The sequence below is a fragment of the Scardinius erythrophthalmus genome (genome assembly GCF_964197995.2).
Source record: "Scardinius erythrophthalmus genome assembly, chromosome: 2".
NCBI lineage: Eukaryota > Metazoa > Chordata > Actinopteri > Cypriniformes > Leuciscidae > Scardinius > Scardinius erythrophthalmus.
In genome coordinates, this window is record NC_138222.1 from 40,712,201 (window position 1) to 40,848,242 (window position 136,042).

Consider the following 136,042-nt stretch of genomic DNA (forward strand, 5'->3'; position numbering starts at 1 on the left):
CAGGGACCTAGTGCACCTAGCTCGTCTGGGCCTTCGGGTCAACTGGGAGAAGAGCAAACTCTGCCCCGTGCAGAGGATCTCTTTTCTCGGTATGGAAATCGACTCGGTCGCCATGTGCGCACAGCTTACGAGCGAGCGCGCGCAGTCACTGCTGACTTGCCTCCGCCAATTCGAGGGCAAGAGTGCGGTTCCACTGAAACTATTTCAGAGGCTCCTGGGGCATATGGCATCCGCAGCCGCAGCAACGCCGCTCAGTTTGCTTCATATGAGACCGCTTCAGCACTGGCTTCGCAATCGAGTCCCGAGGTGGGCATGGCAACACGGCACGCTCCGAGTCCCAGTGACTCCAGGTGCCGTCAGACCTTCACCCCGTGGTCGAACCTCATTTTTCTATGAGCCAGAGTGCCCTTAGAACGAGTTTCTAGGCATGTTGTTAGTCCGATCAGACTATACCGCGACAGTAGCGTACATCAACAGACAAGGTGGTCTACGCTCCCGCTGTATGTCGCAACTCGCCCGCCACCTCCTCCTATGGAGTCAGAAGCATCTGAGGTTGCTTTGAGCCATTTATATTCTGGGAGACCTGAACTGTGCAGCCGACAAGCTCTCACGGCTTCGGCCTCTCCCCGGAGAATGGAGACTCCATCCCCGTTCGGTTCAGCTGATTTGGGATCAGTTCAGGGATGCACAGGTAGATCTGTTTGCCTCCCACAACTCGTCCCACTGCGACCTGTTCTATTCCCTGAACGAGGGCACGCTTGGCACGGATGCACTGGCGCACAGCTGGCCGTGGGGCCTACGCAAGTATGCATTTCCCCCAGTGATCAGGGAGGACGAGGAGCAGGTCATCTTGGTCGCGCCACACTGGCCCACCCGGACCTGGTTCTCCGAACTTGTACTCCTCGCGATAGCACCTCCCTGGCCAATTCCCCTGAGGAAGGACTTGCTTTCTCAGTGACGGGGCACCCTATGGCACCCTCGTCCCGATTTTTACAACCTCCACGTGTGGCTCCTGGACGGGACGAGGCAGCTTTGAGTACCCTACCACCAGCGGTGGTGGCTACCATCACTTCCGCTAGAGCATCGTCCACGAGACATGCCTATGCGTTGAAGTGGAACCTCTTCGTCAACTGGTGTTCTTCTCACCATGAAGACCCCCAGAGATGCCTGATCAGTGTCGTGCTTTCCTTCCTGCAAGAAGGGCTGGAGCGAAGGCTGTCTCCCTCCACCCTGAAAGTGTATGTTGCCGCCATTGCCGCACATCATGATGCAGTCGAAGGTAAGTCCGTTTGAAAGCACGACCTTGTCATCAGGTTCCTGAGAGGAGCAAGGAGACTGAATCCTTTTCTCCCTCCTCTCGTACCCTCTTGGGACCTCTCAGTGGTGCTAACCCCTCCCTTTGAGCCTCTGCAATCAGTGGAGCTTAAGTTCCTGTCAATGAAGACAGCGCTCCTGGTTGCATTGGCCTCCATCAAGAGGGTAGGGGACCTGCAGGCATTCTCCGTTGACAAAGCGTGCCTGGAATTCGGGCCGGCTAACTCTCACGTGATCCTGAGACCCCGGCCTGGATATGTGCCCAAGGTTCCCACCACACCCTTTTGTGACCAGGTGGTGAACCTGCAAGCGCTGCCATCGGAGGAGGCAGACCCAGCCTTGGCACTGCTTTGTCCAGTACGCGCCCTCCGTGCTTATGTAGACAGAACGCAGTGTTTCAGGACCTCAGACCAGCTCTTTGTCTGTCATGGTGGGAAGCTGAAGGGAAAGGCTCTCTCCAAGCAAAGGTTGTCTCACTAGATAGTGGACGCCATTGCTTTGGCATACCAGCAGCAAGGTCGACCGTGCCCCCTTGGTGTGACGGCCCACTCCACCCGGATTGTGGCCTCCTCTTGGGCTCTAGCGCATGGCGCCTCGATGGCATCTGCAGAGCTGCAGACTGGGCGACACCTAACACATTTGCGAGATTCTACAATCTCAGAGTGGAGCTTCTTCTCAAGTACTTGCTTCAACCAGCCGGTACTAGATTCTGCTCAGGTGTCTTCGCTTGCTCGCCATTCCTCTCCATGGACGGGATACATACGATATATTCCTCAGGTGAGCCTAATAAGCCCTGATTTTCCTCCAGCACTGTTGACGTCAACGCCAGAGTTATGCCACCGGCAGCTTTCGCATTGGCCAGGTGCCTCCATGTGCATGGTTCCCACCTTGGGCGACCCTCACATGTGTATTTCCACTGTAAGCCTCTCTGAGGATGTGTCTTTCCCTTGGCAAGCCACCTTGCCACCCCTGGGGTTGAAATATTCCACCTGCGGCTGGGTACCCTAGTTATTCTCCATATGCAGCCCCTCCGGGTCATATGTGTATTCTGTAAGTCCCCCCCTTCGGGCTGGCACTGATTGCATATTTCCGCTGAGATATGCTTCCCAGTGTACCTTGGTATTCCTGTGTTAAGTAGGAGTCCTTCGTCCGTGCCAGTCTCACAACATGGATCTCAGACTTACGCAGGGCACTGGAAGACAGACGAGAGGTGGCGTGATTAGACTGGGAACCCCCATTTCGTCGTCACTGACGTAACTCGTAGTGACCACGAAAGGGAACGTCTCGGTTACGTATGTAACCCTGGTTCCCTGAGTCACTTACGTCTCCCTGCCACTTCCGCTGTACCGCTGGAAATGCCCGAGTTCAGTCTCGGCTCCTCAGCGAGAAAACATACTGTGCTATGCTGGCGTACTTCCTTATATACCCACAGCTAGGACGGAGTTACGCATGCAAATCCCGCAGGCCGCTTTGCAATTTGTGAACATAAAGCAGGATAGAGTACAAAGGAGAGGAAACAGGCAATGACTGTATAACATCAGATTGATCAGAGATGCATCAGAAGGGAGACAGATGGCATAAATATAGTGCATTACAGTATGTATGCCATGTGACACTGTAAACTGATTACCATGGTAGAGACTGCCACATTACTGTAACTCACTCTTCATCTGTAAAGGTCAACTACAGTATACAGTTATATGGCACAGTGAGAACATTTACTGTATTGCCAGCAAACTCTGTTCTAGCACCAAACCTCATGGCAGTTTCATAACTTCATCACACTTTTTGATAACACACGACTAGATGGATACTATTACAAACATTATGGTTTCAGTTTCATAAGTTATGTAAAGTAAGTGTATTGTCTAATGTGGCAACTGTAGCCTGTAATTATTTAAGCAACAATGGTGAATTGAAACATGTATATTGCGTTTGCTGTTGAATTAACTGATTGTTAAAAGTACTACACTGAAAAAGATCATACTGTTGTGTTTCGGTGATTAAGCCAAATGTTCTCATTACATATTACAATAATCTTGTGTTTGAAACAATGATTATGTGGACTGAAATATAACTGTAATTAAAGCATGGGATCAGGTTTTGAAAGAATGACTAGCTGTGTTACAAGTGTGATCAGTTTGAATTTTTGTACTAAGAGTTTTGAAAATGTACAGCTTACCTGTGAAAATAATACCAAAGCGAATAAATAAAACTGTAAGTAGTGATGTAAGGAATACTGTTTCTTGGTCCAAGCCTCTACTCGTTTTAACTGAAAATTATACCTTGACAGTAATTTATGAGCACTATTTATTCATATCACATTTAAAGAATGCTTTTAAAAACCCTGCATTCCAGAAACCAATATTGTAACAATTCGTAAAAGATTTGTCAGTCCATCTGAAATTTTAATATGGAGATTAAGGTTAGGATCATGTTATTTTCAGTAGTGTTACAGCACACCATGAGTGTATATTAGCACCATTTATTCTTGCTTTTAGCATCTGATTGATAGAACATGTTTGAACAATTTGATTGCTCAGTCTAAACGCTTCTCAACCACATGGCATCAAATATGAATATTTAAGATAAAAAATAAAAACCCAAAATTACAAAAATCAATCCATATCTTATTTCTGTTCACTCCTTCAACATTTTTTCCCGTAAAGAACAGGATATATGGTCGCCAGATTTTAAAAGTATGATTTCTAGGCCTGGAAACGTCAAATTAAACTTCACAGGCATTTTTTTACTGAATATAAATTGTTCTAATTATGCCATGGAATTATGAATAAATAAAAATATTTCTTTAAAATCCATAACCCTTATTCAGTAAAACTGGAAAAGTCATGTGCCTTTGTTGTGGACAGTGGGGGGAACCTTGGTGTTAAAAAGGTTGAAAACTACTGATCTAAACAATCACTCAAAGCTGGTCCAAAACATTTCACGTTACCACTTTGACATGCTGATGGTCAGAGCAATATCAATTTATTTGTTGCATATAAGAATCACATTTACACATACATACACATTTCATACATTTTAAGGAAAAATGCCCCTTCTTTCACTAGAGAGGTGTGACATTTTGTTCAGCCTGTATTGCACTCCGGGTAATGTAGTCATGAAATACATATAAAAAAAAAAAATCATGATTCAAGCAGCCTACCATCAGTAGAAAAAAAAAAAAAACTGACGTAGACAATTCCAAAACATTGCAAAGTCCAAAACAAGGTGAGACCACAGCATAGTTCAATCTGCACATAATCTCTCATGGGGTCAGACTGGGGGCAACAGAATACACACCTCTATCAATTCAGTTCCTTTAAAGAATGAGCAGTGAAGCATGTAGATCACACAAACAACTCATCTTTAACTTTAAATAAAAATTTCACTTTTCGAATGGATTAAACTAAAAATCAGTTCATGCAAGTCTATGGAGTACATACTTGGTCTGATCTCTATTAAATAAGGAATACGTCTGAAGGCTGTGTCAGTCCAATAGTGCAGAGGTACACTGGGAAAACCATCATGCTTTTTGTGGTCTTACAGTATTTTAAAGAACATATTTGGCTTTTTACATAACATTCCATAATGGCAATAAGTATTGCATTGCATTTTGTTTCTCTAGTGCCTAACTGGACTGCCCAACAGGAAGATCTCTTGTTCCATAAACTGATGGCTTGCAAGGCTTATAAGTTTGCTTTAAGGTCTTGAGTTAGGATAGAAGAGCTGTTGACATCAAAAGACAGGAAGAGTTTAGCATGCATGCCATTGATCTCAATTTTCCTCACACACATACACAAGCAGTGAGGCAGTGCTACTGAGATGTTTAGCTTGTGTGTATATAAACATATATACAGTGCTTCTGCGTCAGGTCCCCTCCTAAACTACTACTTTGTGTCAGGAACAACGGGACAACTGTCTGAAAAGCCAAAAGACAGGCAATGATGGAGAAAGGGGTAAGACAGGTGAAGTGTGGTCCTCCCTTAGTGGGTGTAGTGGTCACTCGCAGCAAACCAGGCGGATGGGATGGCCGGAGAAGGGAAGATTGGAGCATTCGGCTACAGCATGTCTCGCTGCTTTCTCACTGGGGAAGGTCACCAGTGCCTCCCCACTACGCTGACCACTCCAGTTATACAGCACGAGCACAGAGTCCGCCTGGAGCTACACCAAAACAACATTTAAAAACCGGGTAAATATTTACATGCATATATAGATATAGATATAGATATAGATATATACATATACAGTGCCGGTCAAAAGTTTGGAAGCATTACTATTTTTAATGTTTTTTTTTGTGTTTTTTTTAAAAGTCTCTTATGCTCATCAAGCCTTCATTTATTTGATAAAAAAATACAGAAAAAAAATCTATTTCAAATAAATATTCTTTTTTAACTTTTTATTCATCAAAGAATCCTGAAAAAAAATTATATTAGCAGCATATTAGAATGATTTCTGAAGGATCATGAGGCACTGTAGATTGGATGATGAAAATTCACCTTTGCATCACAGAAATAAATTATATTTTAAAGTATATTCAAATAGAAATCCATTATGTTAAATTGTAATAATATTTTACAATATTACTGTTTGTACTGTATTTTTGATCAAATAAATGTAGGTTTGATGAGCAAAAGAGGCTTCTTTTAAAAACATTAAACATAGTAATGTTTCCAAACCATTCCAGACACACACACACACACAGTAGTAGTCAAAAGTGATGCCCGGAGGGGATAATCATTTTAATGACTCTACAAGTCAAAATGAGGATTTTTTTTTTTTATGCCAAACTGTGCGGACATAATATTGCAGTTTCATTGCGTTATCACAAAAGTAATTCCAAGTACAACTTAACTTACAAATGAACAGATTTGAATAATATTTGAATAAAGGGAGATTTTGAATAAAGATCACTTTTGGCCACTATTGTATATGTTCCAGTGGTGGCATTTCTAAATAAATATATAGAAGGGCATGATCCCTCCACATGCACACACAGCACACAGAGTTCTATAGAGAGAAACAGGATTTGAGTTTGGATTAAACACCATTTAGCATTTTTGCATAAACCCTCCACACACAGAATTTGTCATCTTACAGTCAATCAAATCAGCAGAAAAGATATGAAAGTATATATACTTAGCCATTCATTAGGAATCCCTTAGGAAAAGGCAGGAGACTTGCAGCAAGTTAAGAACAATGATGACAATCAAACCCCAAACCAATAAGTCACATCGGAGAGAAAGAGCATTATTACAACAAGCTTCTTAAAACAGCAGCACACAGATCATTTAAGCATACTGGGAGTAAATTATGCATGAAGCAGAGAGTGAAGATTAATTTACACATATTCAAAAACAGAAGAGCATTACTGCACTGCAGTACCGATTGGAGGTTACCCCGGAGGTTAAAAAGTTAGCGTATTAGTCCATGCAGAAGCGGGGGGTTCGGGTCACGGGGCATGATGGGAGCTTACCTGGAGGGGCTGCCCTTACAGACAAAGCCACTCTTTAGGCTGAATCAGGCTCCGGCCCTGCTCACTCACTCCAACCAAGCTGCTGTAGTCTTCAGGAGCGTACTACAGCACAACAGGCCTCACGTTACACTCACAACAATCAGCACTTCAGCTACAGGTCACGCTAGAGTAGTATGCATTTCTACTAAGGGTGTCAAAAGATGCGCATTGACATGGCAGTGAAAAAAAATTAATTACAGTGTTGAATTGATCATCATATAAAAAATAAGATGCATTAAATTGATCAAAGATTTCCATTTTTAAATAAATTATTTTGACCTTCCTATTCAAAGTATCCTGAAAGATAATATTAAGCAGCGAAACCGTTTTTAACATTGATAATAAGAAATGTTTCTTGAGAATCAAATCAGCATTATTTCTGGAGGATCATGTGATAATGTAATAGAGAATAGAGAGAGTAATAGAGTAATGATGCTGAACATTCAGCTTTGCCACCATAGGAATAAATTACATTTTAAAATATATTAAAAAAAAAACAATATTTTTTAAATTGTAATAACATTGCACAATATTACTGTTTGTACTGTATTTTTGGTCTAATAAATGCATTTGTGTGTGTGTGTGTGTGTGTGTGTGTGTGTGTGTGCGTGCGTGCGTGCGTGCGTGTGTGTGTGTGTGTGTGTGTTTTTTATAGTGTTTGGAGATTTTTTTTTTAAAGAAATATCTTCAATATTAAGAATGGTTTTTGCTGCTTAATATATTTGTGGAAGCTGTTAATACTTTTTTTTTTTTTTTTTAAGGAATCCTTGATGAATATAAAGTTCAGAAGAACGGAATCTGACATGGAAATGTTTTGTAAAATAAATGTCTCATTTAAAAAATATATTATTTTACATTTTATTTATGCATTTAATTGTATATAAGAATTAATGTATCGAGAATGTGGGAACTTTAGTGGTATTCATTGTCAGAGCACATATTCAGACCCCTAAGTCTACAGTACGTTTGAAAATGTAAAAACTAAATGTAAACAAAGTACTGGGCATACTGAAGTTTTCGTTAAAGACTAATTCTTCAAGTATTACAGTTCATTTAAAAGGTTCAAACACAGGTCTGAAGCATAGTGCCTTTTATCATTCAGAACCAAAGTAGTGACACCAGTGTATGCCCAGACATTCAACACACCACCCAAAATTCACTGCACTGCGGAAAAAAAGAGAAGAACCGTACGCATCGTACAGGGTTGCATATAAGATGTTTAAGCATGAATGCACTATATAGAAAGAAAGAGGGGGGCCTGCAGACCACCTGCCAAAAAAGAAACACTCCCCGCACACAGAGTCCCATAGTGTGCATTTTGTATCAGAGGTTAAAAGCACACTTGGAGGGTGGACTGGGCTCGGATCCATTTCATTGGTTCAGCCAGGAGTCAAACCTGAACTCAGCATTTCACACACGCGCCACTGTGCTACGCTTTGTGAACAGTGTAACACGCACACCGCTCAGGCAAACGCACACCGCTCAGGTAAGCGCACGCCTTAGAGGAGAGCGCAGGTACTCTGCATGCCGAAGACAGTTGCACTACCATTCCCACCACACATCTGGAAAATCTCCATGGCTAGACATTAATATACTGTGTGAGAGAGAGAGGGAGAGAGAGAGAGCACACACAGACCCGTGCCCAAAACAAAGCAGCACTCTTTTCCACCTAACCATCTGTTATAACCCTCTTCCCTCCTTCTCTGAGTGCAGGTGTCATACCGTCCTCTGAAGTCTCCGCCTAATCGGCTGTCAGCTAATGAGAGGACAAAATGTACACAATGATTCATCATAAAACACTATGCTATAAAACACTACAATACAAACGAAACTTCTCAAGATGTCTGTTGCTTATCCAACAGAAGCAGGGTCCTGATTAAGTCTCAGGTGAGAGGTGCACTGCTTGGGAAACCCTAGTTTTTTTTTTGCTTGTTTTTGAACTTGAGAACCTTAATGAATGAGTGAGTGAGTAGTGGAATGAAGAGTCACCTGATATCCCTGAAAGAAGCTGAGGATGTCTTTGACCCCGGCGTTGTACGGCAGACCCTGCATTCGCACCAGTGCTCCGGGCTGAGGGGGGAGGAGGGCAGGGGCAGACTGGGCCGCCACAGCTGCCGCTACTGAACCCGGCGGGGCCGCAAAATAACTCATCGTGGAGGGAGAGACCGGTGGACTATTCAACAGTGAGAAAAAAGGTTTTAATCGTGGAAAATAGACTTATGAAGTGATAAAACAAATTACATTATAAAACAGACAGTTTAGAATTTGAATTCTGATTGGAGGAGCTACATTTGAAGCTGTTGTAAAACAGCTGATTGATGTATACGTGACCACACATTTTATGTTAATGTGTGAAGTTGATAAGTAGCTTGGCAACTGTTAAATGGCACAGTTAGACGAATGAACTACACTACCATTCAAAGGTTTGGGGTCACTTATGCTCTCAAAGGCTGCATTTATTTGATCAAAAAATGCCATACGACAGTAATGTTGTGAAATATTACAATAATAATAAAAAAAAAGTTTTCTATTTTAATATATTTATTCCTGTGATGGTAAAGCTGAATTTTGAGCATCATTACTCCGGTCTTCAGTGTCACATGATCCTTCAGAAATCTTTCTAATATGCTGATTTGCTGTTAACACCATGTCTACACTGGATGCAACAAAGCATTTGTCCTTTGTGTCAGTTTGCAATTACAAGGTTAACAGGTGTTTTTTGAAATAAGATCAATTTCTCTTTCGTGAGATTACTTCCTCTTCTTGGCCAGGTTGCGTTTCTCCATTTCATAAATCCTAGGGGCAAGGCTTCTTAGGGGTAATTTTTTAGGGGCATGATATTTAAATGATGATTGTTTTCAGCCGCCACATTTATCAACATACAGTCATTTGTACAATGGGATTGGCGGCACACAAATATTTCATAAATCACATGTGAACCCTGTTGTAAGATGATTTCTGTGCTTGGATCTACGTCGGATTGATAAATGAGGCCCATTGTTTAAAGTCGCGTCACGCCGCTCGCATCCTGTGTAGACAAGGGGTTAAGAAACTTTTTTAAATTTTATTTCTTACAGTTATCAATGTTGAAAAAAGTTGTGCTGCTTAATGGTTTTGTGAAAACTGTGATGCATTTATTTTTCAGAATTCTTTGATGAATAGAAAGTTCAAAAGAACAGGATTTATTTGAAATATATTGAAATATTTTGATATTTTCCTACAATAGTAGTGTATTTTCTTGCTGAAAGTAAAGTTAGTGATTATTATTACAACAAATACATTCCACACACATTCAGATTTTTTTCTAAAAAGGTGATATGGTACATAACACGGTTTAATAAATAAAATAGTCAATTTTACTTTCACCATATGCCAACCTTTTAACCAGGTGGAATGAAAACTGGTAAAATCTTTGCACAGATTTTTGTCTTGTACCTTGGGTAGTAGGTGGTGTAGCTCATGTTCATGTTCATGTAAAGCTGTGGAGAATAGTAGGCTAAAGCATGTGCAGGGCTGTGTGTTGGGGCCTGTGGAGTTCTTGGAGTGGCCAGCAGGGGGGACTGATACAACGCAGCCTCAGTGGGAATCATAGTTGGAGTCGCATGAAATGCAGTGTATGTTGGTGGAGATAGACCTGAGTGGGACAAGATAAAGTGCTTTATATTAAAATAAACAAATACATTTGTTTTCACCAAAACAGGCAATGTGTAAGTCTCTCTCATACACACACACACAGCTGACCTTGCACAAGTATATGAATGTCATGTATACTTAGCTCATATGGCACAGGAACAACTACAGTGTCCTCTGATGTGGCGTGAGCACATACGGCCCATTCTCAAGCCAAGGTCAAACAACCAGATCGAATCACTCAGTAAACAGCCCTTCCTTTAGTGCCGCTACAGGCTTGCTCTTTCTAAATGCCAAAATGTTGCACCTTTAGATCCATGAAAGAGGTGATCACACTGCTTTCTTGCAGATAAGCTGAAATCTAATCTCAAACAGACTGGAACACTGCACACAGATCAGTGTCTTTAAAAGAGGAACTGATTACAGTTGCTGGCTCAGGCTAAACACTAACCCAAATGAACAGAGCAGTTCCATCGACAAGCATTTGAAACAAAAACAAACAAAAAAATCTCCATAAAATGAAAGCTTCCATTTCAGACAGTTTCTTACAAGGTAGTTTGCAAGGAGGCGGCGACAGGCCGCTGCGGTTAAGCGTTCCCCCCATCAGCACAAAGCTCATCTCCTCAGTGGAGCACTGGAACACCTCCACATAACGATCCTTCATCATCTTCTTGTGGCACTTCTGAGACACCATAAATGCACGGTCAGATGACTTCATCTGAATGAAGGCATCACCAGAGGGTCGACCCTAAAAAGATGGACAGAGAAAAGACAAAAAAAAAGGTAGGTCAAAAAGTGTCATTCTAATAAGGCCTGATGATTTTTGTTTCATTAGGTTCCTAATAAAGTCACCTGCTGGTTAAGGACCATGTGCACTCCATGTGGTTTGATATCAATGGTGTGTTCCCCCATAAACTCTAGGATGTCCTCGATGGCGGCGGTGTATGGCAGACCTCTCAGTCGGATGCAGTCTCGTGTGTTTCCGGTAGTGATGAAGGGTGGCGTGGCTAACACAGGCATAGAGACCATCGGAGGAGGAGGAAGGGTAGAGATCAGTGGAGTGGACATGTAGCGATTCAGCACCTAGTTACAAGACACAAGGGGTCAAGGAAATGGCAATAAAGAACTGTTGGTTTCCTAAAAAATTTACACAAATGTTCCGATTAATCCTCAGCGTAGCAGAATTGCAATAATACAAATTTTCACTAAATGTGGGTAAAAACATAACTGCTGAAATACATGTCAGTGTGTCAGCTACTTGTTAGGGAGAAATACATATTAACTGCCACAGCTTATATCCTCTACCAAGCAAGCATTTGACATCAATTTTTTTAATTAAATTTCTGTGCGTCTACTGACGGGAAAAGGTTTACATGCCTTGAAATTTTAAAAGTACATAACTTGCACAGAGGGCATTAGGGGGTCAAAACATTTCTATTGTTCTTACACAATGGAGCCTGACAGTCAAAATGAAGGGTACACAATTATTCCTAGTTTTTAGCTGTTTCCTGTGCCGTTTCATCATTTTCTCATTAATAAATAATTTTTTATTAAATGGTATTAAAATACATACATTAGTTAAATTATTTTTTGCATTTTAAGATAATGACTTCCTAAAGACATGTTAAAAGGTGAAAAAGTAATGCATCATGAAAAGCAATGCTTGGATCACTAAGGGTTAAATAAAACGCATCAGTACCTGCTGAACCTCAGCTGCAGTGCTGCGGAACAGCTCGATGTATCTCTTGCCCAGGACCTGTTTGTGCTTCTTCAGGGAATTCTGGGCATATTCCTCACAAGCAAAGAGAACAAATGCATCGCCTGTGGGACGTCCATCTGGGTACTTCACAAACAGAAGCCCCTCCATCCCGTCCGTGACCGGGCTCTCTGGGCCCAGGAAGCCCAGAACATCCTGAGGAGTAGCAGTGAATGGAAGCCCACGCATTCGGATTATCACCTGGTTTTCCTTAGAAAGGAACTGAGCTACCTCATTGGATGTGCCTGTCAAAAGAGGGGGAATTTTACATTTAAAATGGTGAGTAGTTAAAGAATGTCAGAGACTCTCAGCTGCTCTAAAAGCTTTTAGCAGACACATCCACACGCACTGTAATGATATCTCGGCAGGCCGCTGTACTTTTACACCTGCTGTGTGTGAGGGAAGTGTGAGGCTTTTGAGAGGCTGCTGACCCATCTTCCTCCCTGAGGGAACGGCTCCCTTTCTTTGTGGCCTGGCCAGATCGGGGGGGGGGGGGGGGGGGGGGGTTGGTAGTTTCCCCATCTACCTGCCCAACATGAGTCAGCAAAGGAATAAGACTCACAAAGAGCCTTTCATTCCCACGGGGGGGGTGAACACACACAAACACACACACCAGGGAATAACGGACAGAGATTTACTCTACAAATGCTAAGAGTCTACTCCTATTACAACTGAAGACTTCATGTAAATGTCTCACCTCCTGCAATCTTCAGAAATTCCTCCCCAGTCGCTTTATACACCTGTAACAAAATAAATGCAGAATGTCAACCATGATGCTTATTGTATATAGCCATTTATACCTATACATTTATACATGGTCTGTCTGAATACTCGATTTTGATTGACTGGAAGGTGTGCATTAAAAATTGTTTAATGCACAGGTAGTTCCAAAACAGTTTAATCACTTTTCTATATTAATGTACTGCTTTCATTGAAGTGCATACACATACTTTACTCACACACAAAGATCAGAGATTGCTCTGCGCACACAGAAAGATTCAGGAGCACAGAAACTGCTTGTAAACGCTGCCCCAGTTAAAGACATGGGTGTTATTAGACAGCAACATGTCTATCAAAAATCAAATTACAAAAGCAGCCTTTATCCACCTCAGAAAAATCACTTAGCTATGGAACATGTTAACGGTTTCTTATGCAGAAAAGTTAGTTCATGCATTCATGACCTCTGGACTGGATTACTGTATTGCATATGTGGTTGTTCTGCACCCTCAAACTAGCAGCAGCATTTTGGACTAAATTGTAGCTTGAGTTCTTACAAGGTCAAAAAAAAATATATATGATCATATAACACCAATTTTATCATCTCTACACTGGTTACCTATTAAGTTCCATATAGGTTACAAAGAATTGCTACTGAACTATAAGGTCCTAAACAGTTTAGCTCCTGTGTATTTAAACGATCTTCTGTCGCCTCACAATCCATCACACTCTTCAAGATTACAAAACACTACAAAAAACATTTGGTAGTACCTACGATTTCTAAGTCCACTAAAGGAGGGACAGCGTTTTCACATTTAGCTCCTAAACTCTGGAATAGCCTACCTGATAATGTTTGGGGCGATGACACACAATTTTCTATGTATTGTAATCATTACGATCACAACTTGTAATAATTGCTTTAATGAGCTCATATTCTCTGTCTAAATGAATAAATGATATTAGTATTATCTTAGAACTGTACATTTCTGATAACATTAAATTGTAATGTAGAAAGTGTAAAGTTGCGTTGAAACGATATGTATAGTGAAAAACGCTATAGAAATACATGTGAATTGAAAATGTAATCAAGATGGTCGATTTGACAATGAGGTTGACTCTTTTTTTCTCATTTTAGCAACAAAGCTTTAAAAGGAATGAATTTAGATATGCAGCTTCTTTGGTGTGCTGTGCTTTAGCATGCTGTTAGACTGTCATGGTAAACTCTCCAAAAAACTCTCTAAATTCATCCTCAACTCAGACTAGTCGGTTATGAGAAAATTTTGTTTCTCACATGCCTAGTGTAAATTTAATATAGAAGAATTAGGATTAGCTCAGACTAAAGTGAGTATTGGGACTATGCATATTATTAGAACAGCTGATGCGAGTAAAACAAAACAAGCTCATGGTTAAGATGCTGTAAAGAGGTGAACTCACTTCAATGTATCTGTTGCCCATGTGGTGTTTATGTCGATCCAGTGCCATGTCTCTGTGCTCAGAGTTTATGAAGCGCACCAGAGCTTCCCCGTTCCTCCGGCCCTGAGCATTTAAACACAGCGCTACGCCGCCTCTGATACACACACAAATCAAAGAACGATAGAGATGCAACATTTAAAAACTAACTTGTAACCTTGAACAATTTGCTCGTTATGATACATCAGCTTTGACATTCCTCACTGCAAAAAATGCTTTTCTTACTTAGTATTTTTGCCTTGTTTCCAGTCCAAATATCAAAAAAATTCTTAAATCAAGATGCATTTACTGAAGTAGTAAAATGCCATAATATATTTTGGTAACACTTTACTTGAAGGGGTGTGCATAAGACTGACATGACACCTTCATAATCATGACATGACACATGTCATGAATATGAAGGAGGTTGTATGCATGTTTATGACAACTGTAATTAAGTGTCATTCTCTCAATTATAAAAAAAAAATTATGCAAATATGACATTGTTTCAGATGTCTTTGTTATGACAACTTGACATAAACCAATACATCATAATCTGTCATAAATATGTCATAAACATGACATAGCAGATTAGTTATCAAACTTAAACTACTTAGCTTTATGGGTTAACATTACATTCAACTGTCATGTGGTTGGTTTTGACATTGGCTGTCATGAGGCCATTATAACTGTGTCATGAATATATTTCTGACCACTTTTTTTTTCCAGTATTCCAGTATTAGTTATAAAATAATTTGACAGTATTAACACTTAATGACATTTTAATGACAAATTAAATTCGTATCACTGTAGTTGAGGTCAAGAAAAATATTCATGACACCGTTATAAAATTATTTGACAGAGTATTAACACTTAATGACATTTTAATGACACATTCAACTTACGTACCACTGGAAAAAAAAGTGGTCAGTAATATAATGTAATGTTAACCCATAAAGCTAAGTAGTTTCTTAAGTTTGATGATTAATCTGTTGTCAAATTGTCATGGTAATGTCAAGTTGTCATGACAAAGACACTGACAGGTTATGATGTATTGTTTATGTCAAGTTGTCATAACAAAGACATCTCAAACAAAGTCATCTTTGCATTAAAAATGACATTATTGAGAGAATGACACTTAATGACAGTTGTCATAAACATGCATAAAACCTCCTTCATATTCATGACATGTGTCATGTCATGATTATGAAGGTATCATGTCAGTCTTATGCACACCCCTTCAAGTAAAGTGTTACCAAACCTTTTCCACTAGTGAAAGTCCTGATGTGACATTTGGCTGGATTTGCCTTTGAGGTCTTACAGAGTTTTGCATTACACTGTTAATGTGTCCTAAAGGGTCTTTTCTGAGTGCATGCTCAGTGTCATTGTGAGTGTGTGTTTCAGTGTTACGCTGAGATGTAATCTTACTTGGCAATGTTGAGGCCCTTGAAGAAGCGAGCAATGTCCTGATCAGACGACTGCCATGGCAACCCACGAGCTCTGATGACCGTCTCGCTGTCCACAGCTTCTGTCTTACTGCTGGAAACAGTGCACATATGCAGACATACAGATAAACCTCATGCTCAGAAGCATTCTTATGGGTATTATAATGAGAAAACTCCACAGAAGTATTTTGAAACCTATGGTCAAAATCAACAACTCTCAACAAATTACTTTTTGGTCAGCAGTGGTAAAAGGGAAACTTCTCACTGCTCACACAAACAAAATACACTGTTTGTTTACAACAACAAAAATCAGACCACAGCAAATGTGACTGAGTACATACCACGCTCCAGATTCGAACTTGTAGTTTACGGTTTCAAAAGTTGAGAATTTGTGATCTACAAAGGAAAAAGTTTAATTATGAGATCACAAGCAACCTGGTCAGTTGTGCACATCAAAAGTGAAATACGTAACATGTTTTCTCAATATATAAACGGTACAGATCAATCCACAACACTGCATGACTCACTGTAAGGCTCAGCCAGGAGATGCAGCATTACCAGAACCATGTTCTCCACTTCCCTCAGTCCGGCCTCCTGCTCCACCACCGCTGGAATACACACGTCTGACAGCAGCGTCAAGGCACATACATGACATATGCTCACACATGAATGCACATATTCCTACTAAAACAGCTGAACATGCTTTTGAAAAGAACTAGTACATGGCAAAAAAAATAAAAATTATATTATACATATATATAGAGTCACACACACACACACAAAAAAAGAAAAGAAACCAAAAGCATATGCAGGATACAGTCCAGCATGGAGGCCATAGTGAGATCTTTCATGGGGCCTGCGTTGGGGCAGCATTTGTGAAACTCTTTCTTCAAGTCCACAAACGTGTAGAAGCACTCTGGCAGAACCAGATTCTACAACAAAACACACAAAGGCAAATTGGGTGGATGCAGGTAGGAAAATGTTTAGGAGGAGCCTGAGGGAAGGGCAGAAGAGAGAGAACAGTAAAGAAAGAGGAAAAGGTATAAGGCAGAATGGATTGAGAGCGCTTTAATGTCCTCTGGATGACATAACATTCCTGTGAAGATTATAACATGTTGCTGCTAAACAGATTATACCTCAAACTGACAGCTAATTTAGAAATGTCAGAAAAACACACACACTTTTTCATTTCAGTTAAAACATACACTCAAGGATGAAGGTGTGTTTGCGGATTACCTTTTTGGAGGCCTCGGGGTGCAGCACCTGTCGGATAAGAAGTGGTCCGTCCACACAAAGTGTGTAGGAACTTCTGCCCAGAGACTTTAGTTCAGCTGACACCGACTGATGAAACTGGAGACAGAAATAAAAGCATTTAAAGAGAGAAGGAATGGAGAAGAAGAAAAAAAAGATTATTTCTAATCTAAAACACCACAGCATTAGATTCACTTCCCTTTATATCTACACTGTTCAAAGGTTTGGGGTCAGTAAGTTTTGTTTTTGTTTTTAATGAATAAAAAGTGTTTTCAACATTGATAATATAATAAATGTTACTTGAGCAGCAAATCAGTCTCTTGGAATGATTTCTGAAGGATCATGTGACATTGTAGACTGGAGAAATTATGCTGACAATTCAGCTTTGCATCACAGGAATAAATTACATTTTTTTTAATTCCTTTAAAAATATAGTCAAATCATATTTCACAATAATAATGTTTTTACAGTATTTTTGTTCAAATTAATGCTGCCTTGGAGAGCATACGGGCTCGGAAAGGAAAGCTATCTGTAAGATAGGTCTGTGAGCAACAAAATCCCCTACGAAAGGTCGTTACTTAAAGCGTCAGTTCACCAAAAAAAAATCTAATTCTCCATTTAATTCTCCAACTACAAAACTGACATTTTGATGCTTCAAAAAGATTTATAGAGAGATTGTAAAACGAATCCATATGAATTGAGCGGTTAAGTGTAAATTTTCTGAACAGACATGATCGCTTTATACGCTGAACAGATTTAATTTAGGCTTTTATTCACATACAAACATTCATCAACTCACACATCAGTTATATGATAAACTGAGGCTCAAGCATGCTCACTTGACGGGCGAGAGCCAATGAGATTCATTCTCATGTTACGCAGCACGTTTGAGTTTCAACAAGAACCAATGAGGTTTGTTCTCGCACACCAAACAGGTTGAGTTGTTGAGCTGCTGTTTATGTTCGCTGATCAATGTTTACATGTGAATAAAAGCCTAAATTTAGTCTGTTCATCACAAAGTGATGGGGTCTCTTCAGTAAATTTTGGACTAAACCGCTCAATTCTAATGGATTAGTTTTACGATCTCTTTATGAACATTTTGAAGCCTCAAAGTGGTAGTTGTGTAGACGTCTATGGAGAGTACAGAATGGGCTCATATTTTATTAAAAATAACTTAATTTGCGTTCCAAAGATGAATGAAAGTCTTATGGACATGAAGGCGAGTAATTAATGACAGCATTTTTATTTCTGGGTTACCTAACCCTTTAAGGCTGTTAGTAAAATGCACTTATGCACTTTCATACACCCATAAAATCTTACCAACCCCAAACCTTTGAATAGTAGTGTGTGTATATTCTTAAATTAACAGCTTTCAAAAAAAAAAAGAAAAAAAAAATGTATTCCCTGCAAACCTGTAAAAGCAAAACACCTCACACAAACCACAGATACAGGCAATCACAGGAGACACTAAAAGATTTATTATTAGTTTATCATTATTAGTAGCTTGTAAAATAAACTGCAGTAGGAAGTTCAGGAGTTTCAGTTTAAAAACAAGCAATGTCAAGGGCAGCACAGAGGACACCCACAGTATGTTGTAATATGTGCACATGCTGCTTCGTGCACAAGCGCATGCGTGTGCTTGTTATTAAGCAACTGGTCAGACTGGTTTGGTGAAAATACAGGAAGTGAGCCATGGCAGTCATTTCGGATGAAGTATTTCACATGACAGAGAGCGTTAGATGGCAAAACAAACGCAGAGCGTTTGTCCTACTCTTAAAACACAGCAACTGTTCATTCCCAGCTATAGGGGCTCCCACATTCACCTGTGTTTAACAAAAACATTGAGTCTTTAATGAACCATTATAGATGTTTAGTAAACGTATCCATCTCTGCATCAGTCAAGAGCAGTACAGGCAAACCACCAACTATGACTTGACAATTGATTTGAGTACTTCATGTTATTCACGTTACAGCAACGAAGAAACATGTCAAAACAAAGAAGAATGTGTTATAAAGGGCTGTTCTTAGGCTCTGAATGAAGCAAAGTTTAGTTGTTTGTGGTTGCCAAGCAACTTGCCTTAATCAAATACACAATTTTACAAAGACTCTGAATAAGAGTTGGAACGATCAGTTTTATAATATTAGTTATATTGTTTTGTGTGTTCTATTTTTAACTCAAGTGTTAACTAATGTAAAGCTAGACTCATCTTTTGGTTTGCCTTCATAAGTTGAAAATACTTGAAAATATGCTGTATAAACAAATGAATTATTATGTGTCAACATTTGTTTTAAAAGCATTTTATTCATTGGATTGTCCCAAAAAGAGTAAAAACCAAAAGGTTATAAAAAGGATTTTATAAATTAGATAAATATATAAAATATATTATGATATACAATTTCTCTGTGATATTAAAACCACACACACACAAAGGGGCTTTTTGATCAAACAAGACTCCAGTGGCGATGCTACATAAGGTCCAGGGTGGCACCGGCCCACTGAATCTAAAAGCAATCAGAAGCAGCAGCAGGCAGTGGTTTGAGTAAGAAAATTCGAGTCTCTGTTCCGTGGCCAGGGGAAGGCTAATCCTTGCCCAGCCTCAGTGGCACCTTTTATTTTTCTTCTTCTGTTCAGTGGTTATTTTTTGGATGGATTTAGTTGTTTTCAATAAAACACATTATTACACGGCTCTTAGGAATCCTTGATTCTAATTGGTCAAATCGCGCCATCAAGCGGTATGTTATTCCCCGACAACAACCGCTGAAAACATATAACACAGGCTCATCCGGGTAACTAGGGCTGGGCAATATGGCCAAAAAAAAAAAAAAAAAAAAAACACACGATAATTTTTTTTATATCAGTCGATATCGATAATTATCACGATAAAAGTCAAATCTTTATTTCTTTCAAGTTTAAAGGCAGATTTTTGCTCCTAAGTGTAAGTTGTAGAAACCAGAGCGTTAACTGTGGTTTTAAACTACTCTTTATTGTCAGAGCATATCAGGACAAACACTTGCCAAACAGGAGAACATTTCACAAATCTGTGGTAGAACATTCAATTTGTCATTTTTCCTTAACAAAATAAATATCTTTATTGGACAATTTCTTAGTTTCTGCATGTGATTTTTTTTTTTTTTTTTTTTTTTTTGGGGGGTAAAATGTAATATTCTGACTGTTTGAGTTTTATTAAACTTAACCATTGGTCATCCAGTATCATGCATTAGATCATGCAACCACAGATGAAACCAAGCATACCCTGTAGCACCTCACTATCATGGCAAAATGTAACTATGGTTTCTATGGTATTTGTATGAAAAACAGTAGCCTAAATACATTATTAAATACTGTAATTATATTCCATTAGTACTTAAATACATTGCCTACATTATTAATAATATAATACAACTCAATATGTATAGTATATCCCACATTTCATGATGCAGTTAATATTACTAGGCTAACCAACGTTACAGTAAATCCATGGTGGGAATTTGTAGACGGAAAAGCCTTCTGACTGTATCGTTGCGCAGTGTTTCTCCTGTTTGTCAGCGCTGTTTCATCTGCCTTTAAACTGGTTTAAATCACTGAGCCATTTTTGTTTCTCGCTGAATTCAAGCGCTTCTCACTGGATTTCGTGACCGAAACCGATCAGAGTAAACGCATCGGCTCCAGAGCCCGTCTACGGACATTCTCTGATCGGCTCTAACTTAGTGAGTTCGCGCTCGCGCTGCCGTTAGGACTTTGAGCCGAGCGGATAAATGGTCCGTGTGGCGCGCGGTTCAAATGAGTTTCGTTCCGCTTTTGGCGCATAAACATTATCGAACATTTATCGACCTCTTGATATCGTTTTATCGAGAAAAATTATATCGCGATAATTATCGTCATCGTTTTATCGCCCAGCCCTACGGGTAACTTAAGTCAGCAGCGCTATACGCTTGCTAAGAACGTTTTTTCTTCGTGGAAGTTTTGCGTTTGGTGAGCTAATAAAATATTAAGACTCAGTCATTCAATATATTGAGTAGCCTACAGTTATTTAATTATGTGTTCAAGTATTTTGGACTAACTCTCTCGTTTCATACAAACGCAGCTGTTGCCATTTTGTGACGATTGTTTTGTCCACTGTTGGATTATAAGATAACAATCAGGTGCGATTTTAAAACCGTTTAATATAAAATCAATATCTCTTTTCCCCATAATTATTTATGTGGCGAAATGCTGTGTAATAAGTGGTATGACTGTACAGTGTCCCTTAAATGTCCGTCTAATTTGAACTTGAGTCTAATTATTTACATGTGGCAAGTAGTCGTGTAATAAGCGGTACATTCAGCCGGTTGTTATCTCAGATCACCCTGTCGGGGGTTTATTCTGAGATAACAACCAGCTGGATGTACATTATCCCTCACTTGATTTAACTAATCCTAACTGTCAAATTATTTGTATCCCATGTATTGTAAAATAGTGTAATTTAAGAGTAGGCATAGAGGTCCATCCTATTTTACCAAGGTCCACTCACTTTAAAATGCCTGGCCAAAGCTCAGAACAACAGTTGGGGAAAGGAATCATTGAACATTTCAAAGATATAAGCCAATCTGCAATGAATTACAACAGAGAGGGGATGAACCATTACAGTGTTTGTCAGACTCTAGCATGCAATAAGAGAACAGATAGAACCTTTGTGGCCTAATTTTCATATCATTTAGGCCAGCACTGATAACAGAAGCCAACGTCGCCTTTACCCAGAGCAAAAAAGTAAAAGCAGCCAAGGCACATTGTTAAAAGTTTGAAAGATCGTTTAACCTTACAAATCTACAAGCTGGGAATTTCAGAAAATTCTAGAGCAGTTTAAAGCTCTCAACCAAATGAAAGCATCTGAAGGTAGAACTGCAGCTCACTCAGCTAGTGTACATTCCCGTCATGCTCTTGGATTATGACGTGCTGTTTTTCTACATAACCTGTCCATCTTCATACCTCATCCTAACATGAGGCTTCAGTTAGTCATTAAGAGCTTAACTAACACGACTTTTGTAAATACCCGACAATTCCAAAAGTATAATTCAAGAGCTTTACATCTCAAGGAAAGCTTTAGTGGTATACAGTGAATGTATTATTTTGCATGTGTGTGCTTTTGTATTGTGTTCATGACTGTTTTTACTGCACAACCCCACCTTGCACAAATTAGCAACTGCAATAATTAAGTGCAAACCTAATTTCTACTACACAAACATTGAGCTGAAACACAGACACACCCTGTGCCTACAAATGATTAGAGCAGATCAAACTCCAGATATGAAGCAAGATAAGAAGGGTATCATTTCACTTGCCAAATGTTTTTATTTTCCTTCTTTATATGGAATACAAAAATGCAATCAAAACAATGATGATTCATTTGATTAATTTGTATATTAAGCAAAAAGACAGAATGAGCAAACTAGCCTGTCCAGTACTGAGAAAAAAAGTGTTTGTGTAATTAAAATGTGATTAAAAAAAGGTAGTTAAACTTTATCTGAGTTTCACTTTCACATTCTCCTCTACCATGATGTCATTGAGAGTGAGAAATAAATCTGATCTTTAGCATGACAATCAATCAGGTTGTCTTGTTAAGCCATGTTTGCTCAGTGTGTGTGTATAAAGATGCCAAATGGTCCTATTTAAGGTTGATCAAAAAGCAAGTGAGCAACAAAATCCCTCTATGAAAGGTTGTTCCTTAAGACTATTAGTAAAGTGCACTTATGATGGTAATTTACGGAAATTTTGCCACTTATGACCACAAGATTTTGAAACCTGTGGATTTTTAAATCCATCAATCGCTTGCGTACACACAAGGTACACACTATCAACAGAACATATTTCTTACATACACTACTGTTCAAAGGTTTTGGCATCAGTAAGATTTTTTTTATGCTTTTGAAAGAAGTCTCTTCTGCTCACCAAAGCTACATTTATTTGATCAAAAAAGTAAAAGCTGTAATTTTCTGAAAATATTTAAAATAACTGTTTTCTATTTTAGTAAATTATAAAATGCTATTTATTCCCGTGATGGCAAAGCTGAATTTTCAGCATCATTACTCCAGTCTTCAGTGTCACATGATCCTTCAGAAATCATTCTAATAAGATGATTTGCTGCTTAAGAAACATTTCTTATCATCATAAACATTGAAAACCGCTGTTTTGTGAAATCATCATATTTTTATCATCATAAACATTGAAAAACATGTTTTGTGAAAAATGATAATTTATCATTTAGAATACTTTTTTCAGAATAACTGACCCCAAACTTTTGAGGGGTGGTATGATTTCATGTTTATCAAACACTGAGCATGCAATTTAATAAAATAATTTGAAAATCTGATTAAATAATTCTGAAATGAAGATATAGAGAAGCAATATCAAACAATCTTAATAGCTATAAACATGAAATGTTCTGACATGTAATTAATGTAATATTAGGAAACAAAATAAAATATTAGTGAAGTTTTTTTTGTGAAGGGTGTAACAAATTATGAGATCGTGAGACACAGTAATGCCCTGTACTCACTTTAGGTATTATTCTGCCCTTCAAAGTTTGTAGGACATACATAGTGATGCTTACTTTTGAGTGAAACTCACCTGGAGTGTGCAGGATGAAGTAAAGTGGGAGTGTTGTAAGATAAGGTAACAGGATGTACCGGGGAACTAGCAGGATGTTTAAGCAACAATCACATACAACCGGTTTTCACTTAATCCATCCATTCTGTACTTACTTTACACAATGCTGCAAATGAGACTCAAAACCCATCTAATTCATGTCTATAAATGACCATTTCACTGATGGGAAGTCTGTGCTTTCCACTCTAAGGCTGAATGAAAGAATGGATGAATGTGTCACTCGTCCTTTCATAGAGGCATTTCTTAGAATCCTCCATGAGCATTGACAGTCTGTAGAGTAATAAAGCTCTCTGCTCATCACACAGGTACTGACATGCTCCTGCCAGCCTGATGTGCTTTCTCAGCAAGCTCAGAGAACAACACACACACTTTCTCTAACACACCCTCTGTCTCTTAAACACACCCAAGATCCTTTTCTCCCACAAACACTCTTGAGCTCATAGTAACAATTTTATTCTGCTTAAAGTCTTTTCTCCCTCACACCCACACAGATGTGTTAACACCACACCATTCCCACAGCGTTAGCGTCTAAAGGCAGGTGCAAAGCCAAAGCGAGTCATCCAGAGAGTGCCAGCAGCTATAAATGCACAGCACGGATAAGCCACTAAAGCTCAGAAAAACAGGTTTGACTTTGACTCAAGTGTGTTAGTAAGATAGAATGAGCCACATTAAAAGCCTTCCAAATACCTGCTTCCTAACCCAGACACACGGGTGAGAACCTATTTTATCAACCAGTGAGTCACAACAGTGAGAAAGTGGATGTTAAGTTGTGTTACAATTCAATAAATATGGGATCTTTCTTGACAGAATCTTTCACTGAAGACAACAGGCCAAGGTCCTCATCGGACCGTCGTACCAGAGTGAGACTGTCAGCCCTTCCTCCAAACTCCTCACTGTTCATTATAGGGCTGGGTATGGCGTTAAATATATTGTGGTGACAATATAAAGTGTATAGTGATAGAGATTTTCCTATATGGTGTAAATCGCAGTATGTAAATATATTTGTGCAGCAGAGACCTGCTTTAAGTTATTGACACGTTGGAGCAATAAAGAAACAGTTAAGAATTAAAAAAGCACATACTTGGTGTTAAAAAGAGTTAACGAAAAGAACTTAAGGCTGTGCTCTAATTTGTGGTTTTAATAACAATCAGTGTATATTTAATTAATTCAATGAATGGAGTTTGTTTTACATTTGATTACTCAATTTCTTCCTTGAATGTTACTGCACCTGAAAAACTTCAAGCACTCTTTATTTCACTGTCTTGTCACTCATATTTCACTCATATATTGTATTTAACCTTATTTTTATAACAAAGAAAATAAAATTAAATTGTTATAGTAAAAACAAAACACATCAGTATGTCAAAATGTATTTTGCAAAATGTATTTTGCAGCCAGGGTAGTCTAGCAACTCTCCATTGACTTTCGAGCTGCAAAAACCTAAATTGGGTCAGGCCAATCACGTCGTGTATAGAGTAGGCGGGCGGGCTTAACATAATGACGACAGAGATACGACGATTACCTGCTACTTGAAAACAAAGAATGACGGCTGCTGCTGGCGAACATCTTTCGAATCGGCTTTGTCTGCGACTCTGGAGGACTTGGAGTTAGGTTTTTCTTTGAGAAAAGAGCATAGAACAGCACTTCAGTCATTCTTAAAAAAAAGGAAGATGTGTTCGTCGTTTTGCCGGCCAGATATGGCAAAAGTTGAATCTATCAACTAGCTCCGCTGTTGGGAAAACGCTCTGGTTGGTTGAAGCGCTGTCCTATTGCGTGCAGAGGGAATTTGAAAGACAGCCGTTTATCCCGCCCCTCGGATTGAGCCGTGTCTATGGTGAGTTGCCAGACCTAACATCTTGATGTAGGTCTGGCTTGCCAGGCTAGGAATCCGCAAGATTCTTTTCTTTCTTCTGACGAAGATTAACAGATTGAATAATATGAACTAAATAAAAGCATGATAGATTGATAGATGATGGATGGATAGATCCTTTTTAAAGCTTTATATACTAATTCCAAATCTTATTTATATTACATATTATCTGTATGTGTTTAGATAGATCAAATAATTATAATAAATAATCATGATTCATCACTAAAAGCCAGAAAGTGTTATATTTAAAAATATTTTACTATGTAGTGGCCTTTAATATGGAGAAAGAAAAAAAACTGGGGTAGTGACTATTGCGTCAGAGATGTGTCACTTTGCTCACAGCTGATTGGTCCGATTTTGGTTTGAGATCTCTTACCCAGACCATAACCTTAGCCGTGGAGAACAAGTTACTATGGCGTTGAACACCGCTAAAAACCAAGGGTTGGCGCAAACTAAACTGAAACATACCTGCCTATCCAGCTAAACCAGAAGGACAAACACAACAGGAGAAACTGAACTGAACCAATGGTTTGATAATGTCTGTCTTTTTCTCTCTCTGGCAGGGAGAAATTGATTTCACTAGTTAATATTTACAGAGCCCCTTGGGGATAGGCTACAACTAAATCAAGATAACCTGCAAATGCCACCACCTGAATGTAAAAAAGGTATGCAATACAAATGTGAGAAAATTAATTATAGCATTTAGGTCCCTCCTTTGTACGTAATTTTTTTTTAAAGAAATATGTAAATTCCAACAAACGCCTAGTCCCACAACTCAGCTTAGACTCTGAGCTCTAAATACTTTTCTGTGGGATAGTAATGAGAAGGTGTCCATTATGAAACAGTGGGGGGTGGGAACAGGTTTACAGAGTACAAACAAATCTCTCTGCGTCACAGTTGAGAAACACGTTTGGCGACATCCGCCTTTTGTCAAAACATATGTGCAAAACTCGGGAGCAACCCTTAACTATCCAGATCCAGCTCGATAAATGAGCTTAACGTGGACAGCAGATGAAAAGAAAGATTATTAATTCTACTAAAACAAAAATTATTTTCATTGTGTTCTCTCTCTGTTATTCTGTTCATCATCCCCCTGTATTCGTATCACTCTTGCTCACTCTCAACTCAATGGGTCTCAGGTGGGTGCACTTGCAAGTAAACATTCCGTCTTCCAGATGTCTGCTGAACACACCAGTTAACAACAAGACTAGACCTGCACACTCGCTTAGAGCAGAGCGTCTGTGCCTTCCTTCCCACACCCAAGCCATTTAAAAATCAATCCAAGTGTGCAGTGCCAAAGACTTCTTACCTTATGCTGACATAAGAGCCACTGTATAATGTGACTTGGTTTGAGTTTAAGATATTACAGCCTAAAATGTCTAAAGCATTCCTAAGCATCGGCCATAAGATACACAACCACTGTATAAAGACACAGACCGACAGAGTGCATGAACGCGCGTCTCTCTCTCTCTCTCTCACCTGCTGCAGGACGCTCTCCAGCGGCTCGGCCTTGCACAGCTCCTCCGCCGTGAGCCCGGTCTCCTCCTTGCACTGCTCCGACAGATCCACACTGTCCGGCTGTACTAGAGTCCGCTGAAGCTTGCCCACCTGTTAACAACATCATCTCTTTCAAACGGCCTCGCAATGCAACTCTAGCGGGTTTTGTCATTGGCGCGCCCTTACACACCTGGCCGTCGAGAACACAGAAACAAATGTTCAATGTTCTCCACGCACCAATGCTGGTCTAAGTAGGCAGCTCAGTGGCTTTGACACCGAGTTACTATAGCAAAGATGTTGATATCATTCTCGGCAGTGTGTTTGTGTAAATGCAAAGCAGACACGGCAGGGTTACTGACCTACAGGCGATGACATGCACCAAAAAAAGCACGCTTTCGTATCTCGTGGCTCGAAAAAGAAAATCGCATTATAATGCTCTAATCAAGTTGTCAAATAGATCGTCAAATTAAACAGCTGTTGAATATAATGTAAATCACAATGTAGCGCATTTAACTATCTGAAGGCGCACCTTGTTGGTGAATGTCAGCTGTCAATGTGGTTTCTAATACTAGCACATTGTGGGTAGTTTAAAGTTAGAGACCTTACATCAGGGTCAAAAGGTCCGTACCTTATTCTCATGTAGATCCACAATTTGCCACACCAAGAGAATTAATTCCCTTTCATCCGACCCCAGTTTACCCCCATTTGCACCAGCTGTTGCCCCAAAGAACACCACCAGAGTATCACTGTGCGAAGCCATCAGGGACCACAAGGGTAAAAACTACAATTAAGAGCAAAGATCAAATAAAACAGTAACACGAGGGTTCACCTTTCTCCAAGAGAAGCAAACAAAAGAAATGGAAATTCAATTGAAGTACACGAGGAAGGACAGAAGATTACTCCAAGAGAAGGACACGAGAGAGAGTGCGGCACGAGACTCTACCTGTTGCTGTACTTGTGTGCTCTCTATCCAGAGTTACTGGTTTGACTGGTAAAGAAGGCAGAAAAAAGTCCTGGTTCGTCTCACGCTACCCCATAACAAGCCCTGAAGGCTTTTCTCGCTGTCTCGTTTTTTCTTGGTTACCTGGTTTTGGTTCGGCCTCCCTGTTTGGAGTCAATCTCCTAGGGGAGCGCTTTGATTGGTTGGTTTGTAAAGGTGAGGGCGGGGCGTATTGCCACGGAACCTATGTAACCCGCTCGGATTGGTTTATATGCTCTAGGAAGTGGGAGATAAGATCAGAATTCACGTTGTCCTGCTTTGCTGCTACACACACATATAGCTGTGCTGCTTAGCCAGCCTACTTTATCTTCTGTTCTTTCTTTCTTTATTTTTTAGTTTAAAAAAAAAAAGTTTTACGTTTGAAGAAATAAACAGTAGCTTTGAAATATAGCCTATGTTTAAAACACGAGTGTTCATGATTTCAACTGATGTGAACACTCGCCCGCCATATCAGTTGCCTAAATAAAGTCTTTAATTATTAAAAGTTTTATTTTAGATATGGCCAGTGCGCTTTCATAAACACAATCTGCCAATACTCTCCTCTGCCACTCTCACTACTTGACAAATCAATAGGCTGATAATCTCACAAGACAAGGTTTTAGATTATCGACATTAATTGTGCTGCATTTGTTAGTTTATTCTGGTTATGCATTCGCTTTTGCAGTTATGAGGGGGAAGTTTGACTGGCACATTGAACCACCAATCACACTTCACTTATTTTATATGACGTTTAGGGGCGGGTTTGCACCTTGCAACTACAATCTGCCGGAAGGATTCGATGCCAGAAACATCGTAAATCAACAGACCTACTAGGACATAGTTGAAGAGTTCAGATGCAAAAGCCTCTAAGTGCCATCTGAAATTTTCTTCTAGAATGATCATTTTTATAAACCTTGTATATTTAAGTTCAATAATTTCACTTAAATGGCAATGCAAATTACCTATTAATTGTCATTTGAGTGAAATTACTTAACTTAAATATACAAGGTTTATAAAAATGATCATTCTAGAAGAAAATTTCAGATGGCACTTAGAGGCTTTTGCATCTGAACTCTTCAGTTGTTGTTGGTTTTTTATTTTATGTTTTAGTTTTTTTTAGTTAACGCAATTAATGTAAAATTTTGAATTTGCTTCTTAATATAGCCTGTTTTTTCTTGAATATGCTGGCCTAATGCTTTTGAGTGTTTAATCCATTCAGCTTCTCTCTAAAGAAAAAACTAACAGTTATCGGCTATGTAGGATGACAAAGAAATCACAACAGGACAAAAGAAAAAGAAACAGTTTTAATGTCAAATTTGGTAAATGATATCAAATGAAAGACATAAAAAAGTAATGACAGTATGTTATTGAATGGCACAGAAAAAAATCAATTAATAAATAGCCTAATAGCTAATTTGGGAGCTCAAACCTATCCTTGGCTCCTACATACATTTTCTAGAAGCAACTGCTTTGAGATCTGAGTTTTGTTTCTATTATTCAGTGCTCTTGTGTGCCCGTGTCAGTAATTTAATTGGACAAAAAAAGCCAGACAGAGAATGTTTGTCTACCAGTCCTCTTACTTTTCCATTGCGTGGCAAACTTAAGTGAAGATTCTATGCCTTCTAGACCCAGATAGTCAAGCATCTCCCTCCTTCTCTCTCTGGTTTCATCTGGTCAACGGTCAGCTGATTCTTTCAGTCATTATATTTGTGTTGTAAAAGAGAGAGAAATGTAGAAACATAGGTCAAAACGAGCATCTCTCACGTCACCACTCTTACTCAGATAGATAGGCTACAATTTTTGCCTTTCAAAAATGCAATATTTTAAAATGTTATACTTTTCAATACCAATAAAGGTCTGTCACTAAAATGTGTCAAGTTACGATTTCACAGAAGAAACAGCCTGGTGAGTTTTTCTTCTGATTTGAAAAGCGGGCCTATGCGAGATGTGTAAATGTTTGGGTTTTGAAAAATAACTGATGTTTAATTCTAACATGAAAGGAGATTTATAGAAAAGAATGACATTTCAGTGGCACAGATGGTATGTTCTTCCAGACTGACCTCTGTTCCTTTTAATTCCTGCTTCCTCTTTCACACTGTTAAACGAGGCACAAACACACACGTTGCAATATGAGAAAAAGGAACATGTTGAAATCATAATGCATTTAATCCCAAATAGACACTTATAAAGGCACTTGAGTTATATCACAAATCTAAAAGTGTTTTCATTGTAGAATCTGCAGTTGCAATCTAAGACACGTCTCAGCGAGTATACCTAAAACGCAAAAAACAAGGCACAAGCAAATATTTGCCTAAAAATGATTTCAATTTGTTTACATTTCAATACAATTCTGAAATACAAAATTCCATTTAAAGTTTCATGCACTCTTTCATGAGAGACAACAGTTATAATGGTTCATTTTGATAATGTTATATAAAGCTTCTTACAGGGTCAATCTGAGACACTGATGTATGATTCCACAGCCACATCTTCAGGCAGTTTTGAGTCTGTGAGACACTGTGAGTTGGTGCTGTGTGAACTTTGTCTTTTGGACACGAATGATAACTCTTTATTCCCTTCACCAGATGCTGAACTTGACAGATATTGGAACAGCTTCTGTATTCCAGTTTCCCGGAGCGAGCTGCGGAAGGTACGTGCGGCAAACACATAAAGCACTGGATTGACTGAGCTACTGATGAACACCAGGGCTCCTGCTATAATGGTCATTGTGGTGCAGGCGTCCTCCAAACTTTCTGCCATGTGTGGGTTTGAATGCTTGAGAGCAAGTGAGATGAGGGAAAGGAAGTTCCCCACATGATGAGGTATCCAACAGAGCGCGAACATCACAACCACACTGCAGATGAGAACTGTTGATTTACGCTTGGACTTGAAGTTCATCTGCGCTATGCGACTAAAGAGGCAGCCGTAACAGACCAACATAGTGAAAAAGGGGATGATGAAGCCTATAAGAGTTTCTAAAATGAGCAACACAGCCTCTTGGATTTCAGAATTGTACACCCTGAAAGTACACTGTTGTTGTCCGTGAACTTCTCCCAAAGTGTGAGTTACAATGACGGGAACACTGAGGAGAAATGAGGCTATCCATATCACTAGAAGTATCCTGTTCAGTGCTTGTTTCCTCCAGCGGATTGAGGTGAAAGGGTACCTGACAGCCAGGAAGCGCCCCACACTCATGATGGTGATGATGAAGACGCTGCTGTACATGCAGGCGTTGATGATGTACACCATGGTTTTGCAGGCGACCTCTCCGAACACCCAGGAACGGGCCAGCGAGTAGATCCACAGCGGCAGGGTGATCAGCACCAGAAGGTCTGCGGCTGCCAGGTGGAGGATGAGCAGCACCGTGTGAGAGCGCTGTTTCACATACTTCAAGATGGTCCACACCACCAGCAGGTTCCCAGGTGTACCCACCAGGAAGCACACGCCCAGGATCACACAGGCCCCCACCAAGCCCAGTTCGGTCTCCTCATCTCCCTGACGATAAGCCGTTGCGTTCATGATTGCCTCTCGGATCCGTTCGAGTCTGCTACAAGTCTAACCTCTGAGCTAGAAAACCAGTCAGCCTCAGCAAATCTCACTTCCCTTATGTGAAAACTGAGGAAAACAGAACTCTCAAAAAAAAACAGTGGTTGTCTAATAAAAAGAAGACAACCAAAATGTGTGTGAGAATGGGAGGAGCATCTGGGAATTCAAGATGAAATTTCAGTTCACAAAACTCATGCATTTCTAAGAATTTGGTCAAATTTAGACTTGCTCCAGATTATTAATGTGTCTCATGGAATCTCTTTTTTCCCAGATACAATTATTGAAATCCAAAGTAATTTTAAAAAAACAAAGAAAATGTATTTTAAAATGTTACTCTACATCATCAGTGGCAGTGTTGGGGTAACGCATTACAAGCAACGTATAATCAGATGACTTTTTTAAGTAGGCTAACTGGTAAAGTAATGCATTACTTTTAAATATACAACAAAATATCTGAGTTACTTTTTAAAATAACTAACGCAAGTTTGTTTTCCCATTTATTGACTGAAACCTTTTCTGTCCGTATGTTGAGGTAAATCGTGAGTGAGGAGCAGAGGCGTTGTGTGAGCTGTGTAAACATGACAGTTATATTGTACTTCTAGACGAAATGTGAGCAGGCATTTACTCATCTCTCTTGCACAAAATGATTAGATATTCCTCAAAATTAATCAAATCAGTGAAATGCAAACTAAGAATATTAAGCAAACCTGAAATAATTAAATGTGCCTAAGTGCTTAAGTGAGTGTTTAACTTTCTTCTCCTGTGTCCTATTCTTCTGCGATCCAGAATGGCAGCACAGCTGAAAGGTTTGTTTGAGCTGCGCTCTCTACTGTACAAGTGTGAATTTGCATTTTCTTCAATTTCAGGATTATTAATTTCACTTTAGGTGTGAAAGGGCCTTTACATTTGCCAAAAATATAACTTATCATTAAAAACAAAAAAGCAAGCCCAGCCCAGATGAGAAAAAGTAACTGAAAAGTAACGTTGCATTTCTTTAGTTAGTTACGTTTTTAGGGAGTAACGCAATATTGTAATGCATGACTTCTAAAAGTAACTCTTCTCAACACTGATCAGTGGTATAGTGAGTGACACAAAATGTATTTACTGTAACTCTTAAGAACATTTCTGGGAGAATGACATCCAGGGGTGTGTTTCCCATACAACGACGTAACTCGCTGCTGAACTACCATTCATCGTTGAAGAAATCAAATAGCTAGTCATGACTGTTTCCCAAAACAGTTGTGTTTTTATAGAGAAGCCCATATACAGTACTTTTTCAGTAGTTTTTACCTCTTTATTAAGTCTTACATAACTATTATGGCATTAAAACAAGTTTGACCACAAAAGGAATTTGAACAACTCTGATCAATAAAAAAACAATACATTTAAAACAACTTTCATAAATGTTTAATTTCTTTTAAACTGTTAACAAACGGGAATATTATGACATTTAAAAAAACTACTGCAAAAAAGAAAAAAAAAAGGGGGGGGGGTGTGATTATGGCATTTAAATAAATTTGACCATTAAAAATATCTAAACTTCTAATGAGTCTAGCCGTTACTCAGAGATCCACGAGTTCCCTCTTTTCACCATTAGTTTGTTCTTCCGGGATATTTCCATTCTGCAGTTCAGAATCATGTAAGATGCCTTCTTTCGTTTGGGGTGTTTGTGTTGCTAAGTCTTGAAACAGCTTTACTATCCCAGACTTTTTTAGATTTCCATGGACATTTCTGGAAGCAAACGCATAAAGCACAGGGTTCACTGAGCTACTGATAAAAGCCAGAGCTCCAGAAATGAAGACAGCACTATTTGGGATAGGAGACTGTTCATCTAATTGTCCTAGAAGAACCACCATCCCTGCGATATTGAGGAGGTGGTGGGGTAACCAACACAAAATGAAGGCCACAACCACTCCACCAATGAGGAAGATGGATTTCTGCTTTATCTTAAAGCGCACCTTGCGGAGCTGTGTGGCCACTTGACAGTAACAGATCGCAAGCGTGAAAAATGGAATGATAAAGCCAAGAAAAGTCTCCAAACAAATACAAAATACTTCAAAAGACACAGAGCTGTATTCCCGGAACAAGCAGTGTTTCAATCCATCGCCATCAGCATCTAGACACTGAGTCAGGATGACAGGAATCCCCAAAATGAATGACAGGATCCAGGTCACTGCCAGTATTTTGTACATGGATGTCTTATTTTGCCAATACAGCATCTGCAAAGGGTACCTGACAGCCAGGAAGCGCTCGACACTCATGATGGTGATGATGAAGACGCTGCTGTACATGCAGGCGTTGATGATGTACACCATGGCTTTGCAGGCGACCTCTCCGAACACCCAGGAACGGGCCAGCGAGTAGATCCACAGCGGCAGGGTGATCAGCACCAGAAGGTCTGCGGCTGCCAGGTGGAGGATGAGCAGCACCGTGTGAGAGTGCTGTTTCACATACTTCAAGATGGTCCACACCACCAGCAGGTTCCCAGGTGTACCCACCAGGAAGCACACGCCCAGGATCACACAGGCTGCGGTGCTCCCTGCAGATGACCAGTCTTCCAGTGCCGTGTCATTGTCAATATGGAGAGAGGAGCTGTTCATATTTGTCTCTGGTTTCAGTGAATCAGAGTTCTGACTGAAACTCACTGCTTTTTGTTCCGTATAGTTTAGCTTACAAAGCAAACCAGCCTTCCAATGGACATTATTCATGATTTCACAGAAAAAGGAGGAGACAAATCAGATGCCTTGCCCTATAGTACAGTAATCATTCCTTTCTTTATTGTGTTGTGCTGTACTTTCGGTATTTTGAAGTTGAATCTGTCAATATGAAACTGAAATATGAATAAGCAGAATATAGATTGAGAAGTGTGAGAACCTTTAGCTAACTAACTATAAATTAAAACCAAAAGCAAAAAGGGGGATCCCAGGGAGTGTTGCCACACACTGTCTGTTAAATTGACTTGACATGAGTTACGGAGGTGTCACTATCACTATCACACATCAGCACCACCCTCCTGAGGTGACAGTGGTTTCTCTGTAAAAGCGTTCATTTACAGGAAAGAAGAAGTCAAGAATATATCATTTCATGTCTGTCTTAGTTACAAATTAAATTTGAAGTCATGTAATGTGTTAAATGACCAAACTAGCATATTCTAATTTACAAAGTTATCTTATTTTGATATAATTAAAACATTTAAAATGCTGATGTTAATTATTTGATTCATTGCGCAATTTTAAGTTCTAGAATGTTACATTCTAGCAGTGGTAGTAGGTTGCAACAACAGCACTCTTTTTATTTGACTATAATTCACACAAATAATAGATTTCTAAACAACCTCAATTCATAGCAGACAAACATTGAATACTTAAAGTTTGAGGCACATACTTTGTAATATTTTTTTTTTCTCCATTGTATATGGTCATTAATAGGTCTACTAACAATGAACATATGTACGGTGGCCCAGTAGTGCACAACACAACGAAATTTAAAAAGCAAACATAAGTTCACAACACACTTTTAGTTCACAATAATTTATTATAATATAATTTGATAAATAAAAAACATTTGGTGAAATAGGAAGGAATTGGCACAATTCCACCTGTAATAAGTCAGTCTGGTCACTAGGAACCACAAGCTTTGTGACATGAAAAAAAAAAACTTGATTTAGGCCTAATGTTTGTATAAAAAAAAAAATCTTGTGCTGTGCATACAGGGAGCTATTTGCACAATTTCACCTGTTGTAATTCAGTCTGGTAAATAGGAACTACAACCTTTGAAACATGATAAAAGAAAAAGAAAAACTTTTACAGAAATTTCCTAAAAAAAAAATTTGTTTACTGTAAATACATGAAGGGTATTGGAAAAAAGTCACCTGTATTAAGTCAGTCTACTATCAAATACAATCAAGCTTTGGATTTTGAACATGTCTGTTTTTGAATGTTAAAAGTAATTTTAATTCATACAAATTATACGTTTTAACAACTTGGAGGAATTGGCAGACGTTATGGATCATGCGCTGGTAGCGCGTCAAAGCATTCTAGAGTATAAATATGCAGCTATAATGCACGTAGGTGATTTTGAATTAATAAATGTCGATATACAATGGTTAGCTACATACTGTTAAAACTAATCGTGGTGTTGATATATTTTTATAGACTGCTGACTCTAATGAACAATGGCAAGGAAAACTAACTTTATCGCGCTCCGAGAGCCCTAGTGGTCGGGAGCATTTCCGTTGTGTTGCGGCCTAATGGTTGCGGCTTTATTTCGTTGTGTTGTAGATTTTCCGTTGTGTTGTGGCTTTATTTCGTTGTGTTGTAGATTTTCCGTTGTGTTGTGGCTTTTTTCCGTTGTGTTGTGTTGTGGCTTGTTTCCGTTGTGTTGTGGCTTTATTTCGTTGTGTTGTGGCTTGTTTCCGTTGTGTTGTGGCTTTATTTCGTTGTGTTGTGGCTTTATTTCGTTGTGTTGTAGATTTTCCGTTGTATTGTGGCTTATTTCCGTTGTGTTGTGGCTTTATTTCGTTGTGTTGTAGATTTTCCGTTGTGTTGTGTTGTGTTGTGGCTTTATTTCGTTGTGTTGTAGATTTTCCGTTGTGTTGTGGCTTTTTTGTGTTGTGTTGTGTTGTGGCTTGTTTCCGTTGTGTTGTGGCTTTATTTCGTTGTGTTGTAGATTTTCCGTTGTTTTGTGGCTTATTTCCGTTGTGTTGTGGCTTTATTTCGTTGTTGTAGATTTTCCGTTGTGTTGTGTTGTGGCTTGTTTCCATTGTGTTGTGGCTTAATTTCGTTGTGTTGTGAGCTTATGTTTGCTTTTTTTTAAATGTCGTTGTGTTGTGCACTACTGGGCCACCGTACTTATGGGATGTTTTAAGGAGTTACTTTGGTGAACCATAAATATCCAATCAAATATTTTTAGAGAAAATCGAAAAATCTGGAAAATCTTAAGTCAGAAAAACATTTCTTACGCACAGAGAAGTCAACAACAATTGGAACCGTCAAAACAACAGTCAGCACGAAGTCTGTGTGCAAGTGAATGTGACAGTAGCGCCATCTGCTGGTCATACTTCATACATACACCACCAGCCAAACCTCAATGCATTTGTTTCGTTTTGTGGAAGACCTCAATTTTCCCTTATATAGCCATATCATTTGTTGACGCATTTGACTGATGGATTTAGACATTACTTTTTATTTGTATGTTTTTATTCATTCCTGCTCATTTTCTTCAGATGAGGAAGGACTTCCTGATCCAGGACCACTTCCGTGTCTATGTGTTATGGCAAAAACAGCTGGTTTGATCAACTTAATACAGGGACTGCAGGAGCTGACAGATTTGAGCCTAATAGTTTTATACAAATGATGAATCATTTATTATAAATTTTGTTACATTTTATATAAATATGTGAAAATGTTAACATCACACCTCACCATGATACAAATACATTATTTCTTATTAAAGCAATGCACAAGAGCTCTTGTACCTGGTATTGCATTCCACACTGCAGGTTTTCACCCAGTCAAGTACAGAAATCCAAATGCAAATTTAGATGGATACACCTGTACAGTGTCTGTATGTTATTGTGATCCTCCCTAAGCCAGCTGCACATCAACGTTTTATGATGACGTTGTTTGCCTGCTGGGTTTGACGCAACAATGCAGTAGCCTACTTTTATCTCGACTAAAGACAAGCATAAACAGAAATAATAAAAATGTAATATTCAGCAGGCTATTTGTGCCAGTTATCAAAATACTGCAATTACAATCACGTAAATAATTTAATGAGATTAATGGTCTTATTACATTTTGAATAGGCTATAGAAATGTTTGGGAAATTGCGATTATAGGTTATATATATATATATATAAAAAAAAAACGCCAGTGGGAGGAAAGTCGTAATAAGTGAATCATAGAATCAAGCAACTTTTCTGCTTTGTTTGGAACTATTTTCATTGTCAAAATAGAGCAAAGTCAAAAGTGACAATATGTCTAAAAAATTGTCAGTTCATATTGTGACGTCGTTCACTTTCCCAGAGAAACAGACAGGAGACGAGGATCCGGTTTACAAGCACCAAACGGCTGTGGTTTATTTCCTGAACGTGTACAACCTAAATACGGGTATCAGGAGGTGTCCCCCAAAAAAACAAAAACGCCCAAGAAGAGATGTAACGCTAGACTAACTTCCCGCTCACAGTCCCCACTTTCCGCCCTTCCGTCTTTAGCCCCTCCCTTAATTATTTTCCTCCCGGACACCTCCCCTCAACAGCAGATGGATCAAGCCTAAGCATATTTATAACAGAGAATAAACAGTGTCAGTGCCACAATATAATCAACTTATTGTTTATTTAACTGTTATACTAGGCTACAAGATCAATCACATTTGCAATCGTGCTGATATTAGAGAAAACAACACTCTTGCTCGTGTAATATTGCTTAACTATATTATGTTATAAACACAAAATACAAGAACACATACAAGGGCAATTCATATCTTGAATTTTGGGGGCATTTTTATGCAGTTTGGTGGCATTTCCGACCTTGCATGACGCTATTTTATGTCAACGCAAGACTAGCTTGCTTTGTTAAGCTTGAAGGTATAGTTCACCCAAAATACACACAAGCGAATATGGGTTGCCAAACATTTGATGGGCCCCATTGACTAAAAATAAATATCCTACTATTTAAGTCAATGGGGTTCATCTGCTGTTTAGTTAGGCTACTGACATTCATCAAAATATCTTCTTTTTGTGTTCAGCAGAAGAAAGTAACTCATACAGGTCTGAAACAACTTGAGGGTGAGTAAATTATGAGAGAATATACATTTTTTGGTGAACTATAGGACTACCTTTAAAGGGCACCTATTAGGCCTATGCAAAATTCACTTTTACATGGTGTTTGAACATAAATGTGTGTTGGCAGTGTGTGAGCAAAACCACCCTAGAATGATAAAAATCCACCCAGTGTTTTTTTTTACAATAGCAATAAATCATAAGCACTGTTTAAGAATGAGCTGTTCTCAGATTCGGTGCAATGTGACGTAGAATTGCACAAGCCCCGCCCACGACGGTTGATTGACACTTCAGTTTGAGCTCAGACCCGCCCTGAGTGAGCTGGACACAGAGTCCGCCATTGTTCGACGCTTGAGCAGCTGTAGACAAGAATGTCTCCTAAGCGATTGAGGTTTGTTGTTGATGGATGTAAGAATGAACATATCAGTCTTCATTTACTCCCGTTGTTACTCAAGGATGGATCTGTACTGTTTGTGATCAAGCTTACAGTCTCCGGAGCGACAGGACTAACGTGACTGGACACGGAAGAAATGAAAGTGAGAGCGCGCTGTTTATCACAGCTCATCGAGTCATTTTACGGATATAAGGTTTACCAGTTTATTTAGCACCCACTGAAAAGGTGTGTATATATTTGTTTACTGTTAGTTGTAACGAGTGTTTTGTGTAGCCTACTTCGCTGTGTATGTTGTTGATAATGAAAGGGAGAGAGAGAGAGTTTATGGATAAGACTTTAATGCGCACTTCTTATACTGTGTTTATTCAGCTCTTACTGTGATTCTCTGGAGTAAAACTAACGCTCATCTTTTGTGTGATGTAGCCTACAATAAACTTCACTGAACTCGTCAGTATATTTTGGTCATCATTCGGACGGGGTTTGCTATAGCAGACTTGTATTAATAGTGGATAAAAGCAGATGACAAATAAATTATAACCATAATTAAACTAAACTATACCCGTTCTATCTCTATACAGTATATATTCTCTGGCTCTGTGGGCATTATTGTCCGACTCCGAGTAGAAATGAACACCGCAACTGAGAGTTTGAGATTGTCCTTCTGGTTCTTCTGAGCGCGAGCTCGTGAGGCTCCGCCCCCTGGGCCGTGCAGCAGCAGTTAATTTGCATTTAAAGGGATACATACTAAAACAGCGCGTTTTTCTGAGCCCCAAAAAATGACAATTTAAACATGCTGTAAAAAATGATCTGTTGGGTATTTTGAGCTAAAACTTCACATACATACTCTGGGGACATCAGAGGCTTTTTTTACATCTTGTGAAAAGAGTCATAATAGGTGCCCTTTAATGGAGGGCTATTGGTGTTTTAATAGCGGTTAATTTCATAGATGAACTGTTAAGCAGTGATATAAAATAGCAATAATAATAATAGAAAATAGCAATAGTGTACCCCAAATTAACATTTAAACGTTTTGTTTAACTTGTTTATCATCACAAAATCATTATTTATTAATATAATTATGCATAATTCCTTATTTATGCTTACTTATATCAATAAGGGTATAGGCTACATCATTGTCAATAATTCGTTCTTTTTGACAAAAAAAAAATATATATATTTAAAACCATTTGATAATGCCTATTTTCATAATCCAGTGATTTAAATATGAAACCGCCTATACATTTAATCTAATTGGAAGTAAATGACCATGTCATTTTATAGTGAGTCCAGACAGTGCTCTCCTCTCCACTGAGACCTCTAACACACACTCAGAGCAACAGCATATTGGTTTTCCACGTTCTCTGTTTGATTTTTCTTACACATGCTATGAGTGTGAAAAGATGGTGGCACCTGACAGAGATTGAACAGATGAGGCGTCCAAAGCATCACCTGGGAACATGCACATATCCAACAGGCAACAGCCACTAATAACTTGTTGCTCTCTAGATTGGCCCAGCACTGTCCCTCAGCCACCTGCTCCAGATTTCTTTTTTGGAGAACCTGATATGCAACAGCAGTCTGTCACCTGTTACTCAGTGCATTAGAGAAATGCCCCCCATGATGAATATAATGTGGGAGATGAGCAGACATATGAGTCTGTTTTTCCCAGATGACTCCGTTGGACAGGATGGCTATATTTGAAGCCAGGGTGGGCGGCTTGAGGACAGGACTGTCAGATTGAGCAAAGGCTTCAGTGGTGATGAATGCCATCAACAGACAGATGATGAGTGGACACCTGCAGAACCCGGATGCAGGCAGAACTAATATAGCGCAACGACACAGACCATTTACAATGCAAAGAGATATACTATGGCTCCTGGAAAGTAATGCAGACGCCCAGAAATCCGGGACAATCACTCAGCACAGTGTCAGCATGACAGAAGCTCCTACATTCCAGCAGCACAGACCAGTGGAAACTTGGTTGAAATAAGGCAAACAGCATTCGGAGGTGCCATATGCCAAAGAAAGCATTGGTGTGGCACAATGGTAATGGTATCAAATGGTAAAACCATGGTATTTTAATATTTACTCTAATACTAGATGATTACCATATTCATATGCAATGGTACTTTTAAAGTCCTCAAAAATAATATAATGGAAATAACAGACGTGTGTGTGTGTGTGTGTGTGTGTGTAAGCTTACCCAGAGACATCAAATTGATGTCAAAACTTGACATCAATTTGACATCCACATACCGATGTCCTATTCTCGACCAAAATAAGGACACAAAAGTAATAAAATGCTGAAAAGTTTGAATCTTCTTGAGTCTGCCGCCTTTTAGCCTACCGCTCAGCGGTTCTCACATACACTAAAGGTGATGATGCACAGGGCAACTTTTTGGGCAATGTTGCTGGGCAATGTTGCCATCAACGGGCAACCAGATGAGACATAGGGCTCACGACCGATCTAAATTATCCAGATATAATTTATTTTCAATGGGATGGGAAAGTGCCCAAGCAACAACCGCTCGGCAAGATTGCCCAGCAGCATTGCTCAAAAAGTTGCTGTGTATCATCCCCTTAACACTCACATCACTTGCCAGAACCTGGTATCGAACTATGAACCTTTTGTTCATCAGGCTAATGCTCTCAACCATATGAGTATTTGATTCCAACGTTATATTGTAATTACATCAAATGTGTTGTAGTTATAATGGTATCACTATAAATAAAATATAAAAAAATGAATAATACACAATACTTTGTTAGGGTACAGCAAAAATGCTGTTTGTAATGAATTACAGTTCAATGTTGTTAATCAACAAATCAGTATCATTTTTAGTAAATGTAATAATCACTTCACTGCTTCCATTTCAGAGTAAATAAAATTAGAAACCAGTCCAAAATTGTCTTTTTTTTTTACTAAGTTAAAGTCCACCCACAGTAATTTTTCAGTTGGACACATGCACCACGGCTACACAGTTCAAAATGAGATGTGCAAATGGATGTTTCGATGCCTTAGTTAAGAAAAAAAAATGCTATTTAAAGTAACTAATCATACATTAAACCAATTTCAGTGTGGGTATTTACTTTCTCTTTTCACCTAATTACCACTTGAAGACATTGCCTTTCAAACTGACCGTAAAATGACATGCAGCATCTTGATCAAGTCTTAACTAACTTTTGATGTCAAACTGATATCAAGGTGCCCGCTGGGTGTGTAATTGTTTTTAAACACATTACATGTTTTTATTTTTTTTATTCCTCATACCATTTATTGGGAATATATGAACATCTCACAGTAAGAAAGTTCTCTGAGGAGCCACTGTACTCAGTCTCTCACCCTATAACGCTCTCTCTCCTTTCTCTCTTGATATGGTGTAAAATCTTCAAATTGTTAATATTTATTAAAACAATGTGAACCGCCAGATTAGGATATGTATAGAAGTTTTATGACTTATGTTGTTTCCAGTGTATCATAAAGGCTAATGTATAAAAAAACACAACAGATGAGGCAGAGATGGATGCCTGTGCGCCACCTGCTGGGGGATTTGTAGTACGGGTTGATCATCCTCCAGTGCTCTATAAAACTTGGAAACAGATTAGCAGATAAATGTCACAACATTCATTCTTGGCACAAGATCAAGGGAAAGAAAAGAGACTGCATCACAAATATAACAATATAAATAATATGACGCAGAGATAAACCTTTTATTCCACACCATGGTAACCTTAATTGTGACGTGTTAGGTTTAGGTTTTGAGTTAGGCTAGGTATAGGTTTAGGAATAGGATTCTGTTTTATTAATTATGAATATATATATATATATATATATATATATATATATATATATATATATATATATATATATATATGTCTGTGTGTGTGTGTGTGTGTGTCTGTACTGGACAGATATTGAGTAATTTCATGACAGCCTGGATATGTGTACTAAATTTGACATGAATCAGTAATGTTTCCATTGTTAATATCCAGCTTTTCCCACTTCTTCAAGTTTAGATTTGGCTGTAATATCATTAAAGGTTAATGGTGCAAAATATTCTAGGTGAGAGAGACAAATAAACCAACACATGCAGCCTCACTGGAGCACTCAAAGCTCATCATACTGACATGCACACGCTGTGAATGATTCAACCAATTATGCTTCATTGACTTTCACTCCACTATAGGGTTTGTGGTTTCCATCCGTGTGGACAAAAAACGCTGGAAAATTTCTGTGGCATTTCCTACATGCAAAACGACTTAACTTTGTATCTCCCTGCCCAGATGTGGCCTTTGCATACTTCAGTTTTTCTCACAAGGAGATGATGTTGGCCAGCGAATGCCATGCCTCCACCAGAGTGGACTTGAGGGTTTGTAGCAAATCTAGTCTATTTCCTCCAGCTGAGGTTTTAAAAGAATTTGAATGAAATATGTAATATCTGGAAGCCCATTCTGATCTGTTTTTAGATTAAGATTAAAATGATTAATGAAAGATCAATGTATTTCCTCCTTGTTACATTTTTGCAGAGAAATCAGAAAGACCACAAAAAAGTAAATTGTGGTTGAAGGTAACTATAATTCTGTCATGATAACTCTAGGGAGATTGGCATGGTAATGGATATGGCAGTGTTAATGTGTTTGGCCTAGGCGGAATAGATCTGTTACGCTGATGCTACTGCAGAGCAAGTACAAGAGACTCGCTACTGCCAATACATTCAGAGACATTACTGTGAGCATGCAAGACATACTGCTGCTGCTGCATCTATAACATACATGAAATACCCGCCGTAGCAGACCTATACCGGTGGAGCTGGGGAAGGTGGAGGGTTTCTGAAAGCGCGCTGCAGACTGCTAACAGCAACACTACTGGAATTTGTTTGAATGTTGAGCCGCAGCTCATTGGCCGCTGATGCAATAACAACCAATCAGCTGTGCTATGTAGATAATGATGTGATTGCTACCAAGTTAGACCTGTGAGCCTGCACCATCTAGAGTTTCAGTCATTTCAGAGCCACAGTAAACAGTTAGCACAGTATTTCCTGACACATTAGCCTGTTTAAGCACACTGCATGTCTGTTGCTCATCTCATAGGCCTATATGCAAATAAAAAAATGTATGGCCAACAGAGTACAGTTGCTCTCCACAAGTCATTCACAAAGAGTTACTGTGAAAAAGCTATTGGTGGCAATGTTCCTAAGGCTAAAACGGTACAGTAAACTTAATTGAGCATTATTTCTCACACTGCTTGAGTTCAGACGTATTTAAACCACATACTGCTCGGCCCCAAGGCAGAGTTTATCATTAGTAACAATGACTCTGTTTGTTAGCTCAGTCGGTGTGCAGAAATTGAATACCAGCCTTCAGGGTTTGTGAGATACGTCTCTCTACTTAATGCCAATCATGATTAAAGATTAAAGACAACAAATAAAACACACTTCCGTTATCGGTACAAAGCAATCCGTCTTTATTACTTCTGTGTGAACTTGTAAAGATTGAAAAATGAAACGCTTGAGTACATACTCAATGCTCCAGCTAGAAGTGGAACTTGCAATGCTCTTTTTTTAATTATCTTTTGTTTGTACACTTCCAAATTAAATTGGCAACAAAAAATGGCACTTAAGTGATTCCCATGTTGACTGGTTAATACATGTATAAAGATTACTTTCTAAATGCTATGTCCTTAAAGCACCACTGGCGCAACTATTTACAATTTACATGTTGTTTTTTTGTTATACTTATTAATGTAAATAAGAGAACTGAAATGAAAACTCTCCCATTTCCAAACAGGCAGCAGAAATACCCAGCAGCCAGGAGCAGCAGTGCTGGGCAGAGCTGAGCTGAGGTCAGTCGTACGATCTGAATTAATGCTCTCTTATTCTGGATCAAGCCAGCTATCAAAAACTGCTTCCACCGCACACTGACCACAGGCCCACAGACTATGGAAACACTAGAAAGAGCAGAAACTCTACAACAAATGCTTTAAACATTGCTTAACACCTTTAGTGTAACTGATGCTCAGAACATGCCTTTTAACATTCAGGCACTTTTCTAAATCAAACCAGCTTAAGTCTGCAGCAAAGTGGGCAACAACAACAACAACAAAAAAAAAGAGTGGGAACTGAATAACCGCAAGAGTTCAGAAGTGTTTTGTACACTACTACAGTATTTACAGTTAATAATACATCTGAGAACACTACTGTATCTTAACATTTGAAAAGAAGATAAATACAAGAATATTTATTCACTTTTATAGATCATTTTTAAATTTATATAAAAGCTATTGAAGCTAAAAGTGGCTTAAAAAAAGAAAAAGAGAAACAGTGCTATTTCGAGTGCTTTTTAAACTCTGTAAGAGATTTGCTTGCACTCAGTAGGAACAATAAATACTAGCTCTGTACTCCTCTTCGGTGTGGCAACGTTGTCTTCTCAATCTGAAGCAGACAGGTCTTAAACCTACAGGACAAAGCAGGACAGAATAACATGCATTACGTACAAGCATATGTGTAAAAGCTCCTAGTTAAAGCATGAATAGTATTTTCAATATGCTGAGATGAGTGTATTAATGCACATGCACATAGCTGTGGAAGTGTGATGTCATAGAGCGAAAGCCAAACTTACTGCAGCAGTGGTTACTGAGCTCACACTATAGTAGAGGGACCAATCACCTGAGATTCCCCCTGTGACGAGAAGGACATGGGCGCAGGGGTTATCACAGGTTAAAGGGGAGGCTCTCACTTGATCATCAGCTGATCAGTGTCTTCTGGAGCGTGTGCATTAGTGCTAGCATAAGCATGGGTGTTACGGCACGTTTCTGCATCAGTGACATTTGATGCGGACCTGAAGATGTGCGATCAAAGTATTGGCCATTTGAAATGGACACATGTAATACTAACCGCTGAGATGTACTGGCTGTTAAAGCAGGCTTTCTCTTGGGTGGGAGAGGTGATTGAGGAGTAACAGGAGGAGTCACATGGTGAGCTGGGCTCCTCGGACACAGCCTCGGGAAGGTGACTGGACGCACATCCGCTGTCTGACCCGCTCGAGCCACTACCTGACAGACAGTGAGACGACGAACCCGAACTCTCTGTAGCTGCAAACACAGACAAGTCGCACGTTATATGAGGCTCCTGAGAAGACGTTCACACTTTCAAACATGTTATAATACATACTCATAGACGGCTGACTGCTGGTCTCATGTTCCAGCTCGTCTTCCTCGATGCAGGGGCTGATGAGAGGTCTCTCCCCTGTTAACAGGCTTTGGCTGCTATACATATGCAGATTTAAGGGTCCCAGCAGTGTGGAAGAGGAGGGGCCACCAGCCACCGGGGGGCCGCTAACAGGAGCGTTTACTGCAGCTCGTTTAAACGGGTTTGAGTGGTCAAACAGCGAGACGGCAATGGATGCCCTCGTCCTGGCCCCTGTAACAGAAGAGAGAGCATGATGCTAGTGAAATCCACCAAGAGAATCATTTGCTGATAACTAAGTCATCAATAATAACTAAGAATTTAGTTATTAAGTTATAAGTTGTTCTGTAATAAGTTAAGTAAAAATCACCTCTGCCTTTCATAATGTAGTCTATGGCTCTGTCGTTGATAGCAGCATCGCTGGGTTTAATGTCCAGAAAGGGTTTATTGCCCACCCCCATAGAGACCATCTCCTGCATTCGAATTTCTGCATACACACATATAAACGTTTAAAAATGCTGCCATGACATGTATCAGAAAAGGAGTGTCGCAATATACTGGCACTGGCGATAATGTGATATTTAAAATGTGTATTTAATGTGGTATACTGAGTGTGATACATTTGCCAAAATACAAAAGAGAAAATACTAAATAAAGTTAAAGATGAATTTGACTGATAGCATTGTTTATTTATTTCAAAATGATTTTAGATATTGCAATACTATTGTTATTTTAGCACAATGATCATGTAGTAAAAATTGTATAATGTGACAGCCCTAAATTCAGAATAAACACAAACACGTTGACATCAAGATGAAGAAACGCATAGAAAGCGTAAAAAGTGTTTTTGAGTAAATATGTGCAAATACAGGTTACATGATGCCTCAGATCTGCATCGTTCTCTCAAACTCAAAATCAAACTGTAGAAATACAATACTGGTGTGACTCAAAAGTGTTTGAAATATCTGCCTGAGGCCTTCACAGATGAACTGCTGAAAAAATCTTTAAATATGCTAAGATGGTATGTGACAGGAGATATTATCTGCAATTATCCTATCATTCTCATTTGTTCTTTCCAGCTAGATGAACAAAACAAATTCAAAGAACTTGTTCAAGCTCAGCCACTTCAGTTCTTTCTTTCCTACCTTTATTCCGTGTGGCCTGCTGCCATAGTATCCGTGCGATGTCACAGGTCCAGGCGTGTTTGACGTCTGCATTGCTGGCCTGGAGAACGTAGGTCTGGTTCTTTGAAGTTCTCCTCCGGAACCAGACCTCAAACCTCAGAACGTTCTCCCCTGATGTCTCTGTCATACCCACATCAGCCGTCTGCATAGAGAATGATAGAGTAAAGAGGATATTCAACATTTAATCACAATCAATATTGAGGGCTAATGGCATTTTGTTGTTATCATGGCTTGCAGGAGACCAACCTGATCTCAGATCTTTAAACTAAAGCCTTCTGTTTATATTAACATTGGTCAGAGGAAATATAATAAAAGAATGTGAGTGTATTAGTAAAAGAAAGTAGTGTAAAGATCCTTTCACACCAAGGACAATAACTAGAACTATAATCGTTCTAGATTTAAAAGAATAGCAGAGTCCATACCACAACTATAACAATAACAGTGAAAGAGAAACAATATCATTGGAATCACTTTCAGAACGCTTTTTCTAGCTGATGAATGATAAAAACATTGCAAGCCAATCAGAATTGAGCATTTCAAGCAGCAGACAACACAACAACAGTGCCTGCTTATAATAAACAGATGGTGTGGACGCTAATATAGTTATCATCATAGTTATCTTATTAGTATCTTGGTGTGAACGGGCCTTAAGTCATAATGCATGCAGCAAAGTGTGTTACAGCTGTGTTTTCATTTCTGGAGATGTTTCTTGTTCCTCAGAACTTCTGAAGTCTTTTAGGTGCTTACCTTAAAAGAGTGCTTGTATATGTAAACATCTAGGCCACCCTCAATGCGTTTGGGTTTGCTGAATAGCACCAGATCCTCAAACAGGAACACATGTCTTTGGCACTTCTTCCTGCCATACAAAATCGTGAACTCATCTTGGCGAACTAATTGTCCCTGTTCCTTCAGATTCACCTGGAAGAGTGTGTGAAAAATGATGAAATGGCAGTTTAGAAGAGAAGATATATGCTTTCCTATGTTTCTCCACGTTAAGTGTAGCGCATATCTGCTGCGCCATACACACTTACATCACAGTCTCTGATGGCGTCCATGGCGAGCAGATCGTTGCCATGGCGAAGCTGGAATTTGACCATCTCTGTGGCGGCACGCAGGTACGTTAGCTCCTGCTCCTGGACCTCAGTCACTTCTTTGATCAGGTCTTTCAGCAGCAGGGCGTACTTACTCATGCGCTGGATGGGCTTCAGCAGGTACGACGCCAGGTCCATCTTATCCCCCAACTCCAGCTGCTTATGCTGGAATGAAAGAGACTCTGATTTTACAATCTCAGGCTGAGGTGAGATGAAATGAATGAGATTAAAAGATGCTGTACTAAAAGTTTATCATAGGTGGTCTTAGAATGTAGTATGGATCCAGTTGCTCACCCTGAAGAAGCTGTTTCCATGGCTGGCCAGGAGTGTGTCCGACTTTGGCTTGTTCTTGCTGTACAAAGCATACAGGCTAAACTGGTCTTGCTATATGTTCACATAGAAAAAAGCACAACAGAACAATATTTTAAGTGTTATCATCCAAATTTCCAGATCCACTTCTCTTGTTGAAAACTTCTCTCTTCCCTTTGTTTAATTTTTTCAAATTTATTTCCAGGTTGAGTTTTGTTTGGAAAGACTTTTTTGTGTTTGGGTAAATTAATATAAAACTTTCAGGTTCAAATGTAGTGTGCCGTAATTTCAGTGTGCTGTGCCAGAAACATGTTAAAAAAGATTTCGGCCTAGTTCATACACTGCTGTAGGCCAAGCATCCTGCCTCTGTGTCTTCTCTGTGAAAGTTTCATATAGTAAAGCTTTTAAGGGGAGCCAGCACTATGAGTTGACCACAACTACAAAGAATGTAGGCTGGTGGTCTTGCACTCATTTAAAGACCTCAGAATCATTACTTGCGGCTCAGTTTGATTCCCATATTCATGGAGGGTGAATGAAAGAGAGAGAAAATACATAGAAATTCTGGATGGTTTTAGACTTGTGCTTTGTCAAAAATGAGCCAGTCATGGACTGGGAACAGACAAAACACTGACAAATAAAGCCCCTTTGTTTCATCTCCAATGAAAACGTAATTCAGGATCCATGAATGATCACTATTAAAACTATTAGAAAAGTCCAGCAAACATCAGAACAATAAGAATTTATAGACTGCAGAATTGCAAAAAACAGACCATGCAGTTTGATGAAAGTTACTGTGAAAAGACTGAAAGGGACTTCTCTTACATGTCGTAGGAAGCAGTGGCTGACACGTAATGGATGGTTGCAGCAGCTTTCCAGCTCTTTGAGGAAATACTGGCTGTGGAAGTCCACTAGTTTCTCTAGGTTGCCGAAGATGACACTGCGTTTCCCCCGCAGATCCTGCGGCAGGTCAGCGCGCTCCATCTCAGGGAAATAGTTGTCAATGATGTACCGCAGAGAGCGTACATATTCCCGCTCGGTTGTGACCATCTCATCTACAATATGGCGTAGTTTACTGAATGACAGAGAGAGTGAACAGTTAACATACTTTCAAACATTTTAAGAGATGCTTACATTTTTAGACATGTTAAACTGATGACAGCAAGTCTGAATGCTCAACATGTCTGATAGGCTGCATAGGCATAGAGCACCTGACTTCTGATTGTCTTGCAGATCCTTTAAGACCCCAATATACTTTAAGCAAAATCAAAGAACGAACTGATGTGACGTTATTTCAAACAAAATCAGGCCGGAACGAAGTTTGTTTTGGGAGTTCGAAACAGCTTGCTAAAACAAACTTTCCGGAAAAGTTTGATACAGCTGGTAAACACCTTTGTACAACCATTGGTCCATGGCGATTACGTAATAGGTAGGTGTGCATTTTTCCTGTAGAGTCCGTCGAGGTCAGACGTCCGCGAGTGAAAACATGAACACACTGGAGATCTGCTTTATAGTAGAAAATGAAGTTGGACTTCTGATGAAATGGACAATGATACTGTTTTTCATGTTTAATAAGGTAAAGCTGCTTGAATTTAAGCAATCTATTGTATAAAGTGCTATAAATAAACATGACGTGACTTTCCTGGCTATGATCAGATGCTTTTCTTAATTTTGTTTCCTCAATTTTGTTGTGTGTTGTGTTTATTTTGTTATTGAGAGGAAAGCGTGCAGGACATATTTACATACTCATCTATACTATCCTTCTCACCACACAGCTACACATGGTGTCTGTGTCCAGTACTGAGAAAAATTAGATGATGTTTTAGTATTCACATTAATCTCAAATTGGGTTCTTATCAGAATGTTTTCATCTGCCTTAAATATTTGCAATAACTAGACCACACAGAGCCAAATGCCTTGCTTTGAGTTATTTCTGTCTGAAAATATTGTCAACATCACATCTGCACTGCAATCTTGGAGAGCAAAGCTAAATAATGTGTTTTGAAAGGAAGACGCACAGATGTAAAGACCTCCTTAAGATGTCTATATAATCAGATAACTATCCATCTCTTCTGTGTGGAAAAGCAGAACACAAACATGTCCCCCACTACTTCAAAGCCCAGAGGACCAGCAGCCACCTGGGAAAGTGATCTGCATCACAGGCCCTTTCCCAAGGGGGTTAAGGGGTGACCAGTATGACCACAGCTGGAAAAGACATCCATGGAGATTCAGAGGATTAAAGTGCTGTGACCGTCTAATAGGAGACATATTGAGTTCCTTCATGTAGAGATTGAGGCAAGACTAAAGAGATTCAGTCCATATGTGTTTCAGCTGGAAAAAAGTTTTTTTCCTGGAGTTTTCAAACATTTTGATGCCATCAATGGCCAGATATGCAAAATACCCCCCTTTCCTAAGATATTAAAGAAGTTATTTTGTAGAATGTTGGTAACCAAACAGTTTTGACTTCACTGACTTCAACTGTATGTAAAAAAATTCAAATGGAATTTAATGGGAACTAAAACTCTTTAGTTACCAACATTCTTCAGAATTTCTTTCGTGGAATGAAATGAGGTTGAGAAAATGATGACAGAATTTGACATTTTTGGGCGGACTATCCCTTTAAAGACAGCTACATTGTATATTTTTATGTATGAAGACCCATTTAAAATAGCAAGTATGATTGTATATATAAAATCAAAGACATGTTGTTTGAAAAATAAATTAGCTTTTAGATTGTTCATGAATTAAATTGAAAAAAAAAAAAATATCAGAAAAACTATATTTGTACTGTTAAATTTATAACCCTGAAGAGAATTATTTCCAATCCAATTCAAAATTATTGGTCCCTATTTATATTAAGTGGCTTTAAGTACTATGTACTTACATTGAAAAAGAAGTACAAAATACTTATTGTGTTTATGTTGTATTGTAAAACACATTTGCTGCTATTGAGGTGTGATACGGGTAAGGTTAGGGACAGGTGTGGTGGTATGGGTAGGTTTAAGGGTGGGTTAAAGTGTAAGGGAAGGGTCAACAGTGTAAACACATGCAGGTATTTTTAAAATATTTATGTAAAAAAATGTATGTACACAATAAGTCCAATGTATCAAATCATTCATTTCAATGTAAGTACATAGTACTTAAAGCCACTTAATATAAAGTGGGACCCAATTATTAATACAGTATAAATTCATAATTGATATATATATTTATTTATTATAAATTATATAATTATTTACATAGTATATTTACATAATTATTTTATCTATTTATATATCATTATTTAAATAACAATAAATTACAAGTAGCTTAGCAGATAATATTGTCTTGTTGCCTGAAAGTTTTTTTAAAACCTTTTTTGTTGAGTCGATGAACTGCGGACCTCCCTGGTTGATTGTTTTTGTTATAGCAAGTGATTGTGGGTTAGCACTTGCAAGGCTGCGCTGAGTGTACCCACCTGCCCTTGCTGCGTGTTTCGGGAACAGGACTCCCACTGCAGTGAGTGTCTAGAGAAGACCATCCATGCATGGGTGGCAGTCGCGGGCTGTATGGCCGATCGATCACTTCAGTGCTGCTCACCTCCAGACCTTTAATGAACACCCCTGTGTTTCCTCTCCGTGCAGGCTCACTCAAAGTTCTCTGGCAGGTCCCATACCGTGTCACAGAACCGCTACCGGCAGTATCGAAGCTCTGGGTCTTTCGCAAAACCCTGCGGTTGGGTTCAATAGAGGTGAGGCTCGGGCTCGTAGCACATGTCAGCCCCTCCAGATGCGGCTGCTGAGGAGACTCGTCTGTGGAGATGCTACGTGTTAGCCTGTGGGATCTGACAGGGGTGTTGTGAGGAATTCTGTGCTCAATGCTATATAGACTCCCTGTCGGGGTACGGACAGAGTCACGAGCGTCCAGGCGTATACCTAAAGGGCTGCTGGGAGTTGAAGACGTGCTGGACTGTGAGGAAAGTCTATCCCGGCCCCAGCCACCACCGAACGCTTTCCGACATGAGAAGGAGATGCTACTGCTACGCTCCTGAGGTTTAGCGCTACTGTCCGAGTTCCGCCGAGAAGAGTCACCCCTTGCTGATTTGGAGTCGCTCTCGCGGCGGGAGCGCAGGGCCATCTCCAGCTTCTTCTCAAACATCTGCTTTGTCTCCTGACACTTGGACCAGGCAAACTTCCACTGCTTGAGTCCCTGCTCACTCTTCAGCTCCCCAGCGAGGTCCTTCATCTCCTGGAAGTGTGCGTCCTGGATCGGTGGGTGCTGTGTGCGATAGGTCTCCAAACATGTGATCACGCCCTGGCATTTCTCAGACATGCCACACTCCTCCATACTAACACACGCCAAATGACGCATGCCCTCTAGCGCCCATTCATACGCCTGAAAAAGAGGGGAAAAAAGTCAGCCGATGTGACAACCACTGAAAACCAATGTTAAAACCAAATATTTAATAGTCATTTTAATAGTTTATTTTTAGTTAACAATAACAACAATGGATAGAAAGGCAGCTTTTGACAAAAAAAGAGTGGGATATGGAGAACGAAGGCAATATGTCACAATAAGATGTTTTTATGCATATTTGAGAAGAGACAAGAGTATAAAGGAGACTTTTTATGGAAAACAACTACAAATAATCTGTGAATGGGAATGAGGCTAGGATAGAGTGAGTGAGAAACCTCCAAGCACTTCTTTCATGTGAAATAAAGAGGTTTTTAGCCAGGAACTGGGAGGTCTGGGTAAGAAGGCTTTAACATGCAGCTCAGCAGCAGGAGGGCCTATAGTTTCAACTATGTGTGACAGCACCCTATCACAAAGACACATGCCAACCGCTTTACTAGCTGTCTCTCCATTTAAGAGAAAACCTGATGGCCCCTTCTCACACTCCAAGATGCTGTTACATCAACTGGGAGGCACTCTTGTTTTTAGACCTTTTTTCATTAACATCCTGGCAGGAAGGTTTCTATAGTGACTGCTCCTGAGGATACGAGTGCTCTCCATGCTGGAAAATGAGTGGTTAAACTTCAGAGGGGATTAACACAGATCAAACACAACCACCTTCCACCCCACACACACACACACTTCAGTGCTGGCTGCAAACACAGGCTTGTATTTAGACATTCCTGAGAAAGGAGCAAAACTCCCCCTCTTCTCTCTCATTCTGTGCATACACAAAACCTCCACACTCTACTTTAGCTGCTATGTGACATGGTGACATTGCTTTGCTCCCCAAGCCCCTAGGCTCTGTCTCTCTCTCAGGTTAGGGTGACACAAAGGCCACATGCCAGCGTATGGGCCTTCGGCACCCAGATACTAAAGTCTCTCACAAAAGCAGGGGTCAGAGGTCAGTTGCCCACACTAACAATACACACGGCTAAGAAGTGACAGAACAGATAGAGGAGAGAGACACACACACAGAAGAAACAAAAAGATGCAAATGGTACATAATTGATGAGTAAGAACCAAACGGTGACACTGAATTTTAAGGCCCTTGCAAATAGAGATGCAAAAATGTGTACACATTTTTTTGTGGTTTAATTTCTTTAAAGCAATATTTAGGGTTAAATACAACTTAAGCTCTTCGAAAACAGAAAACCATTTTAAAAATAAAATAAAAAATTAACATAAATCGGTGATTGCCGATTTGGTGGCCGATATATTGTTCATCCCCAACTTAATATTTGAGATGGAAAGTCTTAATTGAAAGTGTTAATTTTTAATGTTATCATTATCGGCCCAATAAGAAAAATTTGCCGATATATTAAAGGAGAACTCCGGTCAATTTTAACATTGAGCTCATTTTTTGTACATTTGGAGTGCTGTCAATACAGAGAACAACGACAAAAATCGGTGTTGCCTACACCGAGTTATTCTATTTTTAAAATTTGCACCCTGTTGACTTCAATGGGGCAAGTACTAAACCTGCTTTTAGCCTCTTAACATCCTTGATGTGTCATTACAAGTGCACAGAAAATGTGAGTGATTCCTTCTGAGTGAACACGAGTGAATCTGACTGCAGTAGATGTGAAAGATATGTATAAAAATGATGTTATTTAAGCCAGCGCAAATACCTGCGTTTACATCCTGTTTTTCGGTTTAAGTCCAAAGTAATCGATTGCCGAGTTCACGCGCGTGATCATAGGTAACTAAACCTATGCACGTGAACTCGGCAATCGACTACTTTGGACTTCAACCGAAAAACAGGATGTAAACACAGGTATTTGCGCTGGCTTAACATCATTTTTATACATATCTTTCACATCTACTGCAGTCAGATTCACTCGTGTTCACTCAGAAGGAATCACTCACATTTTCTGTGCACTTGTAATGACACATCAAGGATGTTAAGAGGCTAAAAGCAGGTTTAGTACTTGCCCCATTGAAGTCAACAGGGTGCAAATTTTAAAAATAGAATAACTCGGTGTAGGCAACACCGATTTTTGCCGTTGTTCCCTGTATTGACAGCACTCCAAATGTACAAAAAAAATGAGCTCAATGTTAAAATTGACCGGAGTTCTCCTTTAAAGCCGATAACTAATGGATTATTTCCTTCAGCTGAGACACTTCAGATGAGCACTGTTCGCCATGATGGTTTTGAATTGCTTGAAATATGATTGGAATCACTTAGAAAAGGAAAATATGGTTAAGTGCAACATATGCAGCACAAGTCTGTCATATAGGCTACATAAAATTATAATGAGAACATTACTGTAAAAGAATGTTGTGAATTATTTTTGTTTAAGTGCATTATTACAGGATAACTGCATCCACAAAGGATATACACCTTCATGACTAGCACAGTCACGTTTGTTTGTGCAGCCTTTTGTTACGGGAAGAGCATATCCACAACAGGAGTTACACATTCTGACTACTAGCATGTAAGTTCAAGATGCAAACAATACTTTTGCATTTGCATCATTTTGTGAAGTTGTAATATTATGTTTTTGTATAAATATCTGATTAATCTCATATAGGATGCATATGGTTTAGTTAATGAACCAACTAATAAAGTGCTTCAGTTTCCCGGTGTTTATTCAGCTTCAGCGCACGCAGCAATGCTATTATTTGAAACAGTAAAATTAATTAAAAATATATATTTTTCACAAATATTGATGCATTATTAATAATAACTAGCATTTTTTTTGTATATTCCCTCAATTTTCCAAAACACATGCAGGAGCCTGTATTAATGGCTAACTCCCCAAATGTGTTACTTTTACAAACTGAGGCAATGTCTAAATTATGTTCTTTGGCAACTGACAGCATTTTAGAGTCTCTGTCAAAAAAGCTTAGGTTGCATTTAACAATAATATATTGATAATTGTTTCTCTAGAATTACAGTCAGTGACTTCAGAAATCCTGTTAATTCTCCAGCACCTCCCTGTTCTGCTAAAGTGATGTGCGAAACAGACACGGGAAACACAAACAGATGTAAAGAGCTCTGTTCCTGTAGTAAAACAGCACCAACGGTTGACGGTGATAAAGTCTGCCACGGGTTCTGCAGAGAACCTGGGGTCAGAGACTCCCCTCGTGGAAAAAATACCCCCCACCCTGCACATTCCCCTTAGTGAAATAAAGCAGACACTTTGATCTATAGCCCAATATAGTTCCTCACTCTATCTGATGATGCTCATAATACTGTGGGCAGGGGATGACATCATCGTTAGGTTGGTTAGCGTGCGAGGTTCTTTGAAGTGTGAATAGTGTGTGTGTGGTGGGGCTCTGATTGGTGAGAGCAGAATTAGTTTGCCTGAGGGAGGCTCCTCTAAAGGCCCCACTATTCAACCCTGCACAAAGAGCAAGAGAGAAACACAGGGAAATGGAGAGAGAGTGTTAGATGTGCTAAAACAGAACAGTGGGAGTGAGACAGATCCAGTCTTGGACTAGGCTTTTGTACACTCCCATAAATGAATCTCTTAGCAGTCTAAATGGGTCAAGAGGAGCATTTTAAACTTGAAAGAAACCATCTTTTATTATTTCCCCAAAAAGAAATCCACAAAAAGGAGAAAAGGTTTTCATGACATCAGCCGGTCTCTGATCTCATGTCTGAGCCATGCCAAGAATGTTTGTTTTTTTCTTAAAAGGATAGCGAGAGTCAAAATGCGAGTGGGGTATTATGCACACTGTGTTTTTAGGAGGCACAGGCTTAAATTCCTCTGACAGTTATTGCTCTGTAACTCACTGTACCAATCTCGAGACAGGGCCGCTTAACCCTCGACACAAGACCCCGTTATATATCTCTGTCATTTTGGTTGAAATTATCCACTTTCTGTCTAAGCCGCTGACAATAAAGGTAGGGTGACCAGACGTCCCGTTAGGCGTGATCGTATAAAAAAACTTCTGTTACGCGAGAATAGCCTAATCAAAGGTACCCAATCTCATCACAGTATATTTTGGAGAACAAAATTACAATGCAATCACAATTTCAAACCCCATGCCCATCATGTGGAGTATCTCACATAAATAATGTTGGTTATGGCTTAAGTGAACTTAAACAGCTCGGTGAAAACCGGATAACTGCCAGTATTAGATCCTAGCATTCGGTTTTAAGTGACAGCAGCCTAAAATACCTGTCTGTGTGTCATCAATGTTAATCAAACAACAAAAGATGTTAAATTAATGTATTCATGTCAAATAAACCTACTGTACCAGGAAAAACATGGTTTATTTGTTACTCCTATTTGTCCTATTGTTTGTAATTTGATTCTTTGTTCTTTTTTATGTAACAAAAATAAAATAACTATATGTATATATCATTGTCATGAAATATAATTTCTTATTATCATGAAATATGTGAGGGGGGGTGGGGGTGCCTGTCCAGTGTCCATCCTGTCCCGTATTCCACCATGAGAAATCTGGTTACCCTAATAAAGGAGGAATGTCAAAATGACGTAAAATGTTTGAAGAATGAACTGCGGACCATCCTGAGCCAAAAAGCAGGATTTGGATGAGTGATTCTGGCAAAAGAGAATGAAAAGAAAGAGATGGAAACAAATAAAGAGAAAAAAAAAATAAGAGAGAAAAAGGGGACAGAGGGGAAAAGCTGATTTGCTATAGGCTGCAGGAAATGAGAGCGAGAGATGGAAAAGACCCATTTACTTTAATGAAGACACCCTGTGGAGTGTAGGAAGACCAACCGGGACCAGTACCACAAAAAATACATTCACACATTAGCAACACAATCTAAAATAGCACAAATATTTACCATACTCTTCATGGTTAAAATAAAATACAACTAAATTATTAAAAATCTTTCATTTAGGAATAATTTGTAATAAATAATATACATTTAATTTATTTTTATAACTCAACAGAAACAATAACTATTATTATTGTACAAAAAATATAGCCTATATATTAATAACATCTGTCATAAATAATATAAATAAGGTTAATTTTCTGATCAATGGCAGCATGTCAGACACCATATGCTATCTGAAAGCTTAATCTAAAGGAATGCAAATCAAATGAAATGAATAGCAAAGGATGATGAAGAGGGATGGAGAACACGAGAGAGACAGCACCTGTATGATAACTAGCCCCTTGTGATTTTGGCTAATTCAATCTAATAGTGGTTTTTAAACAGAATAATGGTGCATTAAATTCACCAAACCTAAAACTCAGTAAAGGTCATTAATCATAAACCAATCAATTAATGCCTGATGCTGTTGTATGATTGATGAGGAACGTTTCAGCAGTTCAGTTTTTGTTCTTTTGTTGTGCGTGTCAGTGGTGACGCATGCAAGTATGCACGTGTCTACTGCTGGGGGAACGTCTCTGTGTTTCCTGCGAAGCTTCATGAATGTCAAAGCCTAAAGAATTAGGCTCAAGAAAGGAGAGTTCAGCGATGGCATGCGCACACACACATAGAGAGAAGGGAACACGCAGGCCGTGACAGATGTGATTGCAGTCTTCTCTCTCTGGTTTAATATGTAGAGTATGCTGAGAGACAAACGTGTTGCATATGTAGAGTAATGTGAAGCACATACACGCCAGCTGCTTCATAGCAATAGAGACCATGAAACACTAAACATGCCCACTAAAGGCCTGTTGGAAGCACTGGGCCTTTGCGAGAGCTTCATTTCCTGCTTCTACGGTTCAATTCAAATGAAGGAAAATACTCATAATTATGCACATACTGCTGCATAATACTGCTTGATACTTCAAAAGGCACAAGAAGTGTGTCTATACAGAACAGATGTCAAACAAATTGTTGGACTGCAGAGCGCAGGGTCTGTTTCTGATATAGTAAGGGCTTGGCTGGCTTTATTGGGGGTAATGACTGTTTGTAAATAGGAGCTGAGAGAACCGTGGGACTTCTGATTTTTGCCCTGGCCTGGTTGGCAGCAAGCACACATGAGGACTATAAAGTTGCCACTGTCTGCCCATTAGTCCAATTTTATGAGTCAAACAGGAAATAATACTGCTTTGCCGGAGAGCATGTCTAGCATGGGCTTTTTGAACACAAGTGTGAGACCGTTCAAGAGAAAAAAAGACTAGTTTCAAATCTTTGAATAAATTCCCACATAAAAATATTGAATTTAAGTATTTTAAGAATAGAGATTTAATTGCTTAACATAAAAGTGAATGTGTACCACGTTTTAAAGTGAAACAGTGAACTTTGTTTGCAAATACTTTGCAAAAAACCTTCAGTTCATCTAAACACAAGCAGAAATATTGAAAAGTGCAAGCAGTTACCAGTTGTTTTATAATAATGAAAAACAAAAGTAATAAATGTAACATTAACGTTAAATAGATTATTGTGATTATAAATTAAAAACGTCTAAAACTGACAATTTCCTGTTTTAGGACTTTTTAATATTTTTAATGTCTAATTAATGGAATTTTATTCCTGGAAAGTGGTATAGGTACTGACACCAGCAATATTCGTCTTGATGGTACTTGGTATCGGATCGAAAAGAAAGTGGTATCTCCAATTCCTTGAATTGTTGAAAGGATGGTCATTGGTTGGCACCATATGCTAATGCTAATGTGTGTGCACAAAAATCACAGCAGTGTGTTGCATGTTGTTCTGTTTGAGTGAGTTAATTTGATTGAACTGTGCCTAGGAGGGGGCTGGGGAAAAAGGGTTCTGCATAGCGAGCCAATCACGCTGCATTTGAACCATCAAAGTGGCATTAATCAGACCCGATCACAACTCTGATCAGACTGAGTGGCTACTTAAACGCCTCGCACACGCACAGCACTGGAAAAGCTTATGAGGTCAAGCAAACACTCTCATGCCCTAAGGGAATACACATTAGCCAACCCAAAATGTAAAATGACAATCAAGGCTGAACGAAAATTTTAAGTAAGACCAAAGTGGTCTGCTGGCTCTGTTTTTACTTTCCCTAAATTGAAAGGAATCGTTAAGCCTAAAATGATGAAAATAGTCTTCCCGGAATTCACAAGTGTCTTACTTGTTTTGGATGCACTTACCATAAAAAATAATAAAAAAAAAACTATAAAAAAAAGAAAATGTAAATAAATAAAAAGAAAACAACAAAAAAAGACAAATAAAGATAATAAATATATAAAAAATATTTAATAATTTAAAAAATAACTAACAAATGAAAATAAATCAATATTCAATATCTTAATTAAACCTTTGTTTTAATTATTAAAGTTTTATAAAATTGTTGTCTATTTTTAGACCAAGCGCAATAAAAATCAGCTCTCAGCACTGTTTCAGCACATGCTATCCAGGTGGCTAATGAGTACAAGGTGCAAACTCAACAGAGATTAGTCAACATGTCATTAACAAGCTGTGAACAGAAAACTGACAGCCCTTTTACTTTGTCCCTTCCTCCTCCTATTCTTTACACAAATCTTTAAGGGCAACATGGGAGGTCAACCATCATACACGTTTATCATCTTTCATTTCTTGTCAGTGAACGGGTGTGGGGGTCAGTGTTTTGTATCCACAGGTGCTAACCCCAGGTTCTGCCACAACAGAGTAGGACACAAGGACTGAGAGACAGGAGGCCACAGTCAGACCGCCACAAAAGATAGACACACCTAATTAATAGTGCATGGGGCCTGCTTTTTTCCTCAGAGTGTTGTCTCCTGTTGTTCGTTGGGGGTTTGCGGGGCAATGAGGTGTAGAGAGGGGTCTAGAGTTTTTTGGGGAAACGGTCCAGAAATGGGAGTCTGCATAGAGCGGTACATGCCTCAAGCTCAGTCAAGCAGCATGATGAGAAAGAAGACACACCAGTCTATAAATGTTAGAGAAGAGACACACGGATGAGGAGAAAAGAGACAAGGAGGTGCTGTTCGGTAAGTAGGGTCATAAATGCACACACACGCTCATTGGGATTGGCATATGCCAGTGGTGACTGAATGATGAGTTTTCTACGCAGGGGTCCGACAATGTCAAAGCAGTCACCTGCATTCTCTTAAGCAATTAAACAGGGCTCCCTCTGAAGCACCTACTGTGCTTTACTGACCTCCTCACTGCCAAACCCAAGACCACAAGTCCAAAATCAACTCACTGAAAAAGAAACGGATGAGAAGGAACAACAATAATAACAAACAACTAGTGGAGATGCAACAACAACAGACACCTGTGGTGACAAGCATTTGTTTGAGGAGGTTAAGAGATACCCAAAACTCTAGTTTGAGTACAAAGACATTTTATTGGCCATAACTTCTGGAGTAGAATAGTGCAGACACACTATATTTTGAAAGGCTATAGCGTTCGGCTGTACGCACGTGCTAAGCATTCCCATCAAAACCCAAGTATGCTTTGGGCTTAAGTGGTAAACCTTTAAACCACTACTAAACAGACAACAGAAATCAACTAAACATCCAGCATTAATATTAGAATGCACACACACACACACACACACACACACACACACACACACACACACACACACACACACACACACACACACACACACACACACACACACACACACACACACACACACACACACACACACACACACACACACACACACAAAAAAAAAACAGAATACACAGCAAATTTTGAGTGAAGAAAGAAAGGACCAAGTGGTGTAGTTACCACATCTACTAGCAGGAGTTAATGGGGCCATGATGAACAGCCAACACTTGACAGTGACACCGTTGATCAGTATCACAGAGCACTCTGTGTATAATACGAGAACAACAGCAATATGTTTTACATTTCAACCACTTTCAGTAAAAGTATATCACCATTTCATTTAATGGTTAATTGAGGGTTAAATCTGAGAGACAAGCCCTAACCCTAACCAAAGCTCTCCCAGTCAGCATGCAGAGAAGTCAGCTTCTGGTCAGGACAAAAATACATTAATGAAAGCCTTGTAAACTATAAACAATCAGACAATTATTCTAAGAAAAATAAACTCATGATCGGCTACTACTGCAGCAACTTTGTCCTATTAACTGAGTGTACAGGTATCAATAGGGTTCCATATGCTATGAGACTTCTGAAGGCACATTCATTTAGAGACTAAAGCAGATGGTAACTGAATGACCTGTGTGATATTTTACATTAAATTTAGCTAAATTATTGAAATGTACCAAGAGTGACAGGAAATATACACTACCGTTCAAAAGTGTGTGGTCGATTATAACGATTTAAAATACAAAGTAGAATATTCAGCAGCCATTACTTAAGTGTCACATATCCGTCAGAAACATTCTAATATGCTGACTATATTCTAATATTCTAAATATAAAAACCTTACTGTGGGAAGTTGTACTTCCAGTGTAGTCTTTAAGCAATTACCACTGACTTTCACATATATCACTTTCACAGTATAACATCACATCACACCACAACAGCAGAAACACACAACAGCAGAAACGTCCTGTGGGCTGGAAAGTGAGTAAACATACAATGATGTCACGATCACTCATGTCATCTCTAGAACTAAGATGAGCAAAAAAACATGCTCCTGGGGCAAAGCCGTTGTAAAATAATCCACTTCCATAATGATCTGACTAACAAGGTGTGGAGTTACACTGAGATAATGGATGGCATAAACCCCCTGATGTGGCCATTTGCCCAGGGCACCAAACTCCAGTCTAAGCTGTGTGAGAAATGTTGGTCAATACCACATGCAGAGAGGAAACTCTATTAAAAACACTGCAGTTCACACACTTACAGCCTGTGCTTGCCTCACATACACACTTTACCAGCGCATGAATGAACAGGAGATTGAAGAGAGCCAGAAAGTAGGGGGTGGAGATTAAGTGAGGAGTAAGGAAATCTCCACAGACAACCGAAGAGCTCCATTCAAAAGTGTTTTGAGCAACATTTCAGTTGTCCCTTCAATTAGAGTGGCCTCTCATGAAAACATCTCTTATTGTACAGTTGCAGTCTGTTAAGCCTTGACATTTCTTCAAAGATTAAAAAACAAAAACTTTCTGTGCACAGATAATGTACCACATATCAGTCAAATGCTCCTGATTTAATCACCACAATGCTCCTCTAAACTCCTACCTCTCCATGACTATATCCGTTTTCCTGCTCGGCTAAGACGCCGGTGGTCCCATGACCGGAGCACGGAGCGGCGGCAGTCATCCTTTTCTCTCTCTCTCCCAGACTGACAAAGTAACTGAGAGAGAAGCCAGTGGCGCCCACTCCCCTCCTCTCCCCACCTCCCTGCTATTCACAGGCAAATGCAAGTCTAAATACCAGATGGGTCTGCCCCAGCAACTTCACTAGAGGGGCGGAGGGGGTAGAGGGCAGAGAGGGAAGGGGGGATGGGACAGGAGGGTGTCTGTCAACAAAACTACAAAGCTCCTCACCAGAAAGGGCAAAGGAAAGACGGCAGAGCGATTGCTGAAACTTGGCATGCTGGTGCTAACTAGACCTTGTGAACCCATATGCAGGCGGAGTGAGGAATCCAAAACATTGATGGGAAATTTGGAAGGGTGAAATGAGGCCTAGCTGATGATTTATAAACACACAGATACACACATGTATGGTGTGACTGCAGGAAATGCTGTATTATGACATAATATAATCATGTGAGTTCTGACTGGGTCAAAACTATATGCGTGTTACCGATTCAGAATTTATAACGCTTGTGTGGTTGAGTAAGTTGTAATCTTGATCAAAATTCAGCTAGAGTTGGATTAGAGGAAAAACAGCAGCAGAAGGCATGTGGGAAAGAATTAATTCCTTGGAGACACTGAAGTATCAATAACCTGATCAATAACCAACCGCTCGCAGTATGTTGTACACATACACACACATTCTTCCAATACAACAACTGCTGTTTGTGTCACTGCTGGATTTGCTTAAATGATAAATTATACACTCTTGAAATATAATTATAGTATATAATTGCATTTCAAGTAATTTTTTAATGAAGATAAAATATATTTCCTTCATGTGCAAAAAGAAAGCGCCAGCATATTTTGCTTAAATAATATTTTTTTGTTTTTTCATTCTAGTTAATTTATTGTAAAAGTATGAATACATCATAGTAGAATTTGCTGAAATAACTTATGCTGAATACAATTAGTTTTTTGTAATACACCAAAAATATGACAAATATTACAGAAATGGAATAAGAGTTATCAGAATATATGTTATATTTTTAACTAAAACTATTAAAAATTGTTTTTGGTAATTGAAATAAAATAATATTAAATATTACATGAAAAACAAACAAACTTAAAAATGCTACATGAACTACTAACTAAAATAAAACAAGTTTAAGTACTGAAATTACTAAAATTAGAAATAGAACTATTACTATTAAATAGAAACATTAAAAAACTAACAGAAATGTCAAAAACAAAACCCAAAATTGCTAAAACAGAAACATTTAGATGAAAACATTTTTGGGATGAAATGTGACTCGGACATGTCTTTGTTAGATTCACAAATTTACATTCACTGTGAGAGGGCATAAATATGCTCATCCTCTCTGAGCAGAAGCCCGCAGTGCAGTAATTCAGCTCTTTAGTGAAAAGCCTGTGGTTTAAGTATTGTCATTATAATAACAACATGGAGGTGCCATTTCCTTTGACTTGCAATGTCTGACTGTATGTGTTTAGGCTTAAAACCATGTAAAACAAAAGAGGAAATGACTTTCCTTGTAACATTACAGAGATTGCATTTCCAAACACCTAAATGAGGGTTTGAATGAATTTAAAATATAATGCAGGGGGCAAATGAAATCTTTTCTGACAATAAACTAGTCCCATTGCATAGATGAGCATTACAGGTCAATACATCCTGTGAGACTGTGACTTTTCCCTCATCCTTCCATCAAACACAATCTCAGTGATTCCTCACTCTCTGCACTCTTACACACGAAGACCATCTGGAGCAGGAAGGACTCGGTCTCACACACTGGGCTGTACTGTCTGCTGTGCCTCAGGCTGCATCACTGGGCTGATGCTCACAGCTCTGCTGTCACTTTCTGCACTGCTGGCAGCTGTGATTGCCTGCAGGGCTCTGATCCAGACAATACATTGTCAATATTATGTTTGTCACCCAATGTGTGTCAGTGAGCTTACACAGCGGCCAGTAAGGTCAGAGTAAATTCATTCATTTAACACGCTTACTGACTGAATGTTTATTTTGAAGGGAAAGCTTTTAGGTCACACAGAAGTGAAAACACTATAATTCTACAGGATAACTTCTTGCTGATTTCGAAAAAACGTGTGGTGTACAAAAAGTGTGGTTAAATTTCAAATTAAAGCTGTTCTTTTGAATCTTGACAAAATTGTATCACGCTTTCTACAAAAATATTAAGCAGAACTGCTTTCAACACTGATAATTAGAAGAAATGTTTCTTGAGCACCAAATCAGCATATTAGAATGATTTTTGAAGGATCATGTGACACTGAAGACTGGAGTAATGACATCACAGGAATAAATCACATTTATGAAAAAAGATATTAATATAGAAGCATTTAAAAATCTTACCGACCCCAACCTTTTGAACGGAAGTGTATATTTTACAGCAAAGCTAGATTAACATTAACTACAGAAACGTTTTATATTTACTATAGATATTTCCATGACTTTTTATGATTTTCTATTTTTCCATGATTTTTCCTTGGATGAAAATCACAATTTTATAAAAACATGATTTTTGTCAGGTCTTCTACGACATTAGAAACATACATACAGTACAAGTACATATATACATAAAAACAGTGGTGGCCAAAATTATTTTTTAATGTTTTAAAAGAAGTCTCTTCTGCTCACCAAGGCTTAATTTTTTTATCCAAAATACAGCAAAAACAGTAATATTGTGAAATATTTTTACAATTTAAAATAACTGTTTTCTATTTGAATATTTTGTAACATTATCACTACCGTTCAAAAGTTTGGGGTCAGTAAGCTTTTTTTGTTTGTTTTTTTTGGAAAGAAAGTAAATGAATTCATTTTAAATTAAATTAAATTTTATTCAGCAAGGATGCATTCAATTGATCAAAAGTGACAGCATAGACATTTATTATTTAATTTTCTATTCATCAAAGAATCCTGAAAAGAAATATTTCACAATATTACTGTTTTTGCTGTATTTTGGATGAAATAAATGAAGCCTTAGTGAGCAGAAGAGACTTTTAAAACATTAAAAAATCTTACCATTCAAATAATTTCTGCCACCACTGTACATGCATACATACATAAATTCATGGTGTCCTGTTGTACTATGAATAGAATCTCGTGTCCTCATGTTCAATCTCAGCTGTCATAGCACAAATGACGTGTTTGATGACCACAATCCACATTGGCCAGTTCATCAGCCGTGCTTGGACCGGTTGCTAGGCAATGCACTCAAACAGTGACTTTCTAAATCTGGGATGAGCTGGTCTGTCATTGAAGACAAATCAAGCACTGGAGTCCAGCATGTGGTCACTCACAACGCACAAAAAAAACCAAGACAGAGGTTCTGTACTGTCTCAATCACACACAGACACACACGGATACAATGCTCACACAAGACTAATACACATCTGTACACTGTTATACACTGACTACACAACCATCAGTGTTGAGACTAATCAAAAGCATGAAAATTCATGCATAGGAATGGGTGTGAAAGGACAGGTGGTTTGAATAAGCATTCATGTACGCCAGTCAGATGACACCAGTGATTTCAACAAGTGTCATCGCGCACCTTAACACAACGACACAAAGACTCTATCTGCAGTGCTGAATACTGAAAAGGATAAATGTGTGATATGTCAGAGACTGATCTAGGAACAGTCAGTTGTATGTAAATTAAGCCAGCTTTTGATTAATACACAATCAAAAGCTTTGATTATTACACACATATACAGACAACTTTTGTCAATATGCCAACAGACAGCAGGAGAGAGCCTGGAGGAGTTCACCATGCCAACAGGGCAAGGGCTCTGGATGTATGGATGATCTGATGAGTCAGGAAAGAGCACTATGATTATGCTAATGATAAAATCTGATAGCGGTCAGCCAACAAGACCATCTGTCCCTGCTGGGGCTCGGGGGGAAACACTGAAGACAGACCGAAGCGTTCAACACTCACTCAGTGCCACAGAGGAAAAACACAATGGTCTGATCACAAAGACAATCGTGTGTGTGTGTGTGTGTGTGTGTGTGTTTGTTTGCCTGACATCATTGCCAGTCAGGGATTTCCGTAATAGCTGGTGCTTTAGAAACACTGTATGCTTTTCAGAGGAACTCTTGTCTGATGGATATAGAAATACATGAAATTGTGCTCCATTACTATCACTTAACACTATATGAAGACCTATAATTATATCTGTTTTAAGTTAAGTATCTGCTAACTCTAAAGTTTCTATCATTATTAAAGAAAACTGGAAAAAAAATAAGAAAGATAGGACAGGATTTATTTGACTAAAAGTCTATCTGACTATAAGGGTTATCTCTTCTGACTAAAGGAAGATAACAGTTTTTGATCAGTGGCTGTTTTTAACATCCAACCGAGGTCAATTAAACACCAGAAGACATGTTAAAACGACGCTGCGCAGACCGATCAGTGTATGACTGATGTCATACACTGACCGGTCTGCTCAGCGCCGCTTTAAGCCTGGAACACACCAAGCCGACGAACTAGCGCTGATGAAAGCCGACTGTGTTGTCGCCTCGTGTCGGGGTAAAAAGCTGCACTTCAACACCGAGAGAACTACAGCTGACTGTTAGCTAGAATGCGCGTTCTTCGTCTGCGTGTAAATGAGACAGCTGTCTATTTCTGCAGATATGTTTGTCTATATTCGTCATTCAAAAAGGCAACCGACGCTGCCGGCTGCAGATACACAAACCATATACGAAGCAATGCGTGCTTACCGTTTTGTATATCAATCCTGCTAAACACTTTCTTTATTCCACTCCGCTTGTGTTAATATTGAAATATTCGCCAAGGAACACTCAGGTAAGATGACGTAACATTAGAACAGCCTTCTATCTGTACCGTTCTGACTTTTTTGCTTGCTGTTTTGCTATTATTCTCATGCACTGACTCTTCACTAAGCTGAACAGCCAATCAGAGTTCTCTCTCTCACCGACGGCCCGACGCCGATTCAACATGTCGAATCGGCCGGAAAAAACAGACGAGGACCAATTTCTGCCGACGGTGCGGAACCGTGTGGAACACACTGAGAAAACTTAGTTGGCCAACGCACAAAAACTGCCCGACTGCCGACTGTCGGCTTGGTGTGTTCCAGGCTTTAAGTGTTCAATAAAATAGGGTTTCACAACCTGGGGGTCGTGACCCCCACCAGAGGTCGCCAGAGATACTTAGGGGGTCGAAAAGCCTACTTGATCATAGGGAAACTACATTTAGACTAAACTAATTTTGAAACTAACCAAAATTAAACAGAATGGAAGAACATGTCCTGCATGAACAACCCATGAAGCATATGACTCGAAAAAAGGGGTTTCCTAATTTTTTTTTTTTATAAAAAATACTGCAACAATACTAGAAAAATAAAGTTAGAGAAACAACGAAAACCAAAAAGAAAAAAAGTGCAAAACTTTAAGTGAAATAATACACTACAAAGACTATAACTGGTCGAACAAAAACCTACTGAAGGATGGACACAGCTAATGCACATCTAATCTGAACTGAACAGATTACATATTAATGGATTAATGTATCAAGGTAATTATTCTGAGCAATTGAAACACCTTATAATTAAAAAGCAGTACAAGTAAGTAATCTCCCATTATCCACCAAACCTATTTAAATATTTCAATCAAGTAAAGCCTCAAAGAATCCATTACATATAATTAAAGGGATAGTTAATCCAAAAATAAATTCTGTCATCATTTACTCACCCTCATGTCATTCCAAACCTGTATGACTTCATTTATTTTGTGGAACACAAAAATGGTTTTAAAACTAAATGGGGTCCAAACAATATTGCACCTCATTTGTTTTTTATTGTATGAAGAAAACCCCCACTGTTCTTTTATTGTGTTCCACAGTAAAAAGAAAATTATACAGGTTTGGAATGACGTGAGTGTAGAGACATTATGACAGAATTCTCATTTTGGGTAACTTATTCCTTTACTAAACCATTCAGAAATCAGATAACAGACAACGCTTCTAACATATCTCAAAGTCTTCTAAAACTTCTAACACTGTGTTGCACGCACTAAAATACAGCTCAATACCAAATGAACATTTTATAAAGGGAGCCTTAGTAGTAAAAGTAAAAACAGAAATACAGAGAACAGTCAGGTGAGTTTACATCAAAAGCAACTACTGACCACTTACCTTGTCAAAGAACTCGTAGAGTCGGACAGTCTTGTCAATTTTATCCTTGGTGTCCTCCACTCGCTGGGAGAAATCATGTAGATGGACCCAGAATGAGCGTACTTTCACCTCGTATACCTGCAGCTCTGCAGAGGAGATGTCTTCCCACTTCTCTAAGCGCTTGAGGAGAGCTTCACCACTCTTACAGTGCTCCTGAACACACACACACACACACACACACACACAGTATTACATAGTGGAATGGTATGAAAGCATAGGGTGCGACTGAGGTAACTACATTTAAACATTGACAAACGCTCTTGAAACTCATGTTTACACAATTAAGCAAATGTTTGACTCCTGCAGTAAAATATTTTCCCTCGGTCCAAATAAAAATGTCATGAGGCATTTGTTGACAAAATATGAGGACAACCCCAACCCCAAATGCAGATGCTGTGGGGAAGGTTAAAGTGCTGTGTAAAACATGTTTAATAAGAGTTGACATACATATGCAGCTGCGTAAAATTCTCTGAAGACAGTCTGTTTATGACGTAACTGCTCCAAGGAATCTTCCAGCTCACTCAGCGTCTGCAGACGAGACTCTCCCACCTCCTCTATCCACTGAGTCACCTAAGAGACAACATATACATACAATCAATTAACCCTGCTACTTTCCAGCTTTAAGGCCCGTTCACACCAAGAACGCCAATTATAACGACAACTATAACGATATTATTGTCAACACCAATGCACGATAACATTGTTTATTATAAGCACGCACTTAAGTTATGTCATCTGCTGCATGAAACACTCAAGCTCTTTAAAGCAGGATGGATTCTGATCGGCTGTCAATGTTTTTATCGTTCATCAGTTAGAAAAAAAATGTCTGAATGCTATTTCAATGATAACGTTCCTCTGTATCATTATAGTTGTGTTGTGGACTTCTCTATTCTCATAGAATTAGAATGTTTAACTTTATAGATATCATTATAGTTATTGCTTTTGTTGTGAATGGGAATTTACTGTTATTTGTAACGTATTTTTGCTTCTTGTTCTCTGTGACAGTAGACTTTGGCAGTAGACTGAAACATGAGCACACAAACACATCAATCACATGTGTCATCTGATACAGATGCTATGGTGCTAGTTTACATTTTCTCATGATGTGCATGAATGTGTGTGTGTGCTTGGCTAATCTGTTTCAGCAACTTCCACTATATCCATGCCAACAGGATTTTCCCCCCTCTTTCTGCCTGCTAGGCACAATCATCCATTAAGACTATCAGATGAATAAATCACCAAGGCAGTGTGTAGCTTAGTAAGGCTGTTTGTGAGTGAGTGAGTGTGTGTGTGTTTGCAGCACTTCAGTACAGTATTCACTATTTTTCAAGTGTAATAGGTAAACTCAAAACTAAGAATAAGCCTTGAAGACACAAACTTTTGCATTCTTTACTAATATAAAAATGTATTTCTTCAAGAAATTTGTCATTATCAGCAAAAACAATTTAAGTGAAAAGTTTAATTAAATTTACAGTAATTTCAGTATTTTTCAGTAGAACTCAGTCTCTCACTTGCATTAATGGTTTTATACTTTAATTTATTTAATGATGAATTTTCTTTCTAAATGTAAATTAATTTATTTTTCTATAAAAAAACATTTTATGTCACTTTTTCTTAGTTTAATAATAAAACTTTGTTTATTTTCAGGTTTAAATTATGAGAAGTTGTCACATTAACATGACATAACATGGAATGTTTTAATTAAAGAGAAAACATATAGTGCCATTTGCTAAGTCTCACACACAGCTGTTATTGTCATCTGTCATGAATCGAGTTCATAAAAGCAAGTGCAAAACCTTAGTCCTCACCTCTCTGAATCCCTCCTCCAGGGTCTTAAACTCCATAATGAATTCCAGTTCCTGTGTGCATTTGTTGGACAGCATCACCAGTCTGTGAACCAGCTCATCCACTTGGTTATACAGATGTCCTGCATTCTCGATGGCGTCTCTAAAACACACACCAAGAAGATTTCCGTAGCATATTAAATTTAGCCTACATATTGTCTTGACTTTGTTTCTATTCCCTGAGAGAAACTCCAGGCATCTCAGCTGTGGAGAAAACACTGACTGCAGGACTCACATCTCATTGGCTGAGACAGTCTTATAGAATATATTGATTGGACGAGGCTTTGAATGTAATTGGATGTGCAAATTGTGATCTGGCAATGGGAGACAGGGTATGGAGAAGTGAGGGAGGGAGAGAGAGAGATAGAGAGAGAGAGAGAGAGAGAGAGAGAGAGAGAGAGAGAGAGAGAGAGAGAGAGAGAGAGAGAGAGAGAGAGAGAGAGAGAGAGAGAGAGAGAAACCAGTGTGTGTGGATTGTATAAGAAAGAAAAATAGCATACGTGAGAGAAACGAAGTGGGTAATTGACTGTACTGTATACATGTACATATAAGTATATAATATTTATTTTAATGCATAATTGTGAGAAAATGTGAGTAATGGTGCATTTCTGTGTATCTGTATGTGAATGTCCAGTGCTGTGATACACAGTGACAGAGCACACTGTGCACAACAGAAGAGGTTGATGTCTACTGGATGACTTCATCACCGCTGTAGTTCACTTACACAATAATGTATTGTGCTCTAGTCAAACATTTATACAACATTTCCCCTCAATGATATGCCAACTAACTCAGCCAAAGAGTTATCCACTCTCTGATCCATACACAACATCAATGTCAATTTCAAAAACGATTTTTGAGGAGTGATACATTCCCATTTTGACTGCCAAAAGACTTATCAAAGCATGCAAAGACTTATTAATGCAGACAGACATGTGGCACATGCATAACAACACAGCCAAAAAATTGTGCCCCCTGCTGTTTCATACACAGATGCAAACACATATTCACATGGGTTTAAAAGATTTTCAATAAAGTTACCTAGACTCTTTCGACTTGCTTGTTTTTGTTTCTGAGCTTGACAGCCCTATTCACTTACAATGTGAAGTAGAGCTGTCACAGAGTTCTACAGTCACACAGGTCCAGAAAATGGCAACTGATTTTAATTTGGCTCATATCCCTTTAAGGTATTGGTAGATTTAAGTTCAGTGTTGGAAAGAATATGTGTGTTACACACAATGAGAGGCATGAGGGGCAAATCAGGGACCTCAGAGTCAGTCCAAAACTCACCAATTATTCACAGCACACACCCAGAGCAAACACGACTTATCACAGCACGCAGGGGATATCAAAGACATTCCAGCAAGAGAGAACAACAAAAGAGTGAGTGAGAGAGATAAGAGTCTAAGACGGATGTATGAAAAATCAGAAGCCTTCATTACCAGCTCAATGAAGCATTCAGACATAGGGCCCTATCTTGCACCCAGCGCAAATGACTTTGTACAGCGACGCATGTATCATTCCTATTATTTGCACCTGCGCAAAGCGCGCTTTTCCCTCCACAGAAGCACGTCGCTAAACTAGGGAATGAACTTGCGCTCATGGCGTGTTCCGACGCAAACGTTCCTTCATGCTATTTTGCAGGTTTAGAAAACAATTGCGCCACTAACCAGGAAAAAATAGTTTAAATTCAGTGGCACGTTGCGCATGTTATTCATAAGCTATTTTAAGGACACATGCTTGGCCATAATCAATGTAGCGTGTGCACAACGCGCATACACTTTGATTCTCTCATCTACACAGAAGCAGCAGTTTTCATTTTTGCAAATCATACATTATTACGATAGATAGATAGATAGATAGACAGATAATTTATTATAAAAGCATACATCTAGCTTACACATTTACCCAAATTATCATACGCCTTTTTAACCGAAGTTAATTTGGGTGGGTTTCTCCATCCCCAACGTCCCTGACGAGAACGCTGGTCTCCTCGGCTGTGAGCCGCTCCTGGCAAATCCGCCGTTATAATAGGAATCCGCTTTAGAAAAAGCGCGTCTGCTCTTAAAGGGAATGTGAGATGTCGCTCTGATTGGTTTATTTCACGTTACGCCCAAACCACACCTATGAATAATGAAGCTACTTCAGACCAACCCATTTTAGATTTGCGCCTGGCGCAAGAGTCATTTATCCCGCCGGGAAAATAGCAACAGCGCCAAGACCCGCCCACAAAGTTACTTGTGCTTTGCGCTTTGACACTTGCGTTTCAGATCGTTAAAATAGGGCCCATAGTATTGTTGAATAATTGTGTTTGGTAGACAGAAGATGAATAAACTTGATTGTTTATATATATATATATATATATATATATATATATATATATATACACAGTATTGCTATAGAGATCTATATATATACACTTGGTGTCTCTAATAATAATAAGATTAAGATTAATAATAATAACATTTAATTTATTAATATGTAGCTGGCTGTATTTTTTTATTAGTGATTTTTGCTGACAATTATTTATATTTATGATTATTATTACACTGTTTTACAAGGACTATAGAAAAGAGATGAAAGGGAGATCCAAGTTCCTGTTTATGTACATTTGAAACAAAAATTAGCAAAGACCACCAGTGAGTAAAAGCACAATCATTCTATTCAGTAAAAAAGTAAGGGTCATAGTTCACCTTAAGGATCCAACGGAATTGTTAAAAAGACAGTCTTGAAAGATTACGTGTGAGGGAAGAAGTCAGTTTAATAAACACAGAAAAATGCAGAAAAAAGAGCCGGATTCGTTCACTATTGTTGAGCACTTAAGACTCAGTCACACCTGTGAGATTGAGCCCTTTGTGTGTCTGTCAGCATCCAGGTGAAGTGCTTGTGTGGGAGCAGCTCAGACAGCTTAGGTTTCATTTTGGCATTTGCTAAGCAACAAATGAGCAACTTGCACAGCCTTTAAACTCTAATTTCACCTAATATGAAAGGCACAAAAGGGATGGAGATGACAAGGCGGACAATAAATCAGGCTACAGAACCAGAGAGGCTGGCTTAGAATCATATTCATTGCATATTCATTTATTAGATGAAGCCTTTGGAAAAAGCAAAAACCAAGCCATCAGTCTTAATGAGCAACCCACTGGGTCTTTATCACCGGAATCTGTCACAAACACCGGGCTCGAGTGTTTGTGTCTGAGCAGGAGGCTTTGAAATTGCTTTTGAGTAAGCCAGCACAGACATGCCACTGTGTTTTAACCCAAGTCAAACAGGAAGCAGCACTAGAGCCCTGCTGCATCCAAACCATACCATGTTATCAGAGACAAACACATGCGCATTTGGTGTCTGTTTAGCTCTGAGATTGTGTGTATGTTTCAGGATGAAATGTCTGTGTGCATATAAAGACATTTCTCTTGGCTCAGCTGTGGGAAATAACATTCACACTCCCTCAACCTCCAGCTGAACCCAGCCCTGATCATCCGAGGCCTGAACATGCTCTCCCACGCTCTTAACACTTTTTCTCTCTCTATCTTTCATTATTCCTCTCTTGCCTGGCACTCTCAAACTCTCTTTACATCTTTCATAATTCTATAATTCAATTCTAAAACCTAGCGAGCTGCCTCGTTACCTACTGACTATTTAGGCAGCATCCTTACTGAAATTAAACTTCATTAGTGGCTCATTTGTAATGTTCTACATGGGCAGGAACTCACATGAAGCGCACAGGAGACTCAACTCACAGCTGATTTCAATTTGTGCATTACTATGCATTTCACATACAAACTTTATGTAAAATAATCATTTACAGTCACTTTTTTATAAGTACCTTTTTATTATTCAATTAATTACATGATGTACCATTCAAACATTTGGGGTCTGTCAGATTTATTTTTTGGAAAGAAATTAATATCCTTATTTAGGATGCATTGAATACAAAAATAATAGTATATTATTGTAATAATATTTCCACAATATTACTGTTTTTGCTGTATTTTTGGTCAAATAAATGCGGCTGTGGTGACACTTCTTTCAAAAACAGAGAAAAATCTTACTGACCCCAAACGTTTGAACGGTAGTGTTTATTCAACATTTATCTTGGATTTATTTTTCCAATGAGCTTGTTGCAGTGCATTCTGGGATTGTCTTTTCTGCAAAGGACACGTCATGCTGTCTTAGAATTTGACCAAGACGTGGTATCTTAAGAGGTGGCATAATTAGGTTTTGGAAGAGAGCTTATTTGGTTATTTGTGATGTGTGCAGAGGGTAAAAGTCTGTATAATCTTGTCTCACCTGTAGTCCTCTGTCAGACTGACGCTGGTCTCTTCTTTTCGTAAACGGGACAGAGCGGCTCCTCCCTCCAACTGTAGCCGCACCAGCCTGCTGTCCTCCAGAACAGTCCTCATCAGCTCTCTGTACTTACACAATAAGATCTGTGCCTCCTGCAAACACACACACACACACACACACACACACACACACACACACACACACACACACACACACACACACACACACACACACACACACACACACACACACACACACACACACACACACACACACACACACATTACTATAAAACACAAACACTCCTCTAGAGCTGCACACATTCCCACACACCTTATTATTACAAATACACATCATATCTACTGTTCTCTCACTGAGTAATATCTGTCCTATCTCCAGCATAAACACACATACACCCCATAATTATCTTCCAAACTCCACTGACAGATAGAGTAATACCTGTAGCAGCACACATTACCTGTACACACTCTCACGCACACAGGCATTCATTATTATTCATTAAAATTCTATCTACACCTCCTTCATTTAATACCAGCTCACGTTTGTACTCATTAAATGATCAAATGAGCTTAAGCTACGGTACAGTTTAATACGCGCAACTGCCAAACCTTCAGGTGTGTGTTTGTACTTGTGCTGTTGTACTTAAATCTGGCTTTTATGGATCTTTCTTAACAACAGAAGAACACTTGTCTTGCACTTTATATACTAAACCCTTTTGGTGTGGATGCAGCATAATGACAAAGCAAAAGTTACCAAATCCACTGCAGAAATGCACACAGATGTACAACAAATCAGCTTTCTAGGCCACTGATATGACTGGAGTCATCCCATGTGAGTGTACACTACTATTCAAAAAGATTGTGTTTCTTGTATGTTCATCAAGGCTGGATTTATTTGCTCAAAAATACAGCAAAACAGCAATATTGCAAATCATTATTACAATTTAAAATAACTTTTCTATTTTAATATAATTTAAAATGTTGCAAAGCTGTATTTTCGGCATCATTATTCCAGTCTTCAGTGTCACACGATCCTTCAGAAATCATTCTAATAAGCTGATTTGCAGCTCAAGAAACATTTCTTAATATTATTAATGTTGAATTTTTGTGGAAATCAAGGTACATTTTTCAGCATTCTTTGATGAACAGAAAATTTAAAGAACAGTATTTTTTGAAAAAGAAATCTTTCTCTAAAAATATTAAAGTTTCTTTCACTTTTGATCAATTGAATTTAATGCGTACTTGCTGAATAAAAAGTAACTTCTTTACCTAAAGGAAAAAACAAACAAAACTTACCCCAAACTTTGAACCAGTAGTTGCATGATTTTAAACATGTTTATCACAAGTTTTTATTCATTTTTTTTTTTACCTTATTTCAGGTGTAAAATGGTTAAACATTAAAAATGTTTCAAATTACTTATACGTTTACATTACTGACAATTTCTTAACAAATTTATTGAAACCACTTCTGAGAATGATTCTTACTAGTAAACAAGGTTAATAAATTAGTAAAACACCATCTTAATCAAACGCTAGATGGTAGTAAAACTACCATCTTAATTAAAATCTATCTATAATCTGTAAGGGTAGCATTTGGAGCGTAATACTTTTTTAGGGTGTGTGTGTACCACCCAGAAAAGCATCCATAATACCGACCCGATGATGCAGATTGTGGTCTGACCACATTGTGCGGAGCTAACAACAAAAGGTTATATAATATCGAATAACCTCAGGAACCTCAACAAAAGCCTTCTTAAAGTGATTTTGAAAAAGTACTTAAAGAAATAAAAATCTCATAATTACTGTCATACGTCTACACCCTAATTAGCATGCGTGTGTGAAGTGGGATAAAATTGTAGAGCAATTACATGAATTACAAATGTCAGTGGATGTTTCTATGAGTTTTAAAACCTATTTGGAGTTTTGTTTACAGAACTGCTTTAAAACTCTTCATAGACACTATATTAAACTATTAAATGGCGGAGAATGAAGATACAGCATGTGAGGTTCTTAATACAAGGAGAAAATAAAAAAGTAATCCAGGATTGTGGTGAAAAAAACGGGGGGAAAAGAGGGGACACATTTAGATTAACGGAGGGAGAGAGAAGACATGGAAGGAACGGCAGAGAGATGAGCAGACAGGCCAAGACGTATTCTTTTTCTATTCATTTAACATCTAAGCATCACTTCATCCACAGGAGGGGCTGTTTTAGCATTCAGTAAGCAGAAAACCATACCCTCATCCACCAGACTCTTTCTTTGCTTCTCCTTTCAACTCTTTATATAAACCCTAGGTAAGTGATTTTGAAGATGGCTGCAGATAAACACTCCTCTGGGAGATCATTACTTCTCCTGAGGCCCTATTTTCCCCCAGAAGCCTGTGGATAAAAGGTCCTTCGTGACCTCCACTGACAGCCAGAGGTCAACTCGGTCAAAGCCTTGACACACTAACCACACACATACTGAAGTCTATTTTTCAAAACTCAACCTGTCTTCTAAATAGAACAGTCTTTAAAATCAATGTAACCAGACACCAGTGCCACTGCTGTATGGACACAGAATAAAAGTCCCTCAGAATAGAAGACTTCAGTGCCATGTGATGCCCTCCTGAGCAGAGTTCACTGTCATAAGGTCATAATGAGTCCTCGGACTGCAGTCTCAGTAAACATAACTAGAACTAAGAGTTTAGGGGCTCAACTGGTTCACAGGCAAACTATCTGCAATATATATTTCTGTAGCTCAAACAATAGAGCATGTTAATACCAAGGTCATGGGTTTGATTACTAGGGAATGCAAGAACTGATAAAAATGTATACTTAAATACAAAGTAAGTCACTTTGGATAAGTGTCTGCCAAAATCATCAAATTTATACAGCTCTCTCATTCCTGACAGGGCTGGGACAAAGCATTTTTTGTGGGACTGCTTTCGATAGAGCTGCTTTTAGAAAGTATTTCTGTTGCAGTACCTCAGCTGTAGGTGGCAGCACTGCAGACTTCAGTATGCTGATGGAGTTCTGAAGAAGGTTCACAGCATCCTCACAATGGCTGGTCAGCTGCTCCAACCTCTGAGATATAACAAAAAGAAATGTTTAGGTTAGGAACCCATTAGGAAAAAAAAAATCCAGTTTACTAAATAAACAGTTGTCAGATGTTGTAAATCATGTAATGTACGCATATATCTCACTGCACATGAAATACATTTTTTATGTTTTTTAAAGTCTCTTCTGCTCACCAAGGCTGCATTTTTTTTATTACAAAAAAGAAAATAAATATTGTTAAATATTATGAAAATTCAAAATAACTGTTTTCTATTTTAATATATTTTAAAATGTAATTTATTCCTGTGATCAAAGCTGAATTTTCAGCATCATTACTCCAATCTTCAGTGTCACATGATCCTTCCAAACATTCTTCCTAATATGTGGATTTGATGCTCAAAAAACAATCATCATTATTATCAATGCTGAAAACAGTTGTGTACAATTTTTTCTGGAATTCTTTGATGAATAGAAAGTTCAAAAGAACATATTTTATTTGAAATAGAATCTTTTGTAACATTATAAATGGCTTTACTGTAACTTTTGATCAATTGAATTAATCCTTAATGAATAAAAGTATTGATTTCTCTTATTTCTTTCCCTCAAAAAAAAAAACTTTTCAAAAAACCCCAAACTTTTTTAATGTTACAAAAGCTTTCAATTTCAGATAAATGCTGTTTCTTGAGCATCAAATCATCACATTAGAATGATTTCTGAAGAATCAGTAATGATGCTGAAAATTCAGCTTTGATCAAAGGAATGAATGACTCTTTACTATATATTCGCATAGAAAACAACTGTTTTAATTTGTAATAATATTTCACAATACTACTGTTTTTTTAATCAAAATAAATGCAGCCTTGGTGAGCAGAAGAGACTTCTTTTAAAAACATTAAAAATCTTACCGATCCAAAACTTTTGACTGGTAGTGTATATGCTAATTGGTAGAGGAATTTTTTATTGTGATCATTATTAATACACACAGCAGTGGCTTATTGCTGTATTAATCTTGTGGCTTACTGCTTTATACCCGTGCCCGTAATACACCATGCGATTTTTGTTAAAATCTGTGAATCTGTGAAGACTCAGACTTTCTGACTACAAATTGGTTTAAAAAACTCATGTAGTTTATTCCAGCCTTAGTCCTAGGAATGATGATGATTTCTCACCACTCTGAAACAGACCCAGCTGCTGTGGGAATAAGGGAAAGTGCCTTCAAACTCAGTGGGGAGTTGAGCGATGTCAGCATGCTTATAGAGAGACTTCAAAGATGTCAACAACTCCACCTGACAGATGCAAAAAGACCACAGAACACAACAGTCGTCAGGTCTTAGCTTCTGAATTAAAGGGGATAAATATGCATTGCAGAACAATCATAAACACTTCAGCTATTCTAACAGCTTAGATAGATGTCTAGGCTACACTATCAGTCCAGCTGTTGTGAAATTCTCAACTGAAGCACTTTCCTACGTAGCTACAAGAGTCTATCTCTGGCAGTCTGATTTGTGTCAGGCACGAGCGGCGTCTCAGTACAGACACTTGTGTTTTAAAATAGCCATCTATTTCTCAAAGAGTGCAGAGTAACTAGGTGAAAGCCAGAATCTTGTAAGTGCTGGTAGATGCTGTTTATTTCTATAAAGGGGGCTATATTTTACTAGAGGATGTTAGAGGATTTCCTTTAACATTAACTAGAAACCTTCAGTAAACTCACATTGTTCTCCAGGACCTAAAGATGAACAAATTACCTCCATTTCCTCCTATATAGAATAAAATATGGATTTACGTTTGTTTCTAATCCTTCCTGCCCTCATTAAATGCAAGTCACACGCCACAATATCACATGTGGCACATCATGCAGATCTTGTCATCTGTAGTTATTGCTGTGGCTGTAAAGTCATGCCAAGTTACAGGTGATGGGTCATTTTTGTGCATTACCTGTATAGAAGACGTTTTCTCCAATCGCAGAGCCAAATCTCTGTCGGCCAGCAGCAGTACTGTATGGATGCATCCCGGCATAGCTTCCTGCAGAGATTGAATAGACTATAAATCACAAACAGCACCATGAATTACACACATTTCACAGACTAACCCAGAATTCCTAGTCCTATTGACTAATACAATTATTTTATAGTCATTTATGATTACTGAAAAAGTAATTATAATTACTGAATGCGAGCCTGTACACAAGAGAGAAGCCTGTTATTGAAAGAGGTGAAAAAAAAAAAGTAAGATGTAGAAATGTGTCTGGATCAATCTTTTACAATAAGATCAATAACACCTAACACTTCATTTAACTATGCATTTATGTCATTGAACCAAAGTTTTTAAAGGTTACATAACCTAGCAGACACTTTTCTGTCATGTGCCCCAAAAACCACAATAAAAGCCTTCTGGTCAGTGAATGTACCACAACAAAAGAGCAGAAAAACAACACTCTGTAAAAACAGACCAGAGAAGTCTATTATGCCTTTGAGAGCTGTTTTAGTCTGTTTCCTTGTACGTCATCATGCATACTGATCATGCACACATTATCATGCCATCATAGCCACATCAGAACAGAAGGAAAAGAAAATCTCTGCTGGAATGAAACAATAGCATATTTACTGAGGAATGTTCCAGAAACATCAACAACCGCTTCAGGGCTGAGACTATTTACTGCTGATATTTATTGCCTACTTACTGAAACACTGCAGTTTTATTTTTCACTTTGCATTTTGAGTGTATTAAAAATCATGAATATATGGTGAGACTGGGTCTGGTTTTATGTTGTTGTGAATTAAAAGTGTGTCTTAACCAAGGTGTTACTATATTGTTGTGTGAATTAGTTTATGAAAATATCTATTCTATTCTATTCTATTCTATTCTATTCTATTCTATTCTATTCTATATCTATTCCTTGGTAGGCCATGGTTCAAACTTATGTTTTTGAATACAGAGGCCTGATGGAAAAGTGTAATTGTCAGCTCAAACGGACATCTATAATGGAATGATAGTATCAGTGGAGGGAGAAGAGCCTGTGTCTGTTCCCTCAGGACCGGTCACTAAGCTACTGCATTCATTCAGAAAGACCTCATCTGTCAGTGTTAGCACTGACCCTGAATACACTGAAGGGCATTCAAACACGTGACATTCACATAGTTTAGCAGTACATCATCAAGAGTCTCTTATACTTTCAGTAAAGCCACCTTTTCCACAAGACAGCACTTGTATGCTGTCTATCATGGATTACAGATACAGATGGGAGATCAAAGAAATGAGAAAAAATAAACCAGGCAAAGGTCATATGAAGAATTTCTGCAGCTTTTTTTAAATTTCAAATGAGTTCATAAAGACAATGAAAAGCTCTCACAGAGGCCCTGTACTACTCAAAACAACATTGTCATTAAAAGCATTCATCAATTTTACTTTTATATTGCTCATATTTATCTCTCTCTATCTCCCTCAGGATGTTTAAATGGTGAAGTCAGCATTGGCACATCCTCAGTCTGTCAAAGTAGGGCAGGTTTTTGGCAGAAGAAGAAAGCAGCATTAATCTGCATTAAGGTCTAGAACACAAACTCAGTCTGGAGTCACTTCCATTAAATGTTCTCAGGGATCATGTTCCTGCAGTTACTCTGAGCATTACTTACTGGTTTCCTCACATCACTCATGTAAATGACTGGTGAGGTGATTCTTCTAAGGATGAGATAAGCCATCTACTCTCCATAAACACTAAAAGAAAAATGTATATAATGAAATCTGACTGGATATGACGCCTGTGTTCTCTACTGCCACCTTGGTCAGGCCACTCTTGTAAAATAGTAACCTTTAACAATTGAGATAAGATCTCAATAATAGTAAATAACTACTAACAAGCAACAATCATGTCAGAAGTTGATGCATTCTGCAAAATAACCAATCCCAGATGAGGAAAAGAAATCCAAAGACATCGCCCTCTCTCTACTAATCTCGTGTTAGCATGTCCTATTGTGTAATTGTGCGTGAATGCAACTATTTATTTCCACAGCTGGGAAATCACATTATATTTATGATGTGCTGCTTTTTGCCTTGTTTAGCCAATAATGACTGATTCTGTCGATGAAAACTCTTCTCAAAGTTTTATTTAAGTTTAGTCAGCTCTTCTGAATTCCTCAGTAGCAGATGTCTGGTTGGAAGTAAGATTTAAATATCAATATTTATGGCAAGTTTGCATTACCATTCAGTTTTGAAGAAAGTATGAGAAAGGAAACACCTAGAGGATGTGAACTGCATGTGACAGTTCTATCTGTGTAGGATATGAACAAATGGTAGACTGTATATGTGTGTTACTACAAATTATACGGTCATGGTGTTCGTACCTGGAGGATGTTGAAGGCTTTAAAGAGAGCGGGGACAGGAGAACACTTGCGGGCATCCACCAGGACAGTCAGTCCCAAAGCACAAACTTCCTTCCTGAGAGTCAAATCAAGGTCATGTGTTAGATGAAGGAAAGGTAAATAAAATAACATATCAATGGTTTATTGTTCTAAATGAATGAATCTTAGATTATAATAACAATATTACAGTTTTTTCTGTATTTTTGATCAAATATATACAGCCTTGGTGAGCATAAGAGACTTCTTTTAGAATTTTTAACAAAACTTATTGATTCAAAACTTTTAAACGGCAGTGTGTGTACCTGAGTGTACTGAAGAAGTAGACCATGATCCGCACCAGCTCTCCACTGTTGCAGTTTGGATTCAACCAGATAGTGTTTCTCATTGTCACGGTCACAAGGGCATGGCCTGATTTATCTCTTGTTCCTAAAATTCATTTTAAAAGTTGAGCTTTTGGATCATATTGATGGCAGGACCATATTAAGGGCATTAGAAGCAGTCCCTCACCAGGTAGGCAGAGCACTCCTGAGTTCAGGACATCAGAATTGATGTCATGCGCCTCACTCTGGACAGGCTGGGTCCTCTGGGAGATGGGTGGTTGATGAACTGCTGAGGGGTCTTCACCCTGGGTTTTAGCAGACAGGTGGCAAACAATGTGGTCTACTTCCTGACTGGATGCTGGAATATGAAAATCAGTTGGAGTTATTTCAACACAAACAACACTGGCACACACAAACAAAAACCTAAATGTATACAAAGAAACAGTTCAGTTTACAACACTGACAAGTCAATCTGTCTTATTATTAAAGACAATAATGCATCACTTTAGTCTATAGAAAGTTCACAGATAACGATGATATAATCAGTTGAAGTGAGTGTTTACTGCAATGTTTGATCACTCAGTATCAAAATTGATTTCACTGATTTTCTTACTCGCTGAAGATATACAGCACATCTTACAGATGACTGACTTGATAACTACATTTGGCTTTAAACCTCAAAAAAAAAAAAGGGAAAAAAAGCTAAATCTCTGGGTCATGAAACACAAATCTATTCAGACTCTGAACAAAGCCAGCAGACCCACATTCTCTGAATCCCCCACTAACAAACAGCAATGTAGAAACGGTTGAACTGAGCGTAAGCATTTGCCCAATCTGTACCATTATGCAGCTCAAACAAACACACTCCTAACTAATTTAAAGCATTCCAGATATCATCCTGTGCGTTGTTCCATAGGGTGGCTTGGATCTGTGCCCCATATACCAGACATTGATAGGGCTCAGAGATAACCAGAGATCAGCTTCCGACAGTCATAAAACTAAAGTTTTGCTTCGCTGCACTGCCACGCACTGCTGCTGTTGTGCAGAGAATAGACACTGAGATCAAAAACAGATGAGATGGAGTCCTGGGAATTCCAGCACTCGTAAAACAGCTTGCACAAGGACAAAAAAACATGTATAAATTGCTCTGAAGCATAATCTGGCTGAGATTGCTATATTTCAGAAGGGATTTGAGCTGGAACAGAAGAGGTTAGCTTCTGAGGAAAGAAATATAAACACAATGGAATGTTCTTCTTCAGTTAGGTACGATAGATAAGCTACGATAAATTTGACAAATAAGACAAAAATAGTTTTTTTCTCTTTGCTTTCTCTCTGTCTCCTTGCCTACCCAACATTCTCCTCGCCAGAGAATGCTCACATTGAGGAAGTAGACTATATGAGCCCCCCTCGAGCTGAGCTGAGTGCTACCCCAGACAGGGCAGAGCAGAGGGTCTTGGCTTCACACTCTTCTCACCACAGTCTGGAGTTCAGTCTGGCCATGGCACATACCCTTCAGTAATTATTCTTCATGCATTTCTTCTCCTTTCTATCTGATTATCTTTTCTTTCTGATGTAACACAGTCAGACCATTAGGGACACCTCTAAAACAGGCTATTTAAACAGAATATATTTCCATATAGCAGACACATTTATTATTTTTATTGTAATAGAATGTCTGTGATTTTGTGCCGTCATATATATGTGTGTATATACTGTATATGTGTGTCTGATGTAAAGATCATACATCGGTAAATGCAATGGTCTGGCCAATCAGTCACAAATGAAATGTTGCTCACTTGTAGAAACTTATGAGAAACTCTTGTAGAGCTTATCCATACTATCATCTAGTCTTTAGTCTTCCATCTGCCCAGCTCATCAGCTCTCTCTTTCACAGACTGAATTCTCATCAAAGTCTCTACTGCTTTTCAAGAGGTTTTATAGGTCTTAGTGAATCATTGTCCAAAGGTAATTTTCCTTTAAAAACTAAAAATACACCCAGCAAACTGCTGACACTGAAGATTTGAGGTTTTACTTTTAAAATTTTAGTCATTACAAAACCGAAGAGCAGACTGAATCTTATTCACTTGAAACAGTGGATTAAGAGTAGTATAAACACCTGAAATCCTCTGAAAAATGAAAAAATGACGAAAAGAAAAAATGAAAACAAAGATAAGCAGATAAGCTTACTTTTAGCGTGTATAGAGGTAATAGCCATAGTAGCCTTGCTGTAGTACTGAAACTCAAAATGTTTAGGGTTTGTGAACCACCCACTAAGAGAGAAAGAATCAGATCTATCATAGTCAAACTACCACAACAAACACACCATCATTTCTTCTTTCTGCTGTTCCTATCTTCAAAGCAGTGCACCCCCTCCCACCCGTTCTCCATTACTTAAACACTCCATCTATTACAATCTAACACACTCACACACTAAAACATCCCCCTCTGCTTACCCCCTGCAATTTTAGAGGTCCCACAGCAGGGATTGTGTTCAGGCCCACCCACATCACCTCATCTCATCTATCTTTCTTCACACCTGTACCACACCTGGGCCAGGTGAGCACATCCAAAGCAACTAAATCCTCTGGATGAAAAGGAAGAGGAGGTGGGACACTGACAACAACCTGTTGATGTGAAGGACTAATAAACAATATGGCAGATGTTTGTTCCAAACAACTTTTTGAAAAAAAAAAAAAAAAAAAAAAAAAAAAAAAAAAATATATATATATATATATATATATATATATATATATATATATATATATATATATATATATATATATATATATATTAATGTGCAGACAAGCAGCTCCTGATCACACAAAAGACACTTCATCTGATATCAGCTTTATTTACTGCAACAGATGTCCTAAAATAGTTTAATCCAACCGAATGCAGGATTGAGTTACTAAAGTACACAAAGCAGAAATCCAGCACATAACCCAGGCTTCTCTTCAGCTGTTTCCTTTAGCAGTTCAGATGTGAAATGCTGTCTATCTTGGACAGTGTTCAGTGGAATTAATGTGTGTCTAAATTTGAAAACAAACTGTCTAGAGGCCGGAATATGACCTGCTACAAAGCAAATCCTTGTAAAGTGCCCAGTCTAAGTAAAACCAGAGCCTCGCACGCTTTTCTTTCAGCCTGAAGAGAAAAGCAGCTCTATCAGGTCGTAGAATGGGCCATTTGAGAGCCATTTGTAACTTGTCAGAGGCCTGAATGTCGAAACGCCGGAGCTAGTCTGCTAATCTAGAGTAAATATACTAGGTGGACACGGCAACGAATGAATGATGAAAAAAAAATGACTCACAAGTCACTATAGTGAACAACTGCTACAAACCATGGAGACCGTTTGTGAAGTAGAACACAATTCATACATGAAACACCATTAAAAGAAGCTAAAAGTGAATAATAGAGGGGATAATAAGTGAACAGAATTAAAATATAGTTACAAAAGTGATAAAATAGGAGGAAGAGGATGAAACTGTGAAAGTGAATGAATGGAGTGAAAAAAGAGGAGGAGAAGGGAGAGAAGTAGGTTCTTCATCAGCTGAGGCAGTGGAAGAAGTCTTTAGACGCATCTGAAACAGTTCAGAGCTTAGATGCATCTGTAAAGACGAATAAACGGGGATGAAAAATGAATGCAAGGGGAAAGTGGGTGGAGTTTAAAGGGAAAGAAGGCATGTGGATAAAGTAAAGGTGAGCGGGATGGACTTTTCAAAGATGACTCTACCTTGCTCTTCCTGCTGATGGTAATGGGACTCCATGTCTGCTTGCTGCTGATGCTCTGCTGGAGAGCCATTCAGAGAGGAAGTAACCTCATCCTCTTGCCTCTCCTCCTTTCCCCCCTTTCTCTCCTCCTCCTTTGTTTTTTGCCCTTCTCGTTCGGTGGTAGGTGTGTCCTGAGTGTGCATATGTCCATTTGTGTTTGGCATATCTGAGGCTAGATCAAGGACTTGAGTGCATGCTGACTGGACTCTATTTTCAGAATAGTTGGTCACTATAGCCTCCTGCTCACTCACAGTATTGGCCTTGGTCTCCTCTTCCTCCACCCCTTGCTCTTTAACATTGGTTTGTTTCTTCTCAATCTCATCTGTTCCTACAGAGAAGCTGCCCTCCTCCTGAATTCGAACGTTGGAGTCAGACTTGGGCGTGGTATCTACCAGACCTGTTTGAGCAGTCTCAACTTCCTCTGCCCTACAAACTGCTTCTAATTCATTCTCCGTCTTGCTTTCCAACACTCGAATGCTTTTCTTTTCTACTGTTTTTGCCTCCTTACAAGGCGAATTTCCCGCTACATCTCTTTCTGCACGTTCTTCCTTTGTCTGGAGTTCCGCCTCTGTCTCGTTGTTTCTGTCCTCACAGGATTCTGTCCTCACCTGACCTTCTGAAATGAGCGTAACCGGATCCTCCACAGGCACTGTGGTGACAGAGGCCAAGGCTACCTGGTCGTTTTGCGAAGCAGCCGAAACAAGCCCACCTTCTTCCTCTGCACTGGGACTATAATCACCATCAGATTCATTTTTGTCATGGCTACTGTTACTTAAAGTCTTATGGTCCTCTTTTACGGAAATACGATCATGCACTTTCTCAGGTGGTGTATGAATGTGTGTGTGTATCTGACATGGGCTGTGATCTGTTTGCTCAGTCTGATTCTGTAAAGACACACTGATAGCTTGAGGCTCAGAGACCGACACTCCACTGTTCTGCAGATCACAACTACCTTCCAGGCCACAATCACCTCTCATCTGCTCAGATTTAGATCTGACTTCTGCTTCTGCAGCAGGATCAGACACAAAGAGTTCAATATTATCCAGAGAAACTTGTTCTGAGTTTTTACTCTCTAAATTACCAGATAACATTTCATTCTCTGGCTGTGATGTACTAGTTACTTCGCTGTGTGGTTGTGCCATGTCGACTGTTTTGCTGTTTGGTTGTGATGTTCTTAGTGGCGTTTTGTATAGATGTGATGTGTTAAGTGGTTTGCTGTCTGGTGGAGATATGCTAGCTAGTTCACATTCTAGTTGCGATGTGTCAAATCGTTGGTTATCTGGTTGTGATGTGCTAACTAGTTTACTGTCTAGTTGAGATATGCTTACTGGTTTAAGGTCTGGTTGTAATGTCTTGACTGGCTCATTGACTATTAGTGACATGCTGACTGGTTTGCTGTCTGGTTTTGACATGCTGACTAGTTTGTCTAGCTGAGTTGTGCTTACTGGTTTACCATCTGGTTGTGATGTCTTGACTGGCTCAATGACTAATTGTGACATGCTGACTGGTTTGCGGTCTGGTTGTGATGTGCTGGTTAAATTACTGTCTAGCTGACATATGCTTACTGGTTCAACTTCTGATTGTGAGGTCTTGACTGGCTCATTGACTAGCTGTGACGTGTTAACTAGTCTGCTGTCTGGTTGTGATGTGCTGACTAGTTTGCAATCAAGTTGTGATATGCATAGTGGTTTAAGGTCTGGTTGAGATATGCTTACTGGTTCAATGTCTGGTTGTGATGTCTTGATTGGCTCACTGACTAGTTGTGTTCTGCTGTTTAGTTTGCTGTCAGGTTGTGATGTCTTGATTGGCTCACTGACTAGTTGTGATGTGCTGTCTAGTTTGCTGTCATGTTGTGATGTCTTGATTGCCTCACTGACTAGTTGTGATGTGCTGTCTAGTTTGCTGTCAGGTTGTGATGTCTTGATTGGCTCACTGACTAGTTGTGATGTGCTGTCTAGTTTGCTGTCAGGTTGTGATGTGCTGATGACACTGTTGTCTAGTGACATGACGACTGGTTTACTGTCTGTTTGTGTTGACATATCAGATAGTGGATCAGTATCACAATCGGACATCTCTCTCTCAGAATCATGCTCAGACACACGGTTACAGGCAGTTGTACCTGCAGCAAATGTGGGCTTAGACTCGTCCACCTGCTGGAGCGGACGCTCTGCCTCTGCAAAAGCAGTGGGGGTTAAAATCACAGATTGGTAGGCATCACTCAGGTTTTCCTCAATCAGCATGGCACACACCATGCTTTGTGAGCATGCACCATTCTTCAAAAGACTCTCCTCTGGTTTGGCTTTAGGCTGAGTAGAACCAGCAGTCTGCGGTTTATGTAGATTTCTGTAGTTCATACTAATGGCTTGAGTGAGAGAGCCCTTCTGTGGGGAAAAGCGTGGTAAGGAGATATCGGCTAGCTCCACATACTCCCCCTCTGAATCCTCCGCTGTGCTGCTAGAGCTCCGCCCACAGCTATCCTTATTGATCTCACTTAGAGCAGGGAGGAGCTTAACCCCCTTGCTCTGACAGTCCATCTCCCCTGATTGGTCTGTGGAAGTGTCAATAAAAATCCTACATTGTATGTCCTCAGGGTTGTCTTCTTGATCTACGTCAGAGTCCCTCCCCTCTGAGTCTGAAACTTCCTTAGCCATTCCTCTACTTCCGCCTTGTTCTGTAACTTTGGAAGGTCTGCTGATAAACTCTGGGTGAACAATATCCTCCCACGGTACCCTAAATATGTCATTATCCGCTGATAAAAGACAGTGTTCCAGGGCGGCTCTTCTGACCACAGTCCTCTCCCGGTTGATGGACTCCAGCCAGTCCATGGTGAATAGAGAGGTGTATGCTAGCTCCGGTACGGTAAGCTCCTCCACATGCTGCCCACTAACTGCCAGACACTTCACTGTGATGCGCGGGGGGCTTTTGGGTGTTGGCGTCACCTGCAAGTAGAAGTCGCTGGGCCGTAACACACGCCAGTCCAAAGAGGAGAGCTGGATTATGACCTTCTCATGAACACACAGTGGCCAGCCTTCATGACGAAAAAGGTAACCACAGTATGGAAACTGTAGAGAGAGGAGAGAGGGAACAACCAGTCAGGAAATCAATCACTGTTAATTGAACTGTTGTTATATAGAAAGACTCGCAGGACACATTTTAGTTTTCCTAGAAAGAAATGCATTCCAAATTTCAATATACTGCAATAAAAATCTAACAAAACAGAGAGCTAGAGGCAGGATTCTGTCAATGGGTCATCCAGCTAAAATATTTTATATTTGCCACATTTTCAGGACTTTAAAACATGAAGAAAAGACAAAGTGGCAAATAATGTTTTCCATTTTCCCCCATTCTAAGTGCACATTTTTCCTCAAGACAATAAGAAAATTAATATAGCCTCAGAACATCTGAACATCTATGTTTGTATGCATGTATCAATGGCTTGCTCATTGTGGATTTTAAGGGAAAACATGTATTGCAAAAAATAAAATGCATGCAAAACATTTTTATTAACTAATGATAAACGAATACAATTAAAGCTTCATAAAAAAACATGTCAACAATCTGCCACTTTCACTATGTTTTTAAAATGCCATTTAATTAACACAACAATGAATAATACAGATAATAAGATCACAGGGATTTAAAGTGGACAGGGATTATAAGATATTCTTTCTTGTTGAATCCGGAAGCTTCTAGATGATTCACTAAGACAGTTTGGACAATAAGCCCCTTTATTGTAATTCAATTACAAGGCCCTGCAGTCTCTCTGTACCCCGTTTCATTCATTTGAATGAATTTTACAAAGGAAGTGTACAGGGACACTAAAGGAGGAGAAAATAGCCTTGGAGTCCCGAAACAACTCCACGGTTCAGTGTTTCTTCCTATATGCTTTGACAGTCATGTCACACAGACTGTAATACTGACTGGCTCTGTGTAACTTGATGCAAATGTGCTTTTGGATATACCAGTGATGAAATGAATATTCTGCTCAAGTTTACTATGGTCTGCTGAAAATGACCCGCTTCCTTTGAAAGGAAGAGCAGGGCAAGGGAGGAAGGAGGGTTGAATGTCCTTGCGCCGAGGGTGGGGGGGTGGGGGGTAATGGGTGAAAGGGCTTTTTATTCACAGACCTCTCAGTTTAAGCTTCTGTTTCCCATTATTATATTCTCATTCACCTTCAAGCTACAGCCCCCACCTACACGCAGAAATAGACAGACCTGGAGATACTCCACTGACCCCAGGTGCAGCGAGCAGCCGCTGTTCCCACAGGGTTCACAAGAGCATAAATGCACATATTGACACACACGCACAAAAACTACAAAAAACAAGACACTAAAAGGGGGTATACTGGTAGGGGTCCTGTTAAAGGGTCTTTTTTACAGTTGTGCACCTGAAAAAAGACCCGTTCTCCATTGGGGCTGGCTTTCAGTCATGAAATTCCACCAATATTCCTTTGTGTGAGTGTGCAGAGTAGGCCTGATAATTTTGGTTATAATTGTGAGGACTCTGTTGTCAGTAGGGCTGGGCAAAAAATCGATTTAATCGATTTATCGATTTTGTAGTGTAAAACGATTTTTATTTTGCAAACTCGAGTTTTTTTGCCACAATAGTTTTTTCGGACTTTTCCGCGTTTCGTCCTTGTGCGTTACCATAGCGCGATATGAGCCAGCCGGCCCCCGCCCCGCGTAACCATAGATACTAAAAGAAGCGCGTAACACAATCAAAACAACATGGCACCTGAGGAATAAATATCGCGAAGAATGGGAGAAGTGCAGCCGGCTCCGTAGCGAAAACGGCTCCTCTAACACACCTGCTAAAAGCAAATTACACTTCCTGAGAGCTTTACAAACTGTGTGCCTTATAAGAACGGAGCGCGATGGAAAGCGATTACAGAGGCGATCACGTTTTATATTGCCACAGACATGCTGCCAATTTATTCTGTCGAAAAGCGAGGTGTTTTGTTGTTATAGATAAAAGTTTACATTTGTTCACTCTTTGAGCAGGCTATGTCTGCCACATGCATGTTTCATTTTTTATATTCACAGTTCACACTATACTGAGAAGAGTTTATTTTTTTAATTGTAATGTTATATGTTACAAAATTTGTAATTATCTGATTTCTTGAACAGAAAATTTAAGCTACTGTGAAGTTGTTGCACTTTTGCTTAAACCTGGGTTAAAGCCACTGATCTATATAATGTCATTCTATATAGATCAGTGGTTAAAGCTGGAAATTGTTGAATGACAGAGCCTCATTTACTTTTTGTTTTGGGATTCTACGCATTTTAACTCTTGAGGACAGTCATAGCAATAAAGTTGCACTTTTCACACAATATCTGATGTCTGCAGTCATTTTTTAAGTTTATTGAAAAAAAAAATCGAAAATCGAATCGAAACTCGAATTTTTCTTTAAAAATCGAAGATTTTTTTTTTAGGCAAAATCGCCCAGCCCTAGTTGTCAGAAACAACAGACAAGTCATAAAGAAAGTTTATATGCATAAACAACAGACAAGCCATAAAGCGAGTTTACATGCACTTTAAATATTTGATTTCAGTCATACTAAAACCACAATTCACCTTCTTAAAGTGTCATATAAAGACATCATCAACCAAAATCATTAAAGTCTCATTTTTGTGAAGCGGACTAACAGGCTTAAATGATCTACGACTGTAGCTTGACTACACACACACACACACACACACACACACAAAAAAACCTCGCTGCAGCTCGATTATTACAGCACGTGTACATAAATTAGTCTGGAAATTCATCTAGTCTAAGCAGATATTTTCAGCAACATGAGATTGAGTCCGGCTTTTGTTATTTCCCGATAGCCATCTCCCCATTATTTCCTGTATCTCCTTGTCACTCAAAGTCAAGAATGCTGTGCGTGTAGCATATGGGGGTGTCACAAAGAAAACTGTAACTAAGGAACAAGAGGCTGAAGTCGAGTGTAAAGAACATGTGTGTGTAGACAGATGTGTAGAGCATGTGAGTGTGCCTATCTTTGCTGATCTGGCTGCGAAGGATCAGAACTTCTGGGGGCTTCTTCTCAAATAACCAAAACAAGAACCAATAACACAAACATTCAGGCCAACAGGCTTGCCGAGCCTTTTGTTTTAACATACATGTGTATGTGTGTTCTGGGTACACCCTCATAATGACTAATGATGAGTGGGGGCTCAGCTAACAAAACATGACACGGAAGAGGACATGACAAAACACAACAAGAAGCCAACAAAGAAACTAACAAAATATGGCTGCAAATGTTAGGCTGAGATAAAATGACAGAATGATTAAAGCAGTGAGTAAGAAACAACAAAAGAATGAAGGGGAAATGTGTCACTCACACATTCATTCTCTGTTGAATGCATGTGAAAGCATGTCTATGAAATGTATTAGAGGTTGACTAAATTTAATTTATACAGACTCATCGGCACCGATAACCGATTTCTGATTATCTGGTTATATCGGTTATCGGTAATAATCCACACCAATTTCCCGGTTCCCGATTTCCTGTTTGTGGTGGGAGCAGCTGAGAAGGGTCTGTTGTCATTACAAAGTATGAGAGCAGCCTCCAGAGGTGAAATAAAAACTATCACTGACGCCTCGTGGTGTTTGTTTTGACATGTGACGCTACACTCAGCACTGAGCAGAATACATCAGATGCGTATTTAAAGCCTCGACAATGAAAAGTGAAGTACACACTACTCTGTCTACAGAACACGGAGTCATATTTTGAAATGATTAATTTGTTGGCTAGATGCTGCATTAGTAGAGAACAGTGCCGACAAGGCTGAGAGGATGTTAACATTAGTAGGCTGCCTCAAACGATTAGAACAAATGTGACAAAAATACATGCAAATCTGAAACAAATGTTTAAATGTCATGATTGTTACGGTCTAATTGCATTAAGCCCTGGACACACCAAGCCGATGTCAAAGAACTAGCGGCGCCAAAAAAACAACGGTGTTGTTGCCTCGCGTTGGCTGCGTCTGGACCAAAAAGCTGCACTTGAACACACAGCACAGACTACAGCAGGTATCAATAGTTAATATTCGTCATTCAAAAGGAGAAACCCAAACAAGGATATACGAAACATGAAAAAAGCTGCGCTTGCTTGCCATTTTGAATATCAATTATGTTGATAACTTTCTTAATTTTAAGCGGCTCATGTTAATGTTTAAGCGGCTTATTAAATTATTCATATTTTGGAATGCTCGGGTAAGATAACATAAAATTAGATCAGCCTTCTGTCTGTGCTGTCTTGACTTGCTCTCTTTCATCACTTTCGCTTTAATTCTCGTGCAATGACTCGTTCACTAAAACTGAACATCCAATCAGTGTTCCCACTCTCATCAGCGGCCCCGACATGCTGATTCAGGCAAACTGCCGCCGACGTGATCCTGAAGAGAGCTAATGTGTGGAACACACTGCACGCTCGCCGACGACCCGACATCATGTGTCCCAGCCCATAGTTTATATACAGCTGAGCATGTGTATGCATTCCCAAGCTAGCTGTTGCATATTTAAAGCTAGTAATGTGAGAATGCCAATTAATATGTTCATGCAGCTGAGAGGAACTTATTAAAAAAAACAGGAACGCATTTGATTTCATTTAAAAATACAATTCATAAACTATCGGGTAATTAATCGGTTATTGACAGGTGCTGCGCAACTTAGTTATCATTACCGGTAAAATTCAATATCTGTCAATCTCTAAATTGTATTAGTCTAAATTTAGGGTTTTCATTAGATTAGATCAGGGACAGGCAACTTCCTGGAGGGTCACTGTCATGGACAGTTTAGCTTCAATCCTGATAAAACACACCTGCTTGAAAATTTGTAGTAATCCTAAAGACCTTAATCAGAGTGTTCAGGTGAATTTTATCAGGGTTAGAGCTAATGAATGAATGAATCAATGAAAGGGAACTTCAAAACTCACGCATGCATCTTGTTGAATGCTCTGAAGGATGTGTTTAGCAGGCACCAGGAAGTCAATGATGTAGCGCAGCCCGTCCCCACGGTATGTTGTCTCGACCACGTCCAACACCTGGCATAGCACGGTGACCGCAGTGGCTTCAAATGGAGGGTAGAGAGCAGAGAGCGTGCTCTGGATACAGCTGTCCAGAGATTCAGAGTCCTGCAGAGAAACAAACAAATACTCAGAGGAAGCACTAAAAACCTTCTCTATCTCAACAGTATGACCTAAATACTATTACATTTTTTGTTACTAATACAAACAATGAGAATGCTAGATGACCTCAATTGGGCTACAGAACATCCTAATGTCATGAAACACAATCTGCTGCCCATCAAACAGCAAGATGGCATTAAGTCCTACACAGACACATTGATTGACACACTCTTAGGAAGTGAATCACCCAAGCCTGGTGTAGTCTGTCAACAGACAGACCCAGCTTTCTTTCTTCAGCGTCCACACGTGTCCTGAAAGCAGCTGATCACAATCCCTGGTGGTCTCCATCAAGAGCCTTTCACTCTGAGAAGTTCGGAGAAGAACAGTGGTCGACAGTGAAACCTGACTCCTAAAGCCAGTGCAGGGAGCGACCAAAATGCTGCTAAAAATATCAGCTGCTCCAGCCACACTTAAGGAAAAAGGCCTCTAGTCTAACTTTACTGTCTATTTGCTCTTCATAAGCATGATCTCTTCCTCTGCCATTCACATATTTGAGGTTGAGGTTGAGATAAATGCATTAATTAATCCTGCAAAGAAATGGTGAAAATGTTTGTAGAGCCCATCCATCTTGTTCACTGCATGTCACATCATGTCTGCAACAGAAACGTGCACCACTAACTTTCTTGAAAAAATGAAGGGGGCTCAACGTAATCAGTGTTGAAGCATTTCTTTGTAAATAAAGATTACATTCACTGCAAATACTATAGTAGTCTACCGTCAATCTCAAACAACATGTCAGTGCTCGCTGGGCTAACATGCAGGTAAGTTCACCTGAAATCTTACTGTGACCAGTGTGGACTTGGCGTCACTAGTGCATCTGTCTTGTTTACAGTCATCAAGTCTCTTATAAAAGACACAGCACACACTACGAATATAATAACTTTTCTAGTAACTTTCACCATGTGGCCCAATAATGTCAGCATTATTGAATTATTTCCACAATCATGCTTTTTGAGTAGATTATCAATAAACTCACTGGCCAAATATCATCCAAACCACACAACCGCCCTGAAAGTAGCTCTACTAAACCAGCTTTCTCATGACGTACTAACAGTACCACTTATGACCTCAAAACACTACTCTGTAGGGCTGCACGATTTTGAAGAATAATACGATATATTGTTAAATAATGCAATATTCGATATGTGATACGATAATGCTTTAAGTGTGTAAAATCAATTGAAATTATATTAAATATATTTAAAAATGGAAAATGATATAAAAAATATAAAACGTTTCACATTCTTTCTGGGAAAAGAAAGCATCACTACAACTTCTGAAAGTGAACAGCAGCGTTTTAGCATTACATAAAAGGTAATATCACAAATCTGACAATGTCAATTTAACTTGAATGTAAACAACAACAAAAACATTTTTAATTAAATACCACCAACTCTTTGCTTAACTTGGTTACGTATTCGGGATCGAATTCATTTTGAGAGTTGGCTTTTTGTGCACGAAGCTTCGCGTGTGTGTCAGACAGCGTGAGAACTGCAATGAGTTGTTTTCCGCAGCTTATTGTGCTTTTTACTCTTTTTAACATCAAACACGTCACATGTAAGTAACAGTTGCCTGCCCAGTCTATTCTGTGCTATATGCGTCAACCTAAAACTTTGACTTTCCTTAACTTTTTTAAGTAGCCTATTAAAATCATTCAGATATTGCAAGCAGTTGCATAAACTGTATATATGCGTATGCACATGTGTAGATTGTCATTTAGGGTAAGATTGTACCAATATAACATATGGGAACAATAGCAGACCGAGAGTTAAAGTGAAGATGTTAATGCAACCCTCTATACACACCTTGGCAATAGAATCACCATTGGCTAGTCCACTTGCCAAACTGATACACTATATATATTAGGGGTGTAATGGTTCACAAAACTCACAGTTCGGTTCGACACGACACAGTGGTGTCATGGTTCGGTACGTTTTTGTTTATTTATTAAAACTAACATCATAAAGTATTATCTTTTTTTACTTTGAACAATGATGGAGGAGCTAGCCTAGAAGTCTAGACGCACCCTAGTGGCAGTAAAATGTATTTTGCAGCCAGGGCAGTCTAGCAACTCTCCGTTGACTTTCGAGCTGCAAAAACCTAAATTGGGTCAGGCCAATCACGTCGCGTATAGAGTAGGCGGGGCGGGCTTAACATAATGACGACAGAGTTGCGACGGTTACCTGCCACTTGAAAACAAAGAATGACGGCTGCTGTTGGCGAACATCTTTTGAATCGGCTTTGTCCGCGACTCTGGAGGACTTTTCTTTGAGAAAAGAGCATAGAACGGCACTTCAGTCATTCTTAAAAAAAGGAAGATGTGTTCGTAGTTTGGCGGCCAGATATGGCAAAAGTTGAATCTATCAACTAGCTCCGCTGTTGGGAAAACGCTCTGGTTGGTTGAAGCGCTGTCCTATTGCGTGCAGAGGGAATTTGAAAGACAGCCGTTTATCCCGCGCCTCGGATTGAGCCGTGTCTATGGTGAGTTGCCAGACCCAACATCTTGATGTAGGTCTGGCTTGCCAGGCTATGAAGGAGCTATACTTGACCAATATTCTGGGGTGTCTTCTTAGCAGTATATAAAACAAAAACAGCTCCTTATAAAAAATGAAATGAAATATTCATATATAATATTTAAGTTTTGAAGTGCTGGAAAAAGATGTGTGACGTACTTGAAAGATTCTTACCTGCCAGACTTCCATGGTTACAGTTAGTGTTACTACTGTACATTAAATCCATGGTGAAAGTTTCTGATTTGTGGATTTAAAGCCTATAACTAGCTCATTCATGGCACACTGTTTCTCCTGGTTGCCACGTCAGCGCTGTTTGATCTAATAGAGATCTATGGCTAATAACGGAGAAATCTGAATGCTTCTCACTACATCTCGCAGCAATATCTTCAGTGGTGAATTCAAATGCTTTCTTTACAGGATCTCTTAGCATTGTGCAGTAACTGTCACTTGATCAAGATGGGCTCGCACAGCACTGACATTGGTCCAAACTGATAAAAAGTCTGTGAAATACAACGAGTTTCGTTCCACTTTCCAGTTTCGTTCCACTTTCATTACGTTTGCCATTTGATGTTGGGCATGTCTCTATATATATATATATATATATATATATATATATATATATATAGAGAGAGAGAGAGAGAGAGAGAGAGAGAGAGAGAGAGAGAGAGAGAGAGAGAGAGAGAGAGAGAGAGAGAGAGAGAGAGAGAGAGAGAGAGAGAGAGAGAGAGAGTACACATATGATTGCACCAAATCAGCTTATTTTTGCAAAATGGCACAGCTTTTTAAATATCTGAACGTACACTCTTAAAGGAGAACTCCAGTCAATTTTAACATTGAGCTCATTTTATTGTACATTTGGAGTGCTGTCAATACAGAGAACAACGACAAAAATCGGTGTTGCCTACACCGAGTTATTCTATTTTTAAAATTTGCACCCTGTTGACTTCAATAGGGCAAGTACTAAACCTGCTTTAACACCGATTTTTGTCGTTGTTCTCTGTATTGACAGCACTCCAAATGTACAATAAAATGAGCTCAATGTTAAAATTGACCGGAGTTCTCCTTTAACATCAGTCAATCAGGCATTATATTATGATATAATGATAATCAAGTGCTATTTAATGATAGAAATTTCGTAATTAGAACTAAAACTTGGTAACCATGTATGAATGCATATTTTGTCCTTTTAACTGAACTTAGGACTGATGATGCTTAAGATATTGTCAGTCATTCAGTGTTTCTGTAAAAAAAATAGATCACTGTATAGATAATAGTAATTATTATAAAAAGATAATAATAATAATAATAATAATAATAGCAAAGCGACAGCGAGTCGTGCGCTTTTACACTAGAATTTATGGTATGTAAATACAGTACCCAGCACATCCATTAAGCTGCATTGAAATAGTACAGAATCTACAGACTGCATGATGGAGAGCAAAACTCTCAAGTGCTAAGTCAGTGTTCAGCACGTGAAATATATCTATGCTAAACTTATACTTAGCCTTTAACACACACACTGGCAAGTGAAATCTAAGAATTTATAAGCCAATGGCTAGTGATAGACACTATTCAGTAGCCCAGAGTGAAGATTTAGTCCCATATGCGAGTGATTTACTCGCATTGTAGAGGGTTGTTATGAGAGAAAGAGAGATAAAGAACATGAGAACGAACAAACTGGAAAACAACTTGGCACAGCTGCGAGCAAAGCAGACGCACAGGTGCACTGTGGGTCCAGCATTAAAGAGGGTATGAGAGATTAAAGATGTAGGAGGACTGAGAAGGACCTTCTTGCACCCAAAACACTAACAGTTACAAGAAAACAAAGTACCAGAGAGGTTTCCAAAAGGGGGATGTGGACCCAGCCACAAGATTCAAAAGGTGACTGGGACACACACAATGAAAGGCACTAAGACAACAAAAACTCATTGTTACATTTTTACATTTTAAATTGAGAAATTACATTTCAATGAACAGAAATTACAAGAAAGTAAAAGGTCAGGCTAACGGTAAACTAACAGTACAAACACAGTGCCCTCATAGCGTGATGCTCACATACAGGTATTTTTTGGCAGGTGAAGATTAGTAATGTCTGAAGTTTGAAGAATCCACAAAAGTTAGTGACTGATAGTCAATCAAAGACAAATAATAATTTTCTCATTATAAAGGGAAGACTAAGGGGAAGGGTATCATGCTTTTCAACCTAACTGCTGCAGTGTGTGTGCGTGTGTGTGTGTGTGTGTGTGTGTGTGTGTGTGTGTGTGTGTGTGTGTGTGCATGTGCGTGTGTGTCTGTCTGTCTGTCTTCACTTAGGACGAATGTGCTGTGCCATACTGTTATCAGTGCAGTTACTCAGTCATCCTGGGAACTGCGATTCCCCCACATACATCTCGACCATCTGAAATAACACACAAAGTGTGGAAGTGTGATCATTCTTTGACTCTCATCTTGAAGCTCAGATCAGTGTGATTATCGTATGCTGGTCTCATACATTGATCCATATGGACCTTTGAGAACACACATCCATCCATCTATTCTCTCTCCAGGTTTCTCCTCCAGTGAAAATGGGTTTGTGATGCGTCTTTAGATCACGGGTAGCCTCAAGAACCGAGGAGTTCCAATTATTTCCATCAAAATTTTTAGATGATTGAAGGCCATTTTTTAATCTGCAGGACGGCCTTCAAAAGCAGGAGAGAGAGGGGTTTTCCTCTCAAACAGTTCCTACCGAGGTGCCAAGAAGGCATCAATCAAAGAACAGGCTCTGGAGCTTGGGGAAAAACTCTCTTGAGACCCACAGAAATCCGGCAGACTCTCTCCACTGAATAATACATTACATAATTAGGACTCCCATTTAAACCCTGCGCAGTAACACACACCACCCATCACCATAAGCAAAAGCAATATCATTTTCCCAAGAGCCGTCACTCCAGCTAAACCGAGTCAAACCGAGTCAAAGAGTGTCACGGCATGCGAAAAAGATGTTGATTAGAGCAGGCTGTGGTTTCATCTACTTATCATGGCTAATGCTCAGTCATGAGTCTGACTGCCTGTAGTGTGTTGACCCAGGAAGGAAGAGGAATCAATGCAGACTTCCTGTTTCAAATAGTGTAAAAGCAAACATTTCCCAGAGAAAGTCAAATATTCCACATTCCTTCTCCATTTTTACCTTTTAAAGGTAAGAAACCGCAGCTTAAGCTCTGTCAGTGAGCTGAATGGGAGACCCTAGAAGGGCTCAGTTTGAGAGAGGAGAGGGATTTACTGTTAGTCTAAAGCAGACGGTTTAATTTCCTCCAGATCTAAATGGCCACACAAGCTGCTCATCCCTCTCCCTCTTTTTATCACTCATCTTGGTCTTTTCTCTAGGGCATTAGTGAGACAAGTTGGAGAGATTTGGGTCTACAATGGAATCATTCTGCAAAGCTCCATAATCATGCCTACAGGATAAACACTGTGCCTCATGAATTTGTGTAAGTGCATTGTACCACACTTTATTAGAGGGACAGTCTGTGGTTTTCTGAGTGTTTGTGGTTGGACTTGTTCTTCATTATACTGAGTCTTCATAGACATGCCCGAGCAGAATCTGAAGGAAAGTTACTTAGCATATTCTGCAGTGATTATGGGACAGAACTGGCTAAATTCAGTGGAATGGGTTTCAACATACACTGCCACTCAAATGTTTTGGGGTCATTAAGATAAAAAAATCCAGCAAGGATGCATTAAATTTGTTACAAACAGTTACTATTTCAATGCTGTTATTTTGAGCTTTCTATTCATAAAAGCATCTTTAAAAAATGTGTCATGGTTTCCTCAAAAATATTAAGCAGCTCAGTGTTTTCAATATTGATTACAAGAAGAAATGTTTCTTGAACACCATATGAGCATAGAATGATTTCTGAAGGATCATGTGACACTAAAGACTGGAGTAATGATGCTGAAAATTCAGTTTTGCATCACAGGAATAAATTGCGAGGTAGCGCAAAAGGAAAAGAAACTATTCCGATGACTTGATTGTGGTTGATTGTGTTGCCCAATTTTCACTTGGTGCACGAATTAATTGCTTGTAGTTGGAATTGTTACATCATGCCTGGTTAAAGGCCCGTTCACACCAAGCACGATAACTATAAAGATAACGATAAAGATAACTATATATGCGTCCACACCAACGACCGATAACGGTCTTTTTATTCTAAGCACGCGTGCGCCCGCGCTGCAGTTTCAAAGTAGCGAAAATGGATGACCTGCTAGAATGGATTCTGATTGGCTGTCAGTGTTTTATCGTTTGACAGCTGGAAAAAAATCGTTCTGAAAGTGATCCCAACGATATTGTTCCTCATATCTTTATCGTTATAGTTGTGGTGTGAACTCTGTTATTCTTTAATATGGAGAACGATTTTTAGAATTATATTTTTATCGTTATCTTTATAGTTTTCGTCCTTGATGTGAACGGGCCTTTAGACCCTATTACTGACAGCTAAAAGTATTGTTTGCTAAAATGTTTCATAGGCTAAGTGAACATTTTAAGTATGTTTATGCACTTTTAAAAGTTAGAATTCTGTTGAACTTTTTTAAAATGTCACAAACGCTTTAGCCTGACTGAAACTGTACCATTCTGTTGTCTTGAAGTTGAACCAACAGATCTAGATAAATGCGATTGTAGCTAGGCTTCATCCAGCATGCCAACATGTTAATCAGACTACATCTTGTCTTGGCATTGTGTGCTTGCTCCAAAAGCCACGGGATGTGCATTTAATACTTCAAATATTAAATTATACATTGTTGTTGACATTTGCAATTGCACAGACAGATGAAGACTGTGGCTTGACTGCACACACACACACACACACACACACACACACACACACACACACACAAAAAAAATCAAAGTTCCTTTATGTTGCTTTTGTTTTTTGAAAACAATATTAAATCTTGGCATACATGTTGAATTTAACCATTTCCCTGAATGTGACAAACCGTCTAATGGCGGTTGACTGTGTCTAGAGATGTCGTTAGGAGGAGTGTTATTTACGGCATGGGCTCTTTTCACTAATGATAATCATGATGTGAGAGTGCATGGCATCCGGCATTGTTAAATCAAGCCTGTCCCCTTTTAAGATGGCAGCTTGGCCTTTGGCTGGACAATATTAGATTACTTATATAAAGCATCTCTATGGGTCACACTCTTACTGGTGTATAATCAAATCAATTGCATCTGTCTCCAGGGAACAAGGAATGCCTCTGTTGACTGTTTAACCCTTACAGGACATCATTTTAAGGAAAAGACAGAACAAATATGTTTGAAAAGCAGTGTAGTGGAACATAAACTATGTTTACATGTGCAGTTATACTTTTTGCTTATTATTTTTGTGTAGTTAAGCTACAGTCTACATCTGTATGTCCATGTACAGATGACGCAATGCTAACTAATTGAAGAATTAAATACACGTCACACATTATTCTCTGTCTTTCAGAGCATAACACCTAGGACAACATTATCTATATCTGTTTGGCCGACTTCGTAAAATTTGACTGGCAAGATTCAAGTCAGACTAAAACATTTTTAAAAGATGAATTATTGCTTTAGTCTGACTGCAATCAAACTTTAAAGCGCATTTAAACATACATACTGTGTACATAACATACATAATGTACACTAAGGAAGTACTGCATAGGTTAGTGGTTGGATAGACGATAGGAATGTGAGATGTTCAGACTAGTTCTTAAAAACTGCCATCTGACAAAGAACACTAGAAGCCCAAAATGGAATAACATAACTAGAGAGATAGTATAATCCATTAAAAAGGTGGGTCAATTTAAATGAGAAGAATAAGAGAGACCTTGTTCTTTGAAGTGTGGTTGCGTAAAACTGCAGCTGAGCTCTAACAGATGTGTAAGGTAATAAGACACGCATCAAATATGTGCACACACACACACACACACACACATACACACACACACACACACACACACACACACACACACACACACACACACACACACACACACACACACACACACACACACACACACACACACACACACACACACACACACAGAGAGACTCAGAGACAGTGTACGACAGGGCAGAGCACTGGGGGCCTGACCTTTCACCCCAGCACAAGTGACAGAATGAACCAGCTGTCCATTAGAGTGACACAGTGAAAGAGAAAAGAGTAACAGAGAAAGAGAGAGGCGTAAGCTACACAAAAGAGTGGACAAATAATTCCATTTCCAGTGTTTGTCCTGTCCCAGCTGATCAGGTGACCAGGCAATTGTGCATGAGGGTGGCACAGAGGTTTAGAGGGCGGAAACTCTGGTAGAGCACAATGTGATGGCAGTACATCAATGGAGAATCGTGAACACAAAAGAGGCATATAAACCTCTCTCTCTTTCTCTCCCCCAAACCACTATTTATATATTTCCCTGCTTCATTATCAGCAGGCTGACAAGAATAAGGTTCTAGACATGTGAACATGTAGCATCTATCGACTTCCTGAAGAGGTGAAGCAGCTATTGCACCATGACACCTCCCAATCATCACATCAAACAACTGTCCAATGCTGCTGACCTCACTCACAGATCACTGATGAGGTCACATCAACCTGAAACACCTTCCAATGCTCAATATAGCTCACTAGAAGAAAAACACATTCAGGAAATATTTATCCACTAGCTCACTACACAAATGGTACCTGGATAGACATTTTTCCAACAAAATGGATCCCCAGAGAAGCAATTTTGCTTAAGAGAACAGGAAAGGACTGAAATTAGTCTAAATATGGAACTATGTTCAACTGTGGCTGTCAGCAACATTTAATTTATAACTGTTGACAGGGTTGATATTTTGGCATGAATCATAAATCACTTATTTATAAAACATTTGCATTAAAGAGAAATTAAAATGTGGTCATCATTTACTCACCCTCATGTTGTTCCAAACCTGTGTGATTTTCTGTCTTCAGTGGAACACAATAGCTTACGGTCCAAACAACTGGTTGTCAGTGTACAAACAAACAAACAAACAAAAGCATAGAGATATTTTTCAAAATGTCTTTTGTGTTCCAGAGAAGAAAAGTCATAGAGGTTTGGAGCGCCATGAGGCTGAGTAAATTCTGAAAAAAAAATTATCACTAAGATTGAGTTACAAAAGCCAGAAGTTACGCAAAATCGGAAAAAATTTGCCAAGCGCTAAACAGAGTTCATCACATTCCTGGAGTGAGCAAGGCAGAAAATGAGAGCTGTCTGACATTCCACAGGGAAACAAACTGATGCTCACGCAAGTCATAACTGTTCAAACAGCCCTCAAAGACATCCACAAACCCTCCCCATGTGCATTTTTGCATGATTTGCATAGTGTCCTAACCAGACGCAATACAGTAAGTTTCCAGCGATAACTGATTTGTTGGTCAAAACGGAAAAATGAAATGCTGCGCCTATCAGAATACATCGGATGTTTATATGGTTATATAGACATAGAAATTCAATTCAAATTCAAATGAATTATCTTCAATTCTGAATCCCTGTATTATTTTACATAAAACTGTGTGTTGTGCTGATGTACAGATATAGGAGTATTGAAAAACAACCCTCAGATGGTGACAGCAATATAGAGTATCCCATCCGAGTTCTCTGAATGCTTGAAGAGTGTCAGTCTTTCAGACGGCCCACATGCTGACCCAGAGGCGTCAGGCTAGTGCTCCGATTCATACTGCCACTGGGCTGGCGTCAGGCTGTAAAAAGTGTGCCTGGAGAAGCCAAGACTCATAAGAGGCTTTGTCCATCTACAGCTGTCTACTCAAAACAATCAAATGTCCATCATTAACACTATTTGGGCCCTACAGTCATTCCTGAAGGCTTTGTAGAGTGTGACCAATGGATGTGTCATGCGTGTGTGTTTTTATTCACCTTGAAATGAAAACAAGAGAACTGATCATCTGAATCTCTTGCCCAACTTACACAGTACATACACCAGCAGTTTAGGACGGATGGTATTCTATATTCTACAAGTCTGAGATTTTTGATGAAATCGTTGCATGAATAATACTATGTTTTATGGACATTTAGCATGGTGGTAATACTACAGTGTTCTTTGAAGTACCTTGGTATATCAAATTAATTTCACGGTACAGGGGCCATTGCTTAAATCCAATGAGTAGGGAATACTCAAGAGTTCCTCAGTGGGTCCCTCAGGTCACATGGCCCAGAATATGGTATGAGAACATAGCAATCATTTAAGTTGCAATGAAAAAATGTAGGGAGGGGACTTAGTTCTCTGCACCGGCTGCTGATTGGATTTTGAGATGTGGCGTTTAACTTAAAAATGTATGTGAGCTTGAAGTCGATTGTGCAGGGGCGGGTTTAAGTGAACTCAATGACTGGAGAAGTCCAGCATAGGTCACCTGAGATAAGCCTTTTGTTTTCACAGAAAGAATGTTATGATTAGTTATGATCTTTGGATTAAGTATTACGAGGTCAAATAAAACAAAAAAGAAACATACATGGATGAATTGTTTACAACATGCATTTACAAAATAGACAGGGTGAATTTTAATTTCATGCCACTTTAATAAACAAATATATAGGGTGACAAGATGCAAAATGAATATTACTCCGACACAAATCGATTCCAGCTCAACAGAGTTTCTATAATAGTTTATCTCTATAAGTCTCTACTTCTTTGTCAACTCTGTCTCTACTACTTCAGTGAATCCTGAATGAGTGAATGTGGATTAAGACGATTGAATGGCAGTTGCTAACCGATACACATCCATTAAGAGGCCGGCAGCTTTTAGCTTCAAGTGTCTCCTAAAATAAATCCCAACTAATTTTAATCAGTCTTTCCCTGAAATTCAAACCTGTAGATGGGAATCCATCTAATACCACTGGCAAATAATCAGTCAAATATACAACTTAAAATCTTGAGTCCTTGGGTCTTTGGGGTTAATCTCCAGAACGGTGTACAACTTCAGAGTGGCTGCATTGAGATCAAAGCCTATTCATGAGCCAAACACAAAAAAAACGTTGACTTTTGGCCCTCTGCCACTGATGGATTGAGTCCTCATCTCTTCTATTGTGAAGCGACACTCCATTGGCTGAGAGCTGGATTGTGTGGAGACACTGTCTGGGGCTGAACTCAGCAGGATGTGACAGAGTAAGGTCATGTGGAAGGGGTTACATAAATTTTGGGGGGGGGTCCCTATGTTTTCATTTGGCACAAGCAATGGGCACCAACTGTGAAGATAAACAATTCAGAAGAACACATGATAACAAAGTATAGCCATTCTAGGACAGTTACCCTTTGCCAATCCTTTAAATGTAGATTTCAACTGAACCTGGATTTGTGCTTCTGAGGGCAATTGTGTATAATAACATTCTGAGTAAGCTAACAGGTCAGTGTGAATAACATGAGCAGGTTTCTGTCTAATGGTGACTTTCCCAACTTGACAGTATTGGCAGTCTTGGCAGTGAGAATTCACTTAAATATGAGTGTTTACATCTCACTAAAATGTGTGCACATTTATGTATCCTATTTATTTATCCTAATCATCTTTTCCTCTACAAGTGGACCATTAATTTCCTCCTCAAATGCTCCACACAGAACGGTTTTCTTTCCTGCCTAGTGCGTTGGGATTACCACGTTAAAGGAAAGACACCCAAAGGGTGTGACAGCATTCTTGAAGCAACAAGAGCCACCAAAACAAGTTCCATAGCAATACACTGATTCATAATGCAGTTCTATTCATGTTATTTAGAATATAACCTCTCAGCACAACTCCGTCAAACCCAAAGGTGGCTTTCAACTCTTTTGAAATCCTGATTTATACATTAAGATGATGTCATTTTTAAAGCGATAGTTAACCTAAAAAAAAATGAAAACTCAAAAAAGATTCGAAGAATGTTTCAGCTGTTTTTACCCAAACAATGAAAATCATTTGGGCTCAATACAACTTGTGACCCCATTGATTTTCACTGTATGGAGAGAGAGAAAAAATGCTTCCAGGTATGGGACAACATCCATAGAAAGAAAACGCATGTGAATCAGTATATTGGATCAAGGTATTCGGTCTTAAAGCATCAAAATATACCTGCTGTCGTCTGTGTCATTAATGTTAATAAAAAAAAAGGGAAAAAAAAGACCATCTCTCATTGCTCTTGACTGAATCACTTTTGTAACTTTAATCAGAATAAATGCAAATTTTATTTTGCACAGTGAAGACTATGCAGTGTTTTTATACATTTGATAATTTTATAAAATTTAATTAGGGCCCAAGCACCGATGTTGTGAGGACCCTATTGGAATTGCTCCGTTTATTTATGTAGTATTTCTTATTTCTGGTGCTTGAAGTTTTTCAGGTAGGTCCACTTCATTTGTGTCTTTGTTCTATTGTAGTTTGTTTTCCTATATGCTTGTAATTCGTTTCTATGTCCTTATTTTATCACTGTTTACTTGTCTTCAGTCAGCTTGAGTTTTATTTTTTTACTTAGGCTAGTATTATTTTTGTGATATCAAATTGGTGACAAAAATTATGAAATTTCAAATGAAAACAAATTTTGAAATCCTAAAAATTATGAGCAATTATTTAAATCCTTATTTAAAGCAAAAATAACTATATTGTGATATATATCGTTACCGTGAAATAAAATTATTCATATCATGATTTTGGTCTTCTCGCCCATCCCTATTTCTTGAGCACAAAATCAGCTTCTTAGAATGATTTCTGAAGGATCATGTGACATGGATAAGTTACATTTTAAAATATAATAAAATAGAAAACATTAATACTAAAAATAGTTTACTGTATTACAGTAAACTATTTTTAGTATTAATGTTTTCTATTTTATATGTGTGATCACATAATTGCAGCACTACAAAAATCATACCGACTCAAAACATTTGAACGGTAGTGAATGTTTAAATATATATAACCCAAAAGGGCCACATTGGCAGATTTACCTTAGTTCTTGGGACTTCCTTAAAGTTAAGTAAACCCTCAGACACACACACACACACACACACACACACACACACACACACACACACACACACACACACACACACACACACACACACACACACACACACACACACACACACACACACACACACACACACACACACACACACACACACACACACACACACACACACACACACACACACATCAGACATATGCCCACTAGCAAAATGAAGCCACACATTTACAAACACATGCCTATACATTAAATACTGTAGACAAGGTGTTTGTTATTACTGTTGAGACCCCCTATTTATCAAAAACCCTGCAGCTGCCTTCCTCACGAAGCCCCTGAAGAACGGAACGGCAAAATTCTTCAGTCAAGAGTCATGAAATCTTCTAAGCATGCAGCTTTTCTCTGAAGAGTTAAAGTTTAACACATCAGGGCAGGCTCAGGAAAAGCCCTCTACCTGAACACAGCTCCAGACAAACCTCAGACCTCTCTAAAGCATCTGAGTAAACCTGCTCTTCAAACACAGTTACTAGATAACCCAGTGACCCTTGGACAAATGTCTCTACAGTGAGGTGGGCTGAATTAAAGATCGCCTCACTGCCAAATTGCCCAGAGACACACACAAAAAAGCAATGAAGGACAATAAATGGGCCTAATTTAAGGCTCTGGCATCTAGACAAGCAGAGGTGGACGTGAATGAATGAGCGGGAGGCTATTTAGCTTTTAAACGCATTTGTTTCCAGTTACCTCGACAGCTATTGTAAGCTACAGATCACTGAGCCAGAGCTGCAGTGTTTCCTGAAAAACTGAACCATATGCAGTTTGGGGGATTGGATGTTTAGATTGACTTTGTAAATTGTACCCGGCTCACTCAATTACAAGGACAGAGCGATTGTTCACAGGACAAGCCCAGCAGCGCTCTTAGAGAAGATACACTTCAGGTCAAAGGAAGTGCCTCATAAAGAGTTAGAACTATGAATGTTTGTGGTTCAACGAGCAGATGTAGCACGGCACAACCTGCTCGGAGCGTAATTGTGGTTTGGACTGATGAATGAGCATATGAGTGTACTAATAGCAACGTACTTCTACTCTAAACACTTCATTTTGCCCCTCTTTCCATCTTACATTCTTTCCATCTGGGTCCATTTTCAATATCAACCCCAAACGCAGAAGACAGGGCTAAATTCAATCCACACATGTCAGTGTTTTCAAACAATCAAAAAAATATGGTTTCAGATGAAACATATTGCCTTCATTCCTCACCTTCAGGGCAGCAGTCACCTATAAGAGAGCGAAAGGCCAAGAGTGTTGCGCACACATACACACTTCCCTTCCTCTCTGCATGGCTGACCTCTTTATAGGCTCGCTGAGATGTAAAGGAGACGAGTGTAATGAAGAGAACAGCTGGCGTGACAGGCCCAAGCACACACACACATAGGCTACACCCCGATAGTCATGAAGATATGTCACACACAGACACATTCAAGCCGGCTCTATGAAACCTACAGAAAAACAGCAGAATGCAGTCAGCTCTCAGTGAAGTGCTGAATCCACAGTTTCGCTCCCCTTGGCTGCTTTACCTGTGTCAAGGACAGTACAAGACCACCAACACACACTCTGACCACTTATTCATTAAAAACACACGACTAGAGGTTCTGTTCACATAAACCTTGAATAACCAGCAACAATATAAAGACGTCCCCGCTTAGCTACACCCTTCTCTTCTAGTCTACTCAGTCTCACACTGTTGATACATGTAATCAGCAGCAGTACAGTAAAACTCAGTAAAACAGTAACAGTATCCCCCTCTCTCCCACCCTTCCCCCGTCTCAACCCCCCATAAGGTAAAGCCATTAGCACCTCTAAACTCCACCGCTGTCTGTACTCACCATGCTGCAGGCGGATTGTCCTTCCCTTCATCAGATTCATTTTCCAGTGAGTCCGGCGGCGTCCCGTGCCGCGGTTGCGTGTGGGTGTGCGTGCATGTGTGCTGAGTGGGCAAGTTTGTGTGTGTTGCTCACTAACCCTTCCAAACTGCAGGTCTCCGACACACTGACACACTCCCCACACACTGCAGCAGCTCACGAGGTAGAGACCGCCCTCACACACTCTGCCCCTCCCCTCTCACACTGCCTGGCTGCCTGTCACTCAGAAAGTTATGGACACACCCACAGCTCAAAAGCCCCTCCCCATCACACTCTACACAAGCTGCTGGAGCAAAACATACACAAGGGGAAAAATTGTCAACACAAACATGCAAACTACATATTAAATATGCAGTGTCTTACAATTAAAAGAAAGTATTAAAGGGATAAGTTTACCCAAATAATGAAAATTCTATCATCACTTACTCACCTTTGTGTAGTTCTAAACCTGTAGGACTAGCTTTAAGAAGATAAGAGGATATTTTTAAAAATGTGTTGTTTTTTGTCAATGGGCACTACATTTTTCAAAATATCTACTTTTATGTTCCACAGAAGAAAGAAATTCATGAGGGTGAGTAAATTATGAATTTACATTTTTGGGTAAACTATATATTTTTACACATCATACATAAAAAATAAAACAAATCAGCTCAAATCATCCAGTGTTGCTATTATAAAATATATAAACAATTTATTATATAATTATGATATTTAATATATATTACATAAATTATATATTTTTTTAAAATCCGTAATTTAAATAAAGCTGAAATAAAATGTAAAAATTATACGAAAAACTTAAAAGTAAAAAAGTACTAAATTGATTAAAAATGAAATTAAAAATAAAGTTAAATAGAAATGGTATAAATGACAAAAACATAAAATTAGAAAAACCTAAACTACAATTAAAATGTAAAGTGAAAATATAAATATATAAATATATATATTTATTACATGGCTTGGCTGAATTCCAATGTAGAATGCGGTCTGTTATTTCTTGATAACAGACCGTTGCGAACTATAACAGACCGTTGCCATGCAAAACAGCGCGTTGCTATGGACGCGGAACGGACTATTTTCTTTAGCGGAAGCAATACAATCGTTTTTAAATCAATAAACTCCTTTTAAATAAATTATTTGTGTCAATTTATTTATTTATTTTGTAGGTAGCCATGTAATAAGCGGGATAATGTATAGTGAGCCGGTTGTTATAGTGAATAACAACCCCTTCAGGCTGATTCAAGATCCCTCCGCTTCGCGTCGGGATCCCGTTCAGCCTGTCGGGGTTGTTATTCACTATAACAACCGGCTGACTATACATTATCCCTTACATATAAATGTATTGGTAAAATACATTTACCAATATACATAATTCAGTCAAATGTATGTTACTTGTAAGAACAGAAATGAGTCAGGGAATTTTACAGCAAAGGGTTTTTAAAGGAAACAGTGGTAACTAGGGTTTTCACTGAGACAACTACATACACCCAGAGACTGACTCCATGCTGGCATAGTGAATGGACACAGAGCTCTAATGGGAGGAGAAATGCTGTCCAAGATGAGTGATTGACACTTGATCTGCTTGTCACTGTCTAAAAGCTGAGAAGGGATAAACAAGGAGAAAGACAGACCGTGAGGGGTGAGGTGAACATGGGGCAGAGGGGGTCAGTGCCTCAGTCAAATGCACAGCTGGTCTAAGCTGCATTAAAGCACCTCTAACTTAATTTGAATCACAGTTATAATTAAATAATTAATTCATTATTTGTACCTCAGAATCCTTTTTTCTCTCTTTAGAAGTCTGAATGCCTCTTTCCATCTGTTTTTTTTTTTTTTGACCATTAACTGCATATTTTATCCTTTTTAGGTGAACTAGCATCAGCTAAGCTTTTAAACAACATACATTTCAATATAAGACTGCAGCCATGCGCTAGAAGATTTGAAGAAGTGCAGTGGGTGAATTTACATATACTACTGTTTATAAGCTTTTTTTTTTTTTTTAAAGAAGTTTATTATTCTCACTGAGGCTACATATATTTGGACAAAAATACAATAATATATATATATATATAATTATTTTTTTTTTTTTTAAATATGCATTTTATTCCTGTGATGGCAAAGCTGAATATTCAGCTGCCATTACTCCAGTCTTCTGTGTCACATGATCCTTCAGAAATCATTGTATAGATATATTATAATGTGCTGATTTGCTGCTCAAGAAGCTCTCGTACTGGGCAAACAAATGCAACTCAGTGTTTAAGTAAATTTTTAACCAGTTTCTTTTAATGTCATCTTGGATATTGATTTTCTTAAGTAACATTGACAGGACCCTTAAATCAATAATTAAACCACAAGTATATAAATCACTTTGGAAAAGTCAACAAATACATCCGCTGGTATATATTTCCCCTGCCGGAAACAGCATGAGAAGCCCTCAAACTCAAACATCTAGCTTTTATGTGAGCCTGACCTGCCAGAACACAAGATTTCTCAGCTTAGTACCAAGCTGCACATAAACCTGAACACTGAGTTAAGGTCATACTAATTTGAATCCACATATGTGGGTCTCTGTGTTTAAGTTTTTCATCACTAGGTTAGGTCTGTCTATTTATATAGGGGTTCAGTATAAATAGAGTCTGTGCAGTGTACGACCCTGCCTCACTAAAACTCTCAATGTCAAGCATGTGACCATTCCTAAATTAAAATATATTTACTTTTAACCAGGCATTGTAAAAACACATGTTCCTTTGGCTCTAGTCCAGAGGTCTTCAACCATTACAGGCCAAGGTTAAATTGATGTATAGAGAAATGGACCAGGGACCCCTGTAGTGTATAAATAAGTGCTGCATTTTAAGGCCGTAACACACCAAGCCGATATCAAAGAACTAGCCTTACGTCGGCTGCGTTCTGGGACAAAAAGCTGCTCTTGAAAACACCACAAAGACTACATGCAGAATCGGGCAATTGCTGCCGACGTGAGTCCGACTAGAGCCGACGTGTAGAACACACCGCAAAAACTGGCCTGACAGACTCTCACGGACAGCCGACGTTGGCCGAATAGCATTGGTACAGTACCATATTAATGTATTTATTTTTCAACATAATACACATAAAACAATAACTGGCAGATCCCCTGTAGTACTGCCATGGATACTCTATTCATAATACCCTATTCAATTCTTAATGAAAGGGGGCAGGCGGAGTGGAAGAAGCAGGAGTATTTGAGAAAACAGTTCTGATTGGTGTCAATCACAGGGCACAGAACTTACACACTTCATTTTCAGATTATTTGAGGAGATGAGGTGCAATAATAAACCTCTTACAGGATAGAGGATACAGGATAAACCTCTTACTTTTATCTTACTTGTGGTGAAAATACAGAATTCTGCTGTCTGAATCTCTCTCACTAAAGGTTTGTGGAGAGCTGGGCTTGAGGGAAGGAGTTAAATGCAGGCGGACCAGGGGGAGCCAAAACACTCTGCAGTGACTGGAACATGAATACTCGCATTCCAGCTGCACACTGTAACAGCAGGAAGCCATGTAGGAAAGATTCCTCAAAAAACAGGATCAACTCACTGCCATGCCAGAAACATTCAAACTAAATATTGTATTAAAAAAATTAAATAAAACATTTTGAAAGCATTTAATTCCCCTGTTCTCAGTTTCAAATAGTTTAATTTTACTGATCTTTATTGGCATGACAAATATATGTACATTGTATCTTTATATATTTGTACATACATATTTCCCAAAAGCATTTACAACTTAGTTGCATACAAATGAAATAGTCAAAAAGTGGCAACTAATGACAGCCATTGTGTTTTCCTAATAATAAAGGTAGCGTTTCATTGTTCATGAAAGTTTAAAATGTGTGTTGTATTTGTTTAACTTAACATAATATAATAATATAAAATTCCTGGATGTGTGTGTGTGTGTGTGTGTGTGTGTGTGTGTGTGTGTGTGTGTGTGTGTGTGTGTGTGTGTGTGTGTGTGTGTGTGTGTGTTTTGTGCATTCCGTCTACCCCTGTAAGACTTTAACCATTTTTGACAGTGATATGTTACCTTGTAAATAGACACAAAAATGATCTCATAAAGTCCACACAGTCAATGTATGGCAGGAAGAGGAAAAATTCAGAGTGGATATTCAGCCATGGGGCAAAAAAGCAGTTCTTGTGTTGCAACCTTTTGTTAATGGCTCATTATATGACATGGTCCTTCATCCAAGGCTGTCATCAGGAGTAATGCTCAGTTCCTGTTCCTGTGTGTGTGTGTGTGTGTGTGTGTGTGTGTGTGTGTGTGTGTGTGTGTGTGTGTGTGTGTGTGTGTGTGTGTGTGTGTGTGTGTGTGTGTGTGTAGCACACTTTATCACAGGCTACAGAGTTTGAGGTAAAAGAAGAGAGAGAACATCTACAGAGATGCTCTGACTTCAAGTCTGTAGAAATCAGTCCATGTAAAGTGAGAAGGAGCTCTTATACTGAATGGATTCAGCTACCCGTTATTTCAGAATTAATTAAACTGAGAACAACAGGAAAATTTGCATGCAACTGGATCAGTCTGAGACGGGAGGATTTATGTCCAGAGGAAATCTCAGTCAGAAGCTCATACATCTTTACAGCAGGTTTTGCACACAAAATATCCAGAGTATCTGGCAAGGGGTAGGACTACCTCTACAGGCCAGAGTGAGTGTGTGTGTGCTTGATGTCTTGTGATGTAGAGGTCTGATAACATAACGACTGATCAGTATAACAGCTTTCAAACAACAGAAAGAAGGAAGGGAATGGGGACAAATGATCCCTGCAGCTGTTTTCTTACCTTTAATGGTAAAAGAGGCCATAAATAAGGAAGACTACAAACCTCTCCAGACATACCGGAGATAAGAATCAGTGTTTATGTGTTGAAATAGCAGCACAACAGGCCCAGGCCTCAGGCAACCAAATGAGAAATAAACCGTGGAGCTGGAGGCTAAATATTAAAGTATACTTCGGTCGTCCGCATTCCGCGACGGTCCACGCACTGTGCATGTGATGTCATTTTCTGTCACATGCAGCCAAATTTTTGTGTACGCGCGGACGGTGCACGTACAACAGCGCATTTGCGAGTGTCTTGAGCACTTGAAAACAAAGTCCTCTAGATAGTGAGCATGCGCTGAACGAAGCGAGACGGAGAGGGACACGGAAAATTAACCCTTGTGCATCAATTTAAAAAAGTTACTCATAGGTCCAAAGAGGACAAAAATGTCCATGTCAAAAAACGGTCATAAAAAGTTGAAGCTTGGGAGCACAGACTTAACTTTGGTATCATTTTAAAGAATACCCTTGGCAGATTATTGCTAAAGTTAAATTTTTTTTATAAGTAAATCCAAAAAAAAGTTATATAGGTTTAAGTTTATTAAAATTATTTATGAATATTATTTTATATAAAATATATATTTTATGAAACAAGTTGAACTCTAAAACGGCTAGAAAATCAAAGCCATAAATCTAAATAAGTTGTGTTCCAAATTTGAGGTTGATATCTCGAAAAATGAGCTTTCAGTAAGATTTTGTTTGGGCGCAGTACCAAACTTTCCCCATTGGATCCCAGCAAAACTCCTCTGGTCACACAGTGATTGGCTTTGTTATTTGCAGTTGAGTTTTTCTCTATCAATACTACAAACACACAAACACATTTTTTTTTATATAACACACATACCAACCACACTCTGACATCCATACCAACACACGCATACAATTATCATTGCATAATTTATCCAGTTGGCTCTATAATAGCTCAAAATTCATGCAGTTAACAGTAACAAAAAACAAAAACTTACTCATATGTCCAAAAGGGACAAAAATGTCCATGTCAAAAAACTCTCATAAAAATGTTATGCTTGGGAGCAAAAACTTAAGTTTGGTCTCATTTTAAAGAAGACCCTTTGCAGATTGTTGTTGAAGTGAAAAAAGTGAAAAACGTGCAACCAAACTTTTTTTTATAGAAGTTTAAGTTTATGAAAAATATTTATGAACATTAAAATTAATATTTTATATAAAATATATACAAGTATTTTGTATAACTAGTGCAACATTTTTTTTTTCAAATGAAATGGGGGTGAAATAGTAAAATTACAATAAAAATAGACACCTGTGCCAAAATTTTATGCAGTAAACATAAAAAAACCCAAAAACTTACACATAGGTCCAAAAGGGACAAAAATGTCCAAGTCAAAAAACTCTCATAAAAATGTTATGCTTGGGAGCAAATACTTAAGTTTGGTCTCATTTTAAAGATGACCCTTGGCAGATTGTTTTTGAAGTGAAAAAAAAACTGAAAAAAGTGCAACCAAAAAAATGTTATAGAAGTTTAAGTTTATGAAAAATATTTATGAACGTTATAATCAATATTTTATATAAAAAATATATTTTATGAAACATTTGGAACTCTAAAACTGATATAAATTCAAAGCCATAAATCTAAACAGGTTGTGTTCCGAATTTGAGGATGATATATCAAAAAATGAGCTTTCAGTAAGATTTTGTTTGGGCGCAGTACCAGACTTTCCCCATTGGATGCCAGCAAAACTCCACTGGTGAACACAGTGATTGGATTTTCGATTTGCAGTTGAGTTTTTCTCTCTCAAATATTACAAGCACACAAACACACTTTTTATTTTATTACACACATACAAACCACACTTAGACATCCATACCAACAAACCCACACAATTATCGTTGCATAATTTATCCAGTTGGCTCTATAATATGCCGAAGCAGAAAACAGGAATAAAGCGAGTATTTGCTTTATAGGCCTAACCTGAAAAAATGGCACCATCTGATAAAAAATGGTAAAAATGTCAATTTTGAAGCCTTGCCAACAGAATGAAAGCCTATTAAAAAAGATTGCATCATTTTATAGTTAAACGGCACAGGGATTAAAAAATGCAGTTTTAATGGGTTTCAATGGGGACATTTTTGTCCAAAAGGCGCTGAGAGGAAGTATTTTGTGTAACTAGTGCAAAATCGGTTTTTTAAAGGAAATGGTGATGAAATAGTAAAATTCCAATAAAAATACACACCTGTGCCAAATTTTATGCAGTTAGCATTAACACAGGCAAAGTGATCCAAAAAACAAAACTGAAAAGGACAAAAATGTCCTCAAGGATGCACAAGGGTTAAGTATACCCGGGCCTTAATGGTGCAACACATAAACACCTAGATCCCTGAAGTACTGTACTCACTGACAAAATATTTCACTCTCTCTCTCTCTGTGCATGTTAATGTAAGCTGCAAATCTCCAACATTGTGTTTTATGAACCCAAATAGTCTCACAAATGGTTTTTACTCACCAACTAGACTAATAATACCAACCAGTAAGGACCAAATACAGATCCTTCTTTAAGCTATACATTGGTAAAATGTTGACCATGTATCTCCCAATGACTACTTTACACTTACAGTCTGACAAAAAAAAAAGTCACTAAGAAAACATTCATTAACTAAATTTGCTAAATCATACTATCCATACTACTCTTACTATTTCTGCCATATCTTTATATGGCAGAAACAGCAAAAGTAGAATGATAGAGTGCCCTTCTGAATATAGCCATTATCTTTGCAATTCCACTGAACATAAAAAACAGCTTGCATCCTGCGTCAGTGAACAAAGTGATTGCTGAAAACATGACATTACTTAGTGCACCTTTACAATTACTTATAACTGGCATTTCTTGTTTGCTTCCACACACAGACTCTCAAGATTTACAAACATAGATGATGGAAAAACAAGACTGTATGTCCTGCTCTGTTTCTCCAAAACTCAATCTGATTAAGTGATTAAACATGAAAAGACATGCAGTTTGTCTGGCAGGACTGACTAATGCACTGCTGATACCAGTTAACCTGAAGCCCTCTCTGCCTTCTGAGAGGCTCAAGGGACAGAGAAACTGATTTATTTTTAGATTTATTAGATTACACAGTTTATATAAAGAGAACAAGAGAATGAGAGAGAGAGAGAGAGAGAGAGAGAGAGAGAGAGAGAGAGAGAGAGAGAGAGAGAGAGAGATAATAACACGTGACTGATCAAAACAGGACATGCTTATCATTATATGATATGGATGGACAAAAAGCAGTAACACTGATAGAACCTTAAATGAGATGAAAACAAGACAAACTGGCACAGAGACGGCTGGAATAAACACTCGTGTGTTCTCATAACAATTACATCAGTTTGTGCCAATTTCTGTCGCAGGAGGAGAACATTATCAGCTAAACCCAACAGAGATATAGAGAGAAAGAATAGAAAATCTGAGCTACACCCATATCAGCAACAACAACAAAGATTAAACAGATGAATGACAAACACATGTGAGGTTCTCTGAATGAATATGCCATGTGTTTTCATGTGCTGAAAAAAGCTGAGAGAGATTGAGCGTCAATGAAGAGAGTCGTCTGTTTTCCTTCTCAAGAGGAAAACAAAGAGAGAACCATCATAGATCTCAACAGTTAAACCACATATCTATGAATCCAGGTGTGCTAAAATATGCACTTTGTTGTGAATTGCGATAGTCACATTTAACTACCAAGAATGTAGAAAGAGATGCCTACAGCAATTCTGACAGAGAGAGAAAAGTGTTTTTCTCATTCTGTATGATTTATAAGCTTGTTTCCTCATTGGGTCCTCAATTTGGGTCCCCATGGTCCCCATTGAGCATTCAGGTTGAAGTCCCCACTGAATAACTTGTCTTATCAGTTACCAATTACATTTATTTGTCAGGTTAAATATAAGGTGGAATAAATGTTAAATGTTTAGGCTAATGGCAATGAATATGATCATTTAGAAACTAAACTTATTATAACATTAATGCTGAGTCCCAATTCGCATACTATCCGTCCTAAATAGTATGCAAAACTAGAATTAGTACGTCCCAAATCGTAGCATGTTGAAATGAGTATTCCAAAGATACCCGGATGGTCTACTATTTCCGGTTAGAATTCGAAGTGCAGATCAATGCACACTCTAACGGCTAATATTGCCCACAACCCATTGCGTGCGGGAGGGAGGAGCTTTACGGTGATGATGGTGATGTAAACCTGGCAGTCGGATGCAGCAACGGAGATGCGCCCTCAGTTTTTAAGTGTAAGAATTCAAATGTTTAACCCTAATTAAAGTTATATTTTATTGTCTCGTAATATTAATGGGTTTATGTTGTGCCAAAAAAGTACCGTGTTTATCTTGTAGGGTCCGATGAAGATACCGAGCGCCTCATTGCAGGCTACAAAACAATAAATAAAAAGGCTCTAGTACAGTGTCATGCAAGTGTCTTTTTTTATGTATTTCTTTTGATGTTTCTGTCTGACTTATTTGTAGTAATACTGTGGCTGTACATATGTTAGCCTAACTTTATCAGTCCAACCAAAGAAACATGGTTACTACACTTTTACTATAGTAAAAGCATGGTTCATTTTCATCTGGGTATTTTTAAGTATTATACATAAGTATAAGATTAAGTATAAAATACGTTAAACAATAGTTACACTATAAACTTTAAATATTTTAACTCAGAAAATAAGTAGCGCTAGCTTTCGTTACACACATTTGCACATGAATGTCAGAACCAGCCGCCTCACAAACGACCTGCGTTTGGTTGATCTACGACGACGCCCTGCTTCACTCCTCAATTTGGTAAACACATTGTAAATGTATTGTGGAAAAAAAGATGGGAATAGTAAATAAAATTATATTGGATATATAGACCCCTTTTGCGCCTACGTCACGGCGCTAGCTGGAGGCAAAACAAACGGAAAACTGGAGGCGGCCAATACAAACCAGCACAGATTCGGCTACATAATAAGGAGCTTAAATTATTATTTTTATTATTAAAAGTCATCTTGTTGTGTTCTTGGGTGCAAGAATCAATGAAAAATGAGTATGCTGTATCTGGAATTTTTATTTCTAGAAAATATTCATATCATTAAAATTGCACCGTAGTGTCACTCTTTACATTGTCGTCTTGGCGCTGGCTAGGCAGAACTGCGGATCGCACCACACAAGTCTTTACATGACCATTCAGCACATAGTTATATTATAGGCATCTAAATATATTTATATGTCCTCAGTTTCTCTTTACCCTCAGTTTCTCTATCGGGTAGGTGTAGAAGTCAGGCCACTCAACCGGGGGTAGCGTTAACGTTAATCCTGTCCGTTCGTCCATTGACTGAGCGTGTACGGTCATCTGGTTCCGTCCGTTAAAATTAACTTTTGCAAATAACAATCGGCATCCTGGACAGTGAGTGACCTTGCACATTAAGACAAAATCGGATTTTCTCCAGTCATTGTTAAAAAACAAGCTAACAAAACTTGCAAACTAACGTTAGTGAAGCGGCCAGATGTCACGATACGGTCAAGAAACATAGACGAGGACTCAAATGCAGCAAAACAAGATAAGACTTTAATTAACAAAACAAGCAAAAAGGTACAAACAAAACTCCCACGTGGGGGAAACACTAGAACAAAACTTAAACAGATCAAAACACTGGGAACAAAACACAAGAACATTAGACAATGAACCGACACAGACTGCAAACAAGAGGGGACTTATAAAGGGAACTAATCAAGAGGGAACAGGTGGAAAAACTCAAACAATAATCAGATAACAAGTGGGAGGGATCAGACAATGACATGAGCACATGGCCCAAAATAACAAAACACCCATGTGCAGCACAAGACAGGACAGGCATGTGACATTACCCCCTCCCTACGGAGCGACTACCAGACGCTCCATCAGACCAGGGCGGGGCGGGAGGAACAGACCAGGGCGGGACGGGAGGAACAGACCAGGGCGGGAACAGACCAGGGCGGGACGGGAGGAACAGACCAGGGCGGGACGGGAGGAACAGACCAGGGCGGGACGGGAGGAACAGACCAGGGCGGGACGGGAGGAACAGACCAGGGCGGGACGGGAGGAACAGACCAGGGTGGAGACTCTCCTTCGGGCGGCCAGGGCGGAGCAGACTGTCCATCGGGCGGCCAGGGCGGAGACTTCCCCTCGGGCGGCCAGGGCGGAGACTTCCCCTCGGGCGGCCAGGGCGGAGACTTCCCCTCGGGCGGCCAGGGCGGAGACTTCCCCTCGGGCGGCCAGGGCGGAGACTTCCCCTCGGGCGGCCAGGGCGGAGACTTCCCCTCGGGCGGCCAGGGCGGAGACTTCCCCTCGGGCGGCCAGGGCGGAGACCTCCCCTCGGGCGGCCAGGGCGGAGACGACCCCTCGGGCGGCCAGGGCGGAGACGACCCCTCGGGCGGCCAGGGCGGAGACGACCCCTCGGGCGGCCAGGGCGGAGACGACCCCTCGGGCGGCCAGGGCGGAGACGACCCCTCGGGCGGCCAGGGCGGAGACGACCCCTCGGGCGGCCACGGCGGAGACGACACCACCGGCTCAGGAACAGGAACAGACACCACCGGCTCAGGAACTGGAACAGACACCACCGGCTCAGGAACTGGAACCACTGGCTCAGGCACTAGAACAGACACCACCGGCTCAGGCACTGGAACAGACACCGGCTCAGGAACTGGAACCACTGGCTCAGGAACTGGAACAGACACCACCGGCTCAGGAACTGGAACAGACACCACCGGCTCAGGAACTGACACCACCGGCTCAGGAACTGACACCACCGGCTCAGGAACTGGAACAGACACCGGCGGCTCAGGAACTGGAACAGACACCGGCTCAGGAACTGGAACCACTGGCTCAGGAACTGGAACAGACACCACCGGCTCAGGAACTGGAACAGACACCACCGGCTCAGGAACTGGAACAGACACCGGCTCAGGAACTGGAACCACTGGCTCAGGAACTGGAACAGACACCACCGGCTCAGGAACTGGAACCACTGGCTCAGGAACTGGAACAGACACCACCGGCTCAGGAACTGGAACAGACACCACCGGCTCAGGAACTGGAACAGACACCACCGGCTCAGGAACTGACACCACCGGCTCAGGAACTGGAACAGACACCGGCTCAGGAACTGGAACCACTGGCTCAGGAACTGGAACAGACACCACCGGCTCAGGAACTGGAACTGGCACCACCGGCTCAGGTCCTGGAACTGGCACCACCGGCTCAGGCTCAGGAACAGACACCGGCTCGACGGCGGCCATCTTGTCAGGGGACACAGGCTCGGCAGGCGTGATGTGAACAGGCTCGGCGGCGGCCATCTTGTCCAAAGACACAGGCTCGGCAGGCGTGACGTGAACAGGCTCGGCGGCGGCCATCTTGTCCGAAGACACAGGCTCAGCAGGCGTGACGTGAACAGGCTCGGCGGCGGCCATCTTGTCCGAAGACACAGGCTCGGCAGGCGTGACGTGAACAGGCTCGGCGGCGGCCATCTTGTCCGAAGACACAGGCTCGGCAGGCGTGACGTGAAAAGGCTCGGCGGCGGCCATCTTGTCCGAAGACACAGGCTCGGCAGGCGTGACGTGAACCGGACTCGGGATCACCGGAACTGGGACCACCGGAACTGGGACCACCGGACTCGGGACCACCGGAACTGGGACCACCGGACTCGGGACCACCGGGACTGGGACCACCGGGACTGGGACGGAGGGAGTCTTCCTTCTCCTTCGTTTCGGGACCACCGGAACTGGGACCACTGGACTCGGGACCATCGGACTCGGGATCACCAGAACTGGGACCACCTTCCTGGCCATTCTCTCCTGATGGCGAATAAGACCCTCCACCATCGCCTCAAAAGTGACCCCGTCAAACGCCGATCGGATCAGCCAGTCCATCGGTTCGTCGAGCGCATGATTAAATAAGTCTTTACGAGCCTCCACGTCAAGATTCAGCCCCTCAGCTGCGCTACAAAACACGTGACTGAATTCTCTCACCCCCGTCCCCTGCTGACGAAGGGAGATTAGTTTCTGAAATTGGAGAATCCGCTCCCAGTGCGGACAGGAGACTGGTTGCGCCCCCTTTCTCCGCTGAGTCCTCATGGGTCGGTTCATTCTGTCACGATACGGTCAAGAAACATAGACGAGGACTCAAATGCAGCAAAACAAGATAAGACTTTAATTAACAAAACAAGCAAAAAGGTACAAACAAAACTCCCACGTGGGGGAAACACTAGAACAAAACTTAAACAGATCAAAACACTGGGAACAAAACACAAGAACATTAGACAATGAACCGACACAGACTGCAAACAAGAGGGGACTTATAAAGGGAACTAATCAAGAGGGAACAGGTGGAAAAACTCAAACAATAATCAGATAACAAGTGGGAGGGATCAGACAATGACATGAGCACATGGCCCAAAATAACAAAACACCCATGTGCAGCACAAGACAGGACAGGCATGTGACACCAGAGGGATCTTTCTGCCTCCAGCTAAGCTCCGCCCACACAAATACGTCACCGTGTTTACCAACTGTAAAAGGGTCTATAAGAATGAATGAAATGTTAAATGTTTTATTAACAGTCGCGGTGTGCGTAACTAGGCAACCACGTTCAAGTTCACGTTGCATGACGTCATCGAAGTATGTCCCAGAACGTGCATACTTTTTTGCTACACACTCAAAAGTATGTACTTTTTCATCACAAAAAAAGTACATACTTTTAGGTCGTAGTATAAGTAGGCGAATTGGGACTCAGCCTAAGTTAACATGTATCACATTTAATGCGAGTGATTTGTGCTGAATCACAAGAGATGCTATGAAAGTTCTGTTCTAATTATTCACCCAAATTCTGAACCTTAAGAATTAAGGTCAGCAGAAGGACAGGACCGCCACACACCCCAAGCTCGCACACACACACACACACACACACACACACACACACACACACACACACACACACACACACACACACACACACACACACACACACACACACACACACAAACACAAACACAAACACACACACAAACACACACACAAACAAACATTCAGAAGTGTAAAACCTCTGAGTATTTAAAACCTCTGATATTATATTACACAAGTATATTTGTTCTTCATCAGCGTAAGGTTGATGCTTTTCGGTTCGACTCCTACAACTTGTCTAAAAGCAAACCTGTTTCAGTCCATTGTGAGAGAGGATTTCCCCCGGATAAAACTGTGACTGGCTGATGCCATTACACCAGTCTTTAATATTGACTTTAGCTTTGTAAATCACTGCCGCTCTGTATGCCTGTCGGCTACAGCCTCAACAAAGACTAGATTAAAAATGTGCTATCATAATCATTATACCAGCATCACATAAGACAAACAGATTTTATTAACGGTTACACTGCATCCTGAAGTCAAATCAACAGCAATCTAATGCTTCTACAATTTTTTACTAGTTGAATTCAGTCAATTAAAATGGAATACAAATCCTCCATATTTTTTGTGGGTCTACCAGGTTGCTCTAGAGGCAACTGTGCCTTTAATAAGTGCAGTAGCATCTGCTAAATAACGACTTACTACCAAATCTCCTTACATAAGAGTAGTTCAGCTTCAGCTCCATCTTTTTTAATCTGTTTGTGCCACTAAGTGTTTAATGAATGGATGGTTAACCACAGCTAGACATCCTTTTGTGGACATAAGCACGAGAAAGTCCACACATGCTCATAAGTGCAACTATAGTCTGAATAGTTAAATAAAACCAGAGCATACAAGTCTAATAAAACACTTAACAATGCTTCTTTTACACCAAGCTACGGTAAGGTAAAAAATAATGTGAGATGTCTTTAGGTGCTCTGCCGGTCACCTATTGAGTCAACATCAGTGTTTTTATGTTTGACATGAGTAAACACACGCTGAACACATTTTCAAATCATTCTGGGAAACACATGAGCGGTTTGCGGTTTAAATGAAACCTTTTGTGAAGGCAGTGAACTGAAGTGTTCATTATACAGAATGATGTGGAGTTTTTACTTTAGAAACAACAAATTCAGGCTGAAAAAATCAGTTCTCTTTTAAAACATAAGGAAAATTGTCAGAAGTAAATGTAAAATATTTCAAAATGTTTCTGAATTCTTTATAACAATGTCACTAAATAGCTTTCTTATTAAAATACTTTATAAATAAATTAATAAATAAATTATCACTGTTTTAGGCAATATAACAAAAATAGTTGGCTTCGGCCAAGAAAAAATGATCACGAACAATAATAATAATGACAATACAAATAATAATAATAATGATTTATTGATGAATTTACTAGTGAATATATTACTGGGTTACTGTTTGTGCACACATGGGCAAGGACCTTTCCATGACACATGCTTGTGTCACCAAAGCATGTAAAATGTGTCAAATACTGAAAATGACTATTTGTACACATTAGTGTTTCAGTCAGTTCAGCCGAAAAGCCATTAAGACTCACCAACATTATTAACCCCTAACCTCAGCTTCACAGAATAAATGATCCAGTCTTCAAAGAAAATGAGTTTCCTTCATAAATATCAATATACCTGCACCATGTACATTTATTATTATGTCTATTTGAATGATGGGCCTGGATGGGACACAAGCCACTGTGGGAGGAAACGCCACCGTGATAGTGACCACAGGGTTTCCCATACATTCATTAATTTGTGGCGGCCCGCCACAATATCAACGCTGACCGCCACGGATTGATTCAGATTTTTTAACTATTTAATATGGGTAAAAATTGTATTTTATTGTAGAGCTGCGCCTGCGCGCTGCTTGCTCCCTCTCTCTCTCACAAACTGACAATGGAGGCACGACTAGCCCCTCCTCTTCGAGCACGATCTGAATCATAACATGAGCATGCGTTAGTTAGACCAGGGGTTTTCAACCTTTTAGGATATGCGCCCCCCCAAGTTTGTCTAATTACATTCGCGCCCCCCACCCTCCCAAAGTGCGTGCAAACGAACATCATTGCTATACAAGAGTCATTCTACGAAACGGGTGCCATTTCCACTTTGCAATTTTCAAAATTTTCATTAAGAACAAACTTATTTTTGAAAAATGGTTCAGTGTTGTGAAGAGGTTCAGTGTTGTGAAGGAAGACAGGGTCGGCGTGACTGGGACTCGCACGTTTTATTTACAAAACTCAAATCAACAAACAAAAGTCGCGCCAACAGCGCATTCACCGTAGCCTTGCTACAGCATATAAAATAATCTCACAATAAAACTTTTTCCACTCGTCACCTGTATTATGTGCTGCATATAGCGTGCATAAAAATAGTTATATTGAAACAGTACATATCTAGCTTACCTAATGTGATGGCTGAGCCTGTTTCTGAGAGCACAACATACCAATCCGTGGTTTGATACCCGACACGGCTATCCGCAAATCATCGTCCACTGTCAATAAGCGTGAGCGATACTTGCTTTTGATGTAAGTTAATATAGAAAATGTTGCTTCGCAGAGCCAAGTTGAGGCAAAAGGCAAAAGTATATCAATTGCAAGTCTCGCAAGTTCAGAGTACTCTGTCTCCACTGACAGCCAGAATTCCGGCAGTGTGTTCGAGTCAAACAGTGTCTTCAAAGTTCGGTCACTTGAAAGGTCCAGAAGGGCATCCTGCTGATTTGATGACAGACTCACTGCGCATTCGATGAAGGGGTTACGAACCCAGTCGTACTGGTTCCAACTATGCTGCTCAGGAAAATACTTATTGAAATGTGCAGACAGGGCTTGTAGATGGAGAGTTATTTCTTTTTTGTATCATCCCAATTAAGCTCATTTTCCGTGAGAAATTCATCCAAGGTTGGGAACATGTCTACATTACCCCCATCAACCTGCCCTCTCCATCGCTCCAATTTCCTCACAAACCCCACAATTTTATTGGACATTGTTAGTAGGTTTGAATTCGGGCCCTGAAGAGATGAATTAAGGGTATTGAGTCTATCAAAAATGTCAGACAGGTATGCAAGATCTGTGAGCCACTTTGGGTCAGTAAAAAAATTTGCAAAGGAAGATTCACAATCGAGCAGAAAAAGTCTTAGTTCGTCACGCAATGCAAATATCCTCTGCAGTACTTTACCTCTGGAGAGCCACCGTACCTCCGTGTGCAAAAGTAACAATTCATATTCTGACCCCATTTCTTTGCATAATAGGCCAAACAGTCTTGTTTTTATGGGGCGAGTCTTGATGAAATTGACAATTTGTGTTGCTGTTTTAAGCACTGCGTTCAATTCGTCAGGAAGAGTTTTTGCTGCAAGGACCTCCCTGTGGATCATACAGTGGGTGAAACGCACATGCGGAGCTACTTCACGAACCAAAGCAGCGAGCCCTTTATTTTTCCCTAACATGGCTCCCGCTCCGTCTGTGCACACACCGACACAGTTGTCCCAACAAAGACCAAGTTCATCCAATTTACCATTGAGTTTTTCAAAAATATCTCTTCCGGTGCATGTTTTTTCCATTGCTGAGCAAAATAACAGATCTTCAAGCAATTTTCTCTCATGACGGTAGCGAACAAATACAAGTAGTTGCGAGGAGTTTGAGATGTCTGTCGACTCGTCTAATTGCAATGAAAAAAAAATTCCGTCCCGTATTCTCTCAATTAGTTGACATTTGATGTCGGTTGCCATTTCAGTAATACGGCGGCTCATAGTGTTGTCTGATAGTGGAATTTGTTCAACGTCACTGGCAAACTTATCTCCAAACATATTTCTACAGATGGCCATTGCTGCTGGACGAATGAGGCTCTCTGCAATTGTATGAGGCTTTTTGTCCTTGGCAACTAAATACGCCACCTCATATGATGCTGTAAGCGCTTTGACTGCCACAGTGGTTTGGCTAGTCATAGTTTGTTTTTGATTTTTTAATCCTGATTCTTTACGGCGAAAAAAGTCAACCGGTTTATCTTTTAACGTCGGGTGTTTGGTTTGTAAGTGACGTATTAGTTTCACAGGTTTCAAACTGTCATTTGCAAGCACTTCAGAACATACAACACACTGTGGACGTGGTTCGTGATTAAGTGTGATGCACGTGAATCCGTATTTTATGTACTGTTCGTCATACTTTCGTCGTTTTGATGCACCCAGGCCTTTGGTTTTTGCTATTAATCCTCTCTGCGTGGAAAGCCCCGTTGACGTGGAGGGTTCGACATCAATTTGCGGAAGTTGTACGGGTTCAGTCGGACACTCTTCTTCTTTTTTGCCTGACGGTTCACCCGTTTTATCACTGGAATTATTAAGTTTAAGCCACCGGTCCATTTTTGTTTTGTTTTAATATTTAGCTTGAACTCGATCGCGTCAACTCTGCTCCTCTGCTCTGTAGCCAACTAATATATCACCATGGCAACGTCACAGAGACTGAGGTCGCCCCGCATGATTAGCTGCGGGACTAATCAGATTGCCCCCTCTAGTGGATGACTAAAGATTTGCTATCTTAAATTCACGTTTCACTTAAGCCTCTGAATTCACAGTTTCTCGCGCCACCCTTAACAGGTGTTGGCGCCCCCCTAGGGGGGCGGGCCCCACAGGTTGAAAACCCCTGAGTTAGACGACGGATTGTTGCCGGTGCTTAATGCTTATTCCCCCAGCGAAGATTCCAGAATCAATCCGGAGTTGAATGGTTAGTAATGAACACTGTTGCTCAACATAACTCTGAGAAGTTAGTCTATGTTAAGCGCTGTCGCGTTTCCATTACAGATTCGCGCAAAATTTTTGCCAAAAATCATTCCAAAAATCATGGCAACGGACGTTGGTAGGTTTATATATAACGTATCACAGCCACCAGACTAGACATTATTATTATTATCTCCAGGTTCAGGTTGGTGTGTGTTGGTTTTTGTCCACCTCAATCTCCAGGTGTGTGTGTGTGTGTGTGTGTGTGTGTCTGAGTCTGTGTGTGTCCACCTCCAGGTCCAGGTTGGTGTGTGTGTGTGTGTGTGTGTGTGTGTGTGAGCCTGTGTGTGTCTGAGTCTGTGTTTGAGTGTGTGTGTGTGAGTGTGTGTCTGTGTTTGAAAATGTGTGTTTGAGTCTTTTTGAGTGTGTGACTGTGTGTGTGCCCGTGTTTGAGTGTGTGAGCCTGTGTTTGAGTGTGTCAGTAAGTTTGTGTGTGAGTTTGAGTGTGTGTGTGAGTTTGAGTGTGTGTGTGTGTGTGTGTGTGTGTGTGTGTGTGTGTGTCCATCTCCAGGTCCAGGTTGGTGTGAGTGTGTCCATCTCCAGGTTTGTGTGTGTGTGTGTGTGTGTGTGTGAGCAAAATTTGCAACAAGAAGTCTGTGGAGCAGTCATAGCATAGAAAGTGTAGCAATGGCATAGCAATGTAGCAATAGCAATGTCTTTAAGTTATCTGACACAAAGTGTTGGCAATGGAAATGTGTACTTGTCAATAAAAATATATGATATATTTATGATATATTTAACTTAATCAACCCCCCCCCCCCCCCAAACACCACACCACCGCAAATAGAATCTAATTCTGTGGGAAACACTGGACCAACATACATTTCACTTACTTCACATACAGCCACAGTCAACAACTGCACCCCAATATTTCACTATTTCACACAATATCGCAGTTTCTCAATTCCAAGAACGCAAAGAACTGACTTGCGTCATATTGCAAGTGGATGCTGCACACTGGTGGTGGTTGAGGAGAGACTCCCCTAATATGATTGTAAAGCACTTGCACAGCAGTTCAGTCTTTTCTAGACCTGCAAAAGTCATGTAAATATAGGCTATATATAAATGCCTCATTCATTCATTCATATTTGTACTATTCATTTGAAATATTACAGTTATCGCCAATACCGGTACATTGAGACACCCCTAATTAACATGATAACGATATTTCATTTTTTAAATATAAAGATTATCATCAATACCGATATATTGTGACACACCCCTACTACACACATTCATACTATATAGAACATACTTTAATCTGTCGCAAAGTACATTGTATTAAAAAGAAAAATGCAGCCAAAGACAAATTATGTATCATTAAAGGGCTGAACATTATCGTTAGGAAGTGTATTAGTAATGAGATTTAGGGATAGAAATTCATTAACAGGTGGAGCCCTGATGACTTCACTCACCTGTGACTAATCAGAAGGGTGCTTTTGCATGCTGCTTCACCATGTCCTAGACTGTTTCCCCCAGTGTTTCCCACACATAAGCCCTATTCGTGGCGGTGCGTCACCGATTTTTTTAACGCTATTTAAAACACGCAGCATATTCGTTAAGCTGCATTTCCTTTCCCTGCTCTCCCTCCGTCTCTCTCTGTCACTCACACGTCTCTCTCACACACACACACACACACACACACAGCCCCTCCCCTCCGTGAACGCCGCGTCTGTCTCCATGAAAACGAGATCATCCGAGATCAACAAGATCAAAAAGTACTTTATATTCTGAATACAATGTTGTCAGAGTGTTAATATCGGAGTCCCGACCCTTAGCAAACAAGCGATTGCACCTTCTTTAGTGAGTTAACTAATGTTAGTCGCAAGTTTGCGGTAAAATGCAGTTGGGCTGTCGAGGTCAAAACACTATATAAGCTGTTATGTCATTTTTAGGGTGTTATATGTGTGGATTTTGTGAAGATGTGAAGCATTTTTGATTAATATTTAATATAATAAAGTTCTGTGTAACGAATTATTAACGAAGGAATTATTTTTAACCACAACCAATCTGTGGGAAAAACTGTCCCCATTCCTTTTTATACCCTAAATTTGGGCAATGCAAGGACCTTGATCCAAGTAACTTGATCACCGATGACTCAGGTTTTCCGCAACATGATTACTTGGTAACTTGGTGATTAGTGCGCTGATTGATTGAGACACACCCTAGGCCTTACAGTGTGAACACAAGTTCACCTAAAATAGGAACTCTCCCTGGGCATCTCCAATCTGACAAACACAGACACATGCATACACTTCAACCCTCAACCTTTTTGACTCATTGTCTTCAACATTTTGTTTAATTAAAAAAATATTTCTCACTCACAATTTCTACCTGATAAAATATTTTAAAGCTTGACAAAACTAGAAAAATGTATTACTTAAAATATTTTCAGTTTTCTTCATTTTCTGATGCCCCCCTCTGGTTGAGAACAACTGCCCCAGAGTCAGACAGCAAGCGTTCATGTTATTATCCCAGCCGGGCCTCTCACACCTTAACAATGATTTCAAGACATTATTCTTTAGTGAATGAAAAGAGAGGATACAATTAGAATTGGGGTCTTTGTGAAAAAATTATACATGCATACACCAATCTCCAAATTAATCACAGTGAAAACTTTCTGACTACTAAAAAGAAAACAAATTGACAAAACAGGAGTATGACTCCTCTAACGTCTTAACCACTTGGTGACAGGGATGAAGGGATGTTGAGTCAGCAGAGAGAGACTCAGTGTTACATCACTGCTGGATTGAGCAGGTCCACCCAAGCCCAACTGAGCATTAAATATATGTGGCTTTAGTCACTAAGTTCAGTGTTATTCTCTAGACTGCTCTCTCTTCACTTCTACCCTCTTAGTTACCGCTATCTTTATTTTGTTATCTAAAACATTATTTAAAGAAAGATTGAGACAGACAGATCCTTAGGTGGTTCACTAAATGAACAGGAGACAACAGGAAACAACAGGGCTTCGTTGCAGTGCAGAAGAGATTCGAACCAGATCTGGGTTTTATGAGCATCTGTTTTCGTTTTAACACTCTCTGCTAGTTTTTATCAGATATCCCATTCATAAACGATGTGGAGAAACTGAACAACATGTGGACGTAAACAAGAGTTAAGGTTTTCTGCGAAATATTACAGTCTGACCACCAAGAAAAGAGGTCAAAATATTCCTCCTATCCAACATCCATCCCAAAATGTGTGTAAAGTGTAATAAAATGTGTAAAGACCGCTTAAGATCTTCTTTTTTTCATCCAAGCATCACCATTCTGAATTCATTTAAAAAGGCAAAGGACTGCATGTCAAATCCTCTTGTAATCATGTTCAAGGAACTAAATGAAACACTACTGAAATAAATGTTATAGACATTGTGAGAGAATCATTCCCTGATTTCAACATTAAATCCATATTGAGTAGAGTGCTAATGCTAACTCTGTTCTGGACCCACTCTATCTTCCCCTTTGAGCAAACTGAACGAGACCTAGATACCATCATTGGGGAAATCACCAGACTGTTTGTCTAATTTAACATGAAACACATGATATTCAGAGAGAAAGAAACAATGCGTGTCTGAGAGAGCGATAGGATATGCTTTTGACTTGAATAGAAAAGTGAAGAGTATATCATGATGTTATGAAAATCAGAGAATCCAGAGCCAGTGCTAAGTGTCAGAGAAAACCTTCCCTAACCTAGTGCTTCATTTCATCACATCACATAGTTAGTTAACCGCCAATGTTTTTCAGCTTCTTTCTCATATCTACGTGTAAGCAATGCATGAGCACATAAGTATTAGGGATAAAGATGGGAGAAGGCAGATGGTTGGAGCTTCAACAGAGGAAATTGAATTTTAAGGCAATGTTCACTATTTTCTGCTAGAGACATTCTGCAATATCCTGTCCGTGGTTCTTCCCCTCTCTGTTCTTTTCTGTTCAAGCAAAAAACAGACTCATAATCACCCATAATACCATGCAGCAGTTGTCTGGGGCCCTGTGAGGTGGGTCCTCTATGGTAGAGAGGGGGTCCACCCATAAACATTTTTTCCTGGGCCTGTGAATTTTAGTGACAGCTCTACCAGGCAGTGCTTATTTTACCCACATGACACTGATAAAAATGTCAAGGGGTCTTACACATCTACTTTGAGGCCAATCTGTGATTACTTCAATTGGTGCTGGCAGTACAACACATGCCTTCAAATTACATAAATACATTCATGTGCCTCCACAATCTCTCTGCAACAAAGTTCATATCATAAAACATACTTTTCACTTGGTAAGACTTATCCATGAAGCATGTCTTTCCTAAATATTTTCACTGCTACACATAAGATCAATTCCTCATTCACAATAGAACAGGGTTCACAAAGGGGTCTCAATAAAATTAAGAGTAATAAACCTTCACCAATTGGCCATCTTAATGATTTGATCCAAAGGATCATCTTCAAGAATAAATCAGCAATCAAACATGCAGCAACTCAAAGGGGTTCAGTCCAGGGTAACAAGGATCTGGTGGGGGCACTATGTTTGTCAGTTCAGGTTTGATTGGCTATTCTTGTGACATGTAAGGCAGTCAGGGGTATGTATTTACTATTATATCCTACTCTGTGCTACATACATAACAGACAGATGATGATGAGAATCCAAAAATTGAAGAATTTGTTCAGTTCAGTCCTCCTACACTTTGTTATGAGTGCAAGGCCGGTGTAAATTTAAAGTATGTTTGGACTGAGGTGTCAAACGGGCTGCAGCACTATTAAATCAACAGTCACATTCATCCTGCCAGCCCAAAAGTTCAACAGGCATTCATCTGGACTCCTCATTGACCTAGCTGATGTAAGAACGGTCTTCTTTATGTGTGAGGTTAATGGTGTGTGAACTCAATGCAGTCACGGCACACAAAGTCTTAACAGGGCTATTTAAAAAAAATACTGAGCCGTGCAGGCATCTGTCAGTGCGCACACACACAAGCACAACACTAACGCCACCTATCACTCTCTGTACATTAATGTATAAGTAAAAAAAGGTTTATATTAGTACCGAACAAACACTTTTAAAGTATTAGAATGGCCCAACATTAAAAATATAAATAGAATAACAAATGTATGAGGTATCGATATGATGACCTAGAGAAGTGGTTCTCTACCAGAGGGCCCACTAGGAGCTTCAGCAAACTTCCAAAGGGGCACCAAGGTGATTTAAAATGTTCTAAAATAAGACAAAACAGGCAATAAATTAAGCCACTGAAACAAATAAATAAATTTGGCCCTCCATCCACTGTTTTTTCTTTTGAGGAACCAGGGTTCCCACGTTCTTGAAAACCCTGGATATATATAATATGGTCTCATTTTAAAAGTGTGATTTCTAGACCTGTAAGTCATGTAAATTACTAAAACTCCTTGGGCCATTTTATAATGGACATACATTTCTAGTTTCTATATTTTATCAGATTTAAATTGTGACAACAAAAAATATATATTTAATCCTTATCCAGTAAATCACAAATTTAATTAGCTCCTAAAACTTGAAATCCTGAAATTTCAAGAATTTTAATTTCTGCAGCTACTTCAATGTACATGAACTATGAGTTCCCAACTTCCAGTAGATTAAAATAAATTTTGAAAAAGAAAAAAAGGAGTCCTTCGAATATTATTGTGCACAATGTGGGGCCTTGGAGTTAAAAAGGTTGAGACAACTGATCTAGGAGCAGAGTATTATGAGTCATTTATCTGTTGCGGATACCTAAAAAAAAAATCTAATTAGGCTACAGTCTCAAATATTTTGTAACAAAAATATATATATATACTAAAATAGGTATCTTGGTCAGTTACAACACCTAGGTACACGTTTCATTATATATCCATATACTGCACATTCTGATCAAAAATCTAATAAAAAAAAGAGCATGTTATTTACAGTATCAACATTTCAAATTCAGAGAGCAAGTAAAATATTGGTTCAGAGATGAAAGGAGGGGAGGACACAGTGAAGGTACGCAGAAGTTGGGGAAATAAACTATCAGGATGACTTGCTTGGGCATGGAGAGCTGTGACTGCAGGCTGAGTAAGTGGACAGGCAGAATTCCAGAGACAGGTGGAGAGAGAGACAGAGAAACAGACGGACAAAATGTTTAATCTGAGAGTCACTTACCCCCAAGTAGATTCTGCACTACGACGAATACAGCAGCTCTCCACTAATCCAAAGTCTTCAGTCCTACAAGATCACGCTAATCAGAAAACAGCCAGTCTCTGAAGACCCTCCGTGGTAATGCTGACAGCATGTGAGAGAAAAGGAAAAAAAAAAAACACCCTGTGAGATACTCATACACACACTGAGATTGTCTGTCACTGTGGAAACTCAGCCGGGGAAAACTCCTCCCCTTTCCCTTCTGTAAAACCTCCCTCCCTCTCTCTCTCTCTCTCTCTTTCTCTCAAAGAGAGTAAACTCCTTTATTTGTCTCTTTCCCTACACTGTTCCCAAATCTGCCAGTTGGAGCATGTGAGACTTTCCTATCTAAAACAGTACGAGTAGTGAAGACTTCGTCATTACAATAAGAGTTACTTCATAGACACAAACACACACGGCGCTGCCTTCACAACCAGCCACTCACACACATACAGCTAAGCCAAAAAACGTGCACTGAAACCAGGGGAACATACTCATATTCAAATTACGCCATACAATTAGTGGTCTTTGGAAAGTTCACAGGCACAAGACATCTTGATATACAACCCTTAACAAAACAGCCCTAAAGTACACTTGCCTTCACACAAGAAATCCACTAGGCTGCAGGATGGAAACTGTGCCAAATGAAAATAAATGGTAATGAAGGAAAATAAAAAAGAACGGAATGTTATTTAACATTGAACTTTGTATCTTTGAAAGTTTTTGAAAAATGACTTTTGGTGGAAATGACTTCAGCATCAATTTTTCCATAGCCACTTCCTGTATTTCTACAGAATCATTTTGCAATGCATTTATCA

At 39.4% G+C, this 136,042-nt stretch overlaps 3 protein-coding genes across 8 annotated transcripts; all 3 read right to left on the reverse strand.

The window, feature by feature from the left end:
- Positions 1-4,283: 4,283 nt before the first annotated feature.
- On the reverse strand, positions 4,284-110,652 carry plekhg4 (pleckstrin homology domain containing, family G (with RhoGef domain) member 4). 6 transcript variants are annotated; one of them, XR_014029451.1, is made up of 37 exons: positions 110,479-110,652; positions 94,860-95,057; positions 86,879-89,978; positions 83,336-83,506; positions 83,131-83,254; positions 82,811-82,904; positions 80,409-80,495; positions 79,643-79,759; positions 78,402-78,500; positions 75,419-75,567; positions 71,093-71,231; positions 69,732-69,854; positions 69,246-69,437; positions 52,010-52,926; positions 49,378-49,627; positions 48,541-48,630; positions 48,187-48,411; positions 47,903-48,073; positions 47,117-47,297; positions 46,342-46,458; positions 45,957-46,205; positions 45,681-45,877; positions 27,070-27,198; positions 17,063-17,176; positions 16,644-16,758; positions 16,354-16,449; positions 16,168-16,222; positions 15,810-15,920; positions 14,367-14,499; positions 12,913-12,955; positions 12,159-12,460; positions 11,312-11,542; positions 11,009-11,207; positions 10,265-10,745; positions 8,819-9,002; positions 6,791-6,892; positions 4,284-5,478 (listed from the first exon to the last, which is right to left on the reverse strand). XR_014029451.1 is itself a non-coding variant. In XM_081357111.1 (37 exons), the coding sequence occupies exons 1-36, from the start codon at positions 110,479-110,481 to the stop codon at positions 6,806-6,808; spliced, it is 8,988 nt and encodes a 2,995-aa protein (XP_081213237.1). In that variant the 5' UTR covers positions 110,482-110,652; the 3' UTR covers positions 4,284-5,478; positions 6,791-6,805. The 6 variants fall into 6 exon arrangements, 5 of the variants coding, with proteins under 5 accessions (XP_081213237.1, XP_081213236.1, XP_081213238.1 ...); XM_081357111.1 differs by having other exon boundaries at positions 10,265-10,463; positions 15,810-15,917; XM_081357110.1 differs by having other exon boundaries at positions 10,265-10,463.
- On the reverse strand, positions 30,518-31,585 carry LOC308681114 (leukotriene B4 receptor 1; the record flags this gene model as incomplete). The annotated part of the gene is made up of 1 exon (XM_081349704.1): positions 30,518-31,585. The coding sequence occupies one exon, from the start codon at positions 31,583-31,585 to the stop codon at positions 30,518-30,520; it is 1,068 nt and encodes a 355-aa protein (XP_081205830.1).
- Positions 32,973-34,230, reverse strand: LOC308681119 (leukotriene B4 receptor 1). Its single transcript, XM_081349712.1, has one exon. The coding sequence runs from the start codon at positions 34,210-34,212 to the stop codon at positions 33,175-33,177; it is 1,038 nt and encodes a 345-aa protein (XP_081205838.1). The 5' UTR covers positions 34,213-34,230; the 3' UTR covers positions 32,973-33,174.
- Positions 110,653-136,042: the final 25,390 nt, after the last annotated feature.

Coding starts and splice junctions, on each gene's coding strand:
- LOC308681119 (XM_081349712.1), bottom strand. CDS start 34,212: ATGAACAGCTCCTCTCTCCATATTGACAATGACACGGCACTGGAAGAC.
- plekhg4 (XM_081357109.1), bottom strand. Junction 80,496..82,810: donor AAGCCTTCAACATCCTCCAG/GTACGAACACCA, acceptor CAATCTCTGCAG/GAAGCTATGCCGGGATGCAT. Junction 47,298..47,902: donor TATACAAGCACTCTTTTAAG/GTAAGCACCTAA, acceptor TTCTCTATGCAG/ACGGCTGATGTGGGTATGAC.